Genomic DNA, 114,164 nt, shown 5'->3' with positions numbered 1-114,164 from the left:
AGGTTACAGGCTTTTTAGAAAAGACGGGCCTGGCAGACAGGGAGGAAGAGTTGCTATTTATGTTAGGGATAGGCTGGAGAGTATGGAACTCTGGTGACAGGTGAGCAGTTAACAGAGAGTTTGTGGGTCAGGGTTAAAGGGAGAACAGCTATGGGGGACATTACTGTGGGGATCTGTTACAGACCGTCTGACCAAGGAGAACCTGCAGATGAAGCACTCTACAGACACATAGGAACAGCCTGACGCTCACAGGCCCTTGTTCTCATGGGGGACTTCAACCACCCTGGTACCTGTTGGAGGGATGGTACGGCCTGGCATAAGCAATCCAGGAGGTTCCTCGATTGTGTGGAAGACAACATCCTTCTGCAAGTAATAGAGGAGCCAACAAGGAGAGGTGCCATGCTTGACCTTGTGCTCACCAACAGGGAAGGGCTTGTTGGAAATGTGACACTCCAGGGCAGCCTTGGTTGCAGGAATCATGAGATGATCGAATTCAAGATCCTCAGGACAGTGAGAAGAGCGTGCAGCAAGCTCACTGCCCTGGACTTCAGGAGAGCAGACTTTGGCCTCTTCAGGAACCTGCTTAGTAAGGTTCCATGGAATATAGCCCTGGAGGGCAGGGGGGCCCAAGACTCTTGGTTGATATTCAAGGATCATCTGCTACAAGCTCAGGAGTGCTGCATCCCAACTAGAAGGAAGTGTGGCAGGAGGGCCGGGAGACATCCTGGGATGGATAAGGAGCTGCTGAGAAAAATTCGAAGGAAGAAGGAGGCTTATAAAAGGCGGAAACAAGGACAGGCGGCCTGGGAAGAATACAGGGATGTTGTCTGGGAAGCTAGAGACCAGCTTAGAAAAGCTAAGGCCCAGTTAGAATTAAACTTGGCTAGAGATGTTAAAGATAACAGGAAGGGATTCTGTAGGTATGTAGCAAATAAAAAACAGAGTAGGGACAACACAGGCCCCCTGAGGAACTGTATCGGGAGTATCGGGAGAACTGGCTACCCTGGATTTGGAGAAGGCTGAGGTTCTTAATTACTTCTTTGCCTCAGTCTTCACTGGCAAAGGCTCTGACCACACCACCCAAGTCTTTGAAGGTAGACACAGGGACTGTGAGAATGAAGACCTTGGGCCTACTGTAGGAGAGGATCTGGTTTGAGACCATCTTAAGAACCTGAACTTACACAAGTCCATGGGACCTGATGAAATCCATCCGTGGGTCCTGAAGGAGCTGGCAAATGAAGTTGCTAAGCCACTGTCCATTGCATTTGAAAAATCATGGCAGTCAGGTGAAGTTCCCGACGACTGGAAAAAGGGAAATATAACCCCCATTTTCAAGAAGGGGAAAATGGAAGACCCGGGGAATTACAGACCAGTCAGTCTCACCTCTGTGCCTGGCAAAATCTTGGAGCACATTCTCCTGGAAGGCAAGCTAAGGCACGTGAAAAACAACAAGGTGCTTGCTGACAGCCAGCATGGCTTCACTAAGGGGAAATACTGCCTGACCAATTTGGTGGCCTTCCATGATGGGGCTACGGAACTGAGGGACAGGGGTAGAGCAGTTGATGCCATCTACCTGGACTTGTGTAAAGCGTTCGACACTGTCCCACACAGCATCCTTGTCTTTAAATTGGAGATACATCAATTTGACAGGTGGACCACTCGGTGGACAAAGAACTGGCTGGATGGCTACACGCAAAGAGTTGTGGTCAATGGCTCAATGTTCGGCTGGAGACCAGTAACGAGTGGTGTCCCTCAGGGATTGGTGTTGGGACCGGTCTTGTTCAACATCTTTGTCGGTGACATGGACAGTGGGATTGAGTGCACCCTCAGCAAGTTTGCCGATGACACCAAGCCGTGTGGTTCAGTTGATATGCTGGAGGGAAGGAATGCCATCCAGAGGGACCTTGACACGCTTGTGAAGTGGCCTGATGCCAACATCATGGAGTTTAACCATGACAAGTGCAAGGTCCTACACCTGGGCCAGAACAATCCCAAGCACAGCTACAGATTGGGCAGAGAAGAGATTCAGAGCAGCCCTTTGGAGAAGGACTTGGGGGTGTTGGTCGATGAGAAAATGAACATGAGCCGTCAGTGTGTGCTTGCAGCCCAGAAAGCCAACCGTATCCTGGGCTGCATCAAAAGGAGTGTAACCAGCAGGAGATCCTGCCCCTCTACTCTGCTCTTGTGAGACCTCACCTGGAGTATTGTGTGCAGTTCTGGTGTCCTCAACATAAAAAGGACATGGGGCTGTTGGAATAGGTCAGAAGAGGCAGAAGAGGGCCACAAGGATGATCAGGGGACTGGAGCACCTAACGTATGAAGATAGGTTGAGGAATTTGGGGCTGTTCAGCCTGGAGAAGAGAAGGCTGCGTGGACACCTCATAGCAGCCTTCCAGTATCTGAAGGGGGCCTATAGGGATGCTGGGCATGGACCCTTCATTAGAGACTGTAGTGACAGGACGAGGGGTAACGGGATAAAACTTACACGTTGGAAGTTTAGATTGGATATAAGGAAGAAATTCTTTCCTGTTAGGGTGGTGAGGCACTGGAATCGGTTGCCCAGGGAAGTTGTGAATGCTCCATCCCTGACAGTGTTCAAGGCCAGGTTGGATGAAGCCTTGGGTGACATGGTTTAGTGTGAGGTGTCCCTGCCCATGGTAGGGGGGGTGGAACTAGATGATCTTAAGGTCCTTTCCAACCTTAACTATTCTATGATTCTATGACAGTTTCTTACATTGTAAGAGGGAACCCTATTGCTCTTTCTGAGACAGATAAAGTAACATTGGTGTAAATTTTCTTGTGGAAGACAATAGCATCTGAAGCAATACTCCCTGGAGTGTATGCGAATTATAACTATTTCTACTTTTCAAGATAAATCCTTTCTAAAACTCACACTACAAATTCAGGATTAGTTTCCCCCAAGAAAGTACATGCAATACATAATAAAAATAGGAATTTTCAAAAGAACGTTCAACTTCCCTTTTCCATAAGACATAATTCATTTCCAGAATGTTCTTCAAGCTTACACAGTCTCTAACATGTTTACTAAATCTGAAGTCATTTTGTCTGTCAAAAGGTAAAGGGCAAATGAGTTATCAGCTGGGTCATCAGAAGTTGTTCTCTTTGGACCCGATGTAGTAAAGAATATCCTGTCTTCCAAACAACTGAAGTCCCAAAAGGCCAGAAATCCTAGTTTGCAACAGGCCAACCTATTCAACACAAAGGTCAGCATCATTAAGCAGCATAAACAAACCAATCCCATAGCTGGAAATGACAGATCTGCCTAGGAGGCGAAGGAGTCATGCAGCTGTCTCTCTGGGCCCCCTTCACTCCCACACTTGCACAGCCCCAAACTTCTTCATATACCAACACACTCTTGTCTGTTTAGCTTCATACACAAGTACGCATACATATGACTGTACAACGTGTGCACGTGTGGGACCAGGCAAAAATCCCTTCAAAACACAGGAGGCCATGAGATAAGCCATTACCAAACCATATGGAAACAACAGCTGATCAAAGTATGTGTACTGTCCTCTGGACCTCTGGTCATCCTCCTCACGGCCACGCAACAAATACTATTTTACTATTTCAGTCAGAGTAAAGATACACACAGCTTGTAAAGAGAGAGGTCCTGCTCCTAATTCAGCTCACATTCCCATCCCACCAATTTCTGCCAGCCAAGGCTGGGCTAAAACCCATGCTTACTCCTCTGCCTGCCTCTTATCAGCTGCAAATGCACTGCATGTGTTCCCACTAGCCTGCCTTGGCACTAGTGCCTGATGTTCCCAGTCTGGGGACTATACTCAAGCACTGGCTCTTTCCCCCCCACGTTCCCTCCTCCCTCCCCAACCTCCTCTGATATTGCAGTGGGGGTTGGAAGCCATTAATCCTCCTGCAGGAGTAAATACACATGCCAAGACAAGACCAAGGAGATAGTACGCTCTTTTAGTGATGTTAGCCCTTGGAACCCACTAGCTATCTGGGGCTATTACTGGAAGGCAAACAGCTCTCAATTTCTTTTCAGGGAACCAAGGAACTCACTTTGGCACTTTGAAATCAAGTACTTTGCATAAACAAGAGCACAGCTGTTTGCATGCTTATTCTCTTTTGTAACCACGCTGGAAATATATGTGTGCACAGAGCCATACTACCTTCTAACGGGTTTAAAAAAACAACAGCCATTAACTCCTGACTTTGAGAGGCAATATCAGAGGCCTGCCTTGTCCTGTGTGTGTATAATGGATCCTGTGCCAGCTCTGCCACAGCACAACACTACTTGTTATTACCCAAGTGACGTTTGTCACACGTACTGTCATGATGTGCTGAGTGGTGGACCTTGGAGCTATGAGCCTGAGTTGCCACAGCAGGAGCTCAACAGCAAAGGCAGGGAAATGTGAACATGCTGGCTATGGAAACTCCTGCCACAGAGCAGCAGCCACTGATTTTTCTTTCACTTTTTTCATTACATTTATGAAATTTTTGTATGAAAGAGATCATGCAAAACTGCATTCTGGTCTGCTGTGCATAAAATTAAAAATGCCCACATTAACGCAAAAAACAAAACTACTGTATCCAAATCTAAATGCTCTAAATAAGTAGCTATGTGGTATGAAGATAGGATGAATCTCAGCTGGGGCTTGACAGATTCAGGTTTTGTTCTCATTTCTACCCTTGACCTGTTTGGTGACTTTGAATAAGTGGTTGTGTTCTTTCTATTTTTTTTCTGGGTCAGGGACTGCCTGTCATTTTGTGTTCATCGTGGCTGGCATGAAAAGCCTCAGTGCTAGTGAAGATCTCTGGATACTACTACAATACAAACAATGTTTAAATACTTGTTAAACAAACAGTGAAAGAGAAGAGACTTTTTTCCCTTGGTAAAAAAATGTCATGCTGCAATGAGTAAAAATATCAGATGTTTCATAAATAAAGAAATATATCTGCATTTACCCCAACCACACATATTCAAAAATGCTCCTAATTAAATTCTAGACACCTATTACAATTTTACTGGATTATTTCCCACCTTTGTATCTCAAGATATTAAAGCTTTAGCACCTCACTTTTACTTCTAAGAAAAAGTATTGATTTGCTATACCTCACCTTTAAGATTTATACTCTGGCTTCATATAAAACTCAACTCAATGCATTTTTTTGAAGCCATCATTATCCCAAACACACGGCATAGATTTGTGTTCACATTATAATGAAACCCCATATTTTTCAGTATATATTTGAAAGTGGTTAACGCATTTTTCTATCCAAATCAATCTGCTTTGCAGCAGTCAGTGTTCAAATAGGCCTTTTTCTAGTGTTTCAGGTAACAGTTCTGCCTTTTGTTACCTTTCTCTCCTTGCTTACATGTATAAATGTCCATTTATAAGCTGACAGCTGAAATAGATGCCAAACTTGATCCAATTGCATGAATCTACAATATAAGCTGCAAAAGTACATCACTACATGCCTGAAGACTTCACAGTCTCTCTTAAAACATCTGACAGAATTCTCTCCCTTAGTTGTACTGGAATGATTCAGTATTTTATTTGCATGGAAGTGCAGCGAAGTTTTTGCTCTTGCTGTTGGCACTTGATTTCTGACATAAATGTTACGGTATGACTTGCAAGGGCAAAGAGTCTAAGGTCATTTACTTTATTTTCTCACAGCAGGTGAAGAACTGATGCCTGTCTGCTAACCAAAAGTAAGATCAGAGAACTCTGACACAGGAGAGAGTAGTGCTACAGACATAATTACAACCAAACAAAAAACCAAAACCCAATCAAAGAAAACATTGAGAAACTAAAAACAAAGAAAGAAACACCACCAAACACCGAAAGCAGTGGGTGAAAGAGTCAATGGGTGAAAGTCTTGAAAACCTGTTGCTGGGTAAAGCAATTGAGTTCTCTCTTAGTTTTGAGAGCTTATAAGGTCGGCAGCGTCCCACCATTTTGGATGCCTGGTCAAGCTTCGATCCAAAAAACAGCAAGCAGGGACACCTGGACTGCTTTCAATTGTTAGTGTACAGACACCTCCTGAGACAGGATATTGATTGTAATATCTGACACATTCTGACAGGTGGAAAACATATTTAAAATATTTGGCTTGTTTTTCAGAAAAAGGCAGGAGACAACAGTGTTGAATGACAAGAATTTAAAACACCAAAGATAAGAAAAAGAAAACTTTATTTTTTTCCTTTGGATGGCATGATGTTCAGTTTTTCTTAATGATGACAAAGGTAAAAGATTTTCATGTATCTGACAATGGTTATCATCACAAGACCAAAAGGTAAGAGCAGCAATTCTGGATGACTTGTCCAATGAAGTCATTAAAAATTCTTATTCTAGAGGATTTTAATTAGAATTTTTTCTTTTTTCAGAAGAAATAAATTTGTGTGTGGATACTGAATAATATTAGCATTTTCAGGCGTTGCTGGATTGGGAAGTGGCTGCTTCATGTTTGCCAGTTCAAGTATCCCTCTGAACACTGAGCTGCAGTATTTGAATTGTAATTCTAGTTGGCAGCAAAAACTGGTCACCATGTCAGAACTGCTCTGACACAGTAAATGGCTGAAGTAATGACAGGAAGAAATCTTCAGGGAAGTAATGTTGGCTCAGATTGCATCTGCGAGGTCCCATGGGTTCCCATGACCACCATCCGCATCTTTAAATAAAGTAACAAGCTACCTCCAGTGACAAACACTCACCCATCACTACTGAATCACTCCTGGACCATTGATGTATGAGCCGCCCCTGCCACCAATAAAAGTTCACAGTTTGTCAGCTCAAGAGTCTGTCCTTTGCTAATGGATTACTTTTGAAATGTCTGCTGTTAAGTGGAGGTTTTTATTTATTTACTCATAAAAAGGTGTACAGGCTACACACTGTTTGGGCTCTGGTTTTTCATAGCAGAGTCCCCAGTTTTGGAGATCTTCTCAATCATTGTTTCTCAAGACTCCACAGGAAAATGGGATGAGAGTGATAGTGCCCAGTCTGCACATCTAATTTGCCTTTCATGCCTCCAAGACAGTCCCCAGCACGGGAAGAGAAATGTAGCACACTTTCAAAGAGAAGATCCTTAATCCACAGAGTAAGACATCCACTGGACGAGGCAACATTGCCCTACCACAGACCTCCTGAAAAGGGGAAAGATAGCTAGTTAGTGAGGTTTTGGGTGTAATCTGGTGCTCCCTTTGTTATCTGTAGCAAGCAGGTGAAGAGGGCCTCTGAGGTAAAACCGCTCCCTGACGGATAGGGAAATCCAAGTGGCTGGAGTGCTATTTCATCTTGGGACCTCAGAAATAAACTGATTTAGGGTACCTGAAAAACCAGGCATGGAACCAGTTGGAGAAGACTATCACTCTCTGTCTTTGAGTAGCCCCTATCTTTGGACTTTTAAAAATGGGGGAGGTATTTCCTTCATTTTCTCTTCACAGACTCAGACCACCTGTTCTGGCCAATACACACAGCTGTGGCTGCAGGGTCAGCCTCTCTGACTGCACTGCTTCCATGACCCCCTAACAGATCGTCCAGCACGCTGATACCAATGCTCTAGTCAGCAACGCTCCTTACCATCTTGTGACCTTTCACATCAAGAATGTGCCTCTGAGCAGAAAGCACAGACACAAGAACCTGGGATGATCTCTCCTGCAAGCTTTGGAGCACTGCAACAGCAACAAGGTAGGCTACCAAGAAGATTAAAAAACAAGGAAAAAGAAACAAGTCCAGTGCAGTTACTGACTTTTACTTCCTTTTATAGACACAGAACTGTTTTAAAAGTGGAATCCAGAGAAACACTAAGGAAATGTGATAGTCTTACCTAACGTTTCACTGCTAGGTAGATATACTATATCCATAAATATGAACAATTTGCTAAGAAACATACCATCTGTAGCTCAAGCTGGGAACACTTATCAGAATATGAGGGAAGAAAAAGTAACAAAGTACTTTAAAAAGGCCATTCTCACTAAAATAAAAATCTCTACCTTGCCTATAATTTGAAGCAATCAGTACACCTCCAGCTTTGCAATCCATTTTAATTGGAGTCTTTATATGAAGATAAATTATGTCTTCAAATTACAAGGAGCCAACCTATTTTCCAGTGGTAGATAGTCTGTTGAGCACCTCTGCAAGAATAACAAATGATACCGAGATGGTGTCCACAGCATGTGAGAGATCTAATTCTGTGCTCTACCCACCATATTGTTAAGGCAACTTTTTTTTATTCTAAGTTAGTGCAAGTTCATTATGTGACCACCAGTTTATTTTAGCAGCTTCTCTTCAAGTTATTTGCTGTATTTGCTTAACTATGGAAGGACAGATAGCAGAATCCAGAACACCTGTCCCCTGACACCATGGCTTAACTGGTCAAGAATAATTACCAGCAACCAGTGAGATGTGCCACATTTAATTTCTAAGCCTGTTCACAGTAAGATATCAATCATTCCAAGAGCTAAATACTTAGGCTTGCAGATAACAGAAGACAGCAGACTAGAAGTTTTTTGACTACAAGTTTTCACTACACTTCAAAACAGGAACCACTTTCTGGTCATTATTCCCCATTTAGGCAAACCTATTTCAAATGCTTAGTAATAATTATATAAGCCAGGGACGGGTGGTAAGGGAGAGATGCAGGGTGAAATGTATGGGTCACAGAAATTTCAATCCCCATCAAAGACAATGCAAAATGGTACAATGTAGATGACCAAATCCCTAAGCTCTCACAGTGCTTTACAAGCTACCACCAAACAGAAACTTTTTACATAGCCTGTATAATCAGTCTTTGAAGTAGGGAGACAGATGATCAGGATTTGCCTTTTGATCTTTCCAAATTGTTTTAGCAAGTAACAACTATGCCGGGAGTCTTTTCTGGAAAACTTTATTAGCAACAGTGTTTACAGCAGTCAGGGAGACCAAGGTTAACTTAGTTTCACTGTTAAATAACCTTCCAGAAACTGAAAACTTACAAAGCAAACTTAGGCTCTGCAAATAACAATGATGAATTTTATGTAAATGCAATAAAAATTCCTAATCAAATGACCCACAATTCAATGTTCTGTACATACACACATTTAAAAGGAAAAAAAAAATGGAAAAAATAAATACATGCTTTCACAGGGTCTGCTGAAGCCACACAGATCTTGGTCTTGTTTTTCATTCATCTACTTGTACCCAAATCAAAAACCTTGCATGAAAACCTCTAGATGAGAACATAGCACACTCTGGAGCAATCAAAAAAGGACCTTACAGGCCTCAAGCCAGATACACTTTCACATTTCCAAAAAAAGCAGCCAAAGTTGCCCAGTTATGAACTACAGCTGTTCCACTGATTAGCACAAACTCAGTAATATTTTTTCTCAAACTTAAGGCAACTTAAAAAAAACCCCTTTCTCTCCTTAGTGTGTATTATAAAGGACTGCACTCACATTAAACATTCTCTGCGTCTCCGTAAACTATCACAAACATTGATACCCACTGTTTTTAGACAGTGCATACACAGAAAGACAACTCAGTTTTGACACAGAAAAGGAAATATTACTTTCTTTGCCTGAAGAAATTTTGTTTTCCTTTTCCTAAGGGCAGAAAACAAAATAAAAGGGAATCTTCCTAGCCCATGCTTATACAGTGGAAAAAAAAAGTAAAAAAAAAAAAAAAAAAAAAAGGAAAAATAGCCTACTCATGAAAAAATGGTTATAATCTACATTTTATTTAGAAAGACCTAAAATTCATTAACTGTAGTAGTGGAATGGAGAAATAATTTTAAGGTTTTTTCATTTCCAAGCAAGTCCCAGGTAAAAGAAGAAAAGAGAACAGTTCTGGATTCCTCCCCCCAAACAACATATCTGGTAAATTCAATCTATTCTTATGCAAATGTTTATGACAAAGCTCACAGTCTTCTTAAGGCTGAAAAGTGAAATGATGTATAGGAAGCATTAAAGATATGTTAAACTGTGAGCTAACGATTCCACTGGAGTACTCTGGTGATATAACACATGATGAGAGAAATTTACACAGCAATCATACACCTGAAAATGAAGTCACTGTACGTTCTACTTGTTAAACACATGAATCTGCTCTCGGTTAAGAGGGAAAAGTAAAATAATGATGTACACATTTACCCTTAACCCTCTGCCAATGCACCATTTCAACTTATTGCTAAAAGCAGATGGGCAATTATAAAAAAAAAATTTGGAATACAAAAGCCTTGAAGGCAGGGAAATTGTCACTGCTTGCTTTTCAAGCCTGCTGCTGTTCAGAGGCATTTCAGCATTTTATTTACAGACTAAAGCTATGAGTTACAATCACTTCTCAAAAGTCAACAGCAGCATTCAGCAGAGAGCAGCTCCTTGCCTTTATCTTTTTGTTGTTTTTAATACTTGACTATATGTTTTAATGGTTTATTATCACTTTCTAAATTACAAAATTTGTTGATTTTTTTTATTTTCTCTCATGCTCAGAAATGGATCTAAAAAGGGTCAAACCATTAAGAAAAGGCAATCACAGAAGCTAGAAGAAGTGAGGTAGTGCTGTGGGGTCAAGGTTTAAAAAAAAATGCATTTAAGTACATCTCACACTGCATGCATACAAAAATGTGCTCATGAAAATACACATATTGATTAGCTCAGAAGTGAAACTTTGAGAAGACATTTGGGTAGTCTGAACTTTTCAGCTACACTTGTATGTACTTTGGCACCTGCAATAAAGTGCTTTCATGGATGCCCATCACACACCTAGAGAGAGGTGTTTCAGCCAGCCATTAAACCAGTTGCTCAGTGCAGTGTGGCCACTGGGCAAAAGTTTTCTTTCAGGAGTCTGCACGAATTCTTTGGGCTAGACTCGTGTATCTAAGCTCATGAAGCTGCCTGGTATCTTACCACATACATCCTTTTTGCTTACATCAGAAAAGATGCACAAATGACTCATCAAAAAAGCATATAAAGCAGGAAGAAAATGTGCAGTTAAAGAAAATAAGAGTTTCATCTGTTTCATTTATCACAAAAGATAGAGAACTGACCAGACCGTACGTACTAAGGGATTGTTTTAACTCAGAACTCAGCATAACTGAAATGAATGGCTTGAAGCAGGCAAATTAAAAGTACAAGCACCAACATCTACACTAAAACTGGTAGTCAGTGGAAAACACCACCAACAGAAACAGTGGATGCTCCACTTCTGGTACCATTATGAGCTTTTATAGAAGTAACATCTGTCTGTAATACAAGCCACAGACACCAAAAATCAAGGAAACTAGGTGACTTAAAACTGTATGCCACCTTTGAACTATACACTGGGATAAATTCTGCCCTCCTTTGGATACAAACAGTTTTCAGTGGACCTATATGGAACAGCACCTGTATGGAGTTTCTAATACACCATTTGATTATTATGGTCACAGTTGTATCTTCTGGACAAAGACACCAGTTTGATAAAGCAAGAAGTTAAGAACAGAACTAAACTTGTAAACTCAGGACAATCTCTATGAAAAGAGTTGTCATTTTCTTGCTTCTAATTACCTTACTTGTTAAGAGTTTTATAATACTGATTTAAAGACAAAAAAAACCCAATCTTCCACACACACCTGTGTCACATTCCAGATGTGGTCCACTGTTTAAAACAAAAATGAGTATCTCCTTTGCTCAAATTACTGTACCAGTTTCTATAAAGGGCCAGAAATTTATGGCTCTGGTTTAGCAGAGTTGAGAAGTACACTTAGCTGCAAAACTTAAGGTAGGTACATGCTTAAGTGCTCTGCTGAATTAGTTTCTTGTAACACTTTCCTCTTTCACAGCAGAATTTATGCATTAACTTTGCTGGTCACTGGAAAACAGTATTTGGACATAGAAGACAGTAGTTAATCAGGGTTTTCTCCTACAGGCTTTTGAAATTAATACTTTATTACTTCATACAAGACAGTAAAAATAATAATAAAAAATAATCCCACAACTTCTCTTAAAAACTGAAGGGATTTTAAACCATATCTTATTAAAAATCCAAATAAATTTTGCACTTAAAACTAAGGAAATACTATATATACACACATTCTTTTAAAGTACAGATTATGATTTTCTATTTGATATCAACAGGCACACTTCATTCATCATCTGCAAGAAATTAGGTTAGGTCTCCATAGGCCACAGAGTTATTAAGTAAATATGCCACTGCTTCTGTGCCCTCCTTTTATTTCCTTGCTTCTTCAGTCTCCTCTGGCTCTCTCTCTTGAAGCTCTTTTTCCCACCTCATTTCTTTCAACTCTTGTCTGTACTTCCGTTCAATGAACCGTTTCTGATGGGCCATCTGAGGAAAGTTATCTGACACAAGAATAAATATTTTACATGAATAAACAAACTGGTAACACAGAAATCCTCAGGTTTTTCTTTTTTTTTTAAACTTTGATAAGAGTAGGGGTAGTGGTGAATAATGTTATTATCATTTTTACTCATTTTTCTAAAAATCCACAGTAAACTAGGGCTGTGTGTCATACGACTTTGGTTTCTTTACTATTTCCACATCTGTTTCCCCTGCTACAAAGCACTGCCATATCTAATACACTCACAAAATATAAAATCCTGATATATCAACATGGCCAGGTATTACCTGGATTTTACATTCTGTTCCCTTAGCAACAGGTGGTCGATACTGAAAAATGAATGTGAGACTACTGTCAATGCTGTCAGGGTTTTTGTCTTGTTCTCACTCTAAAAAAAGCCCATGGTTCCAAGCATTGTACAGATGTTTCCATTATTATTGTTTTAGACCACACAGAATCCACTAGATGTCCCATGTTATGGCAGGACTCCTAATGGGAAAGTAATAGTGTAGCAAAAAGGAATGCAGTAAAATCTGCTCCTGAGAAAGCTAATGCTTGGCTATGTACCAGAATACAGCCTTACAGCCTTAAGAGTAGTCCAAGAGGATGGATGAGTGAAGGACTGTCTAAAACAGACTGGATGAGGCTTCAGTGATGGAAAAATAGCTAAGGGGACAGATGCTTCTGATTTCAGTCATTTTTCCACTGGCTGGTATATCTATACACTAGTTAGAACTAAAGCTGTAAAACCAGCTTATGTAATTGATCAGGATTGCTCTCAATTTAGTGCACAGCTGACAAGAGTATGATGTTTTCTGCATTACCAGGGTGCTGACATTCATCTGTGTGTCTGTGCTACAGAGAGCTGCACCCTCCAGAAAACACAAAGCTGGTGGAGTACATGGTAGCTTGCAGATGGTGGTAAATCCTGCTGCGATCCCACAGAGCTCTGGGATCAGCACTGGCTATCTATCTGTGTCTGAGATGAATGCAAAACATTACTACACTGACCTTTAAAGGAATAAAAAAAATAATTGTAAGATGTCTCAGCAAAGGACAACTCTCTAGTTGGCTACTGAGAGAGAATTCCGCTGAGGCTCCTCAAGGAGGAGTCCCTTGGCACCAAGCATTCTCCTCCTCTTTCTGGGTCCCAGACAGCACAGATTTTGTTCAGCTAGACAACACTGTGCAGAAGCCCTATATTCTGGAGGAGTTCGTGGGAAAGCGGAATGACTGCTTTGTGTTACTGGCTGATGAAATTTGTGCTTTTCATTATATAGTACAGGAATAAAGGTTTATTCCTCAGTTATTTACAACTCAGTCACAGATAGATGTATTTATTTAAACCAGAAAGCAATCTAAACAAAAGAAAATGGTTTTTAAATTGCTCTTGTTTTTTTACAAACACTAGCGCTTTGTTTAATGTAGTTCTGAGATATCTTGTTGCTCATATGCACCATAAAATGAAAATCTGGTTTTCAGCACTGCCTGCAACGTGATTCCATAAGAACTCTGAAGAACTCAGCTTAGTAGCAATCTGTTTGTTTATAAAGTGTTAAAGATGTTGAGAAGGACATTTATGTAATAAAGTCATCATGGCTATCATATATATAAACAAGTACCTGAAAATTACTTTTACTTGCAATTATTTATGCATTAAAAAAAAACAAAACCAACAAAGTCAAAACCAAACAAAACCAAAAAAATCCACAAACAACTACATGATAGAACAGGTGCCCACAGGGGCTGTGGAGCCTTCATCCTTAAAGACAGTCACACCTTAACTGGTAAGGCACTGAGAAACATGACCTAACTTGAAAGTTGGCTCTTTTTGAGGGTGGTTGGAGCAAAGACCTCTAGAGGTCTGCAGTGTTCAAACAAATACGTATGTCAGAAAAGAGCTGTGAAATCCTTAGACTGATAGGAGCTCACAGCTCTGAGTAATGATACTCTCACAAGAAAAAACACTCAAAGATAAAATCAGTAACATTTTGCAAATATTCAGCAGAGAAGGGAAGTTACATTTTTCTACTTGTCAAATTTACTGGTGGCAAGAAAAATACACCTAGCAGATAGATATAAAAAAAAATTAGGAATTACATGTATTCATTGTCTTCTGAAACTTCTAAGCCCTGGGATTTCCAGATGCAGAGATAATGGCTTAAAAAACCTTTGGAATCTGAGGAACTGTATGTCTTTTTCTTGAATTGAATGCAAAAAGCATACCTCTCGATATTCTTCTGAACAGATTGCTTCTGCTGCACAAAAATGCTTGCAATTTATTTGCTTACTGTACATCCACACCTGACACTTTAACTTACCTAACCAAAGTTATTTGGTTAAGAAGCTTGCATACACTAATTCCTTTCATACCTGAGACTCCACTGCAATGAACGACTGCTCCCATGATGGCTATCTATTCTGTGCATAATTTTGAGAGGTGCACAAACAGATCACTGGATCTTAGCTGACATAAACTCTTCCTAACAGATAAATATTGACTTACAATGTTTGCAGATCTGCCTGTTAGACTTAACCTAGTCTACTGTATAACCTGAGATCAAATTTTATTTTCTAAACTGGTAACTGAAAAGTAATTTTTCCTCCTTCACTAAATTACAGGACTAGATAACCTCACCATCAGGGACTAAGCAGTCTTACCCCACTGCATACTTAATAATGGAAAATCTCAATAAGATTTCACGGCACAGGCTTCCTTCTAAATTGCAGCATCTGTAGCTGATCAACTCCCATTTAAAAAATGCCTATGTTATCATATTAACTTCACCTGTTACAAATTTGCCTTGAAAGTACTAAAAGGAAAACACGCTTCTTAGAAGCTGACAGCATTCAGCATGTATGTTCTGTTCAAATATTATCCCCCCACAAAACCTGCACCTCATCTCCCTAAAGACCAAGGACGTTAATTGTACATTATTTTCTTTGTTGCTCAAGTATCTTACATTTTTCGAGTGCATCCATTGCAGCTCCCATTTCCGCTTGCTGAATACTGTGAAAACCAAAACAAAACCATGTTACGAGATCTGCATTGTACAGTATAAACTAAAGTTTCTGATAAGGTGAAATACTAGCTACTTTTATTTTTTGCAATAACACTCTTTAGATAACCAGTAGTTAGTAATTCACGGAGTGTATGATATATCAGCCTTTCCATAAATATGTAAGCAATAGCACTACAGCTCCTGTAGAATATTTTTAAACTTAGATCAATAACAGAATATTCTAGTCCATTCTTCACTGAAGCATTTGCTTTTTCTTGAGAAGAAGGGAACAGAATCACAGAGGTGTGAACACTATAAAACCAATTATATTTTTATAATCACCATCAGATTTCATAGCAGAAAGTAAGATGAGGGCTTTGTGGTTCATGGTTGAAGTCTCTGCTACTTTAGAAACCATTCTAAAATGCCAAGAACTAACAGCATCAGAAAAAAAGCCCTGAGAGCCTTGCATCCTTAACTTGCCAGGTTAAGTTGCACTCTAATTCAGTAGCAAAGCCAATGATAAAGTCGCTATTTCCTAGAAGCTATTCTGCAGTTTCTAGTCTGACTGCCACAAAACGGTTAGCACTGCTATCCAAATTGTAGGCAGCTTCACCAAAAAAAGCTTAAGACCCAAAACTGTACAGATATTAAACCCTTCATGTATTCCTGAGGCAAAAATTCAGCGTATCTTGAAAAAGGCTCTATAGCTTTCCTTTTCTAAGGCTAACCACACACTCATCTATCTCCATGGCTAGTCAGTTTGGACACTGCCATACCCAAAATTTAAAACCAGATGATTATTTTTTCACTATACCTTGGGCCTTTACCACATCCTATTCTTTCTCCTTTGAAGTAAACAGCTACTGTGTATGTCCTAGCATGAGACGGTCCCACTGTCTGCAAAGTCCTGAAATAAGAAGATATGATTTATTCAAACAGGAAGTATTAAAAACCAGAATCTGCTTGTGGCACATGCATCACCAAGCTTACAACTGGTCAATACATATAGTGGAATTAGTGCAAAGCAGAGAGCAAGGGTTGACAGCTGCCTGCACAAATCACATTAACCCAGATATTACCAGTGCAGTGAGCAATAAGAAAGGGAAATTTACATAAAACACACCTTACTTATACTGGATATATTTATTTCTCCAGGTTCACTCAGGAGCACCATATGAAAATTAAAACTTTAACCTTAAACACTGTGAAAACACTTGTAAAAAGGTTATATAAGTTGTGCATAGCTGTGCAACTGCAACTACTCACATCAATAGGACTACTGGGTGCACAAAAAATTTTAGTCCTTGAGAGTTGAACAGTTATCAAGGTTTTGAAAGGATTTTATATTGGACATGATAGCTTTCTATATACTGAATGACCACAGTAAAAAAAAAAAAAATTCCCAACAGCTCTGAAAAGTTACAGTATGTCACAAAACAAACTCTCCATTTGAGATAAAGTCTATGACATGCATCAGCAACCGCCTAAAGCGGCAAAAGAAGGTAATTCCCTAGACATGCAATGAATTGCTGCTTCTGCTGTTTCTTCCTGCTGTCCCAAATCTCCCCACCTGTCAGCTTGAGTTCTGTCCACTTCCTTGCTTCTTTTTGGAAGGAACACCAATCTCACATCAATTTTTGAAGTATCTGACTATAGTGCTCTGTCTCCATGTGCTGTGACATGAGCAGATTAAACCCACCCCAAATTTAAGATCAATAGTACTGACTGCAATGAAACAGATAACCCAAAAAAAGGAATTTAACAAGTAATAGGAAGATAACAGCATATCAGTAGCTCTAAGCTGTACTATAAAAATCAATTTATCATCACAGCAAAACAAAACAAACATTTGGTACTTGATACTCAGTGGTTTTTACAAGAATCAGGCATTGGTTTTACTGTATTCATCTTCACTCAACACAAAGCTGTGAGCCCTTATACAAGCCACTGAGGAGTCAGATTTGCAGAACATCGGCTGCAGTGTCAACGCAACCATATTTCTGAAGTGCACTGTCACTATAACTGAACTGCTACATTTCATTAAAAACTTTACTTCAGTAAATGTGACAAATGCACTTACAACTTTCATTCTTCATACATTTTTGATGTAACAATACGAACAGGATAAGCCCTGAACTTTCATAGCCTTTATCTCTTCTTCTGGGGGCTAATATTGAACTGATTCCCATCTTAATTGAATGTATATAGATACAACATAAAATTTTAAGTTTATTACTGCCTCTTTGAAGCAACTGTTGTTGTTTTACAACTGAGAGAACGGAGATCCTTCCCATCCAGCTTCAGGTATCTAACTGAGATGTACAAGTTAAGAGGTTCAGCGCCCTGAGTTCTTCTATGACTAAACAGGAAGACATTTGGACTGAATTGTGCAGCAAAAATGTCTGAAACTTGTGTTGCCCTCCAGCGCCTGACTGTGAATTAGAAAAGGTGCCTATAATCAAGATGTGTAATACGATGCATTTAATATGTCTGCATAATAATGTAGAATGTAGAGAAACTTTATATTACTGAAAATAGACTGGAAATGTCTTGACTTCACACCCAAACAGCCACTGTTCCATGCACTTCATTTATAATAAAATGAGAATAAATGTAGAATGATGCCAATTAAATACTCCATGCAGACATAAAAATTTTATTTTCCCTTACAAGATAAAATGCTTGCTAATTCTTCCACGTGATAGCTTAAAACACCTAAAGCTTGCAAAACACTGGTTCAACATTTTCATCTTCAGACAAACTGAGTCTGGAGGGCTTGTGTAACTACAGCAAAATTAAACTATGGTAAAAATGTAGGATGTCAGATCACATCTTCCTCCATATACAGGACAGACTGATAATTAGATCATAAGAGATGCTAGTTCTTACTTGTAAAGAGGAATGTCTGGCTCTTTTCCTTCTGTCCTGAGAGTCAAGCAGCACTGCTGAAGCTGAGATTTAGGATCATTCCAATCTTGATTTAAAATAAACTCCTGTAAGAAGTTCACAAAGATGCTTGTATGATTGAGAGACTGTTGTAAGAGTCTAAAACACAATAAACTGGTAAGATTCCCAAATGTATGAATGTATTAAAACACAGTTGCAGGAAGGTTGGAACCTGACTAATCTTACCTTTAGCCGTGGAAAAAAGCATACATTCATGAAAGTGTGAACATATTCCAAATCTTTATCAATGTACAGGGCAGCAATAAAGGCTGGGGAAACAAACAAAGAAAAAAAGGTGCTGTCACTCATTCAAAGTGTATGTTAATAGCTTGCACATTTAGAAACAAGTATCTCCGAGTACTCTAAAGCCATATTCAATTACATTTCGCAGCAGTAATCTGATGAAGGTATTATTATCCTGCACATACAGGAGAAAATGAAGTTGACCAAGAGACTGAGTTACCAAAATCCACTCATTTAAAGAGCTAGAAACAACAGTCAGCTCCTAATCTCATATTTTAACTAGGAGATGATGGGTACTTACAAATAGATCACTAATAGATACCATAAAAAAAATTTAGATATAAATCAGTCTGGTTCATGTGCTATTCCCATTTGCTTAGAGGATTTGGCAAAAGCCAAAGGGTCTGAAAGGCTCACGAAATATACAAGATACAGAATAACTCTTTGCAGAATATTTATCACTGTTTCCACTTTCTTTGGAGATAAATTAGCACAAACTTCCATAAATGGACTAAAAATAATTTCATTTTCATACAGCTTTCCCTCTTGTGGAATGACCATTTTGAATCCTCCTAAAAAACAGTCAAACGAACCCCAGAAATATTCACCTTCAACAAAGGGACTACTTTATCTTCCGACAGTAACAAGAACATATTAATGAAACATTGAAACTGCTGCTAAATAGCTCAGATTACAAAATTTTGCTTTCTGACATGCTTTCGACCTGGTCATGATGACCCCTCAATTTCTAAGCCTACAACTTCGCATCTGCAACTATGCTTCCTTCATGCTTTCATACAGACTTCAAAAACATAGGCTAGCGTTGAAAAATCTGGCTTTCAGAGGTATAGGTATAATTCATCTGTAAACATGGACATACATTTTTAATAGTGATTTGGGGAATTTCTAACGGCTTCCTTAACCAAGCCCTGAGGAAGAAGAAATTGCACAAATTGCATAAGTTGGCTGTTACAACCAAATTAACTCACATTCCAAGAGATCAGCCAAAGTCTTAGTTCGAAGAGCTACAGGTCTTTTTGTCTTGTCATTAGTGATGGCAAATTCTTGCATACCCAGCTCTTCAGCCACCTTGGCCTGCGTCCTGTTGTTCACCAAAGAACTTCTCAACAACTGCAACAGGAAAAGGTTCCACTCAATGGTAACAATTAGCAATACCAAACGACTAAAGGTTTGGAGAGGCAGGGAGAAAAGTTACTTTTATCCTTGTAGACTCTCATTTCTCAGCTTATTGACATTTTGTTTCAGCCCACCTCAAGTAATTTACATAAATACACAAACACACTTCTTTCTACTGCTGATTTTTCCTTCTGTTTCAATTCTTCTCACCAAATGTCATTTATTTTACGGCCATATCACTTCCACAGACGTGTCTTGCATTTAAAATGCTTGTTTGTGAGCTTCTTTGTAATCATATACCATAGCTGAATCAGTCCTGTACTTTTTCAGCTAATCTGCATTTTTCTAGTTTAAGTAACACACAGTTACATACATTTTTTTTCACAGAAAGTATAAACATATAATCTTCTGGAGTCAGTAGAGTAGTCCCTAGTATCCACCAAATAAGAAATACATAGGAGCAATTAAAACAAATGTGCATTAAAGCAAGACAGTCTAGCGCTTCAGAACAAGCGGGTGAGGAAGCCTCTCCATTAGTTTTTGGCCAGAGAAGAAAACGCATAGCTGGGCAGCCTGTATGTAAGTTTGCTCTACTGAAGGCAGTATACCTGAGCTATTGCACCCCCGACGAAGACTTGGCTCTAACATTTTCAATGTATGAAGACGTTCAGGACACCTGGTTGTCCAGCGGAGCTCCCTGAAATGCTTAACCCTGGCTCTAGGCAGATTACTTAAATAAACATGGAGCTCTATGAAAGATACAATCCCTTAAAGTTTAAAGGAATATTTTGGAATCTTACAGTTCCGTACAATTTTCTGAACCACTGGCTAAGGTGAGATTTTTTCCTGTTCCTTTCTGCTTTAAATAGAACAACATTAATTTAAGAAGTCAGGGATATTATAGGAGGTAGGGGTGAAAGGGAAAGAATGTCCCTCCTTCCCACCGTTTATGTGTAATAGAGAGTTGAGAAGCTGCATGCACATTTTTTCTCTGTCTTCCATATGACATTTGCTCAGCTTATTAGATACAAGTTATATGCTACCTGGCTCCAGCATGTCAACTGAGCTTATGAAAAATCAAGATTTATTTGCTATACTTCATACTTCATCTCTGACAACAGATAAATAAAGAACAATATGTTCATAATTTGTTTGGCAATGATGTATGCAGCCCATAGACACAACTTGATCTTCACAAACTAGGCAGACTGCAGATAGGATTATTACCTGCCTCCCTAAGCTCTGCTTATACTTATCTTCTACTTGTTCCTTTCCAAAACTCTATCCTTTTATGCCCTTAAGATAAAATAACAATACTTTCCCCAACAAATTCCTAATTAGATATGCAACCTAAGAGACAGAAGTGCAGTAACATGACAAAAATCTGTTTCCTGTAACAGGAGAAGAAGGATCTCTTCTGAGGTGCTGTTTGCAGAGTATTCATTCTGATGGGACCCCTAATCATGATTAGTAGCATCCTAAAACAAAGAGCAACGTATACACTACATAGTGAACTAAAGATGGAAAGAAAAAAAACCCACCAAACCAGTTATACTTCTAGTACTGTGGTTATCAACTTGCTCTGCATTATAATTTGACTCCTCTACAAGTGTGTCCTCTACTGCAGGAAACTGAGTCCCTGTTACTGATACATCAAAGACACAGTATGTGTACCTTTTCAGCAACTTTTTTAGAGCTAGTCTCAATTCTGACAACACACAGCCTACATCACTGCAGATGCTATAACATGTTATGGATGCTCAACTAGAGCTTAAAACTAATTACAAAGCAATTTAATTTTTTTTTTTTAATTATCCTTCCATCATCACGCAACTTACTACTACCCATGACTGTAGCATAAGCCAGTACTGGAGATGCTTTATCTTCCAACAGGTAACAAAATTTCATCCTCTTTTTTAGCAGATCACTTGACTTTCTCAAGATTTGTAGACAAGACTATGTTCTCCTTTCTTTTTTTAGAAAATGTAGTTAGTTTACAGTCATTTCTCAACATGTAATCACAGCACACAGGTAAACCACTGCATTGCTAGCCAAATCTTCCTATTTTTAGCCAAAATTGCCCTCAGTACTACTGACACAATTCAGGGGATGCTCTGTTACTACTTCAAAGGTAACTACATTCCCACATGACAGGAAAAAAAATAGCTCAGTGTTTACTGTTTCTCTTCAGATCCCACATCGTTGGTCTCCTTTACCACAAGTCTCTTTTCATTTAAAAACATTCCATGACAATTTTCTTTTTTACTGCATGCACATCCGCAGAGTTGATTTTTTTTTCCTAAGCGTTGCCTACTTCTTAGTATCTTTGCGTGTTTTCAGCATTCATTCCACTCCAGCTTTGTAGCTTCCCCTACAAACTGCGGACTGTGCAACTCGTTCTTACATGCCCTTATCATTAAATTAAGCAAAATGATCTTATCATTGTTCTGAGTATTTACACCCCTTAATAGCAACACTTCCTATCCTTCCTAATAGTTCTTGAAAGATTACCTTACTATAAACACATAGATGCCTACATTCTTAAAAGTCCCCAAAACTCCACTAGTCTTGGATTTCTGCCTTAGGCTTTCGTTTCTGTGAAGAACATGACAAGGTTCTTCCTCTTTTAACTTTTACTTCAAAAGCTCAGACTTTATCTACTCTGTCTCCTGAATGGTGTAGAAGAATCCATACAAAGGTAAATTAAACTTAAGAACTGGTGAAGAAAAATTCAAATTACTTTTAGTCAGAGCATGTACCTTTTTCTTGTAAACAGCTTTACCCCAAATGACATAAGAAGCATATTCTTGAAAACACTTTGCCTACTAGAGACTTGGCATCATCATCCCTTTATTGATTTCAGAAAAACATTCCAAATAGCTAAGAAACCTAGAGTGTCACTTCCTAATTTTAACTAGGAGATGACTCACATTCCTGATACCTGTATTGTTTTTTTTTATTCTAGTCAAGACTTGATAACTGAGGAAAATTCTGTAAGGCTAAGAAAATTTCTAACACAAAGCCACAGCTGTCTAGCTGGAGTATGAAATGAACCAATCAGGAAAAAAAACTACATGTAATACAACCCTATGTTTGAAGTACTGTGAAATGCTGAAAGAGCCCTAAACTGGTTTTTTTCAGAGTCTAGATACAAGAGGCAGAAAGGCTACAGTAATCAACAGTAAAATTAAATTCAAAAGCTACCAGACGAGCTCCAGGTTGAAGACAACAGGAAAAAAAGACTAAAATAGATCGTAAAAACTTCTTAATCAGGAAACATAACCCTGCCTGGTTGCAGGTTCAACAGACCAGAAGTCATGAACAGAAAAATGTCATGTCATGTGCTTATTTTAAATAAGCAGTTTAAGACACCCATCTTTAAACAAGAACTAGTCTTCTCTCCCAATTTCACCACTGACATCCTTAAAATTATTGATCCATTTCACAGACAGAACAAAAATTATTGCACTGGGCTCATAAATCACTGTTTCCTATTCACTGCAAGGCTCATGACTTAAAATTAACAAAGCCTTATTAAGAACAGTGGTTGCTGAGGCTTCTTTTGTTAATCAAATCCAGAATAATTCACTAGCTATTCCCATAATTTCAGTCTCCATCCCACTCATTCTCTTCTGCAAACCATGATTGATGGCAGTCTCACCGTTAAGTGCCCTTCATGATGATCAGGGAAATGTATGAATAAATACTCTGTGGCTACCAACTGCATTATGGAGTCACCCAGGAATTCCATCCTCTGGTTGTGGCCTCTGAAAAATGAGACATCAATGCAGCAAAATCAATAAGCACTCAGGGAGGAAGAAACAAAACCAGCATGCACACGCAAATTAAAATAGTGATGTGAAAGTGTGCATTGCTCATTTCCAAATGCATTTAAAACAATTTTACAGTGTTAACCAGGTGAGATGAAAACACAGTTCATTACTGTTGTAACACCAACTTTCAGGGAGAAAGCAAATCAGGGTAGCTACATATAAACACAATTATTAGATCACAGATCCAGGATTAAATGAAGGAGAAGAGCAACTGACATCAAGTTTGTAATGAGATAAGGTCTCTACCTGCAGCTTAGAAGAAAGTGAACTAACGAATGAAACAACTTCAAAAGAGAAAAAGATCTGTCCATTCATGAGAAATAACAGGATCAGGATTTAAACTCACGTGAGATTCTGGACTGGGTAACCACTGGTATGGCGCTACTGTTTGGTTTAAAATGGGGCCTGGCAGCTCTACACACCACAGAACACAACAGCTGCACTGGGACCAAAGGCATGATTTTACTTATTTCCTCTATCCAAATGTACCTCCCAAGTATGTTTTGCTACTGTCTCAGGAGCGATGTGCAAATATCAGTGATGCAGGAAGCTCAGAAGAAACAACAGGATGGCTCTCTAACATTTTCTATAGTCTTTCCCAAGGTATCCACAACTGACTACTGTCAGAGATGGGATACTGAGCTAGGCAGGCTTTACTGAGCCATAGCTGCTCTATTCTCTTCTGGAGAAGAAATATATCATCTAAAATTTGTTTACAAATAAAGCTATTTGGGATATTAACATAAGGACCAACATGCTAAAAGAGCTACATGAGGACTCTCGCTGCAAACTCACAGAGTCAGATGGTTAAAGCCTACTGTCCTCAGAGTGAACGCGCGTGCTAGTAGCCGAACATGAGTAAAGATGACTCCAATTGCGTCCTCAAACTCTGTCAGCTTTTGAAGAACCGGAGAGGTCTCAATGAGTTGCCTGTCAGTGTTAGACTCCTGCAGCTGTAAATAAAATGAAGTGCAAATAATTACAAAGTAACACTGTTTCAGAACGTTTCAGAGAAGAGCAAGTCTTCTGTAAGCCTAGGGCAAAGAATACAGTGAACATGTCATTCTGCGGACAGATTAACTAAGAAAACTGAGTTTCCTTTGGCTTTTTGTCTTGGATAATTAGTACTCAAAGAAGGTGTTAGCTCTGATATATGTTTTTTTAACATTTGACACATTTATAACATATTGCTTATATGGTTTTGTCTCTACATCTGGATAGCAAGGACTACTACTTACTTTGCCAAAACATGTACAATCCTATGTCTGAGCTTTCTAGTATCACATTGCTTGCAACTGAGCAACAGATTCAAAAATTTCAAGAATAGGCTGGCAGACTGACAGCACGTCAAGATGAGACAAAAAACTCAAATCTATTTCTCCGACTTTCTTTTAGTATCCAAAAATCAAGAATAAATACTTAGTATATGAAATTCAAAAGGGTACAATAATACAGGAAAATTAAAATTGTCACTTTGCGTCAGTATCTTATCAGTTTCTTTTCTGATGTCTTTGATGTGGTGACACTTAAATGGCTTTCTGGATCTGGGAAATGGCTTAAGCATTTTCTCCAGCCACTCTGGGCACCTCTCTTTTATAGCAATGCATTATGAGGATGAGGATGCCTAAAGGAAAAATAAGAATAGCCACAGCTTTTTAAAGTGGCATTAAGATCTATTTTGGTTTGTTGCCTGCCCCTTTTCTATTAATTGATTACTTTCAATTTGTCTTTTTCCTTAAAAGCCACTGAGCTTTCAGCTGATATTTCACAGAACTACATATCCTGGTGTCCTGAGTTCAGTGTCAAAATCCCAAGCTTGGGCGCTAACGGTCAGTTTGGAGTTCAGTTGCATGTGGAGCTGAGACTGCTTTTTTGCTTCCTTATGCTGTCATTTATGTTTACCTACACAGAACTTCATATGCTTTTTTACTCCATAGTTAGGCATTCCTGCATTCTCACAATCAGACTGCAATTCTTCTGCCTGCTACTGTCCCTGCTAGCCTGAATAATTTGGTATAGTCAACAGACTGCTACCTCACTGTTCATCCTCCTTCTCAGGCTGTTGATGCAAACAGCCTGCACTTCAGCAGAGATCCCTAGGGAAATCTGCCAGTGACCTCTATTCCTTGTAAGATGTGTCATTTGACTCCTCCATTTCTTATGTTTCAGCCACTCCTTTAAATCTTGTAAGCACTGACAGGATTAGCTAGGGCTGCTTCTTTTCAATCATTCTCTGCTTTTTTTTAAAAACACCACCACTTTTTTAAAAACTTTTTGTGAGTGCCTTTCCAATATCCAGTTAGGAACCCAGCGCACAGTATCATCCACGACATTACATATTTTTTTGTCTCCTCTAAAATCTCCTATTCATTTGTGAGGTAGGACTTGTCTTTACACGCAGGATAGCTAGTGCTGAATCTCAGAAGTTTATCTTCCCATTAAGACTCTTCTATTTACACCTAAGAGAGTTGGTCATAAAAACGCTTCATGTGCACTGATTTGTGGCTGAAGACTTGGTCCTATGTACCCATTGCAAAATTCGTGCAAATATATATGACATTTCAGATGGAGGCCTCAAAGTGTCCTTCTGCTGAAAGAGTGTGCTCATAAAAAGTTTCAAAGGAGTCAAACTGACTGCACAAAACATCAGAGGTTTGGTTGTACAAAAGAAACCTCTCAGATGTTCGTATGACCCTGAAAACCATACTGACTGGATGACGATTTGAATACAGCTATTCTTGCAGCACCCCTGCACGCTCAGAAAATACTACCATGTCTGCTGTGGAAACAAGAAGCTACAGTGCAGAGGGCCTCTGTGATTTACTCTGGGCCTATCCCAGAATTCAGTCAGGGAAAAAGGACTGGAAAACCATTCTCCCAACTTCTAGCCTTGTAAACTTTTATCCTTCAATACACGGAGCATAAATCAGCCTTCAGATACTTTCATAATTTCAGTGTTTACTTGGTAATAAGGTACCGGAATCACAAAAACAGCCATGCTATCATGGTGCACACACAAAAAAATAAATATCAGAATCACACCCTTATTCCATTCAACTAACTTGCCTTCCTATTATTAAGATTTCAGTCTTAATTTCAGGTTAAAAAAATATGTATGCAGACTGATTTTGTTCCCGTTTTCCCGCAACTTCAAGAGGAACAAAAAGACACCAAAACATTACCTCTCACTAGATTTGTTGTGTAAATACAATTATATACCAAACACAAGTCAAGGGAAGGTGAGTGATTAATCCTCAGAGAGGCAGACACTCATAACACCACCATCCCCTCTCACCTCCCCCCCCACCCCCCCCAGAAAAAACAAAACACAAAGGCAAATACAGATATTCTTTGGCTACTTTGTAGCAAAATTTCTGAGGTGTCATTACAATGGAAACCTATGGGAAAGCATCCCCAAAAATGAAACTGAGCTATAAAATTTCTTACAAAAAGGGATACACTTACTTGGAGTGGATGTAGTGGATAATTAAGCCATACATCCCGCAGGTCCTGCAAACATAGAGAAATGCCTTCAGTGCTCAAGGGAGTCATTTAACAAATTCCACAGTACTAAATAAAATGTCATTACTTGAAATACTGAACTATTTCAGATGCTGACTCGGCTTATTGCAAATTCAATAGTGCTGGCAAACTAATTTTTAAAATCGTGTATTTGCTGTTCAAACTGCCTGTAGTTTTCCCAATTAGCTTGTGTCAAAGAGGTGGAAAAAACCTTGAACCAAATAAAAAGTGGTTAAAGGAAGAAAAAGATTTGTTTAAGCCTCAGGACTAACTTTATTTGCAAGTACTCTTCAGCAGCAAGTTTGACTTCACCAAAGGCAAGGACTAGAAAAGAAAATACCCACTTATTTTCTTCTATTTCGTGTAGATTTTTTTCACTACAGGCACTGAGCAGCAAATAAGCATTGAGTTACAATAGGCTTCAAAATGTTTTTATCTCTAATAAGCTTTGTCATTTCACAGACTTAGACTTTCAAGAGGAAAATATTACAGAATTCATCCCATCACCACTGCCATGTGTATTGTCCCAGCAGTATGTACCGGTTACTTCTCTTAGGTTAAATTCCAACTAACAGTGATCTAAGACACAGTATGCAAGAATGGATCAGACTTTAATTACACAAGTGAGTAAACACTGGATGAAATCCCCTGTATTTTTTTCCAAAAAACTTGTAGTGGTGGGATGATTTAAATGATGAAACAAGAACAGTTGTTCTAGATGTGCATCCCTTCCCAAACCATGGCTCCTGGATGCACAGCACCCATCTCTGTTGTTAGATCAGCATATTGAATGGAAGTCTGCAGGTTTCCCATGCCACCAGTCCACTCCTACCTAAGCCAACCAACAAACAACACACCTAAGGAAATACTAATTTTCTTTTACCTGAGCCAGTGCAGCTTGCTGTCTCAAGCATGCTATGCTACATTCAGTTTCCAGGAACTAAGTACAAAAGGTTTATGCATACCTGTTCATTTGTGATTCTCAAGTAAAACAAAAGACAAGAAAGCATGTCTTCAGATATTTTTTAAATGAAAAAAAAAAATCATATATATACATAAATACCTTGTCATTGAAGAGTAAACGTCCAAATAATTGTTTTGCTTCTTCTAGGCTCCCCTCTAGATAAACAGCTCCTGCATGAGGGGAACAACACCTCAAAGGTCAATAAGGCATTAACACTTAGAAAATCACTAAGTGCAAGAAAGTCAAAGATCTCTGCCTTCTTCAACACATTCAGTTTTTAAAAGCATACTTTCTGTAGCACATACATACAGAAGGAACATGGTCTGCCTTGCTGTAACTCTCCACCCCACCCTCATTCCCCTCTCCCCTTCTCTTTTAATTCCTCAGTAGGTCAGTTGCTCTCTTTGGACTCTCTGAAGGAGAGCAGTTTTGGGGTTTCTATCTTGCCAGAGACATATAATGAGAGCACAGAATTTCAAACAGGCCCAAGACAACCTGCCTATACTTCTAGTTATTTGCTTCATCTCAGGGAAGAAGCACGAGACTTTAACAAATGCTCTCAAGTAGGACCTTCAGATCCCATGTATGCTTTTATAGTCCCTTAACAAACTCTCAGATTTAAGCTATGGGTCTGACAAAACCTTATATAACTCAATTTAGCTCAATTAACTTTGTGAACAACTTTGTATAGGAGGTTACACAGCAAGCCTGCTCTTTTAGCAAATCTCAGTGGTGGCCAAATAGCCCTCATTATTACATCCTAGACAAGCTCAAGTACATGAACAAAGCCACAGATACATATCTAGTGTTCCTTTTCTGTTTACTTTTAAATTAAAGATCAAAGCACTCATGGAAAGCAAAAACAGAGTTAAAAAGAAAACTCTTTATTTCTTGATAAGATGAAATACAATTTGGCCCAAGGCAGAATGCATAGAACTGTTCACATGTAAGCCACCTATTATCTGTTTTTAAAGTGGGACAAAATGCTTTAGGAGCTTGTGTAGTATGTAAAGACCTGGATGAGGAATAAACCATTGCCATAGTTAATATTGTGTACAGTACATCTGCATGAATATGAAGCCAAATCAGTGAGATTTAGATTGCTTTGTGCATTCAAAGAAGTTTTATAAATATATGCTATTTAAAATAGAGATTGTGTGGATACAATGGATCAGATTTCCACCATACTGCTGCCTTATTTGGTAACTGTAGTCAGGCACTCCTGATTTCTCCTCCAACATAAATTTATCAACTAGCACAGCCAGTCACTAATCAGCATCTTAATGTCCAACAGCAAATTTGACACAACTCCCCTTCACCCTCAGCTAGAGTTTCAGTAGCTCTATTACACCAGCTGTGGCATACTGCCTTACTTTTTATTTGTAACGAGAATGCAAAGACCAAAAAGTATTCACTTGGCAAATGTTACATTTAATTCACAGGAGGTTAGCAGGGCAGACTGGAAGCAGGTTGGTGACGTAGCTGGGAGTGCCCGGTGCATTCAGAAAGCAAGCTGCAGTTTAAAATGCAGGGCTGAAATGCAACTCCGCATTTTGGAGTTCTGTGCAAGTCCTACTGGAACCTGACCTTTTTTTTGCCGTGACTTTTCACAGCGACTGAACTACTCCCCTCAGATAACTGCAGGTGGCAGGGTGGTGGCTCATGAGAGGTGGAGTTCTGTGGTGGTGGACAGCAGTGCTGCACCACAACCCTATGACATGGGTGCATCTTCAGCGCATGGGAGGCAGGGTATGGAAGATGAGATTTCCTTTGTAATACTTCACATTTATGTTACACACTCAGTATATGTGCATGAAAGAGACAAAGACTTAAGAAGCTTTACTATCACCTACCTTACTAACACTACTCAAGACAGACCCATGTCTCCTCCATCACAGTCAAGATGGCCTGTAAAGATATTAAAACAACTCTGCACATACAAATACATATGCCTTACCTATTAGGGCTTCAAAGCAGTTGGCCATAGCATGGCGGAGATCCGATTCCCTGCAAAGGTCTGGCCCATGAGCATAAAGCATAAATCGATCTAGCTCCAGCTTCTGCAGAATATGTGGAAAGAGTTAAAACCATGGTTTTAGAAGTACAAGAGTACCATTTCTAGTCACCAGAGTTCATGACACTATTATGCAGCAACTGGGTGTGAGGGAACTTTGAAGCTTTTCTCCATAGTTTCAATTTACACATAGGCCAAAATTAGAAGACTTCATATCTATCAGAGGCAAACAACAGGAGTGTGATAGCATGGGAACGCTAGGAATTATCAAACCAAATTCTCAAGGGACGGTAGATCAAAAAATTTTACTAGGGAGATTTAGGAATGAGTTCAAGATGGGGGCTGAGGGTGTCACAGAAAAATAGGCTTATACCAGTGGGATGGTACAATGTGCTTTGTTTCTTGCTGGTAGTTTGCCCTCATGTGATTTCCTTTCAGAAATACCAAAGGGACATTCAAAGGCAGGGGAGTTAACACTGAGGAAAAAGATTTTGCCTACAAGAACAAGATAAAGCAGAATAGTGAGGAACAAGAACTCTGGTAGACACAATCCACTGAACATCTGGTTTTCCCTTTAAGAGAGTCAACAGGTGGCAGTAACAACGGCCTCTAGGCACTGCAAGCAGAAGACTTAATATTTTAATCCACAGTGCCACCTAGCTTCCTTATTGCTTCTAAATGTGCACCATTAACACTCATCTGTTGCCTATACCACAGTTGTTCCTGCCAGTCAGAATCTCAGGTAGTGAGTCAGATATCCTACATATTATATGACAAATCTGCCATAGAAATGCAGGAAAAAGCTACTAGATTCTCTTTACATAGTCATCTTTGTAACACAAAACCATTATTGAGATTTTTAAAGCAGAGACTTCTCCATCTTACAAAGTTTGTATGAGAGTAGGTTCTTCCCAACTGGGTGTTTCTACTGACAAATTTCTCATTAACTTTCAACTGCATCCTCCTGGAGTATATTTAAGAGGCAAAAAGGAAGACTTAAGTTGTTTGAGGTGCACAGTTCAGACACTGCAATTGGAAAAAAAGGAGCTTTCCATTTTCAATGAATGAGAGCCTATTCACTGATCCAGAACACAGGACATTAGCTCTTACTTACTGTGTTCCATTACGCTTTATATAGAGTGGGAAGCACTCGTTAGAGTCAACATAAAAATGGAACATTGGCTGGTTTATATCAAATTTAAACTTCCCACAGATTATTGTCATTTGCTCATGCTAACAAGTGTTGTTTGGGAGTTGGTTTGTCTCCCCCACCTCTAGTGGCTTATTTCTACTTTCAGAGCTTGCATTCAGCTTTTTTTTAGCTCATGTGTTTTGCTTCCCATTTTTTTATCCAACATGTTTCAGATTACTTTTAAAATTTCTGCTAGAATGCCCCTTAGAAGCTACAGAAATTTATCATTCGATCCTCAATTAAAACAGCATTACACACACACGAGAAGTTGAGGAGGTGAGGATTATATTAACTAAACGCAACATGATATTGCAGGGAATAATTAAAGGGGATGAAACCAGGAACATTGTATAAGATATACAAGAGGAAAAAAGAGTAAGTTGAGAAATCAGGAATATTTACAGTTGCATCTAATATAAATAAATAAAACTTAAAAAAATGTTCAAAAAAATTCAAGAATTGTCCATATACAGTGATAAAGGCTGTGAACAGACTTTAAGAAAATGTGAGCTTTTTGGATGCAGGTTTTTCAATAGTAACATGAATTCAAATGTCAGGTGGTTCAATACCGTATTTTAGATCAAAACCCCAATCTGAAAATTTCAATCAATTCACGCTTATCTAAATCATTAAGGAAAGCTTTGGAAGAAAATTACTGTGTTTGCTTCCCTACGCTGGGCCTCTCCTGAGAATTAGGAAAAAGATGACATGCTAGAAATCATACATTTTCTCCCCAAAATCTCAAGATTGGATATGCTTATTTAAATTACTGAGTGAACGTAAACAGAGAAGATTAAAAGAGCACTTGAAATCTATCAGCAGTGGACATGTATACATGCATGCACAGCTTAATACATGACATCAGTAAGTGTCAGATTGTTTTCTTTAAAAACACTCCAACAAAATCAAGTATGAATATGGGAATACCAGATTATCTACAAATAGAGACTTAATAAACTTTCTACATCGTATTCACACCCTCTTGTATCATGTAGAAAAGAGAAAGGTTCTGTCATTCACAGAATTAAATGAAATAAAATTCTGAGGCATCTCAATTTTCCCCATGAGGTAATACAGTTTTCACCAAAAGCCTAACATATTTCTCTTTCATAGTTCACAGTGAAACTTAAAATTACTGTGGTTAGGAAGCAGGCAAAATTATTATTTCCCTACTTTCTCTACCACCTACTGCCATGTTTTCCCTATGTCTTCTAGCAGGAAGTCCTTTTATAGAACAACCAGCTTGTTTCTTTTTCTTCACTAAATTTCTACTATCAGCTTCACTACCTGTGCAATATGAAGGTAAACATACACACACCTTCAACATAAGCACCCTAAAAACTTATCCTTTCTGCCTTTGAAGAAAACACTAAATCGTACTTGATCTTTAGAGTCTACTTTCAAACTGAAAAGAGTTGCTGTATCCCAAATCTTGTATACAAAACATGGTAAGGATACTGATGTTCAAAGCAGGTATATCCCTAGTGGTAGGATCCATGGTTATCCTACCTCTGGGTGTCAAATACAGAGACGTATAAAACTGTACCTTAGCCAACATGGCCAGGTGTTGGTTCTGTACAATGGCAGTGCGGTATGTTGCTAATCCTCCTTCCTCCAGAGTGGGAAACAGGTAGTACAAATGGACACTGGCAAAACAAATATCAGATCAGGTGCTGTCAGCATTTGGTTAAATATGCATCATGTGTGCTTCTAGGGAACAATGCCTTTCTCTCAGATCCTAGCTGGTAACACAGGTCCCTTCCCAAGCTGGCAACTCAGCTTCTAATAAGGTAAATGAACAAACATTAAAACAACACTCAAGAATATTTGACTGGATAGCATTGGCAGCGGGGGAGGAAGGGTGCTGTTTCTCTACTGGGCAGCACATATTCTCCAAATTCCTGCAACAACAATTCAGCTCCCTCATTTGAAGGTGTCTACATAGCAGCAGCAGTGGGTTCAGCAAGGTTGACACCTAGAGGATACTGAAGAATAAAGCACAAGGGAACAATTAGCCTTGAGAAACTCTGTGTTGCAGGCACACAATGCTTTAAGATGATACTACTGATTCAGGCTGGATGGAGCCAACAGAACTCAACCTCCAGTACTTAATCAAATGTGTGAAGTCATTAATACCATGGGGGTGAGGGGGAAGAGGGAGGGGCAGGAGTAAAAAAATCACAGTCTTTTTACTGCCTTTAATGATATTTGTCATCATGAAAGTAAGATACTTCATAAAACAGAAACAAAACAAAAAAAGTAATTCAGTGACCCAAATAAGATCTGAGGAACAGATAAATGATTCTGAGTATCTCACATATGACTATCTAATCCATGTCAAAAAGAAGTTAACACAGAGAGGATTTTCAACATCCCACAAGTAGATGGCACTAATTATTAAAATACTTTATTAACCCAGTACACAGGAAGAAAAGTGCAGATAAATGCAAGATTATTTAAGGACAAAAACTGATATAAAACTTAGAGGCAATCCATTCAAATATCACAATTCACAAAAGCAGAGACCTGAAGACTTAAATAGGTGTTTACATGCTCTATTGAACAGAAATGTAGCTCAAGGTTTTTTCTGAATTGAGACAAAAGTTAGCTCAGAATGTCAACTGATGGTTGATGAACAATGAAAAATGCAAGACATTTTAATCATCAAATCTTCTATCTTATCAGCCTGTACTGTTGTATGAGAGAAAAGGCCATGGGTTTTAAGGGCAGTGGAGACCTTTATAGACTTTGAATAATGAGTAGCTAATGGCTAGTAGAGGCTAGCAGAGAACTGAGATATAAGGGCAATTCATATAACAAACTTGCTTTAAGAGAAGCTTTATAGTAAACAAGACTACTATTAAAAACAGTAGAACAAAGCACCTCAAAATGGATCAGAATCTTTTTTTGTGTAAACTGCCTGCCTCTAGTACTCAGGTAAAAGAGGCCCATGGAGGTAACTGATAATATCCCTGTATTTTTCATCAATTTCAGAATACTCAAACCAGACCAAAACTGGATCAATTTTTGAAGAAGTATAGCTTTTTGTTATTACTTTTAAATAAATTATATTTATGTTTTACTATTTTCTTTACATATAGACATTAAAGCCTACACATAGACTACAGCCCTAATAACTGGAAATACAAGAACTCCAACACATTCAATATCACCATTAAATGCTTTTTACTTGCAACTAGTGAAAAAAGAACCCACGGAAACAAAATAGCATGCCAGGAAAAATATCTTTCCTTTAAAAGAAAAAAAAAAGGTACAAAGTTAACTCGTCTGTAGCCGAATAATCTCTAATCAACTTAAAATTGCACTCCATGAAACAAGCTCTAGTTTTTCTTTTTGTAATCTTCCTTGTATCTTCAGCACTGAATTGAAGAGAGCTGTGTGCAGCTCCAACCATCAGGCAAGACTGCAAACATACAGTCATAAAGCAGACACTGCAAAGCTTAATAAGCTCAATGGCATGACAATACTATACAAAGGAGAAAACTGTTAAAGAATTCCCAATTTACCTTGTTAAGAACTCCACCACAGCATCTCCCAGAAATTCTAAACGCTCATTGTGGTTAATCCTGAAAAAGACATTTAAAATTTTACTATCAGCTAAGTAACACATTCTGGTTATTTACACAATATAATTAAAAGACACCAAACCAGAGCTGATTACTAATCAGGCACGACAGACATTCTTGCAGTATCCCCCACCCTCTCTGGATTACAATCCTGTCCAAAACAGAACGACCACTACATGAATCTTGAAACTCAGGACTGACACCACCACCTTTGAAATTTTCTTATGTTCCTTTCTGAGCTGTTCTCAAACAAATGAAGAAAGGAAACAGTAACGCTGATTGGCACTGAGGTCGGGTTTCTTTTGTCCATCAGAGGGCATCAGGTGATTGAAACTGCCTGGCTTCAGTCTTGTATGTGCAAATAGAGTAGTGTATGCAATTAATATCAACACCTGCAGAGTGTGAAGACTCTGCAACTGATTCATTGGTACGGCAAAGCTATAAGGGAAAAGTACTTTCATTTTTCATCATAGCACCTTTAAATGCCCTATTTTCTGCTACTTCCTTTGAGATCCAAAGAAATAAAAAGGCTGTACAAGAAGATGCATGTGAAGATGCCATTAAGCTAATAGAATAATATATTTCCTGTGTTTTCCTTCTCTTCTATCACCGCTCCTGATTTCCCTTTGTTTTGCATAAAGTTTCATTTCCTCCAAGCAGCATGCTTATCTAACAAAGGACTAACAGGACACAGCAGCTGAAAAAGAACATGAGTTTGTCTTCAAATATATGCAAATTTCTGCTCTACACATCAAAGCATTTAAGTAGCAACATTTTGACTTCACACGATTGTAAAAGAATCAAGGCCATTGCCACAATATTTTTTTTTTTTTAAATTCAGAGGATCCTTCGCAAGTGTTTGACAGCTTTTACTGTAATTTGCACTCCCCCAGCAATTATACAGTAAATCTAATTTCTGAAATAGCAGGCCCTTGTTAGGGGCTGAAAGAATTCAAATACCTCTGCTGTGTAAAACAATAAAGTGTGAGCAAAACTACAGCTCCTACACAGATCTCAGAAGTGGGATTTTATATTTTTGTGTTATTTTGTGAGAATTAATGCAATTTAGCATTATGTTATGTTATCTTAAGAGGGGTGAAATAAGCTTGAAGCAGACTCTTGAAGAGAAGGGCATGGTCTAGCTGAAACAGCATTTGGGGAACACTGCAACAATAATTTATTCAGAATTGAACTTCTCCCATTCCCAAGCTTCCTCCAAAATGATAACTCTTAAAAGGCGTGGTTACAACACTAGTTACTGAAATACACTCTGCCCTCCAGTTCATTTAGAAGATTTCACATACAACTGCTTCGTGCATTAGTCCTATGAGCTTTGTTTATTTGCTTTGGATAAATATGGTGCCCTTGGCTATAAACCACATCTTAAACATTATTTATTCACATAGAATTCTTAGTGGTCATTTAAGGATTGTTACATTACATCATTAATGGGTTTTGCACATGTCTTTAAATTGGACTAGTAAATCAGTGAAGCTCACATTCAGTATCACACTCATGTTAACAAGATGCTGTAACAGGAAGGTACTACTATGAGGAAACATGATGGAGAATCCAACTGATAGCAATGATAACAATAACAAAAAATTCTTGTATTTATTCTGCAAAAAGCTAAGGTAGACTTTTAAAAAAGTCCTCCTCATTTCAAGCATAAACAAAAATGACAGAATTATCTGTGAAATCCTTCCTCACGAGCTTTCTGCAGGCATGACTAAACATCTATTATGTCACTGCTAATGGAGGTTCAGCATATCTTCATAATATAAAGTCAATTCAAAATGACTTTTCATTTCAACTATTTACAAAAGCTATTACTGACAGTAAGTTGGTTACTTTTATTAAACATCTTTCTCTGCAACAGCTTTCCTACTTGCAAACATTATTTTCATTACCTGGAAGGAGCTGGATCGTCCTGTCCCAAACGGGACATAATATTTATCAGGGTGTTTATCCCTAGGAATATAAACAATACACTATTAAATGAACAACCAGTAAGTCAATTTGAATAGGCTTAGAAAATAATTACTCAAAATGTTACTTTGTAACTGCTGCACACGGATTATCCTGTTATTTACAGGGTTTACTCACATCAGACGACCTCTACCTAACTGATCGCAGTCCCACTACAATACTATTGTATTTGTGCATTCAGAGAGCCACATAAAAACACCACTTTTGCATAAAAAAGACATTTCAAACATTACATATCAACAAAAAAAAATATTTCATTACAGCTGAGTATACTTTTAAGGAGTATGTTCTGGGAATTAAGGGGAATATTCTGCAGCAGACAGACCTCATTAATAAGACACTTTTACAAAATATCCTCAAGTTTGGTCGCCATGCCAAGCAGCAAATTAAGGAAACAGTATTTGTCAAAAATCAAAGAAAATACATCCTCCCATTTATTATCCTTGCTTTTTCTCAGCTCTTTAGTTGCTGATTCATTTGCAAAATATATATTTTTTTTTATTTAGAAGGGTCTCACTGGTGTCTGTGTATAACCAGATATATCCACTGAGGGGATCTCTCAGAAGAACAACGGCCAAATAAATAAAGGTTTTCTTACTGATTAAGTGAGGGTGAGAGAAAAACGGTAGTGGTGTAACAGAATACAGCATACCTTTTTTCCGCATGTGCATGTGGTGAACTTTTCTATCTCCATACTTTGGCTGTCGAATCCCACAGTTGGATAAAGAATTTCTGGCATGATCTGGATTCATTCCAAAGTTTAAGTGATGGCTTGGATGAGTCATGGCAAGCTGTAATGAAGCACAAACAGGAAAAAGAAGTCTTAGGTATATTTTTGCAAATACAAGTTAAAAAAAAAAATCTCAGACTGGTAGCTAATAATTGTTATTTTTTATCTTGAAGAAAGGCTACAAAGTAATGTCGTCAATCAGTAGTTTGGTTCCAGTAATTTAAACATAGTATATACTATTTCAGATGTCAGAACGAAGCAATATTTATGCCCAATCATCAGTTTAACTAATTAACTTTCAAAAAGTTTTCTTCTTTAAAGAAAAATTAGTTTAGAAGAGAAAAAGCATGAACTGTCAATTTGCCCTAAGAGTTTTGCTTACCAGCTTTGCTGACCTGATTTTAATACATTTGCTTATTTAAACATATATTCACTCTAACATTGCAGGATAAATATTCATATTAAAACTATGAATAAGTAAGAGCTTCTCAACCATTCATATATTTAAGTTACTTAAATATCTATAAAACTTCCCTACTTCAAACAAACAAACAACAAAGTATGTCTAACATGGTTATTTACAGAACTTTCATGACTGTATATGGCCACTCTTCAACTGGAACTGAACAGCAATGGCAGCACTGATCTGTTTTGTAGAATCATAAAACGGTTTAGGTTAGAAGGGACCTTTAAAACTCATCTAGTTCCAGCCCACTGCCATGGACAGGGACACCCTCCACTAGACCAAGTTGCTCAAAGCCCCATCCAACCTGGCCTTGAACACTTCCAGGGATGGGACATTCATAACTTCTCTGGGCAACCAAACACACCTTATATATAAATCAAGAGATACACCGGCAAATTCAAGCTGCAGAAAGTTACTTCAGAAACAAGTGAAGGACTAGTGATGTGGGCTGTGAGCAAAGACATTCCAGTAGTTCATTCAAACATTGTCTACGGCTTTCCAAACACAATACTTAGGGAACCTTACTTTAACTTTGTTGGAGTAAAACTACACCTAATCAACAATAAGAACTTTCTCCAAGTCCTTTTTAATTCCTTGCTAATACTAATAGTTTGTCATATATGCACATTCTGCTTCATCTGAAGTGGATGACACATTTCCCTGAATAGCTAAATTAGTGTTATCTTTGTTGCCCAGTCTGTACTTTAGAAAGTATATGTCCTGATGAAACAGGTAAAACTCAATGCAAAATTATCAATCTTATGCTTATAAGCAATATGCTTAAATAGGTGACTCATGCTATATACATTTTAAAAAGCTCATTCTCTTCTGGAACATGTTTATAGGTTTTAAATAAATTCTCATAGGGATCAAGCATTAAAAAGTACTTTTGTTATAACTAAATACTAAAATTACTAATGCTGACTCACTTGATTTTATGGTTTCTTCCATTTTCAATTGCAATTTACTTTTTGGTTTGCATGTCTGGTCTCAACATTTTGAAGATTTTCATCATTGCATTTTTATCTTTCATATTAAAACTATGGCAGCCTGCAGACAACCAAATCCACTAGATGCACAATTGTAACTTGCAGTAGGATGAACCCTGTAAAATTGGTTCTATTTCTAGAACCAACTTCTAGAAAACAGAGAAGCTATTAGAACACATTTTCCCATAAGCCTCTGCTTAATGTAGCTCAGGAGTAAAGTCCCTATACGCATACAGAAACTGCATCTTTTTAACTTAAGAGAAAATTCATCTTTCTCAGCCCCAGTCAGTGGAGAGAGCTGATGTTTATTTGAGGGGGAAATCCTGAACAGAAGTCTCAATTTTCCTTCAGTAATTTCAGGAACGCACATAAGGGAAAGGGGCCACCACACCAAGAGTCAGCCTTTAGACCTGATCATTTATAAATAAGCACTTAGACAAATGATTGGTCATACAACATGGGTGTATTTAAATATAGAATTCTCCTCTCTTCGGTTCCTGCCTTTGTTTGTAAATGCAAAAATTTCATCACACACTTGCAGAAATCAAAGAGCTGAAATTTGCAAATTCCTTTTCACTAGCTATAAATGCAAAATAAAAGGCAATGTTAAAGTTATTAATTTTTTGGAACAGCAGACTATAAAAGAAGAAGCAAGGCATGTATGCTCATCTGCATATTCTTCATAAATATCTAAATAAAGAACTTACATGGAAATAGTAATGTACCTGACAATCTTTTCAGTAAGCATATTTACAAGCAAATCCAGACCTGCCACTGCAGAAAAGGTAGGTGTATCCCTACATGCACAACCCATGTCTCTATTTAGAGGTCTCTTAGAATAACTGAAACTTTTGAAAGACTGCAGTGCAATCAAGTACGTCCAAGTTGTGGCAATGCAATGCCTTTCTTCAGTTTACACAGCAGTCAGGGTTATGGATAAACTCTATAATATTAGGAGGGCAAACCAGCAAGTAGGGTTTTTTTTTTTATATCTTACCTGCAGCAAGCATCTATCTCGAAAAGTATAGCCTATCAATTTGTCCAAATGCATCAGACACTGATGGTAGCGGACATGGTGGGTGAGGACAGGAAGCATCATCGCATGCTAAAAAACAATAGCAATAAAAAAAGAGCATTCAACTTCACTATACAGAGTACTCAGTTCTGACTAACCTATAAATACAAACATTCTTCATTTGTCACAACACTGAGTTTTACTGGTGTCGTGGTTTAAACCCTGCCACACAGCTTGTTCTCTCACTCCCCCCTCTTCTTTCCCTCCCTCTGCTCCCGGAGGGATGGAGAGGAGAACTGAAAAGAATGCAACTCCCACGGGTTGAGATAAGAACAGTTTAGTAACTTAGGTATAACACAAATCACTACTGCTACCACCAATGATAATAACGATAAAGGAAATAACAAAAGGAAAGAATACAAAACCTCAACACCAGCCAACCGATAACTCGCCCCACCCTACCCAACCGAGCACCGACCAATACCTCGTCCAACCCTGCAGTCCACTAGCCCTTCTGGGTAACTCTCTGTTACATCCTGGGCATGACGTGCTGTGGTATGGCATACCTCTTTGGCTAGTCTGGGTCAGGTGTCCTGTCTCTGCTTCCTCCCAGCTTTCCCTCCTCCCTGGCAGATCATGAGGCTCAGAAAGTCTTTGGCCAGACCAAACATTTGAGCAGCAACTAAAACCATTGGCATTATGAGCGCTGTTCCCACACCAAAAATCAAAAACACAGCGTTGCACCAGCCACCAAGGAGGAAAAAAATGACTGCTACTGCTGAACCCAGGACAACTGGCTTGTTTAAATAAGAAAAAAAAAAAAACCCAAACACTATTTCCTAACCTTCATCATCAGAGCACTTAATTAAATCACATTTGTCCATCTGTATAATCATAATGGGAGACACCACCTGACACAGACTGAATAAATAAATAAACAAAATTACAAAATGTTTTGAGTTGGACGTGACCTTAAAGATCACCTAGTTCCAATCCTGCTGCTATGGGTAGGGACATCCTTTACTAGACCAGGTTGCTCAAAGCCCTGTCCAAATACATAAAATCCAATACATAAAGCCCCATCCAAACATATAAAACCAGTCTTCTACTGAAGTATTTTGAAAGAAGTAAAAAAATATCTGGTTACCAGTAACTTCAAATTTCAATAAGCCATTACTGAAATCAATGCTATATGTATTTGTACCTTCTCATTTAACGCCCTATGGTTTTAGGTTAGTACCAAAGATGAAGAAAGACCATCTCCCCTCTGCCTCATAAAATTAAGGAAGATGCATCACTTTAACCAGCTTTCACCAAATAATAGTAGCTACTTGATTTTCAAGCACAGTTATTAATGCCTTGTTTCATTTCCTTCTAAGGAAGAATTAAGGGCTTTCTGAAATGCTGTAGTCTGGCATTTCCAAGCGTAATGTGCTAAAACAAACAAACAAAAAAATATCAGAAAGGTTGCTGTTTGATCATCTAGGAAACAGATAATGTTTTTCTGTTAGGGAAATTTTCATAAAAATTTAACTAACTCTATGTTGCAAAAACAAACCTCTCCCTTTTCCTGTGTTTTAAAGCAGGAATATTACACTAATATTGACTTCAAATGGATCTGGGTTGAAATAAGCAAGTACTACAGTTTATCGGTATAGCAGTACAGCAAGTATGATATCAACATCAAAAATACTGTGTAAGAGTAAAAAGTAATAGTTATAGGAAAAATGTCAGTGTTTGAAGAATTTCATGCATGTGACCATTTTCGTGGCACTGACATGAAATTTAAGTTCTCCTTATTATTCCTACTACTGACAAGGAATATATTCAAAAGAATGACGTGTTCTAAGGGAATCAAAATCTGAGGGTTATTAACTATTAATTGCAGAAAAAGGAATGTGTACAATTACAAAGGATGAAGGTTCATTGTGGACCGAATCAAGATAAGCAAGCGTACAAAGCAGATTATGTATAATTTATGGAATAAATGATGTTACGGATTTCTGCATGTTATTAAAGAACCACAGAAAATAAAATCTGGTGAATGTTACAGGATTGAGAAGAATAAACAATAGTAATACTTTCTGCGTAAGTAAAGGACTGAAAAATTCTTGAGAACTGAAAAGATAGTTGGAAAGTAATCACAGAATCATTTATCATTGAGTCCAACCACTAACCTAATTCTGCCAACTCCACTACTATACCATGTCCCCAAGTGCCACATTTACATGTTTTTTAAATACCTTCAAGGATGGTGACTTCACCACTTCCCTGGGCAGCCTGGTCCAGTGCTTGACAACCCTTTGGGTGAAGAAATTTTTCTTAATGTCCAATCTAAACTTCCCCAGGCACAGCTTGAGGCTCTTCTTGCCCTATCACTTGTTACCTGGGAGACAAGGCCAACCCCCACCTCACTACAACATCTTTTCAGGTAGTTGTAGAAAGCAGTAAGATCCCTCCTGAGTCTTCTCTTCTCCAGACTAAACAACCCCAGTTCCCTCAACCATTCCTAGTAAGACTTGTGCTCCAGACCGTTCACTAGCTTCACTGCCTTCTCTGGACTCACTCTGGCACCTCATGTCATTCTTGTAGTGAGGGGTCCAGAAGTGAACACAGTATTTGAGATGAGGCTTCACCAGTGTCCAGGAAAGGGGGATGACCACTTCCCTTGCCCTGCTGGCCACACTGTTGCTGATACAGGCCAGGATGCCATCGGCCTTCTTGGCCAACTGGGCACACTTGCTGGCTTGTACTCAGCTGGCTGTCAACCAGCACCCCAGGTCCTTCTCTGCCAGATGGAACTAACTAATTAGCAGCAAGAAAAAAAAACAAAACAAAACACTTGTCTGGATCTCTGAATGGCAGACAAAAAATGCAAAAATATTTCAAGCAAAGATATTTTATTTTGTTACAACGTTACTCATTTAAAGTTTTCTTAGGGTAATCTATAAGCTAGGGGAACATCCTTCTTAACTCCATATAAACTATACAGGTATGCTTCCTATGCTTTCCTTCCGAGAAGCAATTTGGGGGGCTGGAGATGGGTCACACCCAACAAAAAAGCCAACCCAAAACCTGTTTCATAGGACAACTCTGCTTCCCTGCCTGTTTATATGTTCCACTACACTAGGCAAAAAAAATGTCCCCCAAGCAAGTTTTAATATTATTTTTACCAATACTTGTAGCCCTAAGTTTGAGGACTAAAACACAAAGTTTTAGATTTTTATTAGCTGCGGTGCACTGAATGAAGAATTGACATGTCTCTGGGAGCACACAGAGGGCCTTTAATTTGATTCTTGCAGTTATATTGACCAAGTGCTGCTTTCATGGCACTAAATACTGGACTGAGTCAATTAATGTGCATCAAATTGGATTATAGCTATTTGATGTTTCTGATGTTTTACTTATTTATCGCTTTATAAGAAAACAAAATACATGTTCTAAAAATTCCATTAGGCTGAAGAATGGCTAGTGATTATAAAAGGTCTCCTGAAACCATATGGCCACATCCCATACCCTTAGTATTTGCATCTGGTTATAAACATACAAGTCACTTTTTTTCTTTTTTGCTGTTTTTAAACATATGTAATTTTAACTATGATGCTACATGTTCTTTTCTTGCTGCAGCTGGCATGGCTAGGCAGGAACTCTTTCAGGTGCCCCAGCTACTACCACCATCCTCCAAGGCTGGCAGACAATCCTGACCTGAAGCTACTAAGAAGAACCAGGTGAGCTGAAATATTCTGAAATGCATAATTTCTCTCCTCACCTAAACACTTAACGCTGCTGTTGAGAGCACACCAGTAACAATATTGGCAACGATGGGTGGGGGGTGGGGGGAAGGTTGTGTGTGAGATGCATCTTCTCAGCATAGCCCTATTAGGCCAGACTGCATAGTAAGTGATGCCCAGCTTAGTTGCTAGTAGTGCACTTCATCTACTGGACAACTTCAAGCGAGCCTGGCAGATAACAATGATTTTACATTTTTGGAATACTTCACTCACCCTTTTTCCTCACCCTGCAAGTGATTCACATCTGAGACTGCAAAGACCAATGTCATTACTGCTATGCAGAACTTAGAGTAACTATAAGCTGTTAGACTGACTTGAAAGAGTTTCAATCTTCTAAACTGCAATGCTTTTAAAAAGTATCAATTTTAAGTCACTGAGCTTTAGCTCTGCCCGTACAGTTGATTTATGCATATTAAGTTTTAGTTTTCTTTAATCTGGAAGAAAGCATGTAGCAACAGCAGCAATCTTTAATTTTACAGATACACTTTTTGCCTACTCTTGGCCTCTCAAAGAAATCAAATCAAAGAACCCTCATACCAGAACTGGCTGATTTAGATGTTATGCTGCAGATGGGCACAAAAATGTGAAATAGCTTCACTTTCATCATTCCCTCATGTTTTGCTGTCCCTCAACAACAAAACGAATCGAAGAAGACATTAACAGATGAATCACAGAAGATATTATGAATAACACAGAACCATTTCAAAGCTCCTAAATTAGAAATTTACACTGCTTACTTAACCTGTAAAAATAGATAGAGTTCACGATAAAAATTAGAAAAGGACTGTAATTTTCCTAAGCAATGTGAGAAAATACTGTTCCACTATTCTCTTTCTTGAACTTCAGAAGCAATAGCAGAATCATAAGAAATGGTTCAGACAGAAGAAAAGCAATTTAGTTATTAGCATTTCTCTCCTGTAAGAATTTCCCCTTTGGCCTTATCAGATTTTGAAGTTAACTGTTTTAACAACTTGAATTTTACTAATCAAATATTACATTAAAAATGCACTTATTTTTACCATATCGCAAAGCTGGTGGCTGTCAACTACTTCACAATAGGATCTGCCAGAGATCTGTACCTTAGAGATGTCACGCATATGAAATGGAGTATCTGAAAGGTGACCTTCCTACTGATGGTCATGTGTTTTAGTCCAGAAGTTAGTTATTGTGGAGTTTTTTTCTTTCTTTTCTTTCAAGTAAAAAGATATTTCTTCATGTTTCAATATAAAATTTGTTTTTTTTTTTTTTAATCTAATTATAAAAATCTATTAAAATAAAAAATATTTAAAACTAACCCAACTGATGAAGAAGCCCCAGGAGCTCCACGTAAGATTCAACATTTGGCTAATGCCCAGCATCCAGATGACCATTCCTAGCCTTTCTTTCTTGTTCTGATCAACCAGTAGCAAGCAATCTAATATTTTTAAATAACTTTGCCTCAAGATGTATTGATTTAAGGAACTATTCTAGTCTCCCATCCACACACAGACAAAGGTGTTAATTCCATTCTTCAGCACAGAATCACAGCAAACCCTTTCAACAGGTAAATGGCAGCTATCAAGAAAGAAAATAGATCAAACATCTCGCAGTTTAGTCACCTGGCAGACGTCAGAACGTATCCCTGTTTTCCAGAATCCCTGGCTACTCAACTCGACAGTCACTTCACGTCTCATTGTGTTCTTCTGACGAATTTTCTGCAGTGCTTCCTAAACAGGGAGAAAATGGACCTGTTGTGAAGGACGTTCTACAACAAAGCAGTATTAATGCACATGAGTGCCTCCACAATGTCCCTTTAAGGTTCAGTTTTAGTGAGCAGTTTCTAAGACTAGTCCAAGTCTTGTAGCTGCTAAGCCATAGACTTTCATGGATGTGCTGGAATACAGCATAGACAGTAGTTTTGGTAGACCAAAACTAGTCCTGGAGCCTATAATGATGAAATCTACTAATATTATTTAAATTAAAAAAAATAAATAAAAATCTGTTTTGCCTTGACCACTGGCTGTTTGGTATTGTGTAAAAAGTTTATTTGCCTCATGAAATTATGAAAGGGACAGAATCATTTAAAGATCTTTACAGAATTATTAAAAGAAAGTATTTTCTGTAAAAATGGAATGAAAGAAAACCAACTACAATAAATCATCCCTGGATCAGGATCTGGTTCCAATACTATACAGCCCCCCGGGTATGCAAGCTCCCCACACAGCATTCACTAATGGTAAAGACTCCCTTAGTGTTCTTCCTTCTTCAGAACACAAAACTTTTCAAAGCTTCATTCTTTTTCTCTTCCTCCTTTTCACTACAGGGCATGTGCTCAAAGCTGTCTCTTCCAAGCTTAAAATCTGAAGCCTGTGGGCATCTCTTGGAAGGAACAGGCTCCATCTTCTGTTCTGCAGAGACTCAGAGTGGTTCCAAGAGGAACATCTATCCAGATTCAGATTCATCAAATCTCAGACACCTCAACACTAAGATATCTAGGGCAGGACATTAGTTAGCCCTGGCTCCTTTTATACTCAATGAAGGGCGATAAATGGCTTTAAAAAAAAAAAAAAAAAAAAAGCATTTCTCTTCATTGCCTTCAAAGTGAGCCTTCAGATCCCAATTTATGCACCTGCTATAAATGCTCAAAGTTAGGTTGGAGGAACAAAGCCCCTGGCACAACCTTGTCACAAATAATAACATCTTACAATCTCACAGTAGTGAATGACTGACAGCATTCACAGAGGGAACAGAGATGCTTACAGTTCTGCAGCCCTTGTGCACTGTCTGAAATTTACATTTTGAGGCTGTGTCATTGGGTATTTTCTGAGACATATACTACAATGTTTGCCAAGACATGCCCACACTTTCAGGCTCACCAGCTCAGAAGCACTCCGGTTACTCATAACATATGATTCACAATCTTTAAAAGTCCATGTAACAATCAGGTGCAGCCCTACAGCTCCTTCTAAGTTATTGGTACTTCCACTGGCAAAATGCATAGGTTATGTTCACATAAAGCTTCTGCTTCAGGCTGATATGACTGATGGCAAAGTACTTGATAAACTCATTATCCTAGATAATATGGTCTAGCAACAAAAATCAGCACGCTGCACAGTAAGCGATAAATACCAAAGAAGCATTTTATCTTTCGAAGCAAAACATCATCACCCTTCTACATCCAATCCACTGCATTTTTACAAATAGCCACTAACCCCATAATGAAAAGATGTCCATAAAACAATGGTTTTCCCTTCTACTTGCTCTGAGTGTAGAAAGCTGTAGCAGACAAAATAGTCTCCTGTATGGACAAAATGTTTTTTCCTTACAACCGTGGCACAGTTACATCACAACATTGTGCTTTTTCCCTTGTTTACAAGTAAGGAAGCTAATGGCTTATTTAATATCAGCATAAATAAAATGTTAACCAAGATGCTTGCTCATGCAACAGCATATACTGTGCTTTGCAGTAGTAATAAAAACCAGGTGCAATGTCAAATGTATCAAACTTTTGCTGCAATCAAAGCCACACAACTAGCAAACAGGGGAAGACTTAATGATCCTCACAGGTCCTTTCCAACTCAGAATATTCTATGATTCTATGAATCATCAGGGTTTCTAATCAATAGATGAAAATACACCATCATTTAATTTAATTCGATCCGGTACCAAAAAAGTTAATTTCTCCTCTATGCATTCTTTATGTAAGTTGTCCAATTAAGAGTGCCTGGTAGACAAGCACCAGACAAATTCAAAGCTTCAGTCCAAATAGACACCTGAAAGAAGGTTGCTTTATTCTATATTTAAATTACTTTATTTTTCTCATTTTAATTCCCAATTGGTTGAGCATCTGCATTTAGGAAATGTCTTTTGCTCATCACTTTGGGGATGGGAAGGGGGCAGGGGGGAGAGAGATACAAAAGACAAAAATTGAACAAATACCTCATTTTTCATTAAAGACTGTTGAACATAACAACCAGATGATTTTGCTTCAAAGATCTTAAGAAATGTCACTAAGACTGCCTAATAATTTACAGCTTAAAACCATGCACAAGCATGGCAGTTTTTATCTCAGCAGAGAAATGTTTAAAATTATGAGCCAGTTAAAAGTGCACTCAGAAATAAAAAGTCCTTCTCTATGCTAATTCTTGAAACCATTAATGGCAATAGCTATAAAGAAGTTATAGTTCTATAATGATCATTTCTATAATAGGGTAAAAAACTTTCAGTAATTTGACAGCTAGAAAAGGGAAAAAAAAAAATAAATCCATTCACTAACAAGAAAAGATAAAAATAAAATCAGTGCTAACAGCCCAAAAAGGAAATCTTTCGTGAAGGATTTCTATTGTTTCCATAAACAGGGCAGTCATACGGCTTTGTTCCATCCAGAATTACCGTTCTTCATTACCAGTATAGGAAGGTCCACCATACCTCTCTTTGTGATAATTTCTGTTTATCAGCCTGTTTGACTTTGGGACTATTAGCCAGCAGGTGACGCAGCTTCACGTAACTCTTCCACAGCTTTTGGTATCTGAAGGACAAAACCAGAAAACAAATATTTTGGTCAATACAACAGTCTCTCTCATCTTTTGTCCTTATGAACACACCAGCTGTTAATAATGCATCCATATATACACACATTGCCTACAAGTATCTTTTTGCTCCAGAAAAAGTCTCAAAGTATTTTCTAAGAACACTGACAGTGTCTCTGCAGTTGTTCCAGTGGGGCAGACACAGGAGCAGACAGGAGGCATTAGTGTGCAGTGAGGTGAATAGCAAAATTCAGAGCAGAACCCAGGTCTCCTAGACACCCACCCTTCCTCTCCAAAGGGCCATGCCTACATGTTGATAAGATTTGCCCACGTTCCAGGTGAAAATTCTCTCTTCTCTCAACAAGGTTTACTTACCATTCACTGAAAAGCAGTAGTAACCTTTCCCAGGAAGCATCTGTCTGTACACTGGCTGAAACATTTCAGTGAAGCACATCAAGAGGAACTCTATAAGTCATGTGCAACATGAAGTAATTCTCTGAACTGTGAAATAAAAGCTTAGCTCCCTATGGGTTTGTGCTTAATGGAAACAGCAAGTCAAGTTTCCTCTGTAGTTAGCACATACTTAAGGTTTCTGCTTTTCTCCAGCTGTCTAGCCTTTTCTAATTTTGGGGGTATCTAACCACACATGAACTTCAGTAACAGAACTTTTTCCTTGGTGGTAGTTCCTCTGTGATCTAGTACAGATTTTCACAAAACTTGTAAGAACTTACTCTGTTATAATTATACACAACATCCCACCTTTACATTCAGCTGCAACTGATCAACAGGTTCAAAAGTTACTACGGGAGGAGCGACCAAGAGGATTATGACATTCTTAAGTACCTTGTGTACTTCAGAAACAATGCTATCTTCAGAATAACTATCATCTCTGTAGAGTTTTTTCAAGAAAACCCATAAACCCAGACTTCTAAGAAGAAGCAGGGAAACAGAGGACAGAAGGAAGAAGTCTACCCAAGTAACTTATTTCCTTTAATATTTACATTGTACAAGACGACCCTCTTCAGCCTCACCTTAGAGAAGTGGTTTTAGTAGAAAGTTACAAATGCAAAGCAGAAAATGAAGCAGCAGCTCTTCTATGATTTGAAAATCTTCCCAGCATCCCACATTCTCAGGCGCACAAATGGATCTTTTCTTATTGGCATTTTTTTCCACAGCTATTTCTCTGCAGCATTATTGAATGTATACTCTCTGCCTCCAGAGATGCTGATATTTTTTTTAGTCTACAGATACATCTGAAATGGTCAAGCCACAGATTTTTCTTATGTTCTGTTCTCCACATTTCTGCAATCTGCAGAACAACGCACCTATTTCTGACAAATTCCCATCCAAAGAAGAAAAATGAGCTAATGAATGAATCAGCTACACAGAAGACATATAAATGCCATGAGGTTTCAACCCAAACCCCAAAACCTGAAATTATTACATACAATCTATGTTTTACTACTAATACTAATGTGGGTGTAAAAGACTTTGTTATTGCTGTTAAATTTGGCAATTAATAATCAGATTACAACAACAAAAACTTTGTATTTGAACTGAATAAAAAAACACACTGGAGGAAAGTCTTTTCTTGGCATTACCTATTTCATGCAAACGCCAAAGTTCAGCCTGAGATTTATGAAGAGGTCTTTCACAAAAACTACTTTGTTACTTTGAGGAAAAGAAGCACACCTAAATTATGTAAGCAGCTATAGGGGAAAAAAAAATTTAAAGAAAATTAAAATAAAGTGTGGGAAGAACAATTTTTGTGTCTTTATACTGTTTTCAATGCAAGGCACTAGAAGTTTACCGGTATTAAGTGATTTTGCATCAAAATAGAGGTGGTTCTTTTGTTCTTTAATTATTTTACTTTTATGGATAAGAAAACTAAAAGATGAGGAAGATTAAAAGTCATGCTCAAAGCCAAAAGAAAATACATTGTTTTCTCGATAAGCACTCACTCTTCTCATTTCCCACAATATTAAGTCTAGCATTCTCAGCAGGCAGTTGTAGAAGAATACATCTGTCATACATGCACATTATAACTGTTATGGCCTCAAAACTACAGGTGAAATCCAACATCCTTGAAAGACACTGGAATGCATGAGGAAAAAAAGACAACTGCAACTATATATGCATTAGAAGTTTTATACTGTTATTCAGATCTCCAAATCACTGAAAAAGTCCATGAAATGTCAGAAATTAAGAAAAGAATTGTGAACAAAATCCAGCAATCACTTCTATGCCACTACACAAACCCACAATGAAAGAGTATTGCTCGCTTTGCCTGAAGTTCTGATTCCGCTTCCACTCCTTCACTACATTCCTCCCAATCTCTATGAGGATATAAAAGGTACAGAGAAAAGCAGCATGGATGCAACAGCTTCCAAGCTAGGAAACAGTTGCATAGACTCAATTTTTCAAGGCATAGGAAGAGACAACTAAGTAGGATATGGCAGGGTGCAAAAATCAAATTTCATTAAGAAAGCAAACAGAAAATGGCTATTTTCTTCCTTATTAGATATAAGACCTCAAAAGCGTTGAATTAAATGATCAAGTAGCAGCTCTGAAACAAAAGTGAGTTCTTTTTCATACAATTCACAATGGTGCTGGGAAAGTGATTACCCTGTCATTAGCATAAAAAGACGCAAACAGTAATTTGTGAAATTTTGAAAAGGAAGTTCCATTCAGGGTTGTTAAAATGATCTAAATACATCCTCTAGCACAGAAGTCCATATATTTTGGAAGCCTGGGTAAGTATTTCTTCCCCTCTGCCTTCCTGTTACACTATTCTATCTGAACAACTGGCAACTGGCCTTTCAGAGAAATATCATGGAGCTTGAGGAACCTTTGGTCTGACCTAGAAAAGCTGTTTTCAGATTGAGAAATTTCCTACTGCACATGCATGAATTTACTCCAGCAGATCCTAAACGATGCCAGAAAAAAGAAGTTACACCAGATATTCTCTAATTTACAAAAGCTTGTGTGCAATGTCATAAGCACTAAGCTGTACATTGGACTCAATTAGGTACATAAACAAGCCCTATTTAGGCCACAAATGACAGCAGTAATGAGCTTCCGAATGAAAGATGTAAGGAAAAGCATCTTACTGAGGATCTCCAGCATAACTGAGTTGAGCAGGTCGTATTCCGAAGTGGACAATAATAGGGAAAGTAATTACATCAGAATTGAACTGTTCTCGGTCCAGCTGATCAATACGAACTGAGCTGGGTTTCTAGGAGAAAAAACAAAATACACTTAATTGACAATAGCTCCATGGAAAATAAATTGCCTGTAGCTGACACTACCCAAGAACTACGAAGCAACAATATTCCAAGTTTACTAAAATACACATAAAACTAATCATTAATATCATAATAAATGTTTGGCAATGACAATGTCTGAAATGAAGTTAATCAACTTAGCACTTTCAGTGAAAAAAGGAGTCATGAAGTCATGAAATTTACAGTTAGATTATTTCCAAGAGTTTAAGGAAATTTTCTTCAGTCAAACATCACACAGGAAATTAAGTCAGGATTAGCATTCTGGCATCCAAGCTCTCACATGCGTGAGTAGTTCGCTAAGATCAGGTTACCTTCTCTAATTTTGGTTCTGTTCCTGATTTCCCAAGCAAGAGAAGCCATTATTAGATCCATTCAATCACACCAACTAAACAGAATTTAAAAAATCTGTCATGCTACTCTTAGAAAGGGTTCTTGGCTGATGCGTACAGAGGAATACAGTCTTGTATGATGAGGGGACTTCTTTTTACACTTCCAAATACAAGTTTGGGTATTTTTAGTTAAAAAGGAGAGTGTAGAAAGTAGCAACTTTTGTTAAATATACCTCTAAAAAAATACAGAGAATGAGTAACTGCACATCACTGTAGAAGACATGCTCCTAATAGAGCTCTTGACCATTTATCTAACATATTTAAAAACTCAGCCGAAGCTGCACAGTTTGTCTCCAAGTAAACTATCTCCATTACTTGGCAAGCTACTTTGTTATGTGCCTGCTTATTCCCCACTTTGCAATCAGCTAGATGAGGCCATTATTTTCTGCTTGCCTAAGGTTTCAGAAAAAGGCCATTACTTCTAGTTATCCACTTCTCAAAACTTCTAATTTAGCATTGTGAATTTCTTGAAGATGAGTTTCAGAGTTACGAAAACAGCTCCCACCATTCTTTTCACAAAACAGTAAGAACTGTGTCAGGAGCAAAGCCTTCACCTTTCAAACCATCTTGGTTGAACTGTTCACAGGAATCATGTTCTGCATGGATAAGCAAAGTCGATTCTACAAATAAAAGTAAGCCTCATCAGGTGGCCACATTTCCAATATATACTAGAAAAACAAAAACTTACTTAAAAATTTGACATTCAGATAAAGAAACATTTTCTAAGGTAAAAATGCTTATTAGCTTCCCTTTGGACATGATGACTGAACATAAGGTTATATAGGCTGAGGAAGGTGGGGCTGTTCAGCCTGGAGAAGAAGGCTGTGTGGAGACCTCACAGAAGCCTTCCAGTACCTGAAGGGGGCCTATAGGGGTGCTGGGGAGGGACTCTTCGTCAGGGACTGTAGTGACAGGACAAGGGGTAATGGGTTAAAACTTAAACAGGGGAAGTTTAGATTGGAGATAAGGAGGAAATTCTTTCCTGTTAGGGTGCTGAGGCACTGGAATAGGTTGCCCCGGGAGGTTGTCAGTGCTCCATCCCTGACAGTGTTCAAGGCCAGGTTGGATGAAGCCTTGGGTGGGATGGTTTAGTGTGAGATGTCCCTGCCCATGGCAGGGGGGTTGGAACTAGATGATCTCGAGGTTCTGTCCAACCCTAACTATTCTATGATTCTATGATCTCCCCAGCTGAAACACAAGAGGGGGTGGAAAAAATGCTCATGCTGCCTGGTTTAAAAAACATATATAAAAAAGACAATGTTTTCCCCACAGCACTTCCAATAAAACACATGGGGAGGATTTGTAAGCAGGCAGAATGATGTTCTCTAAACCACAGCTTAAAGTCCTGAAATTTAAGTTTATCTGTTTTTTTGGGGTTTGCACAAAGCCAATTTCAGAAATTTTTATCTTCACGAAAGCTGTTCATTGGTTCTCCCCTCTTTTAACATTAACAAGGAACTTCTCCCATCCCTGTCCCCCTCAAAAAAAAAAAATTTCCTACACAACTACTCTATGAACCGAGGTGGCAAAATATAATTAGCAGAATATGAAACAAGAATTATACTCAATACACCAATTATATATATTTTTTTAAATACAGACAATATTCTTCTGTTCAAATGTTTCATATTTTAGATACTTAAACAGAAGTAAACTGATCCTCAAGAGTGTGAAAGGGAGAAGAGTTTTCAATATGCTTATAGCAGGGTCTGTGTGAAATACGTGGCTTCAGGATCACTCAAAACCAGACCATTTATGACACTGCCTTGGAGTTTTGTCACCCACACATGCCTGATAACAACCAGGACAAAGGAACTCCATTAAAACTTAATCACAATTGTTCCTTCACTGACGGTTAAGACAAGGGTGTAGCTAGACTATGCTTTTTCCCTTTAGCAGAGCAAACACTAGCTTCCTCTCTGGTGCTGTTTCTGAAGGTTAAATGAACAAATAGCACCATAAAGAAACATACAATATAAAACATGCACCAGCAAACAAGATGCAAGGAAATTTATCCCTGCATTCTTTCAAATGTGCTGTGAGAGAACTTGTAGTAATTACAACCTTGCTTTTAAAAATCTCATCAAAACCGAAGAAATTCTTACAGAACAGAGGCCCACTACTTTTCTTTCCTAATCTAAACCTCATCAATCAAGGCTTTGCTGGTATTAGAAGACAGGATGACATTACATGCAGATGTAGTACAAAAGATGATAAAATACACCTGTATTTGAACTACAGAAAAAAGCAGCAATATTTTAGGAAGAATAAAGTATTAAAGAGGATTAAAATTTGTGAACCCTTAAATCTATTCCAACACAAGTTTCACAGAACTAATGAAACACCGTGAGTAACTTAAATAATGCTGAACATTGTTAGTTGTTTAAGCACATAGGATTTATATGCCTATCAAAGTTTTTTTCTCTTCTCCATCATGCAAATATATATCCTGTCGGTTCGGTTGTTTTGTTTTTTCTTTTAACTAAAATACATATATAAAACCTAGATCTGCTCACAAGAGGAATTATTATTTCTGAAGTGATGTTGTGGAGGAAAGCAGCAAAATAAAATTTAGTTGGTTTACTTTGTTGTGTCAAGTGCATGAAACTGAACTGAGGAGCTGTCATTTTCTCACACTTTCACATTGTCTCTTATAACAGAACTGTTTTATCTTCTAACACTGTAAAATGCACAGAAAATGCTTTCATACTCAGTAGAATATGCTGCAATGAACAAAAAATCCATAAACTAAGAAAGTCATTGCAATCTTCTTGAGAAAAAACATGTTCTAATGATGGCATTAAACTTGACAACGCTTCAACGTGCTGCAGATTTCTTTTATACTTACTTATTTTGATGTCCACACACATCTCTAAAAACATTGTCTTGTAGAATGCAAAGTTTGTCAGTAAAAATCACAGAAAATCTCGAAATTCACAATACCACTCACAAACTGCACAGCCTTGTGAATACAGACATTCACAGTTCAGTGATTCAAGGAACAAACACATATACGTTCCTTCATAGAATAGTTAAGGCTGGAAAGGACTTAAAGATCATACAGCTCCAACCCCCCTGCCAAGGGCAGAGACACCATACGCTAGACTCTGTCCAACATGGCCTTTAACACTGCTACAGATGGAACATTTCATGCTAAACAAAAAAAGCAAGTTTTCAGCTAGATGAAATCAGCATATCTTCATCAAGACCACTGAAGTTATGTTAGCATACACCATTCAGATGCTGACAACTTGTGCACTAGCACCTATCTTGTATCACAGAAACCACAAGCAATGGTAAACATTTAAGGCTGTCCAATAATTTCTATAATGAGATTCTAGGTTAGCCCTCAGTTTTAACCAGCTCAGGTAGAATTTTCCATACCAAGAGTTCATGTATACTCTGTATTTCATGTTCCCATAGATAATCTTATTTTCCTTTTGGTTTAGGAAGTTTTAGCCAGTGCAAAACTGCGCAGAATTAAATAAAGGGAAAAATAAATTAACCTGCCCAAGTTATGATTACCTTATAAAGTAGTTTACTAAATATAATGGCACCATACTTAAAAATATGAACTTGAAAAATATAATTAGGGCTCATCATGGCTGCAGTCTGGGGACAGGTTTATCAGATAGCAAACAAAATTTCCCCATAGGCGTGTTATCAAGTCACACTTTTTCTGCTGGAGCTAAGAAGTTAAGCTATAATAAAGAAAGAAAATTAAGTCAGAGGAAGAAAGGTGTTACAACAAAGAAAGCTGGATGGCAGCCTATAATATAAGGTCCAAAACATGCCTCTAGTGCTGAGATACCACTGCAATACTGATAAAACCACACAGAGAGAACCCTGCAGCTTTTGGTGGACATCATCTATTCTTGTGACCCACATTTCTTAAGTGTGAAAGTTAGAAAAACGGGCTAAATTCATATAACACTGGAGTTGAAAGGAGCTGTGTTTTAAAATACTAATTTTTTCACAAATAATAAGGCCATGGGGGTTTCAAGCTTGGCACTGAAAATTAATGGATGCATTCATTAATGTACACAGAGTTCCTCAGTGTAAGTGAGAACAACACAGAAAATGTGGAAAAAAGACACATAGGCAGAAAACACCTTTTCCATATTCAGGGCAGTCTGGATAGAGTACTCTATCTAGATCTATGGGGTCAAAAGAGGAAGATGAAAGAGAATAGCAAATAGTTACTAATTCTCAGGTCCTGTGTCAGGAAAAAGAAAATGAGATCACACAAACAGTCTGAGAAAATAAGACAGCAGGGGAGAAAACTACAGTTTCAAATACATAAAATTTAGCCATTCCTTTTAACATGCACATTGAAACAGTGCTTATCTGGAAATCTGCCCTTAAGCAGAGCAGCAGAAGGTGCAATTCTTCTCATGGTTAGAACAAGTCAATGGAGTGTTCCTATAGCAATCTGCAATTGTCACCGGTCATCTTTTCCCTTTCTAATTCAGCCTGCAGCAATCTTTCTGAAACGAGACATGTACGCATCATTGGGTTGTTCACAAAACAGAATTATTCGCTCTACCATGCCAGGGCTGGTAACAATCATCCCTTTGCATTCTTCTGCATATTTCTGCCATTCCAGTTCTTCCCACTGAAGCATGTTGGCAATCTCCTCTTCAGGCACCAGAGCTTTACTGCATCGTAACAAGTAGAGAAGAATCTGATGCATTGATAGTACTTCTTTCCCTCCGTCTTAAAAACAAAAATAAATAAACCACATTTCAGGTATTTACTCTCCTAAAGCATGAGCAAAACAGAAAATATGCAGAACACATGAAATATTTGGATGAGCAAAACGAAATGCAAAATGCTTAAGCAGTTTGACAAATATGAAGGCAATGTTTTATTGATGAATACTGCACATACATACACTTAGCTAAAACTGGAAGCAGTAACGGTAATGGAAGCAAGAGTAACGGTTTCATCATACTATAAAGCTGAAGTTTCTAACTTGCCTGAAAAAACTTTAAAATGAGTAGTCAGACCAATCAGTTATATTGTCCAGTTACATCTTCCTTTTCACACTTTTATCATTCTTTTTATAACAATAGTTAAAAAGCCTTTAGGCATTTCTGCAGCTTTTTTAAAGAACACTCAAAATTTTACGGGATACTTCTAGACTGATGTAACAAGTTATCCTTGCATTTTAAGCTCATCTGTAGTGCTTACATTCTGTACCTGCAGTAATGAAGACTAAAGAGCCACATGTCGTCTTCTGTCACTACATGAACCAAGGGCATGTGAAAACTACTAAATATTTCTGAAACCTCAGGAAACATGAACAGCAAACGGTGCTTATAACAAAGGAAGACAGTATAATAAACATCTGACTGGCTCCAGGTAGCCAATTACAGATATGAAAATGCAAACAGGGAAGATGAGTGACAGTCCTGACAGACTGCTACCCGCTGACTACTCAAATTCAGTATGTCTGCTCATATGAGTAAAAAGATAGATACATTACTACAGTGCTTTAATTCTGACACACATCTCTCTGACCCCCACCTTCACCAACAGGGTATTAATCTGTAGGTATGGAGGCATCTTGAAGTTTCATCCCCACCGAGCACAAATGTTGATTTCCCTACACCAGGAAGCAGGAGCAATCTGATACCTGCCTCCGAGTACATTCTCTCTATCACTACATACACAAAAAAAGTAATGGAGGAAAAAGACAGAAGTAAAGACTTATAGCAATATTGAAGATGATGCCACAACACAGGGAATGTGTTCACAGGCACATAGGAAAAGCCTCACAGAACTGCTGCGTAATAGCTGTGCTGTGTAAGGTGATGTCCTCTACAAGACACGCAGGGGAACAAGCACTTCTCTTATTTCAGCTGGGATTACAATGCTATGGTACAGAAAAGATGAAAGGAAATGATATAACTTGGCCTCTCAGAACAATTAACCTCATTCAAACTCCAAGACACAATATTAAATGGGGAAAAATACACCCCAAACCTCACTGGAAACAGAAAATACTTTTAAATAGCTACAGGGGCAAATTTTTAAATATGCAAAGTTTTCCTTCGGATTAAAGGGGGACTCAGTTTACACGACTACTGTCTTTGTCAAGAGCTAGATCATACCATTACACAAGAGGTAGCCCATGTCCACCAATCACACACACAGAAAAAAACAAACGTGTAGCCTTATTGAAGGCCATGTACAGGAAGGGTAGAGGTCACTACAAATAGTGTGCTCAATAGCAGTTAGAGACCTGACCTTTCCTAGGTCAGAACATGCAGCATTTGGGACCTCAGATTTATTACTTTTTCCTATTCTTCTACTCTCAATATATTTATCACCATAAAAATCTACAACTATGAATACAATACATCAACTATTCTGCATGCTGTACATCTCTGACACTCAGTAAGCCTAGTATGATTAGCTCAAAGCTCAGAGCTGCCCCAAGGCCTGTCTCTTAAGTAATCTACATAGAAAACCTGACATCCCAAACCTCTTTATTTTCAGACCACATTAGAAAAATAAGAAAGAAAAGCAAATGGGATAGGAAAACAGCAATTCATTTTTATCTTTAAATAGACAGTTGATGTGGAGATGTGGAGATGATGTGGAGACCTGTTGTACTAACGTCTCCTTCGATTAGACATAGATAGTGTCTGCAAACACACCTGAAGGAAATAGATTCCTACTCTCTGGAAATTAAAAATTTCTAAGGATATCTCAAAAAATAATCAATACAAAATGCAAAATTGATTAAAAAAAAAACTGCCATAAATACGCTGAAAGGCAACTATATATGCAGTAATATTAAAAAAAAAAAAATGACATTTTTATAAAGAGTTAGAAGGCTGGGAACTTGAAGTGAAAGCACACAGGAATATATGCTATAGAGACTCATCTCTCCCTACAACAATACAAAAGCACAAAAAAAGCTGACTTCTGAACTAAACTAAAATAAATCCTAGTATAAAACCCCCAAACTAACAGGAAAACACTCTCAAGCTACACAAACCAGGCAGGTCAAACTTGTTCTCGTTTTGTGATGAGGTCAAGTTAATCAGCCACATGTGGCTTGATGGCTTATTTTGTAAATTGCTTCAGCAAAAGCAAATCAATGTTTGCTAGCAAGCCTCAGAGCTCTGCTTCTGATTGAACAGTGTTGTGTATCCAGGAAGCAACAACAATTAGAAATATAGTCATCTAGCCATCAGTACTCTCCACAGTAATGAGCCAAACCTCATTTAGCTACAGCAGTAATTAATATCTCAACTAAGTTTCAAAGCCCAGAGCAGAGAGAACCTCCAGGCCACAGCCCTCTTGACAAAGACTGTTCCATATCTCATCTGCTCCCTCAGTCCAGCAGATGAAATGCATCCTCTTGTCCACACAACACTTATGGTGCAATCACTGGCAAGATCTCAGCAGGACACATTTTCAATGGAGCCATGACATTTGTATCAACTGAATGACTGCCCTAGTATCTCAGGGATGTGTTAAATGCCTGTGTAAGCTGTTCACTCAAAATAAACATAATACTCCACACTAAAGTTTGTCCTTGGCTGGCAGGCTAGGGTTAGAACTGCACTGAATGGTGGTTTTATGTCTTTCACCATTTGCTTCAAAGTCTCAGTTTGCATTAAGAAAGTAACAAACAAAACAACATGTGCTCAGGAATGCCAGTCATGCTGACTCTCAAAACTGCACATCAAGAATTCTTGTAGAATCTCATGGTATACTGAAGAACAGAGGGGACATGAAAATCAATTTCACATGGGACATTAGGTAATAGCACTCCTTGAACGCCACAACTCCATCACAAGGCAAGACAAGGATGACTCAGCACTGCCTAAAATCACCATGACAGACAAAAGCTGAGACTTGGCCTGCCCGCCTCATCCTAGTTGAGTAAACTATCCACACTGCCAGTAAGCACTACAGACTTCAGGTGAAAGCACCGTATCCCTATACTGACTGAACCGTTTGCACTAAGTTGTGTTTTTTTTTTCTGAGGAGTGGGAAGGGGGGATGTGCTTTTGGGGGGACTTGTGGTTTGGTTTTCCTTTTTTTTTTGTTTTGTTTCATTTTAGATCTGATTACCATAAAGCTACACAATACAAACATTACCTGGAAGAAATCTCACAAATCGTGGCATGAAGTGAAATCTGGGACAGGAAACAGAATCATTTTCAAGTAAAGGACCTTAAATATGAAAAAATAAAATAAAAATATGAAAAGCAAAATATTTGCAAAAGAAGAAAAACAATGCAACCCTGCCACAAACAGAATCAGTAAACAGTGATTACACTTGATAGGGCTACGTTTCAATCAGAAAAATAACAAAATGCACAGTAGAGAGGAACAGAATAACAACTTCTAGCGAAAGCTTTTGCATGCACAATTTCAAAGAAAACTACAATAACTTTAAAAAGTATCTAACAAAACCATGCTATTTTTAATTAAAAGTGATAAAAAACTGTTTTATATAATTTGCTTAAGCTTTACAGACAGAAGCACTAGTTTATTAGTCCCTCCCTATTACTGGGGTGTTTTCTGGTTACAGTAACAAAAGATAACATCATGGAAATTTCCTTGTTATTTTATGACTTTTTTTCTTTTCATTTCCTACTTCATCATACAAAGCTTTTCATGGAAAGAAAAACAAAACCAGTAAGTACCTGGTGTTTAAAAAAGAAAGAATAATCAGAACCAGTGGTAAAAAAGTCAACATTGATATTATTATCAAACCAAAGAAGGCTACACAAAATGTTACCCATATGATGCTCAGTTTGACTGCACAAAGTGCAGAGCGCATCTCCACAGACAAAGTCAAGACACCAAAACACAGCTACAGATTCTGAAATTAAATTCCTTTGATATTCTGTTTTCTTTTAGACCAAGAGAAGTATCATCCCTCAAGTTCTTTTGTTGTAGTCTTCACAGAAACATGTATTTTCATCTTGTCAAGTCAAAACCATTCAGCTATAATGACATGTTATCCCTCTACAGCTGTATGTGACACTGCCTCGTATGTTGACTGTAGAGAAATAGCATACAAGTAACTTGTTTGTTAGCTCGTAAAACCAGAGAGAATAGTCTACCTGACACCTTAACTTTCAAAAGAGCATGCACATGATACTATGCAATATTAACACACAATAATATTTACTGTTTGATTAAAAGTATCAGGTTTGGATTAAGAAAGAAATTTAGTTTATATGCAAGAATACAGTGCTAAGTTTGCATATTTTAATTGCTCCAGTCCACATTAATGAACTCCAAAAGTTTTATCTTCCTGGGGAAGGGTAAGTTTGTCCCTCTATTATAAAACAGCATATGACTTCGTTCTTTTGAGGAGTCTCTCCACTTTTTTTTTCTTTTTACATCAAAGAGCCTAATAAAGCAATTTTATTTACAACAGTTACAAATAACTGTCATTTGGGTATGTTGGTTTGTTGTTGTTTTTTTTTTTTTCCCCTAAATAAGTTACCGTTAAGATTCCAGTCATACAGCTCCAAAATATCTTTGAATAGATACGAAGAGAACAGCTCAAGACCTCTCACACAAAAATTCTGGGAAAAAAAAAATAAACCAGAATTATAATTCTGTAATACTACAATACATACAGTGCCACCCACATATGAAATGAAAAAATAAATGAAATTGAATGAAAAATAAAAAATAAAAATAGAAAAACCCAGTGTCTTCGTATTTGCCAACCACTAGACACTGGGCTTTGGAAACAATATTGATAGATCTGTAATCATCTACTGCAACATAACACAGTGGTTTCTTCAGAAAGCACTGTAACTAAGACTCTATTCAATGTTCAAATCAACATAGTATAGGCAGGGGGTAGATTCTCATTAAGTGGGGAAGCAGCTCCTCCAAAGCAAGGGGCTTTCATTCAGCAATGAAGGAATCTAAGAAGCTTTCCTGAACAACAACAACAAAATCAGGATATAAATTCTACATGCATTATACTGGCCATAAATTCCACACCCCAAACACAACCTCCTTTGGAAGTAACTATTAGTATAGACAGTCTGCAAACAACACTGTAGCCAACTTCTGTAGCCGTTTAACCAGAAGTTCAAAAAATGTCCTATTTTCTATCTTGCCTGGTGGCCATTTACTGTTTTAGAACAAGATTTGGAGACAACACAGTAGATTCACTAACAAGAAATTAATTGCTTTGATCACATTAATCTTGCTGAGGAATTTCAGGGCTCTTGCATACATTTAGATGCTGTTGAGTCACACACCAAAAAAAAAGAGGTAACAAGAAAAAGAAATGTTAAGTATATGTGACTAAATTAAACACTGATCCTATCTTTGTAGTTAATATGCAGGGGGTTTTCTGTGCCTACACATGCTGTTCCACTGCAACAATATACTTCACAAAGTGGTTTCACAAGGGATTAATTTCTATTATTAACTGAATGGGCTTTGTCGGCATCCACAGGAAATTTGTTTTGGCAACAACTTATATTAAGTACTGATAAGCAATCTTCAGACTTTCAAATTTATCATTAAGTTTCAGCTCTGCCATTGACTTATGTGGTCCTGGCAAGCAAGTACTTCCATTTGCCTTATTTTTGTCATCTGTAAGAGAAGAACAATGCCCAACTCAGTAGTACAGATAAGAGTACTTGATATATATTGCATATAACTTAAATGAAAAGAAACTATGGATATAAGCACTTCCTACTATTTGATTTAATATATAATAACATAGAGTAGGGCCAGAAAAACGATCAGAGAGGTGAAGCACCTCTCCTGTGAGGAAAAGCTGACTGAGTTGGGGTTGTTCGACCTGAAGAAAAATAGGCTCCAGGGAGACCTTACTGCAGCCTTTCATTTCTTAAAAGGGGCTTATAAGAAAGATGGGGAGATACTTTTCAGTGAGGCCTGTTGTAATAGGATGAGGGGTGATGGTTTTAAACTAAAAGAGGTGAGAAGGCTGGACATGAGGAAAAAATTCTTTATAATGAGGGTGGTAAAATACTGGCACAGGTTACCCAGGGAGGTGGTATATGCAAAGGCCAGGCTGGACATGGTTCTGGGCAACGTCATCTAGTTGAAGATGTCCCTGCTCATTGCAGGGGAGCTGGCCTAGAGGACCTTTGAAGGTCCCTTCCAAACCAATCTATTCTATGATTCTATAATATTAATATAATATATTAATAGTCTAGGTAGATGGAGTACCTGTGAGTGCAAGTTCCTATTCAGCCATTCACTTAGATCACAGCCCGTCTCTTAGAGACTTCACAAGGTGGGATTCTAAAGAGTTTAATCCATTAAGCATATCAACAACTCATAACCCACCCTGACTTTTCGACTAATTATCCTTCTTACCTCAGGCATCATCTCCTCAATGAAATGAATTGTATAGTCAATGTTAAATCTGATTACTTTACATAGTGGAATCTGAAAGGAAAATAGAAATTCAGCATGAAAAACTATACAGCATACAATGTATGGTTAATACAAATTTGTATGCAAGGGTATTACTGTCTAGTGAAAAGGGCACTTACTAAAACAGCTGCTCTGGGGAATCATGAAAAGATGGAGGAACAAAAGCACATGAAAGAGAAGTAACAGTTCTAACCGCTACTTCTGTAATAACACAGGGCTGACAGGAGGGATGGTAAAGGAAGATTAAATAATGCCATCTACTGGAGATAAAATTTTCCTTAGAAGAAAAAGCGTAGCTTAGGAAAACCGTATTTTCTCTCACTTGTATATTTGGAAGTGAATTTATTGTTGGTGACATATGTCAGATTGATACAGTGACCTGAAGGCAAGGTGTTTTTAGCACACTGCCAATTCTGTTAGCTATACTGTCTTAAAAAAAACAGCTTTAAGTCATAGCAGCAGAACATAAGAACTTCAGAATAAATCTATAGCTTTACACTAATTTCATCAAATAAATATTCTCAGAAGTTCACTCAACTAACTAGTAAGACAACCATTTAATTCCTTTTTTTTCTCCTCAGAAAAAAGGTGCCTTCATCTGCAAAGCCCACATACTGCTGAAGGTGTGTATGTTTAAATGGCACGTTTTAGCACAAAAAGGCTAAATTTCTAATAGACTACAGAAATGTCTCTCAAACAGCAGTTTTTATATTACCAATCATCATTTCAGGACACCAACAGCTTCCTCCCAAAGGGCTTTATACACGTTAGTAACCGGAACTGACAATACAGCATTGCTTTCTATTCCAACTCTATAAAAATTATGCTGATCACTTCCCCAGTTTGGAATGAGAAAAAACATACATGTACTTTACAGTAAGAGTAAGCTCAATGGCTTCACTATTTGTGTCAGATGAGAAAAGTTTTCTTTGTTCTCTGTATATTAAAAATTTCTATACCTCCCTGCCTTCCTGTCATGCAGTAGGCACACAGATATAAAGTGTTCTCTTTGTCCTCTAAATGGGAGTAAGCGAAAACTGTTCCTTTTCACTCATTTGCAAAGTGAAAATGTAAAGCCTTGAGACAAATCTGCCTTGAATCCCAAGGCTGAGTTATTGCTACTGGGCAGGAATGCTTCACACTGCCATGCCAGAGCCTGAATTCCACTCTCCCCCTGACTTCCTGTCAACGAGAGACCCTTCCCCTGCTCACCAAAAGTAAACTGTTGTCATATACACCATGTAAGCAAAGTTTCAGGGAAAAAAATATTTTCTTCTCAGTGCCTCTCAGTTCGAATATTCTTACTTCCCAGTCCTGTACTGATAGCCATTTTTGTACCAGGTTTTGGCACTGGTGCTGGAGCTAGTAAGAAGAATAAAACTAAAAGAAACAAACAAACACTATGGCATCTGAATAAACAGGTTTTGAAATATTAAGATAACAAAAAATCTTCAAGTGTACAGAAATTAAGCACTTGAATATTTTTCATTCAGATATAGCTAACAGCTTATATCAGAAAATAAGGGCAGTCAGATACCAATCATGTCCTTTTCTTCTTATATTTCCTTCCTTTCACAACAAAACTAATTGCCTTTAAATGCCTACAGAATTTAGTATTTGTCAAGACAAAACCTGAGACTCATTAGCACAAATGTCTTTACCCTGTCCACAGTGCTGTAAAGATGTTTGTAATACACATCATTTTAGAGAAGTTCTACTTCAGGGCACAAACAGATTACCTTCCAAACAAATCCCACATATATAGTAATGAACATACTTACGTTTGTTAGTGGGGCATGTGCAAACATTGAGAACCCTTCAAAGATATATTCATGGTCATCATACTCAATAACAGTAGGTCTGTCTGTCTTAAAAAAGCAAACAAAACCACCACAGAGTAAGCAAGAAACAGTACGACTCCCATCACTGAAAACAAAATTAGACTCCTAGTTAGAATTATTTATTAAATACTTACTAAGAAGTTTGTGGGAGGCGACACAGTAATTCGATAGTGGTATAGTCTTCCAGCATTGTTGGTCATGGGGCGACATGGTTTAATGGGCTTAAAGAAAGAGATAAATAGAATTATGTGCAGAGTCAAGGCAAATTTAGATCAAAAGAGAGAATAAAGCACTTATAATAACCATGAAATAGGCATTAATAAAAATTAAATAAAATATAAAATCTGTGAAGATTAAAAATATAAAAAATAAGATCTGGGAAGAAGGAAAGTGAGGCCTTATCTGTATTTTCACTTGCATAAATATTTTTAAAGCTATTCAAAAGGGAAAAAAAGTGAAAAACTGATGTATTTTTTTCATTTTCCATTTGACTCTTAACCTTTCTTACACACAGCAGTTGCTTACATACCAGGATAATTTCCTCTTTTATATAGATCTGTTTCAGGAAACAGATTTTAAAAGCTTACGAAAAGGAACCTGGACCTCACATAAGATCTCAAAGTATGTCATCAAGACAGACAAATATCAGCTCATCTGCCAGGGGCAAATCTGGGTCCTGAAGAGAACAGATTAATCTGTCACCACAAAAACAACTCTGGTAACCCTGCTCTGTCTGCCTGAGAGATCCAAAGGCAGCCAGCCCTCTCCGCAAACTGACACAACACCAAACGCCTGGAAGTCGTGTTTTCTTCCAGGTTGTTCTGAAGCATCCAGTTTAAAGACCTAAAATTCCTCAGCAGTCAGACAAAAACAGTTTCTCATATGGCTTACATCCAATTTGCTGCAGTTCAGAGGCTGACACCAGCCTGTTCAGAATACATCTCTCTGCATGAGGAAAAAAAAAAATCACTGCAGCAAATGGAGTACTACTCTAAACAGTATTACAAAAGTTGGCCTGATTGTGATGGCAAGATAGTGCATGTAACAATGTGCACTTTGCATAACCCATCCAGCAAGGAGGGTAATTACTCTGGCTGTTCAGCCCCAAATTAAGCTTCTCACTGCTGCAAAAAGACAGTTATAAACCAGCCAGTTTAAAGCTAAGCAGTTTTATCTACAGGACACTCTAAAACTAGTGTATCAGAGGTTTCAGATAATGTCCTCAGAAAATCTCCCAACCGGCCGTGCTTCAGGGAGCAGCTGCCTTCATGCAGCAAGTTTTATATATCAATTTTCTCCTCCTAAATTTTCTCCCTTCTTCTTTACAAAAAACCACACTACAGACAATGTGGGGAGGAACTGATCCCGAACTGGAGTGATTTATAATAAGCTTCACACCAAAGCCAATTTTCTGAACTGGAATAATTCACAGAAGCATTCATAAATCCTTAACTACAGAGAAATAAAAGAATGTTTCAGTAAATATAGATGAAAAGGCATACTGAAAAATAAAATTATTCAAGAAAAATTACAAGGGTAAATTGTAAACCCTACATATTAATGTCCTCCAATTCTTTCACCAGAACAAACTTTTTTTAGAATAACAAAGCTTGAGGTCATTCAAGCACCGTTTTTATTTCCAAAAATGTCACTGATCATAAAGCATACTCTGTACAAATGAGTATTTCTAAGGAAAATACTTAAACACCATTTTTCAAAACCCTAGAACTAAATAAATGCAGGCAAAAGTTTTCCATAGTTTGCAGGTGGATTTCATTACCAGTATTGCATTTTAAACACGAGGTTATATAACTAAATGATTTAAAGTCACACAGGATTTTTTACTCAGCCTGTAAATCATGTAAAAAAACCACCTTAAATCAACCCAAGTATGGGTTTACAGCAGCAAGTTTGTATTCATAATTGCAATTCTCAGAATTACTTACCTCTTCACCAGGATAAATGCCATGTCTTATTCCTGTTCGCCGGGCTTTAGCACTGCACTTGCACAAAGGACCATCATTCATCTGTCAAAACCAAAATAGGATTTTGTTTTATTGAAAAATGGGTTTGGAAAAGTATGTTAGTTTTAATGCCTGGAGTGCTGATGCTTCTAAAAGCCTGTCATGCTTAGATTAAGTGGATGTTCTTAAGCCAATAAAATTTAAAACAGTATAGACTAGTGTAAGAAAACTGCACAATAGCACTCAACTTCATAGTTCTTTCAGAAGCACAAGATGGAAAAAACACTCAGCAGAACTGTACCACTCTACTATGACATACATCTTTTTCATTTCTTATACATACAAACAGCATACTGTCTGCCTAAAGTAAAATTCAGGCCCTAAACAGGCCCATGCAAATATTCAACTGCTGAAACCCCCATGTTCAAACAGTTCCACTAAGTTCACTGAAATCCCACCCCTGACTAACCCCTCTGCCATGTGTCAAGGCTATCACCCAAAGTATCCAAAGCAGACCATTTGAAGATTTTCACTTGGTACTTTAAAGAGCTAATGGGAACACTTCAAATTCATCCTGTGAACAAGAACAGTCAAAAAAAAAAAAAACAAAAAACGGGGGGGGGGGGAGGAGGGAGGGGGAGAAATATTCTTCAGTATTCAGTATGGGTGCACCAAGTAGCTATACCAAAAAGGGCCATTGCACACAGTATAAAGCTATTGTCCTTCTTTTCATTTTCCTGACCAAGTTCAATGCAGACTATCAATTACTGCAACACGCTAAAGCTTTATGCTCTTAACATCATGCCCATTGAAAAAACCCAGAACCAAACCAGAGAAACAAAGTTCCCAACCCCAGGCTTTAACAGAGTTTTTCAAAACTTGAATCTAAGAACTGAAATATATTTTTAGACTCAGGGAAAAAAAAACAATAACCCCACAATGTAATACAAAAAGCAGAACTTTCCATGCTATTACAAGCTCTCTGAAAATGTAAACAGTGTCAGCAGTGGGGCTAAGCAGTGGGGCTAAACAGCATGATCACACAATAAATATAATGTGAAGATACCTCAGAAAGCAAAAAACACCAAACTGCTGTTAATGTAGTCATTAGACAGCTGGGAGAGGGACACAACTTTTTACTTTTTATGTTACTTCTCTGAATATTCATCTCAATTTCTTCAGACTGGCACAAAGCATATGTGCAAAGGAATGTAAGAAGTAGGGCACTTCACGACTCCTTTGGGAACTTAGTCATGCAATCTTAACAACAGAGTGATTTGAGATCTTTTTGGTTTTTGGGCTTTTTTTCCCCCTCCACATTCTGAGACACTGGAGGAAAGTACAGGCTCAATGAAACTGAATCATGCTCATAGGTAAAAGCATGCTTCCTCACTGTCTTATGCAGCCATAAAACAGAAGAGAGTTAAAAAATGCAGTCAGTGTCAAATTGCTCTTCATTCCCCCCAAAATATCAGCTTACTGAGGCTTATAAAATAATAATCACTTATTTTTTAAAATCGCACCCTTAATTCTTAGAACACTTCAGCAGTAATACTGCCTCTGTTTATATTAAATGAGCAAACTAAAACAGAGATGTGAAGTACCTGTAGAAGCCCAGGACACGAAAAGCAAGTCAGATACCTATCTATCATGTCCCTAATGACACTGCTCATGGAAAAGAATTGCAGAAGAGCAATCATGAAGTGATGATAATGTTGAAAGATCACAATTTTACGTAAGCGATGACTTCTAACTTTCTCTGACCAACAGGGCAACACAAACAAGCACATAGCACTTGCAAGAAAAGGGCCACTGCAGTGGCATCAACAACAACTTATTTTCTGGCAACTGCTAGCACTGCTGGAGATTGTTCAAAGTAGTAAGCACACTACTCAGATTAAAGGGTTGGGAAGATTCATCCTAAAAAGCTGGTTTGATGTCAAATGGTGTACTTGTATGTGCTAGTGTGTACAGCAATCATTCCTGTTTTAAGTAATGATAGTTAGAAAGCATTTTGGCATACCAGATAAAAATCTAGGATAACTTCAAATGTTTTCAAATAAAATCTACTCAGAAGTAGTACAGCACTGACAAGCTCACCATGTTCAGATTTCACTCCCATCAAGAAAGATGAAGAGTCAATCTCAAGAAAGTTTTAGGAAAGAAAGTTTTTCAGTAGGAAACTCGTAAACCATGCATTCCTGAAACTACTCATCCTACAGTTATTCCAGTTCTTTTTCTTTAGCTAATATTCTTGCCTAGAACATTACTTTGAAGCGTGCCTAAGAGCTACACATTTTTTTCAGTTAAATATCTAAACAGTTCATTTATTTTGTATTATTTTTTTTAACTAGAAGGATAAATATGAGTCTGTAATAGAATATTCAACAGACCTTTGAATTACCACAGTGGCAATAAGCATCACAGTATCTTTTTGCATTATGATTTGTTGCTTGCTAAACTCATGCATCACACAAAGTGCCAGAAAAATAAATTTACTCAGATGCCATGTGACAATGAGTTAGAATAGACTGTAAAATATTTAAGAAAGATGAAGATGGTAAATTTGCAAACAAAAAATAGTCTTCTGTGCAATGTACACATTCAAAACAGCACTTCATAAGCTTAGCAATTACATGAGAACTTTAATCTCCATGCAATTACAAAAGAACCACTAGACAAGAAATTAGAACCATTAACTGCATATTTAAAACATTATTTATCATTATGAGCCGAGAGCTTTTCGGTGGAAGATTTGTAAAGGAGGTAAACATGTTGTGTTTGCTTCATCCCAGAATTCATCTGTGTACCTTTATTTCAGGGCTATGAGGACAGCATTAGTACACCGTTAGCAATTCAGGTTTTATTAACACTGTCAGACATGATTCCAGTGGAATAATCCCCAGGATTCATGAGCTGGAACCACAGCCTTGAAATCAAAAAGCAAAGTGCTTTGAAGATCACAGAGAAAAGGGAAAAGGGGGGTAAAAAATGCAAACTGAAATAGATGTCACTCAGCATGTTTGACAGCTATGCAGTATTTTCAGTCTTCAGGGGAAAATGACTTACAGGGGAAAATGACTTACAAGCACATAGTACTTTTTAATCTCACTATACCTGTCCTGGATCATTGTACCACAGTTCTTCATGAAGACGATCAGGGTGTGCTTTTTTACGCTTAATTTCTCCAATGACGTCAAAAACATCTGAATCTGAACTGCTAGAACAGCTGCTGTCATCTTCAGAGTCACAGTCTGACTCACTGGAGCTTTCTAATTCACACAGGAAAAATAAAGTCAGCTGAAAAACACTAGCACGCACTCTCTTTTCCAATAGTAATGCATTTTTTAACATGACATAGCCAACTGTGGCATATGGAAAGTTACTAAAAAAAAGAGGGACAGTAAAGTATTTTTAATTAAAAATGACAGCAAATGCTATGGATATTAAACGCTTATAACAACTGCACCACCTGTTTGCACACATGAGAGAAGAATATAAATAATGTCACTAGCATGAGTGAACAGAACCTCTTGTTTAATAGTCAGTTGTTTGCTATGAGCAAAGTGCTTATATGCAGTTTCATTTTACCTAAAAATGCTCCTGTCTGTTGCAAGGTACTGTCTTGTTTTGAAACAGCACATACGTATAGATTATAGAACATGTACTGTTAGACTAATTTTTCAAAATCAGTTATTTCTAATAAATCCATTATCACATATTAAAAACCAGAGACATGGAAAAAAACCCCAACAAAACCACCAACCAAACTTTAACTACTAGCTGAGTTAAGTCAGTCATAAGATCTTTGGAAGCCCCATTCATTGAGTTTTCCTCCCTGCTTTCTTCTTTTTAAAGACATTTTTCTTTGTATTAACTGACGGAACAGAAGGTGGTCTCAGACTGGTTAAAATGTCTCCTTTGTGGTGTTAGCAAATTAATAAGTGTCTGGACTTAAAAAATAAGAGAACACCCAGACCCTAATCTCACATACTTCTAACCTCCTGTGCTACATACAAGTGACTCCCTTTCTTATGCATGTAATGTCATTCATTTCCATGGATCCCCTCAGCTCCAATTTAAATGCCACGACATATACCATGACACAACTAAGGTTCATTATTACTGGAAGGGAGTAACATTTCTTCCGTTTTTAAGTTTTGACTTAAGAGGAAAAAAAAAGCACTGTTCTCTTAAGTTTTAACTTAAGAGAAAAAAAATGCCAGTGCTTTGAAATACTGTGAAATTATGGTTAAAAATATGTGTATTTATTGAATACAAGAGAAGGAGAGAGACAATGAGAGAACATTACTAGCAAAATGTTTCTTTTTTTTTTTTTAATAAATCAAGATATATTTTTATACAGTCCATAATTCAGCCCAAAGTGTTATTAAAATACACACTTGGCACTATGGTTTACATAGGTCATATACGCTCAGTTGAAATCAAGTTTTGTCTAGATGTGCTACAAATGTTCACAAACACTTGAGTCTTAAAAGCTCTCTGATAACCATTAATCAGTTATACAAGTCTAATTTTAGGTGCAAAAGGAGTGCGAGACCTATGAGAGTCAGCTGGAGTTCTGAAAAAAACAGTCCAGAACTGCTGGATTTCATGCACTGAAATCAGCTTTTCATGATATAAAAGTGCTCTTGGAGTGCATTGCTATCTCACTACAATACACACTTATGGCTAACAAAGGCAGAACAGAGACAGAATTTACTTGAATACAAAATAAGACAAGGTATTAGACACTATTAGCTATTAGAACCATAGCTGTAGCAAAAGCTGGCACAGACACCAAGTCAGCCCAGAGGACCAATGCAGATGCAGAGCCTTTGGGTCCCCCAGAAAGAGTGGAAAACAAAAACCAGAGAAGTTGCTCTTGGCTTTATCATATTTCAAACTGGAGCAACATAGGAGCTCTTCCTGCAGAGATCTGAGAAAGTAAAGCTTTATACTGGTAAGCTGAATGTAGCAATTTTGCCCTTGTTTCACCCACATGAAAATATACCTCTTGAAAAACCCTACAGTTAAAATTGGTAGTAATTCTTGTGAATTCACATTTTATTTAATCTGCATTTATTTTTCTTTTATCTTTATTATATCTTTTTATACTGCCACCATGTAGCTGACCAAGTCATTATATACCTGCATTTTAACTTCAGAATGTGATTTTTAAGAGTTACTAAGCTGAAATGTGGTCTGAAGCAGTTCAGCAGGCAAAAATGAAGCATAAGTTAAAAAGCAATCCCAACAGAGTATCTAAATTAATGTGAAACGCCGAAGAATTCCTTGAACTAATGTAACTGGAATGAAACAATGAAAGTGTAAAAAGAACAGCTAACGCTTCTCACAAAACAAAAATCAGAAAAATAGCTTTCGTTGACTTCTGAGGAGACAAATTGTTATCAAAAAGTATGCCCTGCTAATTCAACCAGTATTTGCCCCTAAACTGATATGGCTAGGAGACTTATTTCACTGCAAGAAGATCCATAGGGGTGGTGCTGCTTGTTACTGCACAGAGTTCATCATTCATATTGGCTGTGCAGCTCTGCTTACTATCATCTTGTGCAGAAGTCTCAGGTTTCAAAACCTAGTTTATCACCACTACTCTTGCTTTATTTTTAGAAATGCCAGTCCAGGAGCTCCTGAAAGCCTCCTGTGTGCCATACTTTGGCCTATATAATCATGCTCAGCATGCTTTCATGTCATGGAAGAGACTTTAGCATGAAACAATGCTGGATACTCTCCATTCTCCCTTAGGCTTTCTGGGTAAAGAATCTAGTTGTTCTGTAGTCAAAAGCAACAATGCCATGGATGTGCAATACAAAGGAAGGATTTAAGAAACACAGATTGTCCTACCAGCATTATTAAATACACAACTGCCAAAACCAGGTTAACTATGGATTATTCCATTTCAGGTCTTCATCATCATTTCTGCTTACCTAAATCTTCATCCAGCTTCGTCTTCGGTGGCTCCCATGGTGGCCTGGCTGCTTTGGCCTTCGCCTGTCGCTTTCCTAACTCATCATCAAACTTTTCATACAGATCTCGGAGCTTGCTTGTTCCTACCACAGTAGAGTCCCCCTGTTAATTAAAAGCCAGAACATCAACAAGAAAAAAAAAAAAGATGGTGATAAAATAGCACATGAACCAACTTTTCACAATGAAAAGCAAGAGGTCAAAAAATTCGGATCTGTATAGTTCAGTGAAACATGGCAATACTAATTAAGGCTCTAGCATACCATCACATTGTCCACTGGGTGAATGAGCAGAGAAATTACTCAATTTGCTGATGCGTTATCATCAAACCGTTGACCTAATGATGAAGAACTATGGCTAAGAAAATTTAGTACAGCTAGCATTGATTTTTAACAGGTTTAGAAGAAACAAGAGACCTGTAAAAGTATTTGCAATTAAAAAGAATTTTATCAGATACAAGAAACACAAAACCCAGCTCATTTTGTTGCCTGGTCTGGATCACCATGAATTCACTCTCCATGTCATTCTCAAAAAAAAAAACCCTAAACTAAACCAAAACGCATCACAAAACAAAACAAAACAAAAAGCCGAAATAAAACAACAAACAAACAACTAAACCAAAAAATGCAGCTTTATCACCACACCATGTTATTGTGAAGCGTTATTGTGAAGTACAAAGAATACAGACTTCCTGCTTCTGTACAAAATTTCTCCAAGGTCGTGGGAATATATGGTGCTTGAGTCATCTTTACTTAAGTACAGGTGTAACAGAAAAAAAACCACCCTTCCCTCCTAGAGACAAAAAAGCAGCCCTTATTCATGTACCACTAATCTAAATGCAAACAGACAGAAGAAATTAAAGAAAACAGAGAATACTAATAAATAAAGCCTTTAACAGGGTTAAGGGAATGAGATGTCTGGGAGAAGAGAAGCATTAAATGACACAACACATCCTGCTGAAGGATTCACATTAATCAAGTAACAAATAATAAAAGGACTGTGTACAGTAATTTTAGAGTTCTTTCACAAACATACCACTTGATCCATAGGGTCATTGGAGTAATAGCTTTCAGAATGGGTACAGCGAACCCAGACTGGCTTAAGTAATTCTTCATCTTCCTCTTCATTTTTTTCAGATGCATTCTCTTCTGATTCTTTGTCTTTGATAGCAGCATAATTTTTCTCCTTGCTGGAGCTCTGGTTCTCAGACCACCTTTCTCTGTCTTCCTCCCATCGGGGTCTCTTTCTCTCTCTGCTTGGAGATCGGCTTAATGTGAGAAAGCAAACAAAAGCAACTCTATTATTTTAACAGTTGCAATTTCTAACGAAAAACAAATAGTCTGCTACATATTAGTACATATTCTATCATATAAATTACAGCAAAATCCAATTGCCTCTTCCTTCTAACTCACATGTAAAGAGTACAGTACTTTGTAGTTCTTACTATTAAAAAAATTACTTGAAAGTGCTTTTGTATTTTGAACCTTACTCAGGAACTAAAACAAACAAACAAAAAAAAGCTATTTCAGATTAAAATTCCTACTTGCATTATAGGTGACTTTCGATTTTGTTCCGAATTTGGAAACTTGTCACAAAAAAGTAAGTCACATCACACCCAGTTACAATGCAAAGAAGGCTTCATACATAACCCACGAACTATCTGCATGATAAAAGAGGGATTTATTAGAAGGATTATACAGAAGCCACACTGCTTGTGTTACTCTAGCTCTGGCACGCCTTTGAAACACACAAAGTGTGATATTCCTTATGTACTGCAAGAGTACTGTTTTTAAAAGCTGAATGTAGGAACACTACTAAAACTACTTTTATTTTTTTGACCTCCTCTGGCTACAGAGCCAATAATGTTGTACTGTTTTCAACTACCCAGGATTCAGAAATGAGCATCAATATAAGAAAAGATCCTAAAAGATGAGCTAAACATAGAATGACTTTAAAAAATCTTGGCACTTTACAGACTGGAAGCAGATGTAAGAGGAAGTTTTTAGGACACAGCAGTGAAGCCCCCTCTCCAGAGATGAATCCTGTTTTTAACTGTGGAAGGTCTTGAGACAATTGACATTTGCATGTATACGCAGATGGCTATAAATTTAAGACACTCATCTTTTCTGAGTTTTAAAGCAGGCACAAATACACATATAGAAAACACAAAAACCCACATGCATGGATGCACAGAGCCTCAAATACATTAAAGACTGAATGTAAGCTTCGTTACCTTCCTGCTCTCTTGTAATCTTTTTTGTAGGATCTGTCTGGTGATGTTGACCTTCTGCTGTCACGGTGCCTATGCCGCTCTCTCTCCCTCTCCCTTGGAGTTCAAAAAATAAGTTAAATATGTAAACTGTCATTTCATATATTCCATACCTGAAAGGAGCACAGAAGCAGGCTGAGACTGTTACTCAAAATAACACACAAGTGAAGACATTCTGAATGCTGACTTTCACAAAATTTGTAAAAGATAGACACCTAGCTCCTCCACCTTTGTCATAAAGCCATCTATCTCAATACAAGCGTTAATTCACACCATACAGAGGTACCTTCTATAAATTCACCACAAGACTTGTTGACATTCTTTCCTCTTCTCCTGTTACAAATGGCAAAGGGTAAGATTATTCTATCTTTAACCATTCTTCATCCCTCAAGGAAGGAAAAGAAAACCTATTCCATGCACAATTGCTTTGTAAGCAGAGTAGTCATTCAAGTTTTTCAGGCAAGCCATCTCTTCCTGACAGCCACCTCAAGTACACACAAAAACTGACAGACACAGAAAATCTGCCACATGCTGAAACTATGAATCTCATCTACAAGACTCAACTTTCAGGTAGACATAGAGAACTTGACCACTTAAATTTCTGGGTCAGAAGACCTTTAAATTAATTGAAGGCTTAGGGAAGAATGACTGCAAAGCTGACCAGTGGAGAAGGACCTGGGGGTGTTGGTTGACAGCCACTGGAACACGAGCCTGCAGTGTGCCCAGGCAGCCAAGACGACCAATGGCATTCTGGCTTGTATCAGAAATATTGTGGCCAGCAGGACTAGGGAAGTGATCCTTCCTTTCTACTCTGATGTCATTATTTAACCCCAGCCAGCAACTAAGCACCATATAGCTGCTTGCTCAAAAGCCCTCAGTGTGATAAGGAAGAGAATCAAAAGAATCAAAGTGAGAAAATGTATGTCTTGAGATAAAGACAGTTTAATAAGATAGAAAAGGAAGAAAATAATAATGATAACAATAATAATTATAATATACAAAACAAGTGATGTACAAGACAATTACTCACTACTCACTGACTGATACCTAGCCAGTTCCCCAGAAGTGGCACCTGGCCAGATTTGCCCCAAGTTTATATACTGAGTTTATATACATGTATATAAACTACTGTATATAGTTTATATACATGATATGGTATGGGATATCCCTTTGGTCAGTTGGGGTCAGATGTCCCAGCTGTTTCTCCTCCCAACATTTTGTGCATCCCCCAGCCTTCTCATTTCATGTGAGAAGCAGTAAAGTCCTTGACTTAGTGTAAACTCAGCTTAGCAACAGCTAAACATTAATGTGCTATCAACATTATTCTCATTTTAAATCCAAAACACAGCACTATGCCAGTTACTAGGAAGATAATTAACTCTACCCCAGCCAAAACCAGGACATCAGCACTGGTGAGGCTACACCTTGAATACTGTGTTCAGTTTTGGGCCTCTCACTGTAAGAAAGACATTAAGGTGGTGGAGCAGGTCCAGAGAAGGCCAACAAAGCTAGCGAAGAGTCTGGAGAACAAGTCTTATGAGGAACTGCTGAAGGAACAGAGGTTGATCAGCCTGAAGAAAAGAAAGCTCAGGGGAGACCTTATTGCTCTCTTCAAGTATCTTTTGGAAATCAAAGTAAAACTTACTGAATGTGAGGTCTGGGGTTTTGTTTTTGTTTGTCTGGAGGGGTTGGTTTATTTGTTTTTGAAATACAACTGTGTAAGGTTCTGCAATTAAATCTTTGCATATCTAAATCAAAGTGGCTTCATTTCCACATACACTGTGTGTGAATTAGTGTTTCATACATGACATGAGAAAGTTCAGTTTCCTAAAAAAAGGATGTGATCTAGGTGCCCTGGTAAGTATTTAAATACTTACCTTTCCAGTATCTTCTTGAATAATCTGGCCTAGATCACTAGACACAAAAGAAAAGGGCAACAAATCTGCCAGATCGCAAAGGTGAGGCAGAAGCAGCATACCTAAAAGGCATCAAAACAGTAGCTCTTTCCACAACACCTGAGTATTGGCGACCTCCCCAGCTAGAGGGGAAAACAAGAGTGATAGAAGAATACTGCATTGATGCCATAGTACTATGGGACAATGATGACAGCTCTCTCTCTCTGCAAGCAGAAAATACCCTAAGTTACCTGTTACGCTCGTAACTTCTGTGATGAGGTGACATCCTTCCTCTGTCATAATCTGCTCGGTGCCGACTGCTTTCCTGCCTCCTCCTATCTGGACTCCGTCCACGATCCCGACGATCCCCATGGTTAGTGGACCGATGCCTGTCACCATGGATGTGACTGTGCTCACGATGTCTGTGCTCATCGTAGTGCTTGCTTCTGTCTGGAGACCGTCGATCGCTTTGTGACTTCTCTCCCTGGTACTGACCCGTGTGCCGAAAATGAGTGCTGCCACCACTGCTGTTGGTAGTGCTGTTCTGAAAGGAGCCAGAGTTGTGCTGGTAGCTGTTAAAATTTGGTGGTGGGAATGACTGCTGTGAATACCCTGTGGAGTACACAGGCTGGTAGTTGACCTGCTGTGGTATGACTGGTGGAGGGGGAGGATGTGGTACTGTGGGTGGAGGCATCATGTAAGGAAAGGTGTTTTGCCCAGCAGGAGTTCCTGGCACAGGAGTATTGCTAGGATTTGGCACTGGTGGAGGAGCAGGAGGGAAGCACGGAGGCACGGAGAAGCTCTGCCTCATCTGGTGGTTTGGAAATGGTGGCCTCATGGGACACTGGCTGATGGGATTTTGTGTGGAAGGGGGCACTGGAGGAGGATAGGGCACAAAGTCTGGCCTGGGAGGCATGTAACCAGTGGTTGGAGGGTTTGAATAGGTTGTTGGAGGGGTAGTTTGCTGGTCATACTGGTATTGTACGGAGGGCTGCTGTGGGTGAAGCTGCCGTAGGTTCTGAGGGCGGTAGGTCTGTGTTGAAGCTCTTGCTCCTGGTCCCCCCTGACCACGGGGACATCCTCGCCCGGAATGGAAAGACATGGCTCACCTTTAATGAGGAAAATAAAAGTCCAGTGTCACATAAGTTTTGTAGAATGTCCTTAATGCATTTGCAAGAACTACTCCCAGGGTGCTGAAACGACTGTTCCTGCAGCTTCCTTTAACAGAAGCAGTGAACAACGTCCACTGATTTTCACTGGGAGCTTTGTGCTACTCAGACCTCTAGTAAAAGTCATACATGTCCCTTTGATTTCTTTAAGTCTCTAAGCCATGAAAGCACTCCACTGTTTTTAATCCAGAACCCAAACTGGACCATTCTCTCTCACTTGGGGCAAAACTAGACACTTTTGATATAAAGCCTTCAAGCACCCCACACCAAAGAAACCACTCATTTCAACAAATGCTGTTGTCACCCAAAGCCCTGAAATGAGGAGCCCTTTCTAGAACAGATTCTACACTTCAGACAGAATGACTTTACTAACACCTCATTGCAAGTTACCTGGTCCACTTGTAAACTTTAAATGAGACAATAGCAATCTACATTCACAACTGAGATCCAGTTTAGCAAAGGAATGAATTCTACAGATATTTCAAAGTATTTTACACTAGGTAGGCATATTTTTGTGGAATGAGAATCTTAGAGGCTACAGAAATAAAAATTATGTAGACTGTGCTGCTACTTCAATTCCACTGAAATAAACAGTTCCAAAAAAAAACCTCAGCTGCCTGTTTGGTCCTGTTACCTTTCCAGCAATTGCCACTGCTTCAAGTAGGCATAAGTCTTACTCAAAACTATACCTGTATTTATTGCATTGTATTAATGTTTATAAATGAAAACCAATGTGCTTCATTAAAGTTAAAAGTTGATTCTTTAATTACAATGTTAAGTTCCAAAAACTGGAAAAAGAAAAAAAAAAAAATAAAATTAAGAAATCATTCATGGTGTCTTGGCTGGAATGGAGGAAGAGAAAAAAAAAAGTTAAGTAGTCACAGAAGTCAAATCCTGTTTTAAGGGGGAGAAAGGGAAGGAAAGGAGACAACCACACATAACTGGAAAGATCACCAGATAAAGAAAATAAAGGCTCACTTTTACTGAGGCTTTGCTGATGCTAAAGTGCACATACAGATTATTCTCCTGCCTGCTACCATGCAACACAGCCCAACCAAACTGCTCAGAGCACTACTTTCAGCTGCATTTTTGTGCCACTGCTGCAAAAGATGGAGCTTGCTGAGAGAGCAGACAACTTCTGGAACCAGAGGAAGAAAGGAAAAGAAATGAAGGGGGGAAATGACTGACATTAAGAAGCAGGAACCAAGAGGCCCTATGTCTCTCAGACACGCAGGGCTCAGTGGAAGCCACTGGAATTGGTAGCAATGACATTCATTCCCTCTCCAGAACAACCAAAGGCCAAAGTAAGCGAGAATCCCAACTTCTTAGGAAGTAGCAGCCACAATGGTAAAAAGCCACTTGCTCCTTCCAGTCAGTCTGTGCCTTCTCTGTACCCACCAACCTTGCAAAGGCTCTCAAAAAGAAACAACAAGGGGTAAAGGGAAAATCTATTTCCATTATTTTAGCTGGCAACTGCTATTATTAACTCTAATCCAGAAAAATAAAATAAAAATTAAAAAAAAAGCTACATAGAACGACTGTAAACACCCAAATTATTTTAAAGCTCCTCCGCTGCAAACTTTGGTCGCATCTGATTTTCATTTAAAGAAGTTCAAAAACACTGGAAAGGACAAACATAGCAGAAAAAACGTATTCTGTTGGTGGAAGCCGCCACGCACAAAAGTAACACTTTTGTAACAAAAGTAAGAAAAGTCCTTACGAAAGGCCTCATCCAACCACTGCCTCCCAGCAGTCTGTAACGGCCTCCAACGGCCACCGAAGGACCTAGGTAAACAGAGCGGAGACAAACCGGGCGATGACACCGGCACCCGCCCGCGCTCTGCCTTCCTGCCCTACGGCTCCATTCCGCACACGGACAAGGCTCCTCACCCGCAGCCGGCCAGGCAGCCGCCACGCGGGCAGGGGCCGCCTGGGCCCCGCCACCCTGAACCTCACCAACACCAAGCAGCCCGTCAGCACCAACAAGGCCGAGCCACCCCCCCTCCAGAACCATTACCCCCGCGCTAGCACAAGGGCCCCCACGCCACGCGGAGAACAGCGGGGAAAACGGAGCGCAGCGGCCCAAGCGAAGCCCCCACCAGCCCCGAGGCCCCCCCGCAGGCAGCCAGGTACACCGAGCCCACCTGGCGCCCCACGGCCGAGGCCACCGGGCCTGCAGCGCCCCGGCTTCCGGAACAGGAGGGTTGTGGGAGGGCTCTGCGGGCGGAAGCACCACCCGCCGGGAGGGAGGGAGGGGAGGAAGGAGAGTGAGAGCGGGGCGTAAAACCTGGGCTTCGCTGGATCCGTCTCGTCGCCGCCGCGGCATGAACGGCGGGGGCTCGATGTCCGGCAGCGGGGCTGGGCCCCAAGGGGGCTGCCTCCGGGCTTACCCGGCTCTGCCTGTGTGGGTAGTGGAGGACCACCAGGACGTGAGTGCCTGGCGCTGGGCGGTGGGACTGTGCGGCCGAACGAGGCGTCCCTTTGGGGCTGTGTAGGGAGTAACTTCGTTTGTATCTCTCTTTCTTTCTTTCTTTCTGCGCTGCGTGGAGGCTTAGTCTGGTAGGTGGAAGCGAAGGGAGGTATCCGGTGGATTGCTCCCCTGTACTCTCGCCGGCAGCCTCTTACTGCCTTGTAGCCGGGTTCTCCTGGCTCCGGACTCTTCCTTGGGAATAAGAACAGTCCCCGCCTCCACAGCCGTGCACAGACCTTAAACCTGCGTTCGCTGTCACTGCTGAAACATAAACGAAGTTCAGGGCCCACCTGACCTGAGTTCCTTCCCGGTTCAGTGGTTAAGCTAATTAATCACATGAAGGGATTTTTGCATCTTTTTAAGTGATTATTGCTGGCTTTTTATGGTTTTAATCATTATTCTTTGGTTATTGTATTTAAAAGGAAATAATGCCTATATTACACTGCTCTTAAAATTAACTGGGCATTAGTGCAGTACTTGGAAACTCAGCTCTTCAGTATGTGACATGTTGACAGCAAATTAGTAAATACAGTCATATTTTAACAAGCAGATTGATTGCTACTTGGTGAGAAATTTTAAATTTGAAACTTCTTTAGTTAAGTCATTGAAGAGGGGAGTAAAGAAGGAATTGCTTTTGAACTGCTGTTTCTGTTTCCCCATAGGGTTTGTTTAGAGGCATAAACTGAGGCCTTAGTTCTACGTAAGCAGATTCTAAACTAGATTTTTCGCAAACAGAAAATTTCAGTGTAAAAAAACTTATTAAAGAAAATTTAAAATAATGTTCTGAATTTGCAAGTAAGTAGCTTAATGCAGGTAATTGTTGCTAAGACTCAGCAAAATATGTGATGCTGTGATAGCTGATTTTTCATGGTAACCAAGGACTTAAAGAGTGTTACTTGGCAGGAATACTGAGACAATGACTATTAATGATCCTTCTTTGTTTTACTCTCTATACTAATGTTTTCAGTTAGCTTCAAGTCTACTCATACTAAATGTATACACTGTGTTTTCAGTATGTCAGTCTTGCATAAAACATAAATGGCTATTCATCTCAAACTGTAAGAACTTGGCAAAAACTTCATATAGTCCCTTGCTGACACTGGTGTTCCTTTTCTCCAAAAGAAATCCCATGGCTGCATTTGCTTTTACCTGAAGCAGGAATAACCCAGACTGTTTTCACCAGCAGATTCTTTATGTGCACCACAGGAACTTTATCCCCCTCTACAATATGTAAGAGTTCTGACTGGGCTGGGCCAGCCCTGTTGCCAGATCCTCTGGTGTTGACCAACCAGGTGGCTTTTGGTAAATGTGTATCCTGATGTTTGAAAGTTCCCTCACCCATTGCTCTCAGTGTAGTTTTTTTAACAGCCCATTGTACCATTTGATTTTCCCAGAGGCTGGTGCATGGTATAGGATGTGATATACCCACTCAATGCCATGCTCTTTGGCCCAAGTGTCTGTAAGGTTTTTCCAGAAATGAGTCCTGTTGTCTGACTCAGTTCTTTGGGGTCTGGGGTACTGTGTCGCCAGAAGATGTGTTTTCTTGAGGCCCAGCATAATGTTCCGGGCAGTGGCATGAGAGCATAAGTTTCCAGCCATCCAGTGATTGCTTCCACCCTGGTAAGCACATGGCACTTGCCTTGGTGGGTTGGTGGAATTGTGATATAGTCAATCTTCCAGGCCTCCCCATATTTGTACTTCAGCCATCGTCTTCCATACCAAAGAAGCTTTAACCGCTTGGCTTGCTTGATTGCAGCATGTTTTGCATTCGTGGATAACCTGTGTGATAATGTCCATGGTAAAGTCTACCCCTCGATCAGAAGCCCATCTGTACGTTGCATCTCTGCCTTGGTGGCCTGAGGTGTCATGGGTCTGTCAGGCTATGTTGAATTTACCTTTATGTTGCCAATCTAAGTCCATGTGAGCCACTTCAGCCTTAGCAGCTTTATCCACTTGTTGGTTGTTCTGGTGTTCCTCAGTGGCCCGACTCTTGGGTACATGAGCATCTACATGGCGTACCTTCACCACCAGGTTCTGCACCTGGGCAGTGATATCTTACCACAATGCAGCAGCCCAGATGGGTTTACCTCTGAGTTGCAAATTGCTTTGCTTCCATTGCTGCAACCACCCCCACAGGGTATTTACCACCATCCATGAGTCAGTGTAGAGATAAAGTACTGGCCATTTTTCTCATTCAGCAATGTTCAAGGCCAGCTGGATGGCTTACACCTCTGTAAAATTACTCAATTCGCCCTCTCCTACAGCAGTTTCTGCGGCCTATTGTAGGGGACTCCATACAGCTGCTTTCCATCTCCGATGCTGTCACACAATACAGTGGGACCCATCAAGCATATTGCTTCTCGCTGTCTGGGAGTTTGTTGTACAGTGGGTCTTCCTCAGCACATGTCATGTTCTCCTCTGGTGACATGCCAAAATCTTTGCCCTCTGGCCAGTTCGTGATGATTTCTAGAATTTGTGGACTACTGGGATTTCATGTTCGAGCTCCTAGTGTAATAAGTGTAGCCCACTTACTGCATGTAGCATCGGTTGCATGATGTGTATAGGGGACCCTGCCTTTGAACAACCAGCCCAGCATGGGCAGCCGGGTACCAGGAGAAGCTGTGCTTCAGTGCCAGTCACTTCCGAAGCAGTTCAAACCCCTTTGTAGGCTGCCAGTATCTCTTTCTCAGTTGGGGTATAGCTGGCCTCAGATCCTCTGTATCCCCCACTCCAAAAGCCAAGGGGTCGACCTCGAGTCTCCCCTGGAGCTTTCTGCCAGAGGCTCCAGGTAGGACCATTCTCTCCGGCTGCAGCATAGAGCACGTTTTTCACATCTTGCCTGCTCCGGAGTGGTCGAAAGGCTACTGCATGACCAATCTCTTGTTTAATTTGTCCAAAGGCTTGTTGTTGCTGAGGGCCCCATTTTGAATCATTCTTTTAGGTCATGTGAGGGCTTATAATCGGACTGTAATTTGGGATGTACATTATCTAAAAACCCACAGCACCTAAGAAAGCTTGTGTTTCCTTATTATTAGTTGGTGGAGACATTGCTGTTATCTTGATCACATCTGTGGGGATCTGGTGATGTCCGTCTTGCCATTTTATTCCTAAAACCTCAATATCCTTTGCAGGTCCCTTCTTGACCTTGCTCCATTTTATGGCAAAACTGACCTTCAGAAGGATTTGGATTATTTTCCTCCATTTCTCAAAGACTTCTTCCGCTGTATCGCCCCGCGTGATAATGTCATCCATGTATTGCAGGTGTTCTGGAGCTTGCCCCCATTCCAGTGCAATCTGGATCAGTCCATGGCAGATGGTAGGGCTGTGTTTCCACCCCTGGGGCAATCGGTTCTGAGTGTACTGAACGCCCCTCCAAGTAAAAGCGAACTGTAGCCTGCACTCTGCAGCCAAAGGACTTGAGAAAAATGCATTGGCAATATCAGTTGTGGCATACCACTTGGCTACCTTTGATTCCAGTTCATATTGAGGTTCTAGCATGTCCAGTACGGCAGCACTCAATGGCGGTGTGACTTCATTCAGGCCACGATAGTCTACTGTTAGTCTCCACTCTCCGTTAGACTTTTGCAGTGGTCATATGGAGCTATTAGATGGTGAGTGGGTTGTGCTGATCAATCCTTTGCTCTCCAATCCAGTATTCACTAGAAGGGGATCCCACCACCTATTTGGCTTCCATGCCCTCTAATTCCAGGCTACTGGTCCTGTTATTCCAACACCAGAGCAGCCAGATGACATTGTGCTTGCCTGGACAGTGGTTGAAATCTTGCATATCTTGCAGCTCACTCAGGAATAGAGATCAGGTGGTTACCATTCATTTATGACTTACAACCCTTACTCCTCCCCATGCAGTTTCTGTCTATCTTGCTCTTCCTATTTTTGCGAAGGTCCTACTTCAGAGAAGTCTGCCTTGTCCACTTCCTCCTGCTCCCTCTTAAAAGAACCTCCTTCATCCCTTACCATATGGGCTGATTTCTTACAGTATTTCTTCTTGTGTATAGGGGCAACTGATACTGGCACAGGTTGGTTCTTTGGTTCAGCTGCTGTGTCTGTCTTGGGGTTTAGAGTAGCTGCAGTGCCTGTCCTTTTGTTGTCAGATCCAGAGACCATCTCTTCTCCTTGAGGGTACTGAAGAGTGTTGAGCAGGGCTCTGTAGGCATGGGCCAGGCCCCAGCACATAGCAGTGATTTGTGTCTCTGGAATTGCGAGGGTAACAGCATACTTTTTTTTCCAAATGCTTTACTGTTTTTTTTCCGGATTCTGCACTTGTTCAGGGGTGAAATTCCAAAACACTAGAGGTGCCCACTGTCCTAGGTACTTGCTCATACTATCCCACACACCCTGCCACTCATAACTGTCCAGTCTGTGGGCAGGTCCCTGTGTGGTGTTCCTAGATAGCTGTTTAACTGTAAACAAGACCTGAAACACATTTAGGAGACATAGCAATAGGAACATGCTGCTTTGATCATCCTGAGGATATTAAAAATTTTCAGGAGCGATTGTAATTAGTCTGGAGGAGAAGGAGAAGATGGAGGAAGGTATCTCCCCCGCAGATTGACTCTTTGAGGAAAGGAGGAAGGTGTAATTATTGATAGTATCCAATAGATGGCTCCCGAAGTACGAGATTGTGGCAGTGCTGAGTACAAATACCAGATGAGTCTCAGGACTAGCAATTTAATAGTATCATAAACCAGTGTTACAAAGTGCAACCAAATTATAACCTTTCCACAGCCCCCAGAAGTGATAAAACAGCACACAAAAGGGAACATATGCAGCAATTAAAGTGTTACAGAACACAAATCTGAGAACATTCACAGCAACTCTTGAGAGAAAATAAATCGACATTGTGACCAGTGACCATTAAGCTAATATAATGAATGCTTATAACAATTTTTTTTTTACAAGCTCTGGTCAGATGTGTCATTATCTCAATGCTTCATATCCCACATTGGGCACCAAAAATGCCTGTCATGATTTAACCTGTAAGGCAGCAAAAAGCCACACAGCTGTTCGCTCACTCCCACCCACAGTGGAATGAGAGAGAAAAGGGGGAAAAAGTAAAATTTGTGAGTTGAAGTAAAGACAGCTTAATAGGACAGAAACTAAGGGCAAATAATAATCATAATAATAAGAGAATTGTAATATATAGAATAAGCAATGTCCAATGCAGTTGCTCACTGTCTGCCAACTGATGCCTAACCAGTTCCTGAGCAGTGGCCCATGGCCAGATATTCCCCTAGTTTATATACACAGCATGACATCATATAGTATGGGGTATCTCTTTGGTCAGTTGGGGTCAGATGTCCCAGCTGTGTCCCTTCCAAACTTCTTGTGCACCCCCAGCCTTCTCACTTCATGTGAGAAGCAGAAAAGTCCTTGACTTAGTGTAAACACTGCTTAGCAACAACTAAACATCAATGTGTTATCAGCCTTATTCTCATCCTATATCTGAAACATAGCACTATACTAGCTACTTGGAAGAAGATTAACTCCATCCCAGCCAAAACCGGGACATCAGCACTGGTGAGGCCATACCTTGAATACTGTGGTCAGTTTTGGGCCCCTCACTATAAGAAAGACATTGAGTTGCTGGAGCATGTTCAAAGAAAGGCAATGAAGCTGGTGCAGGGTCTGGAGAACAAGTCTGATGAGGAGTGGGTGAGAGAACTGGGGTTGTTAAGCCTGGAGAAAAGAAAACTCAAAAGACCTTGTTCTCTACAAGTACCTGAAATCGTGCGGTAGCAAGGTCTCACAATCTGTGATAGCAGTTACCTGAGATGAAACTGCTTTTAATTGCAAAGGTTGTAGATTGTTCAGGTTACTTCCTTTTTCTGAAGAAGTGAAAGTCATGGATGAGGGAACACTTGTTATTTTTTATCTTGTGTTAGCTACTATTACAGCAGTATTGATATTACTGCACATGTACTGGGTAGAAGGTGGAAGTTATTCCTAGACAGATGGAATACATTTCAGCTGCAAGTTATGTTTAAAGGTATGTCCATGCAGTATGCAGGATTTGTCATTTTAATCAGTTTTCTGCCAAAAATCAACATAGCTCCATTTCTGTTGTAATGTAGAGATCATGTGTAAGTTTTGTTGCCCAGTACCTTTACAGTCTTCACATTCCCTGTATAACAGGGCTGTAATGCACAATCCTGGCTGGATTTGCTCTGGCAGCTACGGCTGTTACTGTGGGAGACACTTCATGTACTGCAGTCCAGTCTAAGAGGTATCAGGAATCAGCCATCAGTTTTCACATTTTTACTACCCTATATTATTTCACTTCAGTGGTTTGCTATGTTATCGATGTTATCTCCTGGGTTTTCACCTTTGAGTGAAGACCTTCAGCAGGGAATGATGTTGGGCAGTTGAGAAAAGTAGCCTCTTTATTGCAGCCACTAAGTCATGTAGGGATTAGGAATTAAGCCCTTTCTGGAGGGGGATAGTTTTAAAGATCAGATGAAGTTTAAATCATGGCGGGGACAGTTTTCACTCCTATACCAGTTAACTTATAAAATGCAAGTAATGAAATATTTGTATCTCCTCTCCGCATGGTGAGGAAGCTTGATGGCATGGATAAGGCAATGCAAGAGCAATTTTCTGCAGAGGAGGAAGGGATTTCCTGTAGTTCAGTTGTAAATACAAAAAAACCCCCAAACAACTAGGAATTGAATTGAATGATTAGTTAGAGGAGCTACTGCAAACAAGACTTCCGATAAAGAGGGAAAGAGGGAGTAAAGTGCTAATTCTTCAGCATCTTCTTGTGTGAAACACTTGGGCTCATAATGATTACAGTTCATGAGTTGTCTTGCCACTGCAGTTGTTTTCCCGTTGTGTTGTCTTCTGTCTCCTCCTCCCTCTAATCCAAATTCTAAAGAAATAAAGAGTGGGACTGGTGGTTTTGCTGTCAAAGCTGTCACATTTTTCAGCCCACTGGTTATAATTGAAGTGTTTTTATTTGTGGTGTTTCAGGTGCTGCCTTTCATCTATCGTGCCATTGGTTCAAAGCATCTTCCTGGCAGTAACATCACCTTTGTTCATCTCGATTCCCATCCAGACCTTCTTATTCCTGTGAATATGCCTGCAGACACTGTATACGACAAAGAAGCTCTTTTTAGGTAAGTCCCAGATACTGCATCAGAGTTCTTCTAAGTCTAGTTCTTGCTGCATTTGATTTACACTGAATATTGGTACGGCTGCATAGGAAATATGAACCAAAGAGGCATAAGTCAGGTTCAAGTTGTATATTTTTCCTTTTCACTTATGCCTAAAACTTTTCTTAATTGGAAAAAGTTGTGTTTTATGAATGTGTATCAGGCATTTTAAGATTAAGGTTATGTTGCATATCAAGCAATTTAGGATGTATGAATTTCCTTTTTTCAGTCGTTCAGTAGTATATCATGTTATTAGCCTAAGTTGTTCCTCTGGGTAACAGAAGATCACTCAGTGTATGATTTGGCTGAAGAGCTGTAATTTTAAAATAGCCTTTCTCTCTTCACTCTGAAAAATTGACTTTGAAATTGAAATAGTATATGCTATGTTGACATGGTGAGTATGGGAAGTTGAACAAGATTTTCCTGCTAAGATCATTAAGGTCAGTATTTCTTCCTGACTTCTTAGGTAGGTAGGTAGGTAACAAGCCGCAGAGTGATCCCTGCTATTGTCTTTCTCTTCCTGTTTTAAAATAAATGTTGATTGCTTCCATGTTACGGTAATTTACAGCCATGACAAGGTGATGCATGTAAGTACCTGTGTCATCCTACCCATAGTCAAGATTTTGTTCTTTTTGTTAGATAAATAAAAAGTTTTGTGGGCTATATTGTACACCTGAAGAAAAAAAAGGGTGTTGATAATGAGAAAAGATGCTAATCTGTAGACACTAATTGACTCTTTAATTACTGAGATTATATTTAAATCTTAGATCAGTTTACAATAAAATATTCTTAAGAGGTCAGTTTGAAGTCACTAAGAATAGCATTGATGATGCTCCTTGCGCTTTCCTCTCTCTGATGGATCAAGAGAAAAAGGACAACAAAGCTATGTAGTTTATTAATCAAAGTGCCATGCTAAGAGTGAAGCTGATTGAACTGTATGATCCTAACTTTTAAAAATCTGCTATAGACATTGTTGGTCTGGTTTATGAATAAAGATCTCCTTTTTCTTTCTTTGATGATGTGATCCTTACACAAGGTTCTAATTTCAGGAAATTTGCATGGGGGCTTTCAAAATGTTGAAGATGTTTGTGGTGTTCTTGACCATGTTTTACAGGGAAAGTAACAGTGTTGTTTCCTGTTTTTCTCCATTCATTACAGTGAATTAAGTATTGAGAACTGGATTATGCCTGCTGTTTATGCTGGCCATATTTCTCAGGTAGTTTGGCTTCACCCACCCTGGGCTCAGCAGATCTCAGAAGGAAAACACAATTTTTTAATTGGGAAAGACATATCAACAACTACAATCAGGTAAATTTTCTGCTGATTTATACTAGCAATCTAAAAGCTATCTATAGCTTTTCGTGGGCAGGGTTTTTTTTTTTTATATATTCTTGGATAAAGATAAAAATTTCATTTGTATTTGTGATCTCCTTAGGACCTAATGTGACTATTTGTGTGAATGGACACAGTGAAGATGTGCCTTTTTTTCTTTTTTTCTAAAAGGTAATTCTAGCTAGTCACATTTCATTCCAGCTACCCAGGTTTTAAATTAGGTCTCATTAAAGTAAAAAAAATCTCAGCAGTTATTTTTAAGAGAGGATTTGGGTAACAGAAGGCAGCAGTGAGATCTTCCTCAGTGTCCTGGGTTCAGCAGTAGCAGTCGTTTTTCTCCTTCTTGGTACCTGGTCCAGGGCTGTGGTTTTGACTTTTGGCCTGGGAACAGTGCTCATAATACCGGTGTTTTTAGTTACCACACAAATGTTTTAGTCTGACCAAGGACTTTCTGAGTCTCATGCTCTGCCGGGGAGGAGGGGAAGCTGGGAGGAAGCAGAGACAGGACACCTGACCCAAACTAGACAAAGAGGTATTCCATACCACAGCACGTCATGCCCGGGATGTAACTGGGAGTTACCTGGAAGGGCAAGTTGACTGCAGGGTTGGATGAGGTATTGGTTGGTGCTCGGTGGGGTGGGGGGGGTGAGTTATCGGTCGGCTGGTGTTGAGGTGTTGTATTCTCTTCCCTTGTTATTTCCTTTATCATTATTATCATTGGTGGTAGCAGTAGCGATTTGTGTTATACCTTAGTTACTAAACTGTTCTAATCTCAACCCGTGGGAGTTGCATTCTTTTCAGTTCTCCTCTCCATCCCTCCGGGAGCAGAAGGAGGGAAAGAAGGGGGGGAGTGAGTGGACGAGCTGCGTGGCTGGGTTTAAGCCACGACACTCAGCCTTCCTTTATCAGGACAAAACAAGCCCAGTTCCCTCCGTTTCCCCTTGTTCATCATGTGTTCCAGCCTGCTAATCACCTTAGCAGCTTTTTTTAGATTTTCAGCTTATTGATGTCTGTCTTGTCCTGGGGGCCCAAACCTGGGCAGATTACTTCAAATGTGACCTCACTGGTGCTGAATAAGAGGAGAAATCTCTTCCCTTGACCTTTGCTTATGCAGTGAAATTTTGTGAATAGTCTTCATCACTGCAGGGGTGTACTGCTCACAGATGCTCAAGTTGCTTTTTGCTGGGATTACCAGTTCCTGTTCTTCAGGTTTTTGCTTGTCTGTGCCAACCCTGTACTGCTGCATGTTATTCCTTCCCAGATGCAGGACATTGTATGTATATTATTTTAACTTAATAAGATGCCTGTGGGCTGTTCCTCTAGGCTGTCTAGGTCACTCAGGAGGCCAACCTGTCTTCTAGTGTATCAGCTACTCCCCAAGATTCAGTGCTTCCTGTAAACTTCTTAAGAGTGCATTGCTGAGGGCATTAATGAAAATATCAAAACAGTGACAGTCCTTGGTAACTAGCTGTTGACGAGACTTCAAACCGTTGGTCACCACCATGGATCTGTTTGTCCAGCCATTTTTTCACCCAAAGAGAGTACATATCAAGGATTATAAACAGAGGATCATATGATAATAGATATTAAATACTTTTAAACATAAGGAAAATGTGATTTTTCAGTGCATCCATTTTTTTCTCTACCAGTTAAAATAGAATTATTGATGGGATATCCTTCTTGCTTTACCGATAAATCACAGAATGCCAAATTCTAGCCTAACTCATAGCACAGTATAAAAATAAGATATAATTAAGTAAATGAGATCACTTTGATAAAACTGGCCTGAAATAGAAGGGGATACTGATCTTTAGCAAATGTTACAAAATTCATAATTACTTTTTGCGCAGTTGCGTATCACAGTAACATACTTAAGAAAACAGTTCTAAGACAAACTGGTTTTTACTGTTCAGGATCAAAACAGGCAGAGAAGTCACATTTGGGCTGCATGGGAAAAAAAATCACTTGGTCTGCTTTGATTCTGTACTCGTATCCAGCTATGTTCATCTAGTTCCTTTGATAAGTTTCCCTTCAGGGTGTGCTTACATGGTTAAATGCACTAGGACTGACTGACCCTTGAAGTTCAGAGATTTGTGTTCAGTAGAATTATAGCAAAACATTGGACAGAAGATGAAAGACAGCTTTTATTTCATTTTCTAAATAGAACCTAAATGTACCAGTCAGGATAAAGTTTGTCATCTTCATTGTGACAAAACTGGGCATCTGGGCATTTAATGTGCGTAAAGTTTTCCCTTTTTTTTTTTTTTTTTCTTTTTTTTATGGGGTGGGGGGGTTGGGGATGGGAAAAAGCAGTTCAGTTTCTATCTGTTTAGTCTTTGATCTTGCTAGCAAAATTTTCATTTCGTATCATCCATGATTCTATTTTGCTGCTGTGGGCTTGGGTTTTTTTTGTTTGTTTTCTAGATTTTTTTTTTTTTTTTTGCTTTGAAGTTAGACTACTAGTTAAGCGCTGAATCACGTACACAGGCAGGTGGTGAATTCTCCATTCTTTGATAAAGTCAAAGCTCCCCTGGATTAGGCCCTGGGCAGCCTCACGTAGCTTTGAAGTTAGTTCTGCTTTGATCAGATGATTGACTAGAGACTTCCTGATGTCTCTTACAGTCTTAGTCAATCTGTGATTCAAGTGCCGATCAGAGACCTGTGGGATTCATGCAGTCCATGGCAATTTCGCATTCACCGTTTTCACTGCATTATGATTTTGTACAGCTTGAATGGGCATGTACAAATAGTGTGTTTTGCCAGTGTATCAGAATAAATCTTTTGAAGCAAGTTTAACAGAAGAAAGCAGAAAAATGCTTTGGTTTACCACCTTAAATAAAACACTAAAGCTCTACAATTCTGAATCTGAAGGTCTAAAATAAATATAAAAAATAAGACAAAAATGGTGCTTTCAGTTACATTTAACCAGGAGAACTAGCACACATGTAGAAATACTTCATGATGGCTGCATAGATCTCCCACAGATCCTCTGGTCACCATAGCAGTCTTGAAAACAACATTTTAAGCTGCCTTTTGAAGATGGTCAGGTACCTCTTCTTTAGGTTCTAGGCTTACTAAAATCATGAAGGAAGAAAGAGAAAGAGTCCTCAGAAATACTAACTTCCTAAAAGTTTTGTTGGCAATATGTGGCTGGATAGGCAATAGATAATTTAGCAAGCTCAGGATAATCCAGCCACGAAACACTGGGGAACTAAGCTTCAGATTTCTGCTGCTTAAGAAATTATTTGGCTTTGTTTATTGATGGTGATACCTAGTAATCAAATGAGGCCTTAACACAAGTGAGCGGAAGTTCGCACTTCTTCTTAAGCTTATTTTTAAAACTGAATTTATGATGCTTCAAGCTTAATGCACTGAAATGTGGCTTGAAAATGTAGATTCTTTCATTTTTCACTGTAAGCAGACATTTTTAACATTGCTGCTTTTGTTTGGCTGATTATTTTCTTTTTTTAATTAAGTGGATTCCATTGATAACGTATCTATTCACCCTCAAGTTACCAGCTTCCCCCGCTTAGAACATGTAATCTGTATTGGTGGTAAAAAAATTTTAAGTGCTACCTATTAAAATTCATAATATTTTACTAAATCACTACCAGTGGCTTTCAGGGTACTTCTCAAACACAACTAACAGAATTTTCCTTAAAAATTAGGACCAACACAATCCAACACAAAGTATCATAGCTTTGAAATGTTATATGCTGTATGTTGACAGTATCTTGTTAAATGTTAAATGTTAAATTCTGGATTGTGTCTTTAAAATGCAATTCAATGACAAATTAATCATAGCAGCACATAATGTAGAATCTTTTTTTTATTCATTAGAACCTTGCAGGGCTATCATAAAAAATATAGAGTGATATTTTAATATATTTATTTAGCAATAAAGAGGTAGAAGTAGAAAAACCTTCAACTTAAAAACCTGCAGACTAAAATAAATAATTTTGTGTACACAGTTTTATTGCTTTTGTTGCCCATCAAACATCTATTCGTTCCTCTCAGTAGCCCTAAAGTGTACATACTTTTTTCACAGTTCTTTGCAAAGATGTATATTAACTGTGAGGTTTTGTCAATTGTAGGGTAACAGGTACAGACAATTACTTTTTAAGTGATGGTCTTTATGTCCCTGCCGATCAGCTGGAAAACCAGAAACCTTTGAATTTACATGTCATTCTCATCAATCCTACTGAAGCATCAAACAACGGGGAAGAAAATGGTGAAGTAGCGTCTGCTAAGAGACTGAAGCTAAATACAGATGACACAGCAAGCACTGCTTCTGCCTCTTCATCAGTGGCTCCTAACCTTGATTACAGCACCTCAAATGTGAAGAAAAAGGAAGTGCAAAATACAAGTGCCTTGAACAGGACAGAAACCTTAGAGTGCTCAGCTTCAAGCTCTCTAAGAAACAGTGAATGCCCAATAAGGAATGTTGTTAAAGATGTTTGCCAAGTACTGAAGAAAGGGGATGCATATGTTTTAGACATTGACTTAGATTTTTTTTCAGTTAAAAATCCATTCAAAGAAATGTACACACAGGTAAGCATGACAATGGGGAGACCTCACCGTTCACAAAAGAGAACCAGTCCTAGCATTTGTGTCTATGGGGAAATTTTTATCTAAGCTAAATTAGCAGATCAGCTAATCATGATTCTGTGATTCATGGCAATATTTGAAGGAGAGACATTCTAAGTGAGTGTACGCTGCAAGAATTACAACAACCTAATAGGGGTAGATCCTTACATTTGAAATCGGTATCAAGTGCGTATTCAGGCTCAGAGGTATATTGCTCACTTCTGCTTGTTGCTTGGGACATAAATTTTGCTTGGGTTTCCACAGTTAATGTTCCAAATACCCACAAGGTTTATCAGAGAGTGATAACAGATTGTATGATTATTTTTACCTCCTACAGCACGCTATTGGCGCGCTTCTGTATTTCAAAAGGAATGGTGGTGTTGATTATCCAAAGAGTAATAGCTTGTCCTGATGAGAAGCTGTTAATGCTTATTTTCTTTATCTGGAGTGCTGACTGTAAGGATAAGCAAGCAGGTGTTGTCTCTGATGCCATCACTTAAATCTTAAGACTCTGCCTTCTATTTCATTTATAACTTGGCTGCTCAGCAAAGGTAGATCATCTGTATGGCGTCATAAATATATAGATCCTCAAAGGAGCAAAGCAGTTAGTAGGTTTTATAGAATCATAGAGTGGTTTGGGTTGGAAAGGATCTTAAGATCATCCAGTTCCAATCCCCCTGCCATGGGCAGGGACATCTGCTACTAGACCAGGTTGCTCAAAGCCCCATCCAGCCTTGCCTTGAACACTGGCAGGGATGGAGCATTCAGAACTTCCTTGGGCAGCCTGTTCTAGTGCCTCACCATCCTTACAGTAAAGAAATTCTTTCTTATATCTAACCTGACCTTCCTCTGTTGGAAGTTTTCTTGACGTGAACAGGATTTTTAGGAACTAACTAATCTGCCCTGAAAGTTGGGTGTGGCATTTAGGTTTACAATTTTTTCTGCGATATCCGTAATGTTTTAGCATTTAAATCTATTTTTTAACATTGTTTTAACTTCAGCCTGTGCTAAAAAGCATACAGCATCTTTGAGTTTCAGCTAGGCTACTGCTTCCTTGTTCACCAGAAAAAGAAAATACAGTTTCCCTTGAGTTTCCCTTGACTTCTGTTAGCTTCTGACTTTAAGTATTGATGACTACAGAATCTTCAGACATTATGCAGTGCCAGTTGTTCTGAATCACATAGAGAAGTGTACAGGGGAAGCACCATGAGGGTCTTGCCATATAAGACAATACCCTTCTTAGGACTTGAAATACATTCTGAATAAAATAATGGAGGAGTTTTGGGAGGGGGGGTTGGTTTGTTTTGGTTTTTTTAAGGGGGTGGGGGGTTTGGTTCGTTGTTCTTTTAGGGAGGTGGGTGTTTTGTTTCTTGTGCCTTTTTGTTTGTTTGGTTTGTGCTATGATAGGTTCTCAGTCCTAGGAGCCGCTTCTGGAAGTGGACTTGCGCAGAGCACCCTGTGTATCTTTTTCATATAATGATTTCATTTGTAGTTCATATTTCTTAACTATGTTCCTCCTATTCGAAGTTGCAATAATTCCATTCTCAAAAAATTCCCCAAGTTAACACTTGAAATGTGAGAATCCAAGGAAAAGCTAAAAACCAGATATGGTTCACCATTCCAGAAAAGTATTGTGTTCTGCACCAAAAAAAGACTAAAATCCAAAATGTTGTCCTAAAGATGCTTTGTATTTCTATAAATGTTGAATAGTCTACCCTTCCTTTCTACCTCTGCTCTGAAAAATTAATGAGTGTTCACCTTTTTAATGCTGTTAAATAACAAGATCTGTTTATCCTTGATTAATTAAACCTGAATATGATCAAGGAGTAGGGCTGACAACCCCCTGTAATAGTTTAGTTGTGAACTTGTTGTCCAACTACCCTGAAGCCTTTACCTGTCCTGTTTTCCTTTATGATCATACTCTCCTGTTTTGTCTGCCTAAATCTGCCATCTCAGTTTTACTCAGTATCTCATTGGGACCTTAGTTCAGCAGCATGTATGATTAATTTCAGAGACTTTTTAACTAACAGATTGTAAATACTTAGCTTTTAAAGTTGTGGTTTTGCAGTCAGGTTTGAAGTTAAACAATTGCAAAATGTTTAGCTGAGGCCATGAAGTATTGTTTTCTCAAGCCTTACCACCTCTTCCTCACCTACCTTGATAGCTATCTGCAATACTAGAATAGAGGAATGATCTTGGTGATCAAATTATTTTTTTTAAAGAAGGAAAGCTTTTAAGGTTTTGTTTCTGATTTGAAGAGTCTAATTTTTTTGCCTCTTTTTTTTTTTCTTTTTTAAAGACAGAATATGAGCTTTTGCAAGAGTTGTACAGTTTCAAGAAGCCGCATAAAAATGCGACAGAGGTATGGTATTTCCTTGTTGGATGTTTGAGGGTATGATTCTTTTTACTTACCCAATAATAATGAGTTACAAGAAGGAAGGAACCTGTGAAAGGTGCTTAATGAAGTGGTCTTGAGTTAAGCTACGCAGCAGGCTGAATGCTAATCAGCAGCAACTTAGGAATTCTTTCCTATTAAACATTTTGGTTACACATGTGAACTGCATAAATATTTAGCATGAGTGTGAAAATTAATTTCCGTAAACAAGTGGTAATTGACAAGGAAGAAATGAAAACATAGTAAGTCATCTGCAGTAGTGTTCTTTTTATGTCTCAACAGAGCATTGTTTTGGTGAGGCTTTGGTTTGTTTTGGTTTTGGTGGTTTGTTTTTTCTGTTTGTTCCTCCACCCAGTTTTCACCTTCCCTGCCCTAGTTGCTCTTCCTTGATATTCAGAGCTATGCTCAATGTCTAACAATGTCTTAACTAGTATTTTTATAGAATCATAGCATGGTTTCATAGAATCATGGAATCTAGTTCCAGTCCCTCTGCCATGGGTAGGGACACCTTTCACTAGCCCATGTTGCTCAAAGCCCCATCCAGCCTGGCCTTTTTGGTTTTCTGGTTTGTTTTCTTTTGATTGGTTGGTTGGTTGGTTTGGGGCTTTTTGTGTGTGTGTTTGTTTGTTTTGTTTTATTTTATTTTCAAACCTATTTATTTGTATGTGGAAAGGAAGGTGTTACACTCTGTGATGTATTACTCGTTTTATGTTTTGTGTGCTTCTGAATCATGGAAATGTAAGTCTGCTGTAGCTTCCAAAATAGTTGTTTAGCCCTGAATTCAAATCATGGAGAAAGCCATATTAATGGTCATTACACCAAGTAGTTTCTAAACAAGATCTTGTCTTTGCTTTCATAATCTCATCCTAACATTATTACAGGGAGATTCAATACACATAATTATCACAGTTAAATGAAACTTAATGTGTGTATAAAGAAATTGAGATATATGGAAGATTGTCAAATTGATTTTCATATTTCGTAGTCAATCAGCAATAAAACCTATTTAAAAGGTAGTTAAAAAGGATAAACATTTGTGATTTAAGTGCTGAGTATGATTTGATTTTAGGACATAAGGTATTTACAAAAACCAACAAATTTATAGGAGACAACTGAAATTGTTAGCAGACAGTGAGTAATGGATAGGTATAGAACTGAGCAAGTCAAGACTAGACTCATGCATGGGTTTATAGTGAGATAGTCAATTAAAGGGTTTGAAGGTAGAAAGTATGTGAGCTTTGTGTTTTTCAAAGGTTCAGAAAATATCCTGGATATCTAGTTTCTTAAAATCTGGTTTTGTAGTTGGATGTACATTTTTGTCATACTATAAAATAATAATGTATCGTTTGGTTTTGGTCGGTCGGTTGGTTTTGGGTTTTATGTAGTATACAGAGGGATCAGACATGTCTATAAGGTTAGTTACTGGTGATGTACAGAAAAGTATCTTATTCATACCCCATAATAGGATCATAAATCCGTAGCTCATGAACGGTCGATGCCTTCAACTCTTCTTAAAGATTAGCCCAAAGTTGACATCACTGGCCAAAAGAAGCAGCATCTGTTATATGATGTAGCCAGCAGAGTCTGAAGAGGGAATTGTTATGTTCTATTCCAGTGTGCTCTTTAATAATTTTTACACCCTGATGCATTTTTTTTTATACCAAATATGCTAAGCATTGCTTTTCGTTTGATGTTATGTAGGATCTTTTTCTGCAAATGGTTGCATATACAACTGTATTCATGTATGTAGCTTCACTTCAAGAAGACTGTCTCTTTATGTGTTCTGAACTTTTAAAGAAAGGGCGTAAACCTTTGCAAGATCAGAGCAATAACTGACATTAATATAATTTCATGTATTTTCAGGCACACAGATCTGATACAACCTCAGAGCATCAAATAATTTGTTTTGTTGTGTTTTTATTTTTTTTCCCTGAAAATGCATTTGAATTAATAATATTCTTTTTTTTTTTTTTACTTAAAAAATAAATTCTCCTTTCATTATAAAAATGTAAAGGTTGTACCCATCTGAGCATTTAAGTGCTATAGAAACAAATTCAGTAATTACTTATATACAGTTTCTTAGCTCTCTGTTGTATTCTGCCAGAATTTAGCTGTGGCTTTTATTGGGGGTTTTTATTTATTTATATTTGTGGGAAAGACAGAGCAAATACAGGTGTTTAATTCTGAAGGTATAACAGCTTCTTCAGGTATTTGTTCTTATTCACTTGAAAAGATATTCTGTAGTAATGAATCAGTTTTTTCTGATGCCCGACTTCCAGTAGATCAGTAATTTCAGAATTTAATCATAGGGTAAGCCATGATATTCTTACCTCTTTTTTTCCTAACATACTTTTATATGTGCTTACGTAAAGGAGGGCTTGCTGGATTGTGTTGAAAACCGTGTTCATCAGCTAGAAGATCTGGAAGCAGCCTTTGCAGATTTGTGTGACAGTGATGATGAAGAAACCCTACAGAAGTGGGCTTCATATTCTGGGTAAGAGATTTCTAAATGTCTTAAAATCTAAACAATACTTTGGGAACTGAAGTTTTTCCCAGCACTTTGCCAACAGAAAAGGAGAGAGGCTGGATAGGATCTGTGCAAGGCCACCGTTTTTCCTTTCATTTAGAGGAGAAAGAGTCAAAACAAAAGAAAAGGCAGTCTGTCTTCAGTATCATGGTAAGCTTTCCAAGATCAGCCTTGTAAAGCTTCATGCAAGTTCTGTTGCCTGTGGAGGGAGGCACGTTTGGTGACTAAAAATTTAGTGACTTGTGTGAAGCAGAGCTCTCAAAAAAACACCAAACTATGGAGGACACAGTGAAAGACTTCTATGGGGTTCACAAAGGTTCTGCTTTCTATGGAAAAATGAAAGTGGATTAAAGACTGTACCTGAGTGACAGTGTTCACAAAATATCTCAGAAGCATCCAGCATGCTTTTAAACTGTTTTCAATTTAAAAGAAACAACAAAAGTCCGAGCTTTCCATTCATAGGAAAATCACACATTTTCCCCATCAAATGCAGCTGTTACTGCCAGACCTGTGTTACAGTGACCCCAAGCATTTTCTATCAAGTTCGTGTGACTTTGAGTTACAACAGCTTCTCTCCAGGTCTGCGTTAAAAGAAGCACAAAGAGGCCTTGCCAGAGGCAGTTATGAGTATAGGGGCTTTCTAAAAAAAAAAACCCCAAAACTGGTGAAACATTACAATAGTACTGATAACTTCCATTTTTCTCAGGTGCCAGATGACAGGGGCAAAGTTCATTTTCATATCCTAGGCCAAATCCTTTCTTCCTTTTTTTTTTCATCCCTCTCTTTTACACTTAAGGTAATTATATGTTTCCAACTGTTTCTCTTAAGAAGTTTTGGTTTTGTTTTAACTCCAGAATGAAGCCACTTGTTCAACTAGTTCACAGTTTGAAAACCAGGATGGAAAGCCCAGACTATGAAATGGTAGGTGACTAGGTAAAAGACCAGAAAGTAGACACATTTCAAATGCATAGCTTCAACAGGGAGGGAGGAGATCATGCTTCATGTAAAGCTTGCTTTTTGATTCATTTTCACGTTGAATTTGTGAGATTTTGGTAGTTTTCCTTTTTTTATATGTCTTGTTACTTAGGCCAGCTTTTCTATTTCAAGCTTCCAAAATTCTAGTATTGTTTATATTTAGAGGACATTATTGTGATCTCTCAGGACTGTGTCATCTTAGACTGCTTCCTGTGAAGATGATTTCATTTTACCAGAGTGTGTTGATATACCTTATAGAACTTGCCTGTTTGTAAAAGATCAGACCTATAATTTTCAAGGACTGCAGCATACTCTGAATTCATAGGAGAAGTCCAGTGTACTGAAGATAATGAAGCAATCCATATGGCCTCTGAATTTTATTCATTTTCTTTAAAGAACAAGTTGGGGAAAAAAAAAAGCAGATCTTCCTGCCTGGAGAGTAAGTTACCTACTAGGCTAGGGATGTTATTTTAGAGGCTTTCTGCACACAAGCTACATCAGTAATTCATCATCAGAAATTCGATCTCTGTTTAATTTACATGTAGGTCCATCAGGCCGGTCTGACCTGTGATTATATGGAGCTTCCTCACCATGTTAGCACTGAAGAGGAGATCGAAGGCCTCATAAAATCCATTAAAGTTCTACTAAAAAATATGCCTAAGCCCACGCTCGTGACAATTGCTCGGTAAGACTATGTAGACATTTCTACTTTAAAACTCTCGGACTATGCTTACATAGCTAAATGATTTTATCAATATAGCAATGGTTGGCATGTCTTATATTCTGTCTTAAAATGGAAACTTTACAGTGTAGTGAAAATTGATATCTGATACAGTTGTCAATTTGACATAAAGCATTGACAGTATATGCACAGCTAAGGGAAGGTTCTGTGCTGACAGCCAATTTTACTGGGATTTAGAATAGCTAGCACAGATTGCAAAAGCAGTAAAAACATGATGACTTAATCAGCTTCAGCACAGGCTGTACAAAGCCTGTGATGAGGCCTTGAGTGTGCTGAGATTGATAGCTGTCACTGAGGTTCATACTTCTCCACTACTTGTATTGCGCTAGTTAGAGCAAAGCTAGCTTGGGCAAGCCTGCATGGGCTGAAATCGCACATTCTTTATTCTATTGCTTGAGGGCTTATTGTACTACAGATAGGATTTTTGGTTTTGCCAAAATTTCTGATGGAAGTGGCTTTCATCTGTTAGGCTGGAAGAAATTTATATTCTAGAAAGCTCTAGTAAAGCTTTGTGTGGGGTAAAAGTTATGCTTTTATTTGGGAGAAAAGGATGGAGCTTGAGGCCAGGGACATGGGATAACTAGGGATCTGTCCTGGGAAAACTTAATTTGAAGACAACAGTGTATCTGCTAACAAATTGTTGTAATTTAATCACTTCAAAAATAGTAAGTGTGCCCTTAAAGGGAAGTCAACAATAGCAGAAGCTGACATGAAATTGTTCTTGTCAACAAGATTTAGTATGGCTAACACCTGCAATAAAAGAAAGCTGTATCTCCTGTGCAAGCTGCAGGGTTATCATCCACTCTTGCAGAGAAAGCAGAATCATTTATGTAGATCTTGACAGACATAAAACCCAAGAAATGTCAGCTCCGCTTTTTTGCTGTTTGCAGTTCATTAATAGATACTGTAAATAATGCTATATCCCAAGGATTGTGAAGATTTTTTTTTTCCCAAGTTTTCCTAACTATTTTACTAGTAGAATTTGAATTTTTTGATCTTAACTTTTCACCAGTCCTTTAATCCATCATTTGCTTTAACTTTGACTGCCAACATGTTCTGTGTCGGAGTGAGGAAGAGAGTAGAATTGGAAGAATGAATAGGTCACATTCCTGGTCCACCACAGAGTTTATATTAAACTTGCAAACTGTTACCACTGAAAGTATTGAGAAGGAGCTCTATGCTTTGAAGGGATATTGCAAGGCAGAACTCATCACAATTTGAAAGTAGCTTCAGCCTTGATGCAGAGCATTAGAAGAATACGAAATGTGTTCATGGTGGTGATACCTATACTCTCTCATGCTTTTTTCAATTCCTTGTTACAGATCAAGTTTGGATGACTATTGCCCTTCAGAGCAGGTTGACATCATTCAAGAGAAGGTTCTCAATTTGCTAGGTTCAGTATATGGCAGTCTTGATGTGCACTTAGATTACTCAAGCATCTCATCTTCTGTGTGACTTTCCTTCACATATTGCCCTCTAATGCAATGGATTAATTTAAACTGCATATTACCTGTGGTTGCAAGTGGGAAAATGCTGTTATTTCAGCAGGTGGCACTAGAACCCAAGCTGACCCAGAGCCAGTTCTGAGTCAGATTGCTTTTTCCAAGTTAGCTGCATCTGAACTGGCTTTGTTCAGATTAGTTCTGTGGTTGTTATTTTTATTTCTTGCTTCTGTAATCTGGTGCAAGAGAAACTGTTTTTGTCCATAAAATGTATTTTGTCACCTGATTTCCTTAAGTGTCTGTAAAAAAAAAAAAAAAAAAAGTACTATATTTAACTTAATTTATTTTCTGTAATTAAACTTTTTTACTGGAGTTTGGTAACAGACATGTTCCTGCTGCAGTGTACCTTTTAAAACATTATCTCAATAATGCCATTAAGACATTAGGTTTGCGTAGTGATGTTTCTTAACTGCTGTGCCTGAGATGATCAGGCATCCTCCTCTCATTTCTCTAGAGCAGCTTATGGCTCCTGCCCCTTCTATAGCATTTCATTTATATTTATACTCTGTTGCATTAATATTGTCTTATTTTGCCTTAGAGGATTCCTTTGGTGACTAATATAATGTACAGATACGGGCTTGGTATTTTCATTTTTGCATATTTTTGAGGATAAAAAATATGAGTAGAAGTGAATGCTTTTATCTGTTGAATCCCGTAAGAAGTTAAATTGATGGTTTCTTCAGAAACAAAGATTTACCTTCACTGAAGTCAGCAGTAAAACCTTCTATAGCAGGTTCTAGAGAAAACTGCCACTTGCAAAGAGAGAAAAAAATCATACAAGATTTATTCCGGAATGATACTAAAATGGGAAAAAGAAAATACCATCTAAATTATTGTCTTCTATTACGAATAAATTTTGCTTATTATTTCTTCTGAAGTAGTTAAGTTCATTTGCTAACAGAGATTATGTGCACTTCTACAGTTTTTCTAATCTTTTGCTGTAGATATGACTATATTATAGATTGTAAATATATAATTATTTCAAAATATTTTACCTGGTAGAATAAATTCCATGGCCATGGACCCATTTTCTTCGTGCTTATGTATTCCTTCATGCTTATGTATTCGTATCAAGGCATGGCTAGCCTTGGATCCAAGGTCCTTAATACTTAATTAATAGGCATACACTGCATACAGAAACTACGTGGAGTCAGATCACGTACTGCTTGTGTACATTTTGTTTCTTTAAAGTAAAAGATGCTCTTTGCTGGAGTTTTAGTAGGGTTATAGAAAACAAAAAAAAAAACACCATTGGATCAGAGGTGTGAGGTGTATTCCTACTCTGTGGAGAATGTCAGGGCCAGGCTGGATGGGGCTTTGGGCAACCTGCTCTAGTGAAAGGTGTCCCTGCCCATGGCAGGGGGGTTGGAACTGGATGAGATTTTTAAGGCCTCTTCCAACCCAAACCATTCTATGAATTATGTTAGTCCCAGAAAGAGGAGAGTGCAGGGTGTGATGGCACAATTCTACCTGGCTAACTGATACCCTATTCCATGTCACAAACCAGAGCACCTGCAGCGTGTCAGCGTGTACCGGGTGCTGGTTCCCAAGTGCTGTCAGCACCAGCAGCAGTGAGGCACTGCCTGGGCGTCCACTGTGCGGAGTAGATAGTGCTGGCCGGTGCCGGACATGGCTGGTCGCAGCCGGCTCCAACGGCCCCACCACGGGGCAGAGCTTGAGCCCCTTAGCCACAGGCGGGCGCCTCAGAGAAAGCCTGGGTAAGGAAGGGCAAACGGTGCCCAGCAGCCAGGGCTGAGGGATCCAACTGGGGGATCTCCTAGCATGGACTGGGCTGCATTCCCTGCCTGTGTGCCTCTGCTTGTGTGCTGCTGCGGGAATCCTCTGGTTGGCAAGGTAATGAAAATACATTTACTCTTTGCTTCTCATCTGTGGTTTTGTCATTCCGGACCCATACGCACAGATTCACTATGGTTCTGCAGAATTAAAGGAGCAGCATGAATTGTCTATATGTTAGCCAATTTAAGAAATCTTCCTTTCAGGCACAGTTTTTGTTCATGAGTGTTGAACTAGTATCATCTGAAATCTATGACTAACGCACAGTGTGCAGTATGTTCCAGAAAATGTCAGTCTTAGATAATTACAAAGATATTAATTCCTACAGTGTGAGGACATTTGCAGGGTTGTTTTACACCTTGGCAAAGGTAATTAAAAAAACCCAGAAACAGGTATCTCTGTTTATTGCTTCTGCTAGATAGGGCTTATTTATTTGACTGCATATACAAATCCTCCATTACCTGTGTCTACATCAATTTCCTCTCAGCTTATTTCAATACCTATTATGCAGAGCAAGATAACAAAACTGTAAAGTGAGCACCTCTAATCAGTGCTGTAAGGATGGGACATGAAGGCCCATTAGAAATAAACATACTTGGTGATATTGGCGCAGCAGTGAGACGGCAGCTTTGCATTGTTGCTTGTAGCTAGATGTCCCTGCCAGTTCTGCTGCTTCCTGCAGCAGTGCTGGGGAGTGAGGATGCCCACTTTGGAGGCATTTAGAAATATTCCTCAGCAGCAGAGGTATGCAGAGCTATCTGAATTGTGGCTCAGGTTCCAAGATGGACCATCAGCCTGAGCATTTTGGTACAAACTGAAACTATCATGCATTTGTGTGCAATATGAAATAGTGTCTTGGTTGAGATATATAGTGAGGAGCTACTATCTTCCCTGTGCATCACCAGCTCTCCATCCCAGCCACATTGGAGTTTTTCTGCTTGTCACAGTGGAATGAAAAGAGGGTTTTTTCAGGAAAAATGGACAGGGATGAGTCAGATGACTGAGGTTACCACACCTTCTGTTACAATTTCTTTCCCTCGTTGTAGGCTTACTGTCTCTGGTAGCTCTGTCTTCTCCTGCACTAGGAGTTGAGCTCTGTAGGCAGGGACAGAGCTGGAATGTGGGGTTGAAGAGTCAACTGCATAAACATTTTCCTTCTGCTGCTGTTGAGGAAGAAAATCACTCTTCAGCAAGGTCAGTCTAGTGGGAAGAGACCTGTTTCTAGGAGACCCAGAATAAGGGTGCTGTCTCCTTATGCCTCCAGAGGGCTTTGCCTGGGACAGCCCTTCCGGCCTGTTTGGTTGCCTGTTGTGGTTCCTATAAGTGCTGCAAATCTTTTGTGTGTCCTATCCACTCTCAGGAGGGAAGACAAAAGACATCGGTTTTCTGCCTGCAGCTTTCGGTGTCTGTCACAGGAGAAACTCTGTCCCCACAGCACAGATGCAGTTCCCATGTCCTAGTGCAGATAGGAAGTCACAGACCCAGCAAGCCCAGTCCCAGCTCCTGCCTAGGCACCGACCTCCTCCCTCACCCTTATCAGCTTGAGCCACAGATCCGTCTCAGGAGAGAGGCAGTCTGGCCACATACACAGTGACCACAGGTAGATATCCTGACACCATTTCAAAGGCAAATTAATTCTTTGCCTTTCTTTCAGTCTGTGAGCCCCTGGCTGCCTCACTTCTCTGTCACAAGCACAGCTCATGAAGGTCCTGGATCTCTCTGCCAGTGCTCAGCCTTACAGCAGCTCCCACCTCCATCCTCTCAAAGATAAGGGAACTCTCTTCTGCAAGGAAAAGCTGCTGTTAACCATCTCCCCAAACATTCAAGAAATGGCTTTGGTCTGAATTTTCATCTAGTTCTGTTTTGGGTGTTTTCACAGTTTAATTGCAATTCACTTTGAACATACATAATGTCAAATATTTAGGATATTTAGTCCTCTCAAGGAAGGAGCCACCTCACTGGAGAGACACAATCATTCTAACCTTCCCTCGCTAAATGCTAGTTATATATTTTCAGCAGTTTCCATAAATGTCCTAATGGTTTTGCACTTCTTCTGCTACGGAGACCTGCACTGTCTATGAGGGAGCTTTCCTATGGCATTGCTTGCCTTTAGCTGAATCGTTAGCCTATAATTTTACTCAAGGCCCTTGGCAAAACAAAGAAAAATAATATTACATTTGTGTTTGGTTTTTCACTATGTTACAGAATGGGGTCCATTATATGCGAACTTAGGGCTGAACCTCCTAAACCAGGCCTAACACATGCCCATCCCTCACCTGCTCTAACTGATATTAAATCTTAGATTTATTCTGTGTACAGTGTCAGTCAGGCAAGAAACATCTCGCAGCAGTGTTATTAGTATGAAGCTGAGATAATGTGCTGACTTTCGCTGTACTATGTTCTGTTCTAATGTTTATGTCCTTTGTACTCTGCTTGCTGCCCAGCATCTCTTCCAGCTATTCTTATTATTGCTATAAACATGTTTGGGAAAACACAAATTTAACAGTACTCCAGGGTGCATGAAAGCTTTCTGGAACACTGTGCCCCACACAAGGTGATCCTTCCCTGCTGCTTGATTTCGGTGAGCTCTGAAAGCTAATGTCTGAAGTAGTTAAAATGCCTTGAATTGATGCATTGATGACTTCAATGCTTCAAAACCTGCCTTGGGGCTTTCTTGTTTTTACTTCAGCTGTATTTACCTTTTCACTTAATGTAGTACAGGTCACCAGCTACCCAATTCCCGCTAACATTGAATTTCTGCTATCATCTGTGTAATTCCAACTGCCCAAAATCTAATGCCTCCTTGCTCCTGGCAGCCTACTGTTCTCTGAGTCCCTTCCTCCCTTGGCTTCAGGCTAGCCATTAAACTGGAAGGTGGCTGGTCCTTCTCAATCAGTACACAGGACTAATTCTTCATGTAAAAGCAACTCTGTTGCAATAAATCTCTGTCCTTCCTCACACCCTGAACATGGTAAAAGAATTTTTTTTTTTATTTTTTTTTTTTTTAAGTATGGCATTTTGCAAATCCTGTAGCTAAAACCAGATCTTGGGTGGATTGTTTCCATGCCTCTAAGTGCTATTTCATTTCAAGTAGATAGGAGACTGCTCTCCTGAGAAGTGCAAATCAACACTAAGGCATTACTGACTTCTATTTCCCAAGTAGTCCAAAAGTTTAAATGCAGGCAACAATATCATGTCAGACAGAAATACTTCACCTATAGGATTTTTTCTTTCCTTATTTACAAATTGCAAGAAGAACAGAAATATGTTTGTAAAATATATATGCTATGCTACAGTTTTCATAGGGTGCTTGGCACCAAAAGAAGCAAATTCCTCAGTCTCTAGGAAAGAGATACTGTTCTTTGATAGAATAAAATCTGTGAGTCAAAATTCCTGCCTTTGAAGAGGATGCTATTCCTTCTTTTCTAAAAAGTCACTTCATGTATCATTAGACAGTCCAGAAGAATAGAAGTAATTCTCTTTTTTCCCTTTGTAGCTCAGATTTCAAGGAGGCAAGCAATCCCAGCAACAAAACCTCTGTTCCTTCCCCTCTCACCTGCTCATCTTTTTTTTGCTTCCTTCCCATTGGTTCTCTTCTCTTTGCTTCTAAGCCTTTAATTCAGTTGATATTTTCTGACTCTAGAGAAGTCATTCATGACTTACTCTGCAAAACATCTTTCTTATTTATCTGCCTTTGTATTAATCAATTACACAGCTTCTTTCATTCAGTTCACGCAAGAGGAGAAGCTGCTCCTACTGCCTTGAACTTCCAGGCTCTTTCTTTTGCCTGGGTTCTGTGGGTTCTTTGTTAAGGCTGGTGTGCTGCAGCTGAGAGCTGTGTCCAACATTCAGCCTTAAAAAAAACATAAGGCACAAGACACCTCTGAGCCCTGAATGCCATAGTATTAAATATCTTACTTTAAGTCACAACCATGTGCACAGTGCAAACTAGGACTAAAATCATCCAACTAGACATCTTATGAAAGGAAGGGTGTCCATTTATACAGTTGTGCTGCTTAAGCCCTTTGCCAACATGGCCTTATAATTAGGTCCATCAGCTGGAAAGGAGCCTGAGACTGGCTGCATGGAGAAGAAACACTTGAAGCACTAAAACACTGCTGGGGTTAGGGTTTATTATATTTACTAAAACACTACTGGGGTTAGGGTTTATATTAGTGGGGACAACCTCCCACTAATATATTTATTTTTGGTGCTGCTTGTGATTCTTCAGATGTCTGAGGAAACCCTGGTAAATACCCAACACACATCAATAACATCTTAAACAGTGACGGGAAACAGAAGAGAAGCTATCCACTTACAGATATTTTTAGGAGGAAATTCCAAATATAGATGTGCTGTACTACCCGCTTCTTTTGTGTCCTATGTCCTTCTCTACCCTGCCAAAGATGCTCCTTCCATTTCCATTTCTCCCATTTGTGTTTTGATGTCTGAATTTTGATGCCTAGTTTTATAACTCATGGTTGGTAAATATTGGTTCAATCATTAAAAGAAAATCTGCCTCTCTTTTTGATTCACTGGCAATAATGAAAATTCATCATTTTTATCTGTAATTTTACTAGTTTGTAAAAATTTTGTATACTGAGTTAAAAACTGTTCATGTTTTTAATTTGCTTCATTGTGAAAAATGAAGTTTTAAAATACTGAAAAGGTTTAATGAAAGTATTATAAGCATCGTCCAACTTACATATTTGAAAAGAAACATGCATTTTTCTGATTAAAAAAAAATACTAACTGTAGCTAAAATCAAGAAAAATACTGTCAACCAGGATGCTAAAATAGTGTCTATAGCATTTATGGGTTGGTGATTTATTGTACCTAATTTCTTCTGCAGTTTTTCTTCCAGAAGCAGTCTTTATCATATTTTATGTCACGTTATATAATGTGAAAGAAAAAAAGTTCATTTAAAAATCCACCACAGTAGTCTGCAAGTCACAGCAACTTCCAAGTCTGCTTCCAAGACCCTCCTTTTAGTGAGGTCCATAGTTCCACAGGAGTAATCAATAAAATTTATGCAGGGGCTTTAGCAGATAGATTATTTATTGTAAATAATTTATTTACTACGTTTAGCTTTCTCCCCTCTTAATTAAAACCATGACCTACTTCTGGATTTTGCAAATTGGTTTGCTATGTGCAATTATTTGCTTTTTGTATGAATGAAAGATAGCTTTCCAAAATGTTTGGGTTTTACACTAAAGAGTTTATTTATTCCCAATTACATTTATGTGGGTTTTTTTTCTGAAAGCTTTGTTCCTTTGCCTGTGCACATTTCTTAGCTTTGATAGTTTTCAAATTAGGCCAGTATTTATTTGTTCCCAACAGAAAGTTATTTTATCATGTGACTATGAGCATCCTATGTTCAGCTTCCTACACAGGCATAAAAACAAAGTGCTAATACTGTGGCTATCTTTTGAAGGTATAGTTTTGATTTTCAGAATTACTTATTTCCTAAGGGTGGAACAGCATTAGATATCAGCTGTCTGCTGGTAAAGGTCAAGTTGTACATATGTTTTCAAACAGTGATAGCTAGAGAGAGGGGAAAACTTTTTTCTTTAAATAAAAGAATGTAACATACAAGGAAAATAACTTATTTTTTTGTATTTGCCACATTTGGAAAATTGATCTTCCAGTTGCAAACCATAAACCTGAGAATAACAGGACAAAACAGTTTTCTTACCAGCACTTTGTAATAAGCTATCAAGCAAAAGGAGCTAGATTACCACTTTAAACCCTAACCATTATGTCGATGGAGGACAGAGAAACAATTAAATCAAGTGCAGAGGTGGAGAAGTTCTCAAAATGTGTAACCTACTAAAGAAATGAGACATCTATTACCACAATGTGGAAGTGAATGTTACTGTTGTCCTCCATCTTCCCTTTCCCCCAAATAAGTGCCAATTATGTTGATCTTCTTAAAGCAAACTCTACAGACAGACTGGAAGGAGACATGAAAAATGTTCCCAGTAAGGCAGCAGCATGAGCCCACTCTTTATTAGATTCTAGAGAGTGCACGTGTTCATCCCCGCACACGTTTCTGGACCGCCCAGTGGTGGAGAGAGATCTGGTACCTGCTCAGTCTCTCTGACACAATGGCAACATGCAGAAGACATCACTGGACAAAGAAAGAAGCCTCCTTAGTTCTGGTTGATCTGAGTCTCTCTGGTCTTCACTCCGCCTGCTATGGTCTGGGCTAAAGCTGTCTACCCCAGGAGTCTCCTCTTGTGCATCTAGAGTCAAACACATCAAGTATGGACACAACCATGAGAAACAATGCAGTAGTCAAAGATGAAGAGAAAACTGATGGTTGAGCAAACCAGAAGTTTGCTGGGACCAAAGAGAGCTCCAGGACAGCTGCAGCAGGAAAACACAGTTAAAATCAAGTTCAGTAACTCAGGGTGCAGTCGATAGTTGTTCTTCGCACCAGTTTGCCCAAGATAAGAAACCTCTGTACAACACTGCACCTGGGAGAAAGACAGAGGCTGTGATGACTTCTACTGGTTTTGGAGGTTTTTCTAACAACAGGAAAGGGGGATGCTAGAAGGAAATGTGAGCTCTTACACAGTGTTTTCCAGGTAATCTGAAACTGATGAATTTCATGTTGCTGAAGGTTGAGTAGAAATTGCCTGACAGTCCAAGGAGAATCAGGAAAGCAACAACAGAATTAACCATTTACTGCAAACTGTAGTTATTCCCTTTTCTGTGGGTTAAAGGAAAGTTATAATAATTTTGACCCTTTTGGCAGTTGAGCCCTTTTGGTACTTCAGAAGGCTTTTTATTGGAAAATAAAACAGCTGCTAAAGGTTGTCTCACTTCCTCATTTTGAAAAGTGAATCCTGGGACCTCAAGACATTTAAAAGGTCTGGACATTACCTCCTATAAAAATTAAGTAATCAGTAATAAATGTGTACAGGAGATTTCATTCCTGCTAGTCTTTAAGTGCACACCCAGACACAAGACTCAGGGAATAATCACAAAAATTATATACTCTTTTTTTTAATTAGTTCTTTTTTTAATTATTTTTTTTTTTTTATCCTGGAGTATTTAAATGTTGCAGCAGCTTATCATAGGTCTTTACTGAGGGGTGTTCTTTCAGTCACCTGGAAGGTTCTAGATCTGTCAATAAAACTACTTCATTTGGTCTTATACAGTCAAATAATTCTTTGTTGTAAGAAAATGAAAGGCTTTTGTGGGTAGCTTAATGCTTCGTTTACTTTTACTTGCAGGGCTCAGTGTGCCATTTAGAGATGTCAAGTTATTTGATAATTCTGATCTTTAAATTGCCTGCTGTTTTCCCCAACTCAGTGTAACTAGTTACAACTGCCTTACATAAAGGAGATAGAAAGAATGTTGGGAATGATGACATGTTTAAAAGGAGATGCCACAAGCTCTACTTCTACTAGGGAAACTATATAATTTGAGGAGCCAGTGATTCCAGAGGGTGAATCGGTAGCTGTAATGAGGCACAAGTGGTGTTTAGTGGCTGTGGAGGATGGTAGCTGATGAAGAGACTGTGTGACATGGTGAGAAAAGCAGAAGAGGGTGAAGAAGCTGTGGGTTGGGTCTGGAGAGCTGCTTGAAAGTCAGGCTGTGTTGGAAAGTGGTGTGCGATGTGCATATTTATAACAAATAGGGACTAGGCATTACTGTGTTTATTCTCTTTAATCAACTAGTGGGTGAAAGAAGACCCGAAACTAGAGAGATTAACTGGAGGGTGGCTTTGGGAAGCATACCTGGGGTTGGTTGTGTGTACATGGGGAACAGTGCTTCCTGAAAAATTGGATCATTAAAATCAAAGGTGGTGTTTTTAGTGAGACAGTAAAAACACAGGTAGAGTTCTTAGTTTTAGAGTGAGACATGGAGTTGCCCTCTGCTTATGAAAAGAATCCTACTCTATCAATTAGATTAGCTGCCCCACTCCCAGCTCTTTGCTGGATTTTATAGCTGAAACTAGAAGGGCAACCAAAATAACCAGGAGCAGTGCATACTGTTTCATCTTAGTAGCTTTAGGTAAACAGCATTGGTTCCCATATGGATTTAGGCCAGTATCTTATTTTTTGGTGTGCCCTTGTAATGAAAAGGTAACCCAGGGATTTCTCTTATTGCTGACAATGGGAACTGTGTAATATTGTCGTGTGTGTAGAAAAGTGGAGAAGTAGGCTGACCCTGCCTTCCTCTACCCAAAAGCACAACTCCTGCGACAGTGGGATCTTGTATCTTTACTTGATCATTTCAAAGTGGCATCCTCCAACAACAACAAAGTGCGGCTGGCATCATCACGGATCCTATGATTGGAGGTACTTTAGGCTAAGGAAAACTTTAACATTAAGAAACTTCAAGTAGCTCATATATTCAGCCCAAAGTACTGTGCTATTAGCAGACATCCTTGATCTGTGAGCTCCTGGCTGATGATATTCCCTTTCTTAGAGGATGTACTTAGTGAGCCACTGAGAACAAAAGGGCTGTAGTGAATGTGAGCTGAGTTTCATAATAAATATGAAGAAAGTTAATTAAAATAAAATTAACTTCACATTGATCTGTTATGCATATTTTGTGTAATAAAGATGCCTATTGAAATCATGTGTCAGCATAAGTTAAAATAACGTTATTCTGATACTTCTGCATAATTGCCTATAAAAGGCATAAATATGATTCATTTTTTTCACACAGCTACTGAATAATGTTTCCTCCTCATTTTGTACTTGAAATAGTAATTGTTTCTCTGACTAAATATAATTCTCTGCAGACTAACCTATATTTGTGAGAAATATGATGAACTATTCTAAACTAAACACATTCACTTCCATGAAGGTAGGCCTGTCTATGCATATACTGTCCAATGGAAGTATATGCTGCTGAAACTTTGCCTATGCATCCTCCTGCCTCCTCCCTAGCTGTTGAGAATATTGGTCTTCAGCTGGAAAAGTACCTTCCTTAAGGCCACTTGTCTCTGTAGTTGTGCTTCCTTGTCTAGCAACTCAGCCTTGACAGAGGACCCCAGCTAGATAGGGAGATGACTGTTGCCTTGCATCTGATGCACATGTGGGACTAAGCAAGCTGTGGTGCTCTCTGGAGCATCTTGATCCATGCTTTCTATTGGCTGGCCAAGGAAATGGGTCTTAATCACTTTTCTGTCTCATGTTTTGCAACAAAGAATACCTTATTGGGAGGAGAACTACTTCAGCTTTCACATCAATAATTAAAAGGCTCAGGGAAGTACATTTTCAAGATGTCACAGGTGTAACATGAAAGCGGTGAAAGCAAAACAGCCAAAAGAGTGGGTAACGTTCTACTCTGAATGAAGCTACTTACTTAACTGAGATCTTTACTGTCTTTGAACAGTGAGAATCAAAAGAAGGGTCAGAGGGCCTGACTGCTTGAATCTTCAGCCTGCAGACTTCAGAAACCTGAAAGCAATTAAGACTTAAGCCCTATGAAGCATTGATTGATTCAAGCTTCCATAGAAAGACGTCAGCAAGCCATATTTTTAAATATGTAAGTAAAATATCAATAAAAGTTCAGACTTAGGAATTTGTTGTTTCACACAGGAAGAGCTCAAGAGAAGTTATTGACTCCAACCAGATCCTTCAGAAACAAATGATGAGTTAAAATTTCTCTTTTGCTGCTTATAAGCCTTCAGAATTTTAGCCTGTCTTTTACATGAAGATAAGTATTTATTCTTTTGTGCCGTAAACCCTGGGCTTTGGAAGTGCTAAGACTGGAAAATTACAGGCTCCATAAAGGCTTATATCTTCTGCACAAAGTTTTAGGATCTAGGAATGGAAGTCAGGTTGCCTCCAGGTGAATTACAACTATGGGAACTACCCCAAAAGTAGTAAAAAGAGAATCACAGAATGGCTGAGCTTGGAAGGGACCTCTGGAGGCCACTAGGTCTGATGCCATGCTCAACTGGCCACCTAGAGCCAGCAGCCCAATGTCCTGTTTTTAGCTGTAATAGTTGTTTTTCCCCTTCCTAGTAGCTGGTGTAGTGCTGTGTTTTGGCTTTAGTCTGAGAACAATGCTGATAACACACAAATGTTTTTGGCTGTTGCTAAATAGCACTTACTCCAATCAAGGACTTTTTCAGTCTCATGCTGTGCCAGTGAGGAGGGGCACAGAAAGCTGTGAGGAAGCAGAGACAGGACACCTGACCCAAGCTAACGAAAGGGGTATTCCATATCACAGCACGTCATACCCAGATTGTAAACTGGACAGAG

General features: G+C 38.8%; 2 protein-coding genes across 3 annotated transcripts; one reads left to right on the top strand and one right to left on the bottom strand.

The window, feature by feature from the left end:
- Positions 1–8,855: 8,855 nt before the first annotated feature.
- DROSHA (drosha ribonuclease III) lies at positions 8,856–80,659 on the bottom strand. 2 transcript variants are annotated; one of them, XM_065667552.1, is made up of 32 exons: positions 80,584–80,659; positions 77,522–78,379; positions 75,340–75,432; positions 74,142–74,373; positions 73,070–73,211; positions 70,239–70,393; positions 67,104–67,184; positions 65,292–65,378; positions 65,098–65,184; positions 63,257–63,328; positions 61,389–61,470; positions 60,026–60,100; positions 56,451–56,620; positions 51,342–51,466; positions 48,131–48,230; positions 45,322–45,429; positions 39,915–40,022; positions 37,385–37,523; positions 36,654–36,714; positions 34,684–34,743; positions 32,703–32,802; positions 29,908–30,010; positions 28,050–28,120; positions 26,930–26,974; positions 24,260–24,417; positions 23,293–23,398; positions 19,484–19,625; positions 18,438–18,520; positions 18,195–18,298; positions 16,120–16,212; positions 15,264–15,310; positions 8,856–12,301 (listed from the first exon to the last, which is right to left on the bottom strand). In XM_065667552.1, exons 2-32 carry the CDS (start codon positions 78,370–78,372, stop codon positions 12,171–12,173), a joined length of 4,011 nt encoding a protein of 1,336 aa, XP_065523624.1. In that variant the 5' UTR covers positions 78,373–78,379; positions 80,584–80,659; the 3' UTR covers positions 8,856–12,170. The 2 variants fall into 2 exon arrangements, with proteins under 2 accessions (XP_065523624.1, XP_065523626.1); XM_065667554.1 differs by lacking the exon at positions 80,584–80,659 and adding an exon at positions 79,418–80,391.
- A 34-nt stretch (positions 80,660–80,693) lies between these two features.
- On the top strand, positions 80,694–103,011 carry C2H5orf22 (chromosome 2 C5orf22 homolog). The gene is made up of 9 exons (XM_065667551.1): positions 80,694–80,868; positions 87,897–88,042; positions 89,237–89,386; positions 93,505–93,961; positions 96,297–96,359; positions 98,765–98,886; positions 99,774–99,840; positions 100,440–100,579; positions 101,959–103,011. Exons 1-9 carry the CDS (start codon positions 80,764–80,766, stop codon positions 102,089–102,091), a joined length of 1,383 nt encoding a protein of 460 aa, XP_065523623.1. The 5' UTR covers positions 80,694–80,763; the 3' UTR covers positions 102,092–103,011.
- The last annotated feature ends 11,153 nt before the right edge of the window (positions 103,012–114,164 follow it).

Source organism: Lathamus discolor, chromosome 2 (assembly GCF_037157495.1).
Source record: "Lathamus discolor isolate bLatDis1 chromosome 2, bLatDis1.hap1, whole genome shotgun sequence".
NCBI lineage: Eukaryota > Metazoa > Chordata > Aves > Psittaciformes > Psittacidae > Lathamus > Lathamus discolor.
Note: the sequence above shows the minus strand (reverse complement) of the source record. Positions and strands in the feature narration are given on the sequence as shown.

Bases quoted from the DNA above. Each gene is read 5' to 3' on its own strand.
- DROSHA (XM_065667552.1), bottom strand. From the start codon at position 78,372: ATGTCTTTCCATTCCGGGCGAGGATGTCCCCGTGGTCAGGGGGGACCA. The intron at 74,374-75,339 runs GTAACGAAGCTT...TCTCACATTAAG, and splicing joins GATTACAAGAGAGCAGGAAG to CCGATCTCCAAGCAGAGAGA. The intron at 18,521-19,483 runs GTGAGTTAATTT...TTGTTTCCCCAG, and splicing joins TTTGGCTGATCTCTTGGAAT to CCTTTATTGCTGCCCTGTAC.
- C2H5orf22 (XM_065667551.1), top strand. From the start codon at position 80,764: ATGAACGGCGGGGGCTCGATGTCCGGCAGCGGGGCTGGGCCCCAAGGG. The intron at 88,043-89,236 runs GTAAGTCCCAGA...CATTCATTACAG, and splicing joins GACAAAGAAGCTCTTTTTAG to TGAATTAAGTATTGAGAACT. The intron at 100,580-101,958 runs GTAAGACTATGT...TCCTTGTTACAG, and splicing joins ACGCTCGTGACAATTGCTCG to ATCAAGTTTGGATGACTATT.